At 31.3% G+C, this 121,896-nt stretch overlaps 9 protein-coding genes and 1 long non-coding RNA gene across 21 annotated transcripts; 7 read left to right on the forward strand and 3 right to left on the reverse strand.

Annotated features, from left to right (window-relative positions):
- The first annotated feature begins 4,416 nt into the window (after window positions 1-4,416).
- LOC145194895 (26S proteasome non-ATPase regulatory subunit 6-like) lies at window positions 4,417-11,307 on the forward strand. Its single transcript, XM_090096497.1, has 9 exons — window positions 4,417-4,620; window positions 7,698-7,903; window positions 8,068-8,213; window positions 8,703-8,922; window positions 9,005-9,113; window positions 9,335-9,503; window positions 9,649-9,726; window positions 9,885-9,912; window positions 11,128-11,307. The coding sequence occupies exons 1-9, from the start codon at window positions 4,467-4,469 to the stop codon at window positions 11,194-11,196; spliced, it is 1,179 nt and encodes a 392-aa protein (XP_089952623.1). The 5' UTR covers window positions 4,417-4,466; the 3' UTR covers window positions 11,197-11,307.
- Window positions 11,308-25,959: 14,652 nt separating this feature from the next.
- LOC149885426 (uncharacterized) lies at window positions 25,960-28,232 on the reverse strand. The gene is made up of 2 exons (XM_090094686.1): window positions 26,271-28,232; window positions 25,960-26,100 (listed from the first exon to the last, which is right to left on the reverse strand). The coding sequence occupies exons 1-2, from the start codon at window positions 28,230-28,232 to the stop codon at window positions 25,960-25,962; spliced, it is 2,103 nt and encodes a 700-aa protein (XP_089950812.1).
- A 17,927-nt stretch (window positions 28,233-46,159) lies between these two features.
- Window positions 46,160-48,973, forward strand: LOC145185006 (uncharacterized). Its single transcript, XM_090094687.1, has one exon. It carries the CDS (start codon window positions 46,160-46,162, stop codon window positions 48,971-48,973), a length of 2,814 nt encoding a protein of 937 aa, XP_089950813.1.
- A 10,762-nt stretch (window positions 48,974-59,735) lies between these two features.
- Window positions 59,736-67,082, forward strand: LOC149885427 (uncharacterized). Its single transcript, XM_090096068.1, has 4 exons — window positions 59,736-59,757; window positions 60,159-60,515; window positions 63,092-66,378; window positions 66,832-67,082. Exons 3-4 carry the CDS (start codon window positions 63,102-63,104, stop codon window positions 66,906-66,908), a joined length of 3,354 nt encoding a protein of 1,117 aa, XP_089952194.1. The 5' UTR covers window positions 59,736-59,757; window positions 60,159-60,515; window positions 63,092-63,101; the 3' UTR covers window positions 66,909-67,082.
- Window positions 67,083-68,012: 930 nt separating this feature from the next.
- LOC149885428 (uncharacterized) lies at window positions 68,013-68,781 on the forward strand. Its single transcript, XM_090096439.1, has 2 exons — window positions 68,013-68,075; window positions 68,152-68,781. The coding sequence occupies exon 2, from the start codon at window positions 68,176-68,178 to the stop codon at window positions 68,479-68,481; it is 306 nt and encodes a 101-aa protein (XP_089952565.1). The 5' UTR covers window positions 68,013-68,075; window positions 68,152-68,175; the 3' UTR covers window positions 68,482-68,781.
- A 1,580-nt stretch (window positions 68,782-70,361) lies between these two features.
- LOC145194994 (alpha-aminoadipic semialdehyde synthase, mitochondrial-like) lies at window positions 70,362-114,487 on the forward strand. 2 transcript variants are annotated; one of them, XM_090094471.1, is made up of 27 exons: window positions 70,362-70,402; window positions 101,159-101,363; window positions 101,530-101,651; window positions 101,832-101,936; window positions 103,901-103,985; window positions 105,088-105,155; window positions 105,257-105,403; window positions 106,978-107,056; window positions 107,750-107,877; window positions 108,124-108,306; window positions 109,181-109,266; window positions 110,226-110,337; window positions 110,426-110,488; window positions 110,910-110,974; window positions 111,115-111,248; window positions 111,330-111,459; window positions 111,817-111,927; window positions 112,041-112,149; window positions 112,260-112,336; window positions 112,448-112,511; window positions 112,770-112,934; window positions 113,011-113,103; window positions 113,243-113,355; window positions 113,482-113,573; window positions 113,697-113,764; window positions 113,836-113,944; window positions 114,158-114,487. In XM_090094471.1, exons 2-27 carry the CDS (start codon window positions 101,189-101,191, stop codon window positions 114,271-114,273), a joined length of 2,799 nt encoding a protein of 932 aa, XP_089950597.1. In that variant the 5' UTR covers window positions 70,362-70,402; window positions 101,159-101,188; the 3' UTR covers window positions 114,274-114,487. The 2 variants fall into 2 exon arrangements, with proteins under 2 accessions (XP_089950597.1, XP_089950598.1); XM_090094472.1 differs by having other exon boundaries at window positions 70,362-70,400; window positions 101,156-101,363.
- Window positions 79,569-91,083, reverse strand: LOC145180377 (uncharacterized protein C3orf20 homolog). 11 transcript variants are annotated; one of them, XM_090095255.1, is made up of 22 exons: window positions 90,107-91,083; window positions 89,660-89,773; window positions 89,515-89,583; window positions 88,599-88,692; window positions 88,297-88,461; window positions 87,969-88,121; window positions 87,745-87,784; window positions 85,390-85,455; window positions 85,108-85,218; window positions 84,871-84,915; window positions 84,687-84,752; window positions 84,338-84,480; window positions 83,955-84,149; window positions 83,764-83,859; window positions 83,483-83,566; window positions 82,664-82,708; window positions 82,457-82,561; window positions 82,142-82,223; window positions 81,668-81,778; window positions 81,494-81,574; window positions 80,049-80,178; window positions 79,569-79,915 (listed from the first exon to the last, which is right to left on the reverse strand). In XM_090095255.1, exons 1-22 carry the CDS (start codon window positions 90,939-90,941, stop codon window positions 79,908-79,910), a joined length of 2,838 nt encoding a protein of 945 aa, XP_089951381.1. In that variant the 5' UTR covers window positions 90,942-91,083; the 3' UTR covers window positions 79,569-79,907. The 11 variants fall into 11 exon arrangements, 5 of the variants coding, with proteins under 5 accessions (XP_089951381.1, XP_089951382.1, XP_089951380.1 ...); XM_090095256.1 differs by having other exon boundaries at window positions 83,764-83,841; window positions 84,338-84,486; XM_090095254.1 differs by having other exon boundaries at window positions 84,338-84,486.
- On the forward strand, window positions 85,850-87,519 carry LOC149885429 (serine protease 30-like). The gene is made up of 4 exons (XM_090095260.1): window positions 85,850-86,040; window positions 86,374-86,398; window positions 86,482-86,690; window positions 86,771-87,519. The coding sequence occupies exons 1-4, from the start codon at window positions 85,984-85,986 to the stop codon at window positions 87,371-87,373; spliced, it is 894 nt and encodes a 297-aa protein (XP_089951386.1). The 5' UTR covers window positions 85,850-85,983; the 3' UTR covers window positions 87,374-87,519.
- LOC149885430 (uncharacterized) lies at window positions 92,650-99,311 on the forward strand. Its single transcript, XR_016455174.1, has 2 exons — window positions 92,650-92,739; window positions 92,968-99,311. It is a non-coding gene; the product is annotated as an uncharacterized LOC149885430 (long non-coding RNA).
- Window positions 114,488-120,017: 5,530 nt separating the features above from the next.
- LOC145195105 (uncharacterized) lies at window positions 120,018-121,487 on the reverse strand. The gene is made up of 3 exons (XM_080072882.2): window positions 121,014-121,487; window positions 120,476-120,610; window positions 120,018-120,259 (listed from the first exon to the last, which is right to left on the reverse strand). The coding sequence occupies exons 1-3, from the start codon at window positions 121,255-121,257 to the stop codon at window positions 120,093-120,095; spliced, it is 546 nt and encodes a 181-aa protein (XP_079929008.2). The 5' UTR covers window positions 121,258-121,487; the 3' UTR covers window positions 120,018-120,092.
- Between the last annotated feature and the right edge of the window lie 409 nt (window positions 121,488-121,896).

Raw genomic sequence — 121,896 nt, forward strand, 5'->3', positions numbered from 1 at the left:
TAAGCTTTTATTGACATGTGGTTGGCTAGAAATTTCTTTATAACATATAGCAAAGCTGTAATATGTCATGATTACTTATTAAAAGTCCAAATATTCATGAGAATTTGTTAATAACACTACGGTCAAAGGAACAACACGCCTCGGTCAAAGGTACAACGTACATGTTGTACCATTGACTATTTCAGTACTTTTTTAAAAACGCTCAAAAATGATATTTTTTGGTTGAATGAGAAAAAAGTCAAAAGTATAATTTTTGCGCAAAATATAAGAGAATAACATAAACTTTGAATGGTATAAATTGATTCAACCGTGGAGCAAAAAAACGCCCGGAAACAAAAAGTGGTCAGAGGTACAACAGGTTCCCCTACTCTTCAAAAAGGGGTTTTGGCACTACTCGAATTTTGCAGCTCCCTTTTTTTATGATTGATTATGATAGAGAATTTTATGCTGATTAAGAATCTTATAAAAGCATGCAGCTTCGCATAAAAAAGATTGTTTATAGTTATGCGTAAACGCCAATGTATCTATGTAAAATTCAACACAAGTTATATACAAGTTAATTCCCTAGGCATTCACACGTATCTTTTTACACATACAATTTTTAACAAGTAACGCTATAGTTACACTCTCTCTTGGTGCCATCTTTTTTCGGGTGCTTCTTCGCAACATTGGCGTCTAGTTTGTCTCATCTTCAGGCAATACAACGCGCAGTTCTTCATCATCTTCTAGATCCTCATTTGATTTGTTATCAACTCTGACGTGCCTTAGGTCGCTTATGTGTCGGCACACTTTGTCCACTTCTACCGTTTGCTCCGAAATGATTCCTGTAATTCTTCCAATCCAATTGAGAGTCGTATCGGTTATCCGGGGGCTTTACCCATACTTCATCGCCAAGTTTAAACTTGTTGGTGATCTTCTTATAAGGATCATGTGCGTTTTTATCGTCGTCAATTTCTCTAACTCTAATTTCGTATCTATATAATCTATGGGCTGTAGAAGACTTACATCAATCTTTTTGACTGACGTTATACCAATAAACTGCCTCGGGTATGTTGCACTGAACTCTCTTCGCCGTTCTTACTACTGTTCAGTGGGATTGTTCTGCAACTCCATTCCCTGAAGGTACGTAAGCGCACCTGAAGTAAAGTTTAATGCTCCATTTGTTTATAAACTGCGAAAGAAATGTGCTTCGAAATGCTGAATCATTATCCGTCAGAACTTTGTTTGGACCGCCTCGCTCAAGAAAGATTGCGCTTAATTCCTAAATGACACTTGCACTAGTTTGGTTTTTGAGATGGCACCATATTGCATATCGTGAAGACCCACAGTCAATTAGGGTAAGAAAGTGTTGGCCCTTAAAATGAGTTATATCCATACATACTGGAAGATTCTCTGTCATTTTTCCACATATAGAGAAAATTTTTCGCCTCATTAGTGAAATTGGAACTTCACCGAAATTGTTGTCTCTCTTCCAAAATAAACTCTTACTTACTTTCAATTCCAACTCGTAACCCTAGAACTCTTGCTCCTTCGGACACACAAACCGCCGGCTTGCAATGTAGTCGAAATGGTCAAGTACACTGCAAACTGATACGAAGTCTTCATTTACAAGAATATCATGAATATATGATGATGTTCCCTTCCAGATCTTTTCGTCTTGCGATAGAACTTTGTCCAACACCTCTTTCATTACGACGGGCGCAAGTGAAATCCCAAACGTGTTAAACAAAACATCTGTCCACGGAACACAACAGTTTGGTAAGCCCGGAGTTCCTCGCTAATTTTGAGTTGCATCTAGGCTAAAGATAAATCAATTATTGAAATATTTTCTCCAAGCCGTTTCCAGTCTCGAAGTTTGTCAGCACATGCATCCGTGTTCACCGTAAATGATTCGATAAAAATGTTCAGCTCCCTGAAGTCTAACATTGGTTACACTTTACCTTTGTTTTGCTGTACCACTGCCATAAGTGGAACTAATCCTTTTACTGGACCGTGTTTTTTCGCTTCTTACTTTGCAGCCATTTTTTCTCTATCCACCCTTCAATTTCTTTTTCGTAATCGTGTTTTATGCCGATAGGGATAGTACATGCAGCAATTCTATTTCAGGTTTTGGCATTCTATTTCCACGCAATTATCCATTCTCTATTTTTCTTTTCAAATGAAGCTGTGAAATCCTGAGCCATTATATTCATATCACCAACATCTTTTGACATATCGATTTTTAGACCAAGTAAACATGCTTCTTTTTTTCTTCAAAAAATAAATATCCCGCGTTGCAGAAACCGATTCTCCACCAAGTGCCACACTATGTTTCCATTAGGCGCGGTGATTCGAGTTTGGCTAACACCTTCGCACGGCTGTTGTTGTTCATTTACAGTTACCACGCTAACTTCTTTCTTCGTTATTTTTGTCGCACATTTTTTTATAAATGATGCAGTAAGTACATCCTGAGCCAATTAGCACATCCTGAAATACACCGTTGATTTCCAAGAGTATGGTAGGTAACGCCATTACTGATTGTTTAGGGAAAGAACTGGTGCAGACGTTTTCTCCCTCACTCCGTTTTTTGGACACATTCTCGATATGTGTCTATACTCTTGACACAAGTTATACAGCACATAGCTTGTCTCCTGTCTTCTACCCGACTTGTTTCGATTATTTTTCTTCTTAGATGACAATCCCTCGCAAAGTGATTGGGAAGTTTCCACTCATAGCACACTGATTGTGTTTTATCTTCTAGCAACTTCGGATCAATACTTTTTTCAATCATTAGAGCCCTTGATCGTCCATGCTAGAACTCGATTTCAGCATCCGTCAAACTAGCCCACCAATTAGGGTAGACAATCTTCGTAGTTCCACCAAATAAACATCAACTGTCTCTCCATGTTTCAGCTTTCTCGTGACAAACTGCTAGTAGGCTGTAAATGCATCAACGGTAAAAGCTTTAATCAAAGCCTCCTTTATTTTCTTAAAATTTTATTTATCAGTCTCTGTTAACTGTTGATATACTACGAATGCACCATCAGGGAGACGGAGAGAAGCCACACGTGCCAGATCGGTTGTACCAATTATTTTACATAACAATTCAACCTTTTCCAGCCACTCTGCAACTGACAGAAATAGCTTGTAGTTTCGCATAAAAAAGATCGCTTAAAGTTATGCGAAAACGCCAATATATCCATGTAAAGTTCAACACAATTTACATACAAATTAATTCCCTTAGCATTTACACATTTCTTTTTACACATATAATTATTTACAAGTAACGCTATAATGACATATCTTTTACGCACACAATTATTTACAAGTAATGGTATAATTACAAAACATAGGTCTCAAGATCAAATGAAAGTGCTCTAATCTATAGTTGAAAGTACAAAATTATACGAGAAATCCCTTTTCGCCATCTTGAATAAACTAACATTACGGTTGATTTTGTTCTCAAAAGCAAAACATTCCCAGCCTGGTTTTTATTATAGAAAAATGTTTTTTGGATTATTGTAGGCGCGAAAGTTCTTTTGAGTGTAATCAGATATACAAACAAGCTGTAAAACATTTTACTCTTGTAAAATGTGATTCCTTCTTGAGAATTTTATTTTTATAAAAGATTTTTCGACTCTTTCTTCAATAAAATTTTGTATTATTATTAAAGAAACAATAATAGAAAAGATAAATTTTTATTGAAAAATAAAAGTGGAAACCTTGAATTTTTTTTGCCAAAAATTTGCTTTATTAAATTGTGTGGCTATGAAAATAGCCATTTTTAATTAGCATGATCCTTGGCATTAGGGTTATTGCGTCTGTTTGTTGGTTTTTGAAGAGCTATGACATGTAGATAAATGAAGAAACAGAAAAATTATTTTGAAACATTCCTCTTTGTATGACAAACATAATGAAAATAAATTTTTGCGGGGAGTTAAATTAAAGTATTTAAAAAAAAGTCTACAGTTTGAAATATTAAAAACTTTGCATATTAGCAATTTTAATTTTTTTATAATTGATTTTAATATATAACTAATAAAAGAATTTTTCAACTTGTTCTATAAAAACGTTAAGAGATATTCAAAACAGTAAAGTAAAAATCCCAGTTAAAGCAAATTGGTGTGATAATTTAAACGTGAATGAAATCTCATGTTATATTATTCGAAATCTAATTATGATAAAATAAAAACCAGGTTGTTAATGGTTTTAAAAGATAACTTTAAGACAAAAATAAATCATTCAAGATGGCGAAAAATTGTCATATAATTTTGTACTCTGAACTTCAGTTTAGAGTACTTTCCATTGATTTTGAGACCTGTGTTTTTATACGATTCTATGCAAGATTTTAATGATTGATTATGATAGAGATTTTATGAAAAATTCTCTATCATAATCAATCATTAAAAAGTGGGGTGCAAAGTTGAGTAGCACCGGGGTTTTTTATTTGATGTTATGTCTGTTATAGGTAAAAAAAACAATAAATAATGATTTCAGCTGAGGAACTTGAAGAGGAAAGTTTAAAGAAAATTCCGAATATGGATTTGTCACAATCATTGTTTCTGCTGCTGGTAAATTTTGTATCTCCTAATGAAAAGGAAGATGCCAAAAACCTTCTTGAAAAGGAAATTACAGAGAAAAGTGAGATGAAGTTTTAATTACTTTTCAATGACTTATTCGACATTCTTATTATGCTTTTAGACTTTCTTTTATTGCATGTATTTCTTTTTATATTTTCAGTATTTGGCTTAGTAAGTAAAAATATAAGATGACTAGAAATATTATATTTTTAGAAAATTAGGACACATCATTAGAATACATCAGTAGAATGTCACAGAAACACATTAATAGTACTTATCACTAAAAAGCATAATTTAAAATATTTTGGGTAGAAAGAAATATTTTTTGGGCAGATATATTTTGCCAAGTCAAAAAATCTCAGTACAATTATTGCAAACTATATTTTTTAACAAATTTGGCTTTTAAAGTTTTAAGACTTAAGTAAATATATTTCACTTTTATAATTGAACTAATAAATCTTTTTTAGTTATGAGGTTTATTCTGCTGTATCATATAAAAACTTATTAAATGTTAATCATTTGAAACTAATCCAGAGTACAATAACTGTTACATCTTCTGAGAAGAAGAATATTTTATTGTTTTAACAATAACGTTTTATGATTATAAACCTTCTACCAATTAAAGAAATTTTAATCATCTTTAAACCTGTAATTTTTCAGTGGTTTGCAGTTCTTACTTTCTTTGTTTGTAACTAGAGTTTCATTGGTTGGAAGTCCAATTTATGTTGACTTCAATTTATGGTATAGCAATTTATCTTGAATTGACTTCAAGTATATCACATAATTTTGTGCTATTATTATATATCATATAACTTTATGCTATTTAAGTACATCATGTAACTTTGTGATATTAGTAACTTTGTGGTAGTACATCATATAATAAGTTATCCTCAAAGATTTTCTACAATTTATAGAATTAAGTCATGTTCAGTTTGGGTGCTTCTGTAAGGGGACAGTTAACAATTTAGTTCATTAATTTTTTTAAGTTGATAAATTTGATTACATTTTTTTAGGTGTTGATTGAAAAAAATTGAGATAACTGATTCCAATATTAAAGTTTATTATTTAAAAGATAACTAAAGACAATTGCAAAACTTGCATGAATCAATTTGAGCAATTTTATTACATTTACATAAGTTACAAAAATAATAAAGAAATAGTCTAAAACTTTTCATTGAAAGCCCCACATCTTTTATGGACAAGGTTGTAATATCCCCAACAATTCAGCCTCAAACTTTAAGCAATTCAGCTTCAAATTTCAAGTTTTTAAGATATAGAGATTTTAATTTTATATTATTTTAAATAACCTCATAAAAAGTAAATGGAGATTGGTTTCTTTGCATTACATATTAATATAACTGTATAATATAAATTTAGTATAAATGTTTATGCATCTATTAAAATCACATTATATTGCATCTTTTTTAGGTATGATCTCAATCTGGCTTGATTAAGATCATATCAAATGAAGACATTAGGATTATGTTATCACCATGAGCACATGTTGATATGGCCCTACTGTCTTTACAGGATAGAAATTTGCTTTGAGTTGAATGAAAAGAATGATCTTTACCCATATATATATATTTAATTAAAGAAAAATGTAAAGCACTGACTTATCCCCCTTATTTACGCTGAAATTATGCTGCAGAGTGCTTTGAGTTTTCTGATAACAATTTACAAAGCACCCAGAAATTTAAAAGTAATAATAGCATTCATGTATACCTAATGATAAAATCAGCAGAAAAACACTTGACTTTATTGTAGCTTTACTACATGATTTCTTGCAAGATGATGATTTTTTCAAACAATTACCTGGTAAGAAAAATCATCTTTGTGTCAAAAGTGAAACACATTCTCTATATAATTGTACTCACCATAAAACTCAACATTTTTTGTTATTTCCATCTAATGGAATGTTATGTATAAAGATTTATTAGTGAAATTAGTATGCAATACAAACATAAATGAGTTAAAAGTGAATAGGTATGCAGAATGTCTAAGTACTGACAACTAAAAGTCATTTTAATATCAGGACTTAAGTGAGTTTGATGAAGTAGAAGTGATTCAATACAATCAATAACAAACTAATGATAGGTCCCTCTTTACTTAGTTTTAACATAAGTAAAAGTTTGCTGAGTACTTTTGTTATGATTTATCAGTTTGTAGTATGGAATGAAATACCAAGCCACCAATTTAACAAGGAGCAATTCACATTTCCCACTAAACTAGATATATTTAGCATAAGCTTTTCCAAATCCCATTCTTGCTTAAAGTAAAAAATTTTTCCATTCTTATTTAAAGAAAAAACAATTCCATATGACACCTGAATGAGTATTTTTTTGTGAGTAATCATAACAACTCTCCTTGTGATAGAGAAGGCAGTATGTTTAAGAGGAAAACAGTAAGAGACAGTTGACCATTGAACCCAGACAGACCATTGAACCCAAAGGTGTGGAGTTGGTATCAGAAATTTTTTTTGGGTTTCTGGAGTTTTAGTTTGTAAAAATGTACCAACTTCAACTTTAGGTTTTATGCTCATGTTTAGTGTGCATTTTTGATGTTTCATTAAATTAATTTTTAATTTAAAAAATATTTTAATTAATTTAAATAATTTTTATTAATTTTTAATTAGTTTTGGCAGAAAAATGTTTTCTCTATTTTTTTAGTCCAATTAGTTTTTAAGCTCAATGGTTTCTGTTTATTTTGAAATATTTTAAGTAGATTCATTGGATTGCAATCAGGGATAAAACAATTATTAAAAATAAGATTCATCACAAAAAAGGCAAGATTAAAATATTTAGATCTTTGAAGCCACTTAGAAGCCAAAATTTGGTTGTATTTATTTTTATTGAAATTTCTTTTAAAAAGTTAATATAGATCCTTGAAATTAATATTAATCTAGATTTCTACTTACTTAAATCTCTTATATTAGATTTCATTGATTTTGACACTACCACCTTAAATGCTGAGTTTTACACCAGTAAAGGTGGTACCTAACACATGACTGTTATTTTTTAGTGTTTTTAGATTATATATAGCTTTGTATAGTTTTGATTAATTTTAGTAAAAATTATTTATATACGATGCACTTGATCCAGAAGAGACATTATCATAGAAGCATTTTTTTTTCCTTAGATATGGCACCTTTCTACAAACATGTTTGTCAACAGCTTCAGTGGCCCATTGACAAAGAAAAATTAGAAAAAATGGAAGAAGAAAACAAGAGAGTTGTTGAGCTGCTTGATGAAAAAATTAAGGATGCTGAAGACAACCTTGGTGAAACAGAAATACGGGCAAGCTATTTAAATAAAGCTGAGCATTATATTCTTATTGGAGACAAGGTTTGTATTTAAGTGAAATATGACATCTTATGTTCTAAGATAAAATGATACATTTTATATTAATACATTTGCATTTAATTAGCAAATGAAATGGGAATAAATTTCTTTGTTGATGATGGATATCACTAAAAAAATTTTAAACATTTTTTTGTTGCTGTTTTTAGGAGAATGCTTTATCAGCTCTTCGCAAGTCTTATGAAAAAACATCAATGTTGGGCCACAAACTTGATAATGTTTTTCAACAAATTCGTGTTGGTTTTTTTTATTTGGATAATGATGTCATTACAAGAAATTTAGAAAAAGCAAGCAGGTTTGATTTTTTTTGTTTGTTTTTGTTTTTTTTGAAGTATTTTACTTGATTTTTAATGATTCTGTTTCTAAAAAATAAAGATTTTTTTTTCTAAAAAACTTTTGTGAATTGCTTGACTCAAAGTACATTAAGGTTTACTCTCTGAGGGTCTGAATACATATAGATATATTCTAAAGCATTAGTTCGCATAGATTTACTACTCTCTCAAAAAAAATTCTTTTTTGTTGAAAAAAATCTGTGAAGTAAAGTATTATAGAAATAAGTAAGTTTAATTGGAGTTGGTAAAATAGGTCTTAGAAGGGAGTTTTTTTTTCTTCTACATAAATGTAAAGTTTTAAGCCTTAAAAAGATGATATTGTCTCAGTAGTTAATAAAATATTACTCTGATATTTTATCCAGTTAAATTGCTTTAAATGCAAATTATAATTATAAATTACAGTGCTAATTATAAGTTTAATGCAAATTACAATTATAAAACTTTTTCTTTAGCTTGATAGAAGAAGGGGGTGATTGGGACCGTCGGAATCGTCTCAAAGTGTATAAAGGTTATTATTCACTTATAGTGCGTGACTTTAAGGCTGCTGCTGACAATTTTCTTGAAAGCATATCAACATTTACTTCGTATGAACTTATGAGCTACAAAAAGTTTGTTGAGTATACAGTCCTTCTTTCCATTATCTCACTAAAAAGAGCAGAGCTCGGCAAAAAGGTGATCATTGTTTTTCTTTTTGATAATTTTCTATCTTGTATGATTAATAGTCTTTTTTTAGATGTGATTTTGATACTTTTAGGTGATAAAATGCTCAGAAATCTTAGAGAATCTTCATAATCTTCCAGTCATTAGTAAATATCTTCACTCCCTCTATGAATGTCAATACAAAGATTTTTTTTTTATCTTAGGTTTGTAATTTTAGTTATGAATTTATTTACTTGCATAATTGGTCCTATAATGACTGTACCCTTTTTTTGTATTTAGATTTATTTGAGTTAAAATTTTTATCAATTTTATTTATAAATGTATCAATACAGGTCTTTTAATAAATATTATTCCTTGTAATTTCTGCTTACATATGTTGTATAAATATGAATTTTTAAATATATAAACAAAATGTATCTTTTAGTTGAAATTGAGAGATACCTTCAATGTGATCGATTGCTTTCTAATCATGTGACCTATTACATCAGAGAAATGCGAATCATAGCATATGCTCAACTTCTAGAATCCTATCAAAGTCTAACTCTACAATATATGGGTGATGCTTTTGGGGTTTCATCAGACTTCATTGATAAGTAAGTTTCTCTTGTCTCTCTTTTTATACACCATTAAAAAATTTTTTTTTTAAAAAAAAAAAGTTTTTTTTAATGGTGTATAAAAGGAACAGCCAAATGACTGACACATAGCAAGTAATCACCAGTTCTGTTATCTTTTTTTAAGAGAGCTTTCACGGTTTATCGCTGCTGGCCGCTTAAACTGTAAAATTGATAAAGTTGGCGGAATTGTAGAGACAAATAGGTAGATCTTTTGTTTTTTTAATTAAAATGTTTTTTTGTTTTTTTTAATTAAAAATATTTTACCTTTAAAGCCAAAAGGTTTTGCATTCAAAGTTAAATTTTAACTATAAAATGAAATCCATTGGCGTTATTAATAAAAATTTTTTTGTTGATGTTTAGGCCTGACTCAAAAAACCATCAATACCAAGTATGTAATTATGTTTTTAGCTTATGTTTAGTTTGAATTGTTTTTGTATTTGTATAATCAACCTATTTGCTTGTTAATATCTAATTAATGCATACATTAAGATGTCTAATGTATATTTGCCGTTTTTTTTTTCCGTCAACAACAAATAATACTGGATAAAGTATAAACTTCTATATCCTTCATTTGAAATCGAATTTCAAACAATTTCTACATGAAGACCTACAAAGTTCTAAAGTTCTAGAAAAAATTTTCGATACCTCACATTCATTCTATCATTTTGTTTCAACCCCTCGAGACATCGACAGGATTGCCATTCGATTAAATCCATTATACTTTTTTAAAAAAATAATAATAAATTTTTTGTATGAACTTGTCACACCATAAACTTTTTCTATTTTAAACTCATGGAAAGTTTGATTTATTTTAAAAGATTGATATAGAAATTTGAACTTTATTCGTTGTTATTCGTTTTCATTCGTTATTAACGAATGATAACGAATAACAACGAATAACTCGCGGAAAGTTTGATTTATTTTAATAGGTTGATATAGAAATTTGTACTTTATTCGTTGTTATTCATTATTAACGAAAAAAACTGAGCGCTGGTGGTTAATGCATAATCATAGCCTAATTTTAAAATTGAAATAAGTCAAATAAGCATAAATGAGTTCTGTTTGCCAGTGAATGTATTTTTTTGTTAGCTATCAGCGTATTATATGTACACAAATAAACCTAAAAAATTAGTAAAGTTTCTGGATGAATAATGACAAAAATGTAAATGAAACCTTATTTAAATATTTGAAAAATCGCATGGGGTGCGATATATTAGTTGGACGGTGTTGTCCACCACACGGTGTTTTTGCAATTCGTGAACAACGCATTTGAACTTTTAAAATAATTTAGAGAATCTGATGATGTTTGGGTTCAATCTTGAAAAAGTGTAAACGATAGAAAAATAACGTTTATTTTCCAATATGTGTAGTAGACAACGTTTACCAGTAGGATTTGTAATTTCAAATTTTCCAACATACTCTTGACCCTTAGACTAGTCTATTATTGTAAAATGTAGAACTCATGAAAAGTAATATGGATGTTATTAACTCAACATTGAAGAAAAAAATCATATGATCTACTTGTGCATTACACCGTCCAGTTATTACAACACAGTTGACGTGAAAGTTTTAGTTGTAAAAAATTAACATGGTTATATTTTAGGCTGTTATAAAGCAAGGCGATGCTCTTCTGAACCGAATCCAAAAATTGAGCCGTGTCATTACAATATAACTTTTATCAACATTAGTTTATTTATGGAGCTGAACGAAGTTGAAACAAATGTTATGATAAGATTTGAAATAAATTATAAAGTGGTTATAAATGTTACAACAAAAGCAGTAATGTTTCTGTGTTTTTTTTTTACTTTTAAAAAAAGCGTCTTATGGCTTAACATTTTTAAAAAAACATTGATATAGCTGTACTAATTTTAAACAGGGCTATATAGAACGAAGAATATTAAGTAGATATTTTAACTAAAAAAAGGTCTTTTTTTTTAGGGTTGTTATTTTTTAATTTTTTTTTTTTTTTTTTTTTAAATCTTAAGAACCAAAAGAGTTTAGACGATAATTAAAACGAAATGAAAGACAGTTTTACAAGTTTGTTTCTTTGATGTAGCGTTTGTGTTTCCAAATATTTGTACGAATTCATCTTGGATCTTCTTAACTCTCGACTTCATTCGAGATCTTTTCAACCTCGAGTGTAGTCGAAAAAGAGCTTTGCAACTAATAATCCTCCTGGTCATTATTAGCTGTCGCAAAGTACAGCCTAGAGTTTCTTTTGGAGCAATCCAAGTGGAGGGTTTTCCAGACAGTAAATCCAAAGGTTGATCGACCTTTCGTATCGCGTAGAAATTTAGCTAATGTTTGGGAGTTAACACATAAGAACTCTTTATTGGTACGAATGTTTATGATCACATTTTCTTGAATAATTCTGCACCGAATTGAGCTAAACTCTTGTAATTTTTACCAATTATTTTGTTATGCTTAAAAGCATGAAGAAAAAACCACTTAAATCTTTACAATTAAATTATAAAAATTTTGAGGGCTAAAAGATAAGTTAAGGACTCCTTTCAGTGTTGTTGTATTTTTTTTTTTTTTTCTTCAGCATTTTTAATCCACAAGCTTTTAAAACATTTCTTTCGATATAATTAAGTACCCACCTAACATTAGACGTCTAGACGACTTAAAGATGACATAAAATGTTATTGCTATATATATAATAAATACTCAATATCTCTAAAATGTTATTGCTAATTTGGTTATGACTAGAAGTGTAACTCCAGGCGCGGATCTAATGGGTGGCCATTATGGCAATGGTAAAATAGTTTAAATTTAACGGTAGCCACGTTAGTTTTGGGTATTTTCGATTTAGGTATTTTCCTAAAAATTTAAATTTGTCTGCCGTAATTTACGGATTTTGGCCATAGAGATTCCTGCCATGGCCACAACGGTTCTTATTATGCGTTACCAACATTTTATTCAATCAATAAATGCTGCGAAAAAATTTTAAAATACCGATCTTTTATCGAAATATCAACCGTGAAAATAAAATCTGGCCACACAGTTACAAATTCCTGGATCCGCGCCTGAACTCTATGCATCTTTGTCATAAATTAATGAAGTTTTGTTTAAAAGTAATGAAAAAGATGATCAAGTGTTAACTAGTTTAAAAGACGATCAAGTGTTAACTAATTATATTTTTTAAACTACTGATTTACATTTTGATTTTTTTAATAACTAAAAACGAAGTACATAAAAGTTGCTTAATTGACCAATTAACCTGAATTATTTTACTGCTTTTTCGAAGAAAATCTTATTCATAAGAAACTTAAAGTTGTGTCTATTGTAACTTTATCTTCTTCTTCTAAAACGGTCCGATTTTTAATACTAAATCTGAAATGCTGCCATTTCGGAAAATTCAAAGATAGGTTTAATTTATACTAATTTATTTAGCATCGAAAATTCAGTGGAAAAAATGTCTTAAAAAATATTTAAAGCTTAAAGCAATTTTTTAAAATTCTGAAAAAAAAAATTTTATCAACAATAAATCTAGATCAGAGAAGGATGTAGTTGGTATTGGGATTGAGACACCTTAAAAAGTTTTCATGCTCATAAAAAGGCTGGTATTAAGATATAAAAATTATTAGGGGTTCATCATACGCAGTAAAATATAAACTTCTTATTTTTTATAACTTTTAGGCTATTGTCATTTAAAAAATTTTCTTCCAGCTCCGAAATTTCATCAAAAATATTCATAGCTAAAGTTAAAGACAAAAAATTGACTACATGATTTACGATAAAGCTAAAACTATTTATCCACCAAAAATATTAATATTTTTTTAATTTAGAAGAAATAATTAAGCGTTTGATAAGTAATATTTAAAGAATATATACGGACGTGTACTATTGAAAGTTGAGAGCTTACGATAAGAAAACTGCAATGGCAGCTTCTACAATTTATGATAAATATTTGACACTAGGCATGCGCAATTAATGGGATTCCCTGAAATGCCGTTTTAAAACTTTTTATGGCTTATAAATGGATCAAAGTAGCACTTGCTCCAAAAGTGTAACAAAGTAATTATTTAATTTCTGATACAAATTTAGGATATATACATAGGTACATATATATATATATATATATATATATATATATATATATATATATATATATATATATATATATATATATATATATATATATATATATATATATATGTAAAACGGTTTTCCTACCCATGTAGACTACTCGATATGATATCGAGTATCATATCGAGTAGTCTACATGGGTAGGAAAACCGTTTTTTATATACATAAAAGGTAATAAAAATCCTAGTTTTTGGACTCTGGGTATGAATAATAAAGATCCGCTGTCTCCTAAGTTTTGTTCAGCAACTAGACTATTTCTATCTGAAGGGCTACATCAATGAGCAAAAGTGCCGTAATTTGAGTAAAGAGCAACCAAATGCCGTTCAAAAACTGCCTTTACAACTATTGACATCAACTGCTCGGTGTGACTGAATACCATTTTTAAAAAATAAATGCCAATATTGGTTCTACATAGCCATAATAAAGATTGCCCATTTGATATGTGTCTTCTTTGTATTAATTTAATGTAAAAAAAAACAAAACCTTCGAATTGATCAATTTTTTAAATGAACTATTTACAAAAAACTTTAGTTTTAATATGCAATTCAAAGAAACCGATCTCTTTATACTTTTTTATAAGATAATTTAAACTACTTAAAAAAAAATTACGAAAACCTAAATTGGGCTTAATCAACATTTTTCTAAGGGAGTTTTGAGTATGGTGGCGAACATTTTAATTTCTGCATGTCGCTCTCTTAAAAATCAATATTTTTCTAAATTCAAAAACCAGCTAGTTTCTGGCATTCATCGAGCATATTACTGTCCGAACCGATTGTTAAAATTCATATTGACTGAAGTTTTACAGCATTTGGCACAAACCATTGATTCTTTTTGTTTTTCAAAAATTACAAGAAATGATGGCGGATTGCTATATTCCACAAAAACACTATGTAGGTGTGAATTATTTAAAGAAATGGAAATTATGTAGAATAATAAAAATGATGATTTTTAAACATATAATATGTTCCACTTAAGCTGTTTTTTGCAATTTGGACATGTGGGGTAGTCCGCATCTGACATGAACTTCTGGAACGCATGTGTCTTAACTTCGTGAATTGTTGCGGTTGTGCACAAGAGGCATTGGTTTAAGGCAAAGAATACAAAAATCTTGAATAACATCTTCTTCTGCTTCATCCAGCTTTGCCCTTTTAGCTCTCGGTTGTGCCGATGATGTTCTTTCTACTGCTGTTTTTTTCTTTCCGGTTGGCGTTCTTTGATCGAATTGGTTCTTTTCTTCTGGTGATGTAATTTTTTGAGTTTGGCATCATGTTTTTCACACATAATCAACACATATTTACAGGCAATATCAAAACAGTGGACTCATCGGTTTTCAACCAAGATTGGCTTTTTTTGCTGGTGTTCCTATCTACAGCGCCCCACTGATTTCAATCCATCACGTAGAGATAATTTCGAAGTGCCCAAATTACCCGATGTACTGTGTATTACCGAGGGCTCAGAGGTGCATAGCAGTTGAGCTCATTAAATCGTGATCGTTTAAAACAACGATACGGCGCTGGTCTCCCTGCTCATTGTCTTCATTGCCAAATAGATTTTCGCCACCTAATTCGGCAGTTGCATAATGACTTTATGAAAAAATATTTAGATTAAATTAATACTCGCTGCTTGTTTGGGCATTTTTGTCCCACAACGGTGGATATTTGACCCCAGTTTTTTTAGCATATTCATATATTAAGACTTTAATATTCAAACCAAAATAAAGCGACCAAGCACAAAGGAGATTATTCAACTGTTCCTTTTCTTGTTGAGTATTCAAGATTTGATTCAAATCATGAACAAAAAGAAACTAATACTTTATATGAAAAATATTTAAAACAGAACGAAAAAACAAGGAGCGAAACAATTGAAAAGAAATCAAAGCTTTCTGGTTTTGGACCGATCGCAGAAGAATCAAACAAAATATTCTTCACCAAATCGTCAGTCGATAATTGGGATCTCTTTTTTGATCGAACATAATTGCTTAAACAATGACATTAGATGATGGTGCAGATTTTGTGTGGTTGAGTACTTTCGAACTTCAAATAAATCAAAACGACCTCGATTGCTTAGCAAGAACTTTGGCTTAATAGTGTGTTTACACAAGTATTTATTATCATGTATACGAAACAAATAACACTTGACAATGTCGAAACGTATAGCGATTTGATTTAAGGTAGATCAATCAGATAATTAAAAAACAGATGTTCGTTCTGGCTTCTAGAAGCAGTTGTCATGTCTTAAAAAGGCAAACTTTTTATTATCTGACTGAAGCAAAAAAAATTACATTTAAAGCACGACTAATCTGTATCATGCTGCGGTATGAAATAATTGCATCAATAACAGAGATGATTTAATATAGAGAAATTATAATAAATAACTAATACAAAAATAGCAATTAGAAATTTAAATTACATTACTCTACAGAATTTTCTCAATTGATAATTTTTTTTAAATATTCCAGCCTAAACGGAAGTCAGTAAACAACGCTAACGACTTTTTCTCTCAATTTTCATTTGCAACTCTTAACATTTGCAAATCTCTGTTTCATACAAATATAATCTCTATTTCTTACTAATATAATACTATTAACATGAACCATCAGAAAACCTAAGTTTTAATGCCATTATCCGGTAATTTTTATTACACAAGTTTTGTTATCAAGCACCTGGAAATGTTACATTAAGACATGCTTTAACCAACTCCTTCATTTTTTATTAATATACGAAAGGTTAAACACTTCGATGGTAAATGCAAAAAAAAAAAGATTTAAAAAATTAGCGGAGATAATTAAAACTTTGCTCATTTTCCTTAAATAATAGCATTGAAAAGATGTGTGTAATATTGTTTTTCTCGTTTATATTTCAATGATAACGATTTAGACAGATCTATGCCGGTTGATATATGAAACCAAAAAAAAAAATCCATTACATACTCGTACTATCATAAGTTGCAACTAACACTAACACTAGAGTCATGGACACAGAAAAAGTTAGCTGGAGCCTGAGCCTGAGTTAGAACTGATAGAAAAGTGAAAGAAGAGCAAGAGATTTTATCATTACCATAAAAAAGCTTAGAAAACCATTTTACCGAAACCAGTCAAAAGAGTAATTGACTTAATCATAGCGATGAGTTTTCATGAAGTATGCCAGGGAAAAAAGACTTTGTAAGTGCATTTAAAAACCAACATGTTCAGATACGTCTCAGTACTTCTTAATCCTAATGAAATACATATTGCTTTTGGAAATGCAATCTGAAACCTATTTGACGCATTACAACTAACGCTTCAGGCAAATAAAATCTGTGTGCATCTTCCTCAAAAATACTACGCTCCTGATTGATACAATTAGGTGGAGTAAAAGTCACAACGAATTAATCACTTAATTGATTGTTCCCTTGAACCATTAAAAGGTAACTAAATAAAAGAGTTCATAGACAATTATATGTAAAGGAAGATGTATTCAAGCAATGGTCGAGTACTGATCATACAATAATAGTATTACAAATACTTAAACTCAATGAGCTTATTGAGTTTTTATGAAACACATAGCTATACAGCTGAAACAAAAAGTAGCTACCTGAAAATCTTTATCTGCTGTAGTTTCAGAAAAAATAATTTTGACAATTTTCTATGCATTGACTTCATCCAGTAGAACACGCAGTGGGATAAAGATACTGTGAGCTGATCCGCTGTCACAAGCTAAAACACAAAGATTGAGAGTTCTTACGAAATTCGTCTGACAAACCACCTTATATTGTTTATTGCCAATTCGCTTCCCGTCAAAACTTATGCAGAATTCTTCTTAAACTATAAATTTTTTCAGCCGAAAGATTGCTTTCTCTAAATACTTGATCACTCGACGCCTAAGTCACGATTGTGATGGCGTGGGTACATTTTACTGTTTATCAACTATGTTTTAAAGCACAATTGATGCTTTCCTTGTTGACAAAAACCCTTTTGACAATATTATGAAATAGATTTTGTTGTCTGACACATATATTTCAGAAGGAGGAGTCTTTTGCATCATCAGAATCCGTATTGCTTTTGTATTCATCATTATTCACCGGAGTTGCGGTAAAATCAGGATTGATTTAAATCATGAAATTGAAAAAAACTTTATTAGCGCATAACAAAAATGATTGCATCATTAGAAAGAGAAAGGCAAGTTTTAAAAAACACACGTACATTCAACTCTCAATAAAACCGTTACTCAAACTTCTTTTTGGTAGACATGACACTGAATGGGGTTTTGTTGATGTTAGAGGTGTTGAAAGTGTTGTTGCTGTTGTAAATGGACTGGAAGAGTGTGAAAATTTGTTATCAATGATGCAGCAGGATTTAAACACTTTCAATATAACAGCCCACACAATTTCTAAGCCTCGGACATCTTTCATCACATTGTGATGCATTTTTTCGTACAGGTTTAAAGTACAATTATTAGCGGATGGATAAATGTGGAACTGCTTCGCTCCTTGCCGCTGCGAAATTCCTTCCTTATGGTCCAACAAACGCTTGAGAGTGGTCAATTTTCTTTCAGTGACTTTAGCATTTGATCCAACGAAACCAAGTTGATGAGAAGGTGGTATGTTGTAGTGAAAACATTGTAGATAGTTGTTCTAGGCACTCCTTCAGCCGTAAAATGAAGTACAGTGTACAATTTAGCAGACTGAATGTTAGCGGATTAGAACTTACACACTCGAGAACGGAGGGTGCCTTCTTTTAAAGCAATTATTTTAGATAATCTTCCTTGTAAAACAAACAGCAATAACAAATGGAAAATATTGATTAATAGCTTAACAAAAAAACAGAATTGGTTATGTGCATAACACTTTTGTTTAAATAGAACGCCAAAACTATTCAGGGTTTAGCTGCAAACCCCGTTAGTACCACAACTGAACTCTTGCACTAGGTTTGTTGACGTATCTGACAGTCTACTTAGCCGTTTTAAAGGATTTATCATTAACATAGACGCCACTATTTTAGTCGTGTATCTTACTCGTCTTCTTGATTTAATTTGATTTCTGTAAAGTCCTTTGTCTTCACAACAAAGTCAGTTTTCACTGTTGGAATTTATGTTTTCGAGTACTATCAAAAGGATAATTTAATTTTTTTTTAAATTCTTTATTTGATCGCTTTTCATATTTTTCAAACATTTTTATGAACTTTTCAGCTTTGCTAAAATCTGTTGCTTAAAAATAAAAGGGAAGCTCAGCTTCTCCAAATGCTTTAGTAACTCCTAAGAAATCTCTTTAAGATTCTTGGTCAGCTCGCTTTTTGATTTCGTTGCACAGTCCTAAAATCCAACCAGCAATGTCAATATTCAAAGGTATTCTACAAAATGTCACACGAGCGCCCTTTTTCATTTCTGGAGTGCTGGGACGGCGTTTACTATTAGTAAAATTTTGAGTCCACTATTTTAAAGCTGATTCAATGAGAAACGAGAATTAAATTAGGAGTATTTTGTAGGAGTATCATGTACCAAACAATCTTGATGCGGAAAATTTTTACATGACTAATGAGAAATAACACCAAAAAACAAAACTTCAGGCCAAAGTTCATCAAACACAAGATCTGAGAAAGAAATATTTAAATATTATATATATATATATATATATATATATATATATATATATATATATATATATATATATATATATATATATATATATATATATATGTTTATATACTTACATATTTTTTTATATATACATATATGTATATATCTGCTTTGGATTGACTTCTTAGGCTATATTTTGATTGTGAAAAGGTAAGCTGGATAGATTGAATGAAGCAATATGTAGGTGCAACAAGTGGGTGAAACATGTAGGGGGGTATCTTATTCCGTTGTAGTTATGTAAATGTTCCATGTTATTAGGTAAACAATTGTTTTACTGGAGTTCACATTTTCTGCATTTGTTCTTGAAATATTAAGGTGCTACAAATTGATGTAGTCTCACGCACATCTCAAAAAGATTAGGTCGTATCAATTTGATTAGAAAAACAATTTATAATAAAAAACAAAAAAAATGCATTTTAAAATACGTTATGAAATAGTGTCATGTTCTCAAATGTAAATAAAGTTTACTTATATAAATAGTTTTCCTAAGTAGACATGTTATTTTATACGCAATTTACTTTTAATAGCCATTTCAGTTTATAAATAAACTGAAATGGCTATTAAAAGTAAATTATAGTCTGAAGGGATTAAGATATAATTTCCCTGTCCTCCTTTAAAATATCAATAATTGACTCCAATCCGTGATTATATTGGTAATTAAAACCATTCCTAGCACCGGAAAAATTTCGCATTTGCTTTGAAACCATTCTTAGACCCTGGTTACAAAAAAAGTTCAATTCCTGGCCGACCATGGAAATATTTTACTTGTCTTAGGCTAGAACAGTAATCTTTTTGAAAACTTTAAATGACGGAACGTATGGAATTCAGGCGGTGTCAAGAAAGTTATCCTTCTAAAAATAAACCCCTAGGAAAAATGCCTCAATAGTTTCTTTTATATACTTAGATACGTTTTACTGTCATTTTATCAGCTTTTTTCCTGATACCGCTTCTAATGTGTAATTTTTTAAATTTTATTTGTTGCTTTTTTATTTTTGTTTTATGGAATAATTTTTTTGAAATTTGTGCACAGAGTGTACATATATATCAACTAAGTGTTAAGATGAGTTTCCACTCATCCGTTTTAGCTTAGGGAATAGGAAAGGGATGGGAATATTATTCATTTGAGCAATTTGTGGTATAGTTTTGAAAATTAATCACTGCGCATGCTCACATGATTAATTATCCCATCACTTTCCCTTTCCCGTAACTAAAACGGATGAATGGAAACTCACCTTAAGGGAGAACATGCACAATATAGTATACGCAACAACTCACGGTTAATACTTGGGGAAGCAGTCTTTTAATTTAAACAAAAGATTGTTGTTTTTTTTTGGGGAGAGGGGGGAGTTTTTCGTGGGGAATTTTTTGTCAGGGGGATACATAGGTGGGGTTCTCGGGTTTCATTCTTAAACCAATTTAGAAATATACTAAACATAGTAGTAAAGAGAAGATGCATATAAAAAAACAGATTATAGTAAGGGCATTAAAACTGGCCAGCATTTTAGGCTTCTCGCAACAAACATATCGATAAAATGAGAATAGCTCTCTCTTCAAAAAACCCTTCTCTACTAATTTTCTTGTTCATTTATACCAGATAGTTTTCCAAAAATATTCCTCAAATATCGTCATAAAAAAACCGCCAACACATTTTTATCGTATTCACAGGTAAAAAATACTGAAATTGTTAAATCGTGCTCTTTATTAACGGAATTACAAATCTAAAGTTGAAGACTTTATACTAAGGTGTATATATATATATATATATATATATATATATATATATATATATATATATATATATATATATATATATATATATATATATAAAATACTTTGTTGGCGCGTGGAAAAAATATTTTATTAGACAACCAATTTAGTGAACGAAAAATTTCTGCTTCGACAAACTTTTATTCATTCGGTTTTGGCCAAAATTTCTGTTCAAACCACAAGCGAAATATATCGAAAATTTTGTGATGAGAATTTTTTTTAAGTTTTGATAGCTTGTTCTTAAGTCAGTGTCATCATAATGATTTCCTACTTGTAATCGTTTGTGGGTAAATCAATTTTTATCTCCGACAGCTGTAGTATTTTTAATTGAAATAACGTTACGTAACTGATTCAAGTTACTTTTCTCAAATCCTTCAGCGAACTTCAATTTTTTTTTTACATGTTCCACTTTCTTTTTAATTATGTTACAAACTGATTGTTTAATTACATTAGGGTAACTGGGAGCAATATGAGACAGTTCGCGTTTATTATGATGCCAGCCCTACAAATTATTATTTGCAAGATTTTTAAATATGCAGTTGTGTTCAAAAAATATTTTGCGTCAAGAAGAATATATATTGAGTCACTTTGAAATACAAAGGTTGAGTGGAATGGGAATCATTTCATTCCTCGGCATCGCGATTCTTACGAATTTATAAGTGTTGCTATTATATTTTTTCCTAGCCTTTTTTGATCTCACTGAATGGAAAAGCTTTTTATGTTTAAATTTTCTTTTTATTAGAATCTTTAGGCCTTTTTCTAACATTTCCATTCTTTGGTATTTTATTTCTTCAATAAAATAGTCAGGAAGTTAAGCAATTCGATGCCAACATTATGCGGGACAATGCGAGACATTCTGTTTGCATTTGTTTTGCCGATATCTAATGTTATGCCCTCAGGATCTTCAGAAAATATTGATTTTAACATAACACTATGCTTTTCTAATATTGTACCAATTCCAAAGATCATTTTGCCACCAAAAAAGGGAGAAGAATCACAGATAATAACAACATTACATTACAAAAAATCACTATTTGAATCCTCTGAAAAACCAAAAAAGTTAAAAGAACGCATAATAGAAAATAAAAGTGCATTAGGAAAGGGTAAAGAAAAATTTGAAAGTTTAGGTGTTGAAAACTGGGAATGTTATGTTTGTAATGGTTTGTGGAGTAAGCCTGCAAAAGCAGAGAAGTGGAGTCAATGTTCAAAATGCACAACCAGGGCTCCTGTTAATAAATGATCTTTGGTGACTAAACCACTACAAATTTGCAACTCATATTTTGTAAGCTTCAAGTAAGATGGTAGAAGATTTGAAAAATATCAAGTTCTTTTTTCAAAAGTTCTTTTTTCAAAAGTTCTTTTTTCAAAAGTTCTTTTTTCAAAAGTTCTTTTTTCAAAAGTTCTTTTTTCAAAAGTTCTTTTTTCAAAAGTTCTTTTTTCAAAAGTACTTTTTTCAAAAGTATTAGATAAATTAGTGCTTAAGTGTCTCATTTTGCCCCTCATTAGCCTGTGTTCCATAAATCCAACTATTCTGTGTCGGACTTCAAAACCTTAAAAATGATTAAAGAAACTAATTAAATCAAATTACTATCAGGGTCTTTATTTACGATTTGAATCTGAGACTTCTCGTATACAAGGCGAGCACCATATTAATTTTGTTTAATATTTTCGACAGCAATGACTGGAAAAAAAAAGAAAACTATCCAAAAGATCTTTATTTGTCGTTGCCTTTCTGACTCTGGACTCCCACCAGTTTCCAGAGGAGCCGATGACGTGCATCCTGATGTATTTCAGAAAAAAGCCATTTCCTTTTCCTGTGGTGCTCAGCAAAACATATTCGTTTCCGTAAGTTGTGTTAAGATATCTGAACGTCCTCGAGTACAATTTAACGGAGAGGTGCGATGGTTGTGAATGTGGAAATAAAGGGTTGAATCCAGTAAGTGATTGCCGCAGCAGTTTTATTGACCAATTGGATGGTCAAGCTTGTTGTAAATGGTAAGTCGACGGTAAAATATCCCCCCCCCCCCCCAAGGAAGTGGTGATGAAAACGTTGCATCCTTGCAAAGAGTTGGCGTAAAACGGTCCTTCGAGATGGGAAAAGAGCAAGTCGCAAGCAAGACCAGTGTTGTCCACTCCTATTCCTTCTGTGGTTACTGCATAATTCCCAACTCTAATTTCTCCGTCTGCAAATATTCGAATAAAAACATTTCCAGGAACACTTAATCCTCATGCGACTGTACCATAAAAAGCCAGCCATAACCTTCGCAGAACTCCAGGACCGTCTACGTAGCTAAAGACTGGTGCAGTGGACGATCCTGCTTAATTTGTTGTTTTATCCCCAAGGATGAAAAGCTTGAATTTGGAACAAGTCCTAAAAAGTTGGATTTTTGTGACGAAACGTCTGCGTATCTTTTTGTCGCAGCGTCTTGAGCGTTTGAACGATTAAGCACTTTGATTAATTTATGGGAAGTTAAATCCAAGTCTGCAGTTCCCACTGAAGTTTCGCCTGAAACATGCGTGTCCACAAAATTTTTTGTGGCTGAATCTGAGGCTGAAGTGGGCTCTGCCAAATTGGTCTATTTGTGCGACGTCATGTTAATGTCTGAGTAATTGATGCTTGAATAAGCCAATTGAGTGTCCACGTACCCTTTTGTGGCGGCGTCGTGAGAAGTGGTTGGATCAGAGACGTTGAGCAATTTGTGAGAATTTAAATCCAAGTCCTCAGTGATTGTGCTCGATCCGTCCGTATTGATGCGCATGCTCGAGCTGACGTCGACGCAATTTTTGTAGAGGCATCATGAAGATTTGTCGGTTCGTTCAAATTGATCGCTTTGTGAAAATTTAAATCCAAGTCCGCAGCTCCAATCACCGTGCAAGTTCCTCCCGACGAATGCGTGTCCACGTAATTTTTTGTGGCGTCGTCGTGTGATTTGGTTGGTTCTGCCTGATTAATGATTTTGTTTGAATTGAAATCAATGTCCGCAGTGATGGTGCTGGAACCGTCCGTTTTAATAAAAACGTTGCTTGCTGAGTCTGTTGAAAGATTGTCGAAATAAACGCTGAATTCGCTTCTGTTGAATTTATCAATCATTTTTAAATGGACAAAATTCTTTAAATTCGATTGCGATCACCAAAGGGTGTTGACGACGTCTTGAAAGCTGTTTCCCTCTTCACATTTTTTCAAGACGTAAAGACGCAAGTAACCACATTAAGGCGTGTTTCCAAATTGAACCCTTTCGCTGTTGTAAAAGACGGGGCTTTTTAAATATTCGACAAGCTCGACGAGAGGCGGTTGGGCGTAAGAGTCAAAGCTAAACTTTTCATCCCCGTCTTTGTACCAGCATACCCAATGAAATCCTTCCGTTGAGTCCCCCGTGTTGACAATCCCGCATTCTTTATTAATTACCTTTTTTGGCAATTCGCCTCTGATAAAAACTCCTCCAAAGTTTTTTAATTTCAGTTTTTTTGCTCCCTTAATCAATTGAAAATTTGTCAAAGCCTCGTTTGGCAAAACAATTCCTTCTACATTTATCCTTTCGTTACTCATTTTTTTATTTTGTTAAATTTTTTAAAATCCTTTGCTCTCTGCGATTATCTCTCTGCACTCCATGAACAGCCTTTTTGACTTCTTTGAAATTTCTTTGTTCTCTGCGAATAACGGATGATTACTAAAAATCTGAACAAAGTTGCTTACATCATATTTCTATATGCAACTAATACTTATTTTTTCAAACAATTTCTAAAATATTGCAAATTTATTCTTCTTTTGAAATATATATTAACTTTTATATAAGTATTTTAAATTTAGTATTAAAAATGACGTCAAACGAAGAGCTCCAGAGAAAACGTGTGTACCAGTTTTATCAAGAAAATTCAGATAAACCTAAATCATTCACTGTTTCTCATTTTGAAGCAGAAAACTTATCAAGATCGACTATATATGGAATTATTAAATGTGTAGAAGAAGATAAACCATTTGAAAGGCAAACTGGTAGTGGTAGAAAGCCAAAAATAATGACTAAGCGCGCCATCAGTCAACTTACCAAGCTTTTTGACCATAAATGTGGCATTTCTCAGCGTATAGCTTCAAAAAAGTTCAAATGTTCTCAGTCACTTATTTCTAAGACATTGAAAACCAAAACATCAATTAAAAAAAGAAAACAAATGAAGATTCCGAGTCGAACTGAGAGCCAGAGAGCAAAAAACCGACGTTTGTGAGGTCAACTTTATAAAAATTATAAAGATTTTATTTGGGTTCTTGATGACGAGTCTTATTTTACTCTCTCGAACAGCCAAATTAATGGTAATGATAATTTCTATTCAAGTAACATCGAATTAACACCAAGCAATGTTAAACTCAAAGAAAAAAAGAAATTTGAAGAAAAATTAATGGTTTACGTGGTCATTTCGCCTTTTGGCCTATCAACTCCATACATTGTACAGTCTGGAACAGCTATTAACCAGCATATATATGTTGATGAATGTTTGACTAAAAAACTATTACCACACATCAAGCAGCTTCCAAAAAATACCAAATACATATTCTGGCCTGATCTAGCAAGTGCCCATTACTCAAACAAAGCTGTTAAGTTTTTGAATGAAAATGGTTTAAAGTTTGTAACAAAAAGTGAAAACCCTCCAACCAAATATGCGTGAATGTTGTTGTATTGAGGATTTTCGGTCTTGTATCAAAGGAGATGTTTACAAAAATGGTTGGCAGGCAGAGAATTTAGATCAATTACGCTCTAGAATAATTTACTGTTTTAAGAAATTCGACAAAGAGCTGGTACAACGTTTGGCAGAGTCTACTAGCAGAAGACTCGACACAATAAGAAGACAAGGTCTTGTTGAATCAAGATAAACGTTTTTGTTAAAATTAGAATAAATTTGCTATTTTATTCTTTTTGAAACAATAAAATAGGTCTTCTAGATAAAAAGTTATTTAATTTTTAGTTTAGTCCAGATTTTTAGTAACCACCTGTTAACCTTCTGCACTCTGCGATCAACCTTTTTGCTTCTGCCTCTGGCTCTGCCTCTTGCTCTGACTCTGGTGTTTGCTCTTGGGTTTTTAAATTCGCTTGCGGATCCGTGTCTTCTGAACCGAAAAACTTCCATTAATTGATCAAGTTAAATCTGCTTTTGTAATGCCCGTAAGCCAACGTGTGAATTCCATCTTCCAAAATGACCCTTTTATCGTCGTCAGCGCTGAGCGAGACTTTGTTTATTTCTTCTGTGTAGAAACGTGCCGATGGGATGAGATGACGTTCGTTTGGCTTACCTTTTCTTTTTCGCTTTTCAAGCAGTCTTTGTAATCGTTGTGAGTGATGTATTTTTGGACGACATTTCCTTTGAATCCTTTGCATCTTTTGTGCTCTTCTTCTTTATGGATTTTGTAAGAGTACAGTTTTGACCGCAGGCCGACAAATTCTTCAATTTGCTTTCCTCCTGTTTTGTCTTTGAACATCCCAATGACCTTTTTGTTTGCGCCAACTTTGAACCCAACGCTGTGATTGGCAGGATGGTTTTTGTCAAATTCACTCGTGTTGAATTTACTTTCCACATCCTCAACAACGTCTTTATAAAAATCGTCCGCTTTTATTTCATAAATCAACGAGTCCGTGTCCGTCATCAACAACTTTGCTTTGACGGAGTATTTTTTTCTGATGTAGTCGTAATGAAATTCAAACTTCAAAGTCTTGCTCAAATTCAAGATGGACATTCCCAAATAAATTGGTTTGTTGTAAACCAACTTTGTTCTTTTCATGTGAACGGCGATCAAGTTTTCATCGAAAATCGTGTGTCGATCGTAATTTGGTTTGGACGACAATTTCGCGGCTTCTTCCCTTTTTGTCACCAGTCTCACGTCCACTCGATTTTCAATGTTTTCCATGGTTTTCCCAAAGACAGAATTGTTCATCAGCTTGAAAAAATCCTTCTCAAAGTCGTTTGTGGCTTTTGTTCTTAAATTGGTGTTGAGATCAATGTATTCTTTCAGCCAATCCCGTTCCTCAAATTTGATTCCTCTGTGTACCTTTGAAATTTTTAGTCCCAATTGTTCATACAATTTCAGGTTTTCTCTGTGAATGACGTAATTCTTTTTGTCGTTCAAATTTGGAACGAGATTTTCTACTTTTTTAATGGTCATTCTTTCCGGCGCCAAAGGGTAATCGTTGTGCTCGTCGTGAAGACTTTCTGGATAATCCAAATCGACTTCTAAAATGCATGGCATGGATTTGCTATTTAAAAGTTCGTCTTCAGTCATCCATTCAAAACCGTGAGTGGGAAGAGGTTTGCTCATGACCCATCCGTACAAGTTGTTTGCGTCCAAGTACTGGATGAATCTAGACTCTTTGCTCGAATCGAACGAATCTCCCATGTATTTGTTGTTTGATTTTCCAAGTCGGCTTGAAATCATGCTGATTCCTCCACGGATTCCTTTTTTGATCATCAACACTTTGTCAAAATCGCTTAACAACTCCAATTTTATTTTTGTCATTTTTAAACAAGCATCCCAAGCCAATCCGTGAGAAGTGTAATACCAAGCAGGGTTGAGTTTGTAATGTTTTACGCAAACTTCCCTGAAATTTTCAAAGACATCCGCCAACATCAAAACGTCTGACACATTGTACAAATCGTGATAATCTCTGAACGTTTTGCAACCAAATTCGTTGTAGACCGTTTGAGCATGCGCATAGTCTTCAACTTCTATACCTTTGTTGTTGGATTTGGAGAAAAACGCTTCTATTGGAGGTAATTGCGTTTCAGAAAACTTTTCGATCGAGTCCATCCAATTGTAAGGGTAAACTCCTTTTCTAAGCAATAAATCAAAATTTTTTCCGGAATAATATTTGGCGATGTTTTTGCACTGGTCTTTAGTCAAATTTTTTGACAAGCTGTCCAAACTGGAGGCCATAAACTTGAAACTATCGATAAATCTCAACTCTTTTTTAATTTCAAAGACCTTTCCCTCTTTTTCAAATTCTCCCACTTTAATTTCTTTTGTGAAGCTGATGTACTTTTCCTTGTTGTTTGGAATGCAGCTTAATTTTCCGCCAGACAGTTTCTTGATGAATAAGTGGCTGTCGTAACCTGACAAATTGTGAAACACGACAGGGAAGAATTTTGGAATTTTGTATTTTGTGTTGCAAGTGTTGTGTGCAGCTCCTCGGTACTTTCCAGTCAAATGGCAGTGGTCGCGCACTTTGTCATCTCCAAGCCTTTCCTTGTAAATGTGACACATGGTTGGAGAAATGAAATTTTTTTTTATCTTCAAAAGTCATGATCATCTCTTTTTTGAGTTTTGTCATTTCGCAAAGTTCCTTGATGTCTTTTTCGAGCATTTCCACAAATATTTGGGCAACGTCGTCCGTTTCACTCGTCGCGGTAAACGTCACCGGATTTTTATCATAAACGGTTCCGTCGAATCATTTGATGAAATAGCAGAACGATCTTGGAGTGTGTTTTTGGTACTGTTTTGTGTAAGACTGTTTTGGGTCGGGGACCCAAGTGTTGATTGGTGTGATAAAACTGCGTAAACGATAAAAGGAACTCTCATCGACCTTTCTTTGTTTTCAAATTTCATGAAAGAATTTTTTTTGGGAAGTTCGGTTCGAAATGAGCTGTGCCCTTTGCAATAAGTTGAATGTTTGGAAAGATCTTACTCGCTGTTCATCCCCTGCAAACAATTTCTGCAAAAACATTTTTTGTCGTTATGTTTGGATGATTGTTAGGAGATCAATTGACTTAGACTTTTGATCAGACAATAATGATTTGTTTTTTCGTCTGAAATGAGCAGCAAATCTATTTCATGTTTTCTGTTCAAACATTTGGATATTTTCAAAGGGTAAATGGATTTATTTTCACACCCGAAAACAATCACGCTGATTTTTGGATTGCTTTTTTTCAAATTTTTTGATTTGATCAAGTTTGACTGGAAATTCAATCCCTTCCCAATTCAACTCTTTCGATTTTTCAATCAAGTCTTTGTCGATTCTTTCACCGTGTTTTTCCTTCATGTTCAAAACCTTGAGACGCACCATTTGAAACATTCGTTGTCTTCGTTGACCATGTTAATGATTGCTTTTTTGCTCACCAGAAAATCATCGAGAGGAATGTATGACCTCGCACCGATTGGATTGTAATCAATCAAGTTGATGTCCATTCTTAAAATTTTAGACACTGCAATTTGAACCCATTTTGTTGTATTTGGTTATGTTTTCCAGGATTTTCTCTTTTGCTGTGTCGTAAAATTCTCCCAAATCTGTCGACTCCAAAACAATTCCAGAGCGTGACGAAAAAGGAACAGTTCGAGACATTTCCTCTCCAGTGGTAATGCTCACACTCATCATCTCGCAAGTCAAAACAATATACGCTTTTTTATTTTTATTTTCTTGAAGAATTTTCATCGCACCGTCTTTTGCCAAGTCTAAAAAGGCAGAAGCATCAAGATGATTTCCTTTAACTTGATGCGAAAATTTCTTTGCAACATATCTCAGCGCGTGATCGGTCAATTGAAAATGAATGAGGGGTTTGTAAACTGCTTTGCGCACAATTGATTTAAAGACTATTGGTTTGAGAGAGTCTACTTTTTTTTTCACTTCGTTCCCCACATTGCTCACAGTTTTCTTCACCGCCTCTGGAACGTACGGGTCGATCAATTTAAGCACATTGTTGAAACTGTTGACGATCACATTTTTTGCGGTCGTCGTCAATCTTGAAAACAGTCCAGGAGTTAAAGCAGCAGACAAATCTGGAACAGGAGCGTCAATGAGGTGACGCGATGGCTCTGGAACAGATTTCGTCGTGATGACAGGATTTTGCAAACTGGTCGGTTTTGGAGCAAGAGCTGGTTTCTACACGATAGATTGACTTGATGCGATGACAGGTCTCGGTGGAATTGTAGATGGTTTTGGCGCGATGACAGGTTTTTGAACAACTTGACGCTGCGCGATGACAGGGCGCGGTGCAGGAACCGGTTTTTGAATAACCCATGAAAGTATGCTCCTTTGAGATGATTCGGTGTTTAAGTTTTTCACGATATCAGCCTTTCGCATCTTTGAATAATTTTTTAATTTTCGGACTTTGGCGATTTCTCGCAATTTTTTTACTATTTCGTTTTTCATTTTTATTATGCAAAGAAATTTATTTAACTCAAAATCAATTTTTTCTATTTTTTCAAAATTTTTAACTTTTTTTATGTTAAAAAATTTTTTGGATTGTCATTTTTATTCAATTCTCCAAAAAGAATTAAAAAATTTTTTTAAGCAGCAGGAGCGCACATTCTCATTTCTTCCCATTTAAAAATTTCAAGCAAGGTTTCAACCAATAATTTTTGTCTTTGTTCTTCGTCGTCTTCTACCAAATCATATCTAATTATTGTATGAATTTCTTCACCCGATTCATCAAATACATGCGCACGACCCGAATCATCTATGGAATCGTATACTCCATTCCAAAATCATCAGATACAACAATTTCAGCTTCAACCGCATGAATTTCTTCACCCATTTCATTAAATATACGCGCTTGACCCAATTCATCAAATTCAATCACATACTTCCTCTCCGTTTCGCTTTCCATTTTTATTATGCCAAGAAATTTATTTAACTCAAAATCAATTTTTTCATGGTTTTTCGACTTTGTCGTTTATACGGTTTTCGAGATTTCATTCTCCACTTTTCCATCTCGACGCTCCAAATATCTCCATCCGTGCCCTGTTTTTTCATCGCTTTGTAAAGAGATTCGTATTCAACAACCTCCCCAGTTTCGATGTTGGTTGTTTTCACAGTCACAGGTTGTTTTTGAATTGAACCAATCTCTCGTACTTTGGGTCGATCGGGCGACCTACAGCTCTGTCTTCTTTTGCACCTTCCAAAAGCAAGTCTTTGCTGATCAGATTGTTCTCAATCGCAATCATCATCAAAGTCAACAAACAGTTTGAAGTTTTTGTGACTCCATTTTCCATCAGCAATATTTTCAGATAATTTTTTGTAAATCTCATGTTTTTATTTTTGAAATTCATTTTTGTCAAGATTTATTCTTAAAGAATTTAATAGACAGCATTCATGTTTGTTCCGTCTGAAACAAATTTAATCATTTTGTCGAAAATGATCACTGCAAATATAACTGTTCTATCTGGCGTTGCTGTTCGGAATTTAAGGTTCACAACCAATTCAGCTGTTTCAGAAACAACACTTTCTTTTCCCTTGCTGATATCGACAAAGAACTACGGAAACAAATTTTTATATTCAAGCAGAGAAAAACCAAATTGATAAACATTTTCGTTTGTGCCGTAATATTTTTCATCAAAAGAGAACGCATCAGAATGAGCCATGACAATTTTCTTTTCTCCAAATTCAAGTCGTAATTGTAATTTGTATACTTTATCCCATTGACAGTCACGTAAAAATTGTTGATATTGCAATGATCAAATATGGCTGGATTTGCAGTTTGACTGGAAGGTCTGTTTGTTTGAATTCTGAATATGATATATCTAGGAACGCTTTTGTCTGTGATTCCTCCTAGAGTCCAGGTAAATTCTGTAAGACCAGCTGGAATGGCTTGCCTTTCGACTTTTTTTGCCTTATATGCCACTGGAACGGAAATTTTGATCGTCATGAGATCCGTGAATTCGGCTTTCTTCAAAATATCTAAGTCAATTCTTGGCATAAAAAGTCTGAATTTTTAAATGTCGATCATTCCCGCAGTAACAGTTCCAGCTCTATAAATGGCGCCATCATATTCTTTCTTTGTAAAGGTGATGGTGTATCTGAATCCATAAACAACTTTTTCATATGTTTCACAAAAACCAAAAATTTGTTTTAAAGGTATCCTGAACGAAAAAGATCAGTTGGATGTGGTGACGGTAAACAAGTGGTCTCGTCTGACGTTGAATCCTATATTTCCAGTTGCGTTTGAAGTATCTTTGTACCACATTTGTTTCAAACCATCTGCAAGCTGAAAACCAGAAGGGTACTTGAACAATCCAATCATGGTTGTTCCTTGACCTGGATACATGACTCTTTCCACTTGTTGTCCTGATAAGTCATAAGTGACTTATCAGGACAACAAGTCTGTTGTCTGTTGCTGTGTAAGGATTTCCGTCAGCTTTTTTCATCACTCCTTTGACGAGTATGTAAGCCTCTGACGGAAGTGTCTGCACAGATTGGCTATCAATCTCAAAAGTGATCGATCCTGAAGAATTTATATCGAGGTTTGTGGGAAGGTATTCGAAAAAATCAATTTTTTCAATGCCAGTCTCACACTCTGGCATTTCGTTAACTCTTAATTTGTCGGTGTTTTTCATTTTTTAAATACGGAAAAAAAAATTAATATCATTTTGATGGAGAATTATTTGAATTTTTTTCACGCAATAAAAAGTTTACTCCCAATTTTGACGAGATCTTGAATTCTGGCTGCATTCTTTTTCGTCATTTTACTTTTTCCTTGAATGGACGAACCAAACAATTTTTTTATGCAGCTCTTCCATCGGATTAATAGGTGCATACTGATTTCCCTTTGCCGCTTCGTTCACAATCGTATTGATCAATTGGTTTGGATTCACCGTCCCTGTCTTGGTGTAAACTCTTTCAATCGCTTTCTTGCCTTTGTCAATGGCGACGGCTTTGGCTGTCAATATGGCGGAAGAGGCTAATTCTTTTCCGGCAGACTTGACTGCTGTGATCGCTTCTCTTCCAATATAGCTTGCTGCTGCCTTTCTCAATAAATGAAGAGACGATCTTGACGCGTTTGAAGCTGCCATTCTCTTCAAAAAATTCTAAGCCGTTTCCATAATTCTTCCCCCTCCAACGTTGTTCTTTTTTATATATCTTCTTTGTTAACAATGAGCATTTTTTTTAAAATGAGAAAATTTTTTTAAATTCATCGTGTTTTTACGACTCGATGTATTTTTGAATCAACTTGTATTCCTCTTTATTAATTTCCCCTTGTCTCAACAACTCAATGCAAATCGCGACAGCTTTGTTTCTCGATGCAATATTTCCAGCATGCCATGCGGCGATGCTCAAGTTAAATATTTGCACAAGCGCATTCGGATCGCACGGAAGTGTGATCACTCCGTGACCGTTTTCTCCCTTCGTTTTAATTCTCTTTCTGTCCCAAATGGGTGCAATGATTGTAATATATTTTTCACTTCTCGAAGCTTTTGGTCTGTTCGGATTTGTATCAGATTCAATCGCCTGAGTGCTAATAAGAATTTTTTCATAATTTTCTAAGCCCTCTTGTGTAAATATTTTTATAAGGTTTGGATCTTGAAACAAGCTCCCAAAGGCCTTTTGTTCCCGTATACTTTTCTACACCAACAATGACATCGCTTTTATCGATGACAGTTTGTTCTTTTCCAATGTACATTTTACCACCTTCTTCTGCGTGAATTCCAAACACTCTGTCTGAAGCAAATCGTTTGGATGGGTATTTAGACAAATAATCCAAAGCGGTATTTCCAATATTCATTCTTTCAGGAGGTTTTTCAACATTGATTTCTTCAGGAGGCTTTTCAACAGTCTCTAAACTTTTAAAAGGCGTATTGCTTTCTGGATAAGTCAAAGCCAGTGGATTGTTGTCAACCGCTCTGTGTTCAATGCTCTTGAGCTCGTTTTTAACCTTTTCATTGCTTTCTATCAGAGGCTCGAAAAACTTGCTCAAATCAGTCTGATAATTGGTATATGAAATATCGGTGTTGATACTGTCATTGTAAAGCTTTTCTCTGTTAGCCATGTAATTTTTAACAATCTCGTCCCTTTATTTCGGGTCTCATTTTAAGAGAAGATATTTTTAAAATACGTAGAAAAAAAACTTAAACAAAAACAAAAATAAGTTTGCGTTTGTATTTAGTGTCCCTTTTTAAACATGTTGTAAAACGCTTGAATGGCGTCTTCTCTTCCTTTTTGGATCAACGACTCTTTGGTTATATTGTCAATGCTGCTTTTGGTCTTTGTTCGTATCTCCTCTGTCATGGTCTTAAATTTTTGAAGCTCGCCAAGAACTAGTTCGTACTCTGAATCGCTCACAAAACCATCCATGAGCGCTTTTGAAATGTGGTCACTAATGGTGTTAAATTTTGACTCTGCAAAAACTTTCAATTTCTCGTGCTTTTCAGCTTTCAGCATGAGTTTTTTGTTCTGTTGATTTCCGAAAATAGATAAAAGCCCTTTTCCAATAGCAACATCCTCGCACGCAATCGATACTAGAGCGGCTACGATGGTTGACAAAGGTGCAATTCCTGTAATTCCCAAAGCAATGCACACCGTTTGTAATCCATCATCTGTAAAACGAATAACCTTTGCAGCTCGATGATACTTTTTGCCAAGAGGCATTCTCTTCACCTTTTCATCCTCCATTTCTTTTTGGATCTCACTTATTTTTTGAAGTCGATAAATGTGACCTTCATCCGACGGTGCTGTTGGAAGAGTGGGATAAATTTTATATTTGTTTTTTAATATTTCCATTTTTTTAACAAACTCATGATTTTTTTAAATTTGATTCGATATGATTAATTTTACAAAGTTTCTCGCCTTTTTTGACGGTGACTTCCTGGTTGCTGTAAGTGTGTATGGTCATGACGATGTCATCCACAGACTCTGAAAGAATAACATTGTTTTTGTAATAATTCAACTGATCACTGATTTTGTTCATCAAAGTGACGACAGCAATTTCTTTTGCCAAAATCAGTCCGACTGGCAACGATATCTGCTTGTGCGATATAGGAAGAAATTTAATGCCTTGTTGAGCAAAAATCTTCTGCTGTCCGTTGACGTTGAAATAGGTTGGATGACTCAATTTTTTAGTGACCATAATAATGTTTTTTGGATTTTTTCGTTCCAACTCTTTAATTCTTTCCTCTAAATGACCCAATTGCAAATCCAAACTATGAACTTCTGCTAAGGCACTGTTTTTAAACAACTTGTGAGGGGCGCGAATTTTTTTTTATATGAAAAGAAAATTTTTTAAATCATTTTATCTTTATGAATTTTACTTGTTTTCACAACTCAGAATCAGATTCTACTTCTCCCAAATCCAAATCGTCACCCATGATGTTTTGAAAAGAAGGTGCATTTTTTGTGATGGCCACTTCTGAAAGTTTAACCTGAATGGACTCGATCTGCGCTCCGATAAAAACACCTTCAGTTTTTAAAGAAGCGATGGCGAAGCACATTTGTGGAATGTATTCCAAAGAGTTTGCTTTCAGGAGCATTTTATTTTCATTGACGCACTTTTCGTCTTTTGTTTTCTTTTTGAAAAACAAAGGAGTCACTTCAATGTTTTTTCCGTTTTTCTTTGTGAATAACTTTCCGAAAAAAATGGGAGCTGCGTTTGGATTTTCAGATTTGTTTTTCAAAATGGACAAATCTTCCGTCGTGATTTTTTTTGCTCTTCCTGCTTTTTTCAACGTGGGCATCATTTCCTTGAATTGTTTTCGAAGATATTTTGATATTTTTTCAGTCACCTCGATGAACTTTCTTTCTTCGTTCATTCCATTTGTTTCGTTAAAACCAAGAAAGGACATGGAATAACCATTCATTTCTTTCGTTTCAAAACTGCAAATTTCAAACACACCCAGAGTAAAAAACAGGAGTTCTCAAAACAACAGGACCTTTTCCAGAGGGGTAATCATAAAACAGCGAAATCTTTTGGTACTGAATTGGTTTGGTTGCTGAATAAATTTCTCCAACCGATATTTTGCTCTCGTCAAATTTTTCAATCGTAACAAAATTCATCTTTTTATAAAGAAAATAGATTTATTTAAATCATTTTCTTTGATTTCTCAATACTTCATATCTTTTATTTTGTTCTTTGATTTTATTTATTTTTTTGCGAGCATAGTCAAATATATCCTCTTTCACAATGCCGCTTTTTACAAAATTAATCCTTCCGCAGTTTATTTTTAATGCAAAAGTATCAAATAAATATGCGTGAATAATGGTGAAATCCAAAAAATTATCATTTTTAAAGTCGTAATGATGGTAATGGTATTCTTCGCAATGGAGTGTATTTTTATATTCTTCTTCGAAGTTGATGGTTTTGTGGTAAACCATCAACTTCGAAGAATGTTGATGGTTTACCAGTTAAAATCATCATCTTAACATTTTTATTATTTTCCATTTTCTTTTTTAAAGAAAATAAGTTTATTTATATCATTTTTTCAAACGTCTCAATTCTTTATGGTCCACCCAGGTAAACGAGTTTGGATATCCTTGCCATTTGACTAACGATTTGCTCTTTGTTTTTCGAATTATTTTTTCAATTCTGAATATTTCTTGATTTGTCTTTTGCATTTCCTGCTCGTAAAAAGTTCCTTGAATTTCTTCACCATTGGTGTCGGAGACTTTATACGTGGGCGGATCAGTGTACTGAATTTTTGACACTGTAAAAACCTCCTCAGTCCATCTCGGCGTATACCCTTTTTCAAAATTGGACTTCTTTTTTGCAATCCTCATTTTGTCGCCCATGGAAAATTTCGATTCTGGTCTTTCTGTTTGCACCTTTCCATTCAGGTTCATCTAGACCTTATTTTTATTCTTTTCATCGCTGGCTTCAACTGGAGTCATTTTGATGGAAGAGTGTTTTGTGTTGTTGTAGTTTGTCACCATTTCATCTAAAACGTCAATGTATTTATCGGTGTTGTTGGCTGAAAAGAATTTGAATATTTTTTCTTTCATTGTTCTGTTCCATCGTTCAACAACGCAACTTTTTTCTTCGTTTTCAGTGGAATACAATTGTACTCCCAGCGCTTTCACGTGCTTGTTATAAAATTATTTTCCTTAGTCTACTCACATTTTGGTGCACTTTCTTTTTTCAAAGATTTTACTGAAAGCTTCAGCCAGATCAAGACCCGTTTTGCTTTTTAAAGGCACGATCCATCCATACTTTGAAAAAAAGTCAATCACCATAAGCAAATATTTTACGCCGTTGTTGAATTTTGAATACGATTACATGTCGACTAAATCTGCAGCCCATATTTTATCAATGTCATTCACAATCACCCTTCTTCTTTTGAAATGATGAATCACTGGTTTGTGAAGCTCCCCTGCAAGCTGATCCGTCCATTTCAGGTTCTTCGTTGAAGCTTTTTTTTTTTTAACAAAACCCAGTCCGAATTTGGCACTGGCTTTGATGATGGGAGTGATGATTTTTCTTTCGTTTATTTCTTTTTGAGTTGGGTTTGGAATGGAATTCATTTCTTCAAGCATCATTTGACCTGCCAAATTTCTGTTTTGTATGTCGTTGAAATATTTAGAAGCCAAATTGTGATGGTATGCTACGTTGTCCACTCTGTCCACAGGATTGCTCCACTCCTGATACATGTCGGTAGAAGTTAGCCTTTTGTCCAAGTTTGTGCCAGGCCCTGTAAAATTCAATCCTGGAATGTGCATTTCTCCTGGGAATTTTGCCCAAGAGAGTTTGATTTTTTTTGAAAATTTGTTGATCGATTCAACCAAGCCTCCCTCTTTTTGAAATGATTCATGCGAAGGAACAAACTTGCTTTTGTCGTTCCGCAAACGTCACAAGTTCCTTTGATCATATTTCTGTTGTTTTTTGAGACTTCGTTTCTCAAATGGATCGTTTCTGTTTTCCTTTTACATTTCACGCAGTACATTTTTTCTTTAAAAAAAAAAATTTTAAATAAAAATGGAAGTTACAGATTTGTCATAGAATATTGGAAAGAGCAAAAGAAACAACAAGAAGCTTCTGCCGAGAAGCATTCGAGGAATCATCATCGGAAAGTCAGGTTGTGGAAAAACAACTTTGCTTCTGAATTTGCTGTTAAGACCTGGATGGTTGGATTACAACCATTTACAAGTTTTTGGAAAATCTCTTTTCCAGCCCGAGTACATAATACTGAAAAGTTCGTTTGAAAGGAATTTACCAAAAGAGATTATTCTCGATTTGTTCAAGGTACAAAGTCAAATCGAAAAATTGAATTTAAACCCTGAATGTGTTATTAAAGACCTTTCAAAAAATTATGTCGACAAAGAGAATATGGAGTGTCAGTTTTTCGAAGCAGCTGACGACGTGCCTGAACCTGAAGATCTCGATTCAACCAAAAACAATTTGATGATCTTTGACAAATAGCAATTGACCAAACAAAACAAGTACGAAAAATATGACATCCGAGGAAGACATTCCAACGCGGGCTGCTTTTACCTGGTTTAAAATTATTTCATGCTCCCCAGACAAACCATCAGAGAAAACACCAATTTTATTTGTCTGTTTCCTCAAGATTCAAAAATTGTAGACCACATTTATCAAGACCGTGTTTCGAGCAACATGAAAAAAGAAGAGTTTAAAAAGCTTTGCAGATATTGCTGGTCAGAACCTCACGGATTTGCGGTGATTGATTTGTCCTCAAAAAGGTACGATGGAAAACATCGAAGCGGATTTGATGATTTTTATTTTCCAAAAGAGACAATTTTAAAAAAATGACGCATAATAAAAAATGTCAGGCATAATCATCGACGTGGATGGAAATTCCAACGTAATCATAGGAAATTTTTTGGACAAAATTGTTTTTGAAAAAGGGAAAAGTTACGAAACGGCTTTTCTCGGTCTAGAAACGTACAACAGATTTCCAAACATCACCAGCAAAAACAATTCTTTCAGGTACAGTATGAACAACGGAGCCAATTGGGAAAACATCGCCATTCAAGAAAGGAGTTACGACATCATCGACAGTAACATTTACTTGCAAAATTCCGTCTCAAACACAATAAAAAGTTACACGTCTCAAAGTGCAAGTTACGTCATTGCAAATAAAATCAGTTACTCCCCTGAAAACATCAAAATCGGATCCAATTCCAATACTTTAAAATCAACCATTAAACTTGGTTTGAATTATTTGATGGGCTTGAACGTGGAAAACAACTTCGCGTCAGTTTTGAGATTCACGAAAAGACAGTTGGATTCCAATTCTGAATACGAGTCCGACGACATTGTCGGAATTTCAAGCGTCAATACGATCCGAATCGTCAACAACGTCATAGGGTCGGCATTCATTAATGGCTCCCAATTAAATTGCATTTACTCCTTTTATCCCGATGTGGGTCCAGGTTTTAAAATCATCGAGAGACCCACCCATTTGGTTTATCTGCCTGTCAAATTGAGCGAAATGTCCACGATGATCACTCGCATCATTGATCAAAATGGAAATTTAATCGACTTTCGAGGGGAAGACGTCACGATACGATATCACATTCGAGAAGTGAAATAAAAATTTTTCCAACGTTAAAAATAATGAGCAGATATATCAGTGTCAAAGCAAATGTGTCTCAGGGACAGGTCGACAAAATAAAAAAATCAATAATGGACGACAAACCAGTAAGCATCAGGATTTAAAAAGAAGATTTAAACGGAAATGATGTTTTGCTTGTGACGGAAAGACAACATCAAAAAATTGCAGACGCTCTCCGTCGAGGAGTTGGAGTAACCATTAAAATGAGCAAAACTCAGGTGGAATACAATTTTAAAGTGAAACGAGGATTTATTGGAGCTCTTTTACCTTTATTGGGCATGCTTGCAGCACAAGCCGCTCCCATGGTTGCCACTGGTATGTTGACTGGAGCTGCCTCTTCGCTTGGGTCCACTGTGGTCAACAAAATTTCAGGAAGAGGCGTCGTTTACGTCAAAAGAAATTGAAAAGGAATGAAAATGAAAACTCTGAGAGGAGACGGACTGTTTTTAACGCCGTGGGTGAAAGGAAGCGGAAAAGGATTTGAATCTATTGGCTCCGGATTGCTTCTCGGACCAAACTCCCCATTCTCAAGCATCCCCTTTTTAAATTTAATTTTGTGAAAATTTTGACTTAAAGAAATTCTTGGCACATTAAAAATGAATTCCATTAAAACTCCGAGAATTAAAGTGTTCCGAGATGAAAACGAAAAAAACTCTCTCTAGATACTCTTCACATTTTGCAAAATAAAGGAATCAAATGGCGGGAGATACAAATTTTAAAAACCATCATCGAAAGAAAAAAAGAAAAATTTCGTGCAAGACATCTTGTACGAAAAAGTTAAATACCTTCACATACATTTTTAATTGCACCTTATCATGCAGTTTTAAATTTTTTGAACTTTTACTTTATCGTGCAGAGAAAAATTTAATGCTACATTTGTTAAAAAAAATGTTTTGTACCAGAAATTACGAAATTTTAAATTAAAAAAAAATTTTTTTTCACAAAAAAATAATTGTCGCGGAATAAAAAAATTATCCTCAATTTATGATCAAAAAAAGTTTTGTCCAAGAACTCTCATTTCCTAGTAGTAATGTCAAATAAAGTAAATGACCCAGAATAAATACTAGCTGTACATTCATCTATTTGCATCAGCCTTTAATTTGCGTTATATATTTTTATGAACTATTGTTTGTGATGCAGGTTCGAACTCTGATACCGACGATGATAAAGTTAAAAATCAGTCCGTAAAATAAAAGCATTGCCTATTAAGAACCTATTTTCATTTCTTGCCAACACTAATAAGTATGTTTGTTTGATGCGCCCGTAGAATGGAAACCTTGTGTGTGGGCCTGAACCAAATCTGCGAAAACATATTTTTCATGTTCATAAAAGATCTGAGTACCTTTACGATTCTAAAAAAAAAAATACTTCTTCAAGATAAGTTCGTTGGCAAGCAGAAAAAATACGAAGTAGATGAAGCCGTAATAAATTGCATTATTCAAGATAGCTGTCCTTTTAACAATTTTCATTAACTTGGTATGCAACACCTTCTAAACATTCTTGCTCCACTTTACAAGCCGCCTCATCAAAAGAAAATAGCGAAGCGATTCAGAAAGTAGTACTTCCCATACAAGATCGATATTAAAGCTAACTTTAAGTCAGTTACCCATATTGCTAAAGCAACCGATTTGAGGAAGAACAGGGTTAGATCCTACTGGCTTTGTATAACAATGCATTATTTAACAAAGAAATTTAAATGCAAATCAAATATTGTTTGCTTTCGAGGACTTTACGCAAGACAATTAAATAGTAGAATTACTGCATTTGAGCAAAAAGAAATTACTAAACTTGAAATTGATACTAAAGTAATAAACTGCATTCAGTGTTGCTAACTTTATTCAACGAAGAGAAAAATGTAACATGAGTTCAAGAAACTTACGAAACTCAATGCTTCTTAAAAACTTGATTTTAATGTACTTACTTAAAAACTTGATTTTAATGTAACTCATATTAGAAGTAATTTGCTAATATAGTTTGTATTTTATATTTTTCATATTTTTTATATTTCACTTGTGTAGTTTGAATTTTGCATTTTAATATAATGATGTGGAAGAAATTTTATACATTTTATTACGAAATATTTCTTTTCAAAATGCCAATACGGGGGTTCGGCAACTTGACCAACCAAAAAAATTGTGTGATTACTTTAACCATAGTCATAGTATTTAAATAGTCTGGAAACGCGGGCCGTTTTCTCATAACACTTAAGTTCCTTTCAATACTAGTGCTCAGACTACTTTAGAGTGCATCAAATTGTAAACATAGTACTTAGCTGCTACTTAATTTCATTTACTCTGTGATAAATATTGAAAATGCCAGGAGCCAATTGCGCTATATTTGGTTGTTCAGTATCAAGAAATCATGTTGGATTGTCTATATTTCGTATTCCAACAAAAGATGACGAATATAGTGCAAACTGGAGACAGAAGTTAATAAGTGTAATTACACATGACAGAGTGATTGACAAAGGATTAAAAGCTCAAATCGAAAAAAGAAATCTTTATATTTGTGAACGTCATTACACAAAGGATCAACTTCTTCGTCGTGAGTAAATTGGAGTATTTTATATATTCAATATATCTGCTGCTTCAAGAAATTGGTTTGTATATGCCATATAATTATAATATATGGAAGCATTTCATTGACTGTATAATTAGATGGATGACTTCAGATATAATACGTTATCTTCAAAATATATTTATTTGAAATGTTAGCTAATAGAGCCTAATAAACTTTATATTTTATATAAAGTTTACTTAGCTGGATTAGTTGACAAATATTATATCAGTATTAACATTGTGTTGGTATCTATACTGGAAACAAGAAAATTCAGGTACATTTTTATAATTTTAGATGATTTAAAAACTACACTTATTCCTGGATCAATACCAAAAATAAATTTACCACAAAAAAGTTTTTCTATTTCAAGGTAAAATAAAATTATTTTGAAAAATAATAAAGAATATATATATATATATATATATATATATATATATATATATATATATATATATATATATATATATATATATATATATATATATATATATATGAAAATAGTTTTTTGTTTATACTGTTGTATAATTGCAAATAAACTACTTGAATTGATAATTTTATTTTAAGCACAACTTCTCGTAAATCTGCAGAAATCATAGTTGATAAGAAATCCAATTTAAATACTCAACCAAACTCAATCCAGGAATGTTACAAATCAATGGAAGAATTTACTAAGCGTATAGTACATCTTAATCTTCCTTCTGGTTGGAATATAAATAATAATATTTCTCACGTTCATATTTTTGAAAAAGATGAAATTCATGCAGTTACAAAAACAGACATATTTATTGATGCTTCTTTAACATTTATACTTCGCATTTATGGCTGGCGTTTACCATCAACCCATGAAGTTTATAAAAGTTATGACAGTTCAATGAAAAATATCACTTTGTCAAACTTGATCAAAGTTATTTCAAGTTATAGTATTTGTCTAGGAGTCTCACTCGATGAAGCAAAAAAGTCTGCCATCAAACATTGTGTCCCTAAAATATATAATCAAACAGAATTTAACTTTCATGGTACTTATCAAACTGAGTATTTCAGATCAAGTACATGTTCAGTTTTGAGCAAACTGAAATGTTGTGATAACTGTATTATAAATGAAAAAACTTTAATTTCTAAGTCTTCCAAATCATCAAAAAGAAAGCACAGTGTAGCGAAAAAGCCTGCTAAACTTAATGCACCAATATCATTGACTTCTCCAGATCGCCTAAAGTTAACAATTCAAAACTATAGAATTGAAAATAAGGAGTTGAAAGAAAAAATCATTGATTTACAAAATTCAATTTCAAAATCTGCCCTGACTATCAGTTCAAGTTTAAGTGATGATTTAATATCAATTATGTCAAATGCAGATCAAAACAAAATCTCACCTTTTATGAAGCTATTTTGGGAGGAGCAGCAAAAATATTTGAGGTTATCTCCAACTAATGTAAGATATCATCCTATAATAATTCGATACTGTCTTTCACTGGCATCAAAGTCTGCTGCAATGTATGATGATATACGTTACAATGAGAAATCAGGAACAGGTTTTCTTGTCCTTCCAAGTCGTCGTCGCTTACGTGATTATAAAAATTACATTAAACCTAAACGTGGATTCAATAAGGAAATAATTGATGAATTAAAAGAAAAAACCAAAGATTTTTCGGAGCAAGAAAAATTTATTGTCATTCTAATGGATGAAATGAAAATTCAGGAAAACTTAGTTTGGGACAAGCACACTGGGGAGATTGTGGGTTATGTTGATCTTGGTGATGCTGATGTTAACATAGCAACTTTGCCAAAAGTAGATGATTTTGCTACCCATGTTTTAGTATTTCTTGTTCGTAGTATTGTCAATCCTTTTAAATTTAGTTTAGCTAACTTTGCAACAACTGGAGCCACCGCTTGTCAAATTTTTCCATTGCTTTGGAAAGCAATTGGAATTTGTGAATTAAATTCCTTAAAAGTTATTGCTGTAACTTGTGATGGAGCTTCTGCAAATCGCAAGTTGTTTAAAATGCATTTTACCATGACACGTAATGATGATATGAATCCGCATGTTGATGTCACATATAGAACCCTTAACTATTTTAGTTCAGAAAAACGATTTGTTTATTTTATATCTGACCCACCACATCTAATTAAGACAGTTCGTAACTGTTTATCTAACTCAAAAAATGCAGAAGGAACAAGATATATGTGGAATGGTGGTATGTTCATATTGTGGAATCATATTGCTGATATATTTTATGAGGACAGAGAATGTGGCTTACATATTTTGCCTAAACTCACTTTTGAACATATAAAATTGACGCCATATTCAATAATGAATGTTAAACTTGCTGCTCAAGTGCTAAGTTCTACTGTATCAAAAGTTTTATTACATTACGGACCACCTGAAGCTGAAGGCACTGCTAAGTTTTGTGCCTTAATGGATAGCTTCTTTGATATAATGAATATAAGAAGTTTAAATGGTCATAAATTTGATCTAAAACCAAATCTAGCTCCATTCTCGTCATTAAATGATGATAGGTTTTTTTGGTTACAAAGTGTTTTTTTGCAATACTTTAAAGATTGGTTAAAATCTATTGAAGAGCATCCTGGAGATATTTCAAAAATTTCAAAATCAAAGATGTTCATTGCCCATCAAACATATGAAGGTTTGAAGATTACAGTTCATTCAATTATAGAATCTGTTCAGTTTTTACTGCAGCAAAATGTAAAATATGCTTTAACTGAACGCTTTTGTCAGGATCCAATTGAAAATTATTTTGGACGCCAACGATCACTTGGATCACGAAAAGATAATCCATCTGTTAATGACTTTGGTTACAATGATAACATGATAAGAAATCAGAAAGTATTTCTTCCTGTAACTGGAAATGTAATTAGCTATACAGATAATACGAGTGATAGTATTAAATCGTGTTAAAAAAAAATTTAAACCAAGTAAAAACTGTATTAAACATAAGATAATATTTTTTGATGAGTTCAATTATTAATATTTTTCACTTAAAATTTAACATATATAGATTTCGACTTATTTTCTTTTTTAAAAATGTAGTACACTATTTTTAAAATATTTTTTGGTATAAATGTATTGGTCAAAAATAATCAATTTTAAAGATCTGTCTATATCAAAATTTATCTTACAATTTAAAAAAATGGTAACACTATAAAGTATTAGATGTGTTATTGTTAATTTAAAATTGAAAAAAACAATTATATTAATTTTGTTATTGATATTGTATATATCAAAGTTGTGATAATAGCTGATCGTTATGAAACTTTATTATTACGTTTATAAAATTCTTGTCATTAAAGTTAATTGATGTAAGTTATGAGTCAAGTCATACGCTATTTTTGTAGTTGTCGCATTTACATTTTATGACTTGACTAATAACTTAGTCAAGTCGTACGCTATTTTTGTACATAATTACGCCCTCGAGAATTTTTTGTTTCTGTATAAAAGTTGTAAAAGAATTGAATAAAAAACAGTAGAATATAAAAGTAAACAAAGTTGTTGTATTTACAAGCTATTTCGGCAGTATGGCATCCATGGCAAAAATGATTGGAAAATTTGATGGATCTGGAGATGTTGTAGTGTGGTTGAAAAAGATCAAGCTGGTGGGAGAGCTGCAAAAGTTGGGCGATCTTTCATTGATCATTCCGTTGTTTCTTGAAGGCAGTGCGTTCGCATTATATGAGCAACTTGGGGAGAGCCAAAAAACTTCCGCTAAGGACATTGAAAAAGCCCTACTAGATGCATTTGCAGTTGATGGTTTCCAAGCTTACGAGCAGTTCAGAGATCGGAGATGGAATGACGGTGAATCTGTCGATGTGTATTTGGCCAGTTTGCGTCAACTTATGAATTTGGCCGATATTGAAAGCGAAGAATTATTGCTAAGAGCGTTCATAATTGGATTGCCGGGTGAAATTTCGAAGCAGCTACGAGCACAAGTGAAAATATTTGGGATCAGTTTACAGGATGCATTGAACCATGCAAGAGTACTCATGACGGAAAAAACAAAAGAAGAGTATGTTTCAACAACTATCTCTGAGTTCCATAAAAATGTTAAGAAACCATCCGCTACTGATGTTATCTGCTACAACTGTGGCAAATCTGGACATGTTGCTCGAATCTGTTTTTCGAAGAAACAAAATGTCAGTGATGGGATAAAATGTTTCAGGTGTGGAAAATCTGGACACATTGCAAGATTTTGTTTGTTGCATCAGGGAAACTCAAATGGGGAATCGCCAGCGCCAGCTGTTTCCCTAAACAACTAACGGCGCTTCCAATATGCACTGTGCAGGTGAACAACTTTGCTGGGAAAGCACTGGTTGACAGCGGATGTACCCGAACTATTATCTCAAACAACATGGCTCGGAAAGCTGGTGTTCGTATTAGAAGACATGATATAATGGTGTTGGCTGTTAATGGAGAAGTTGTGAAAACGGAGGGAGAAGCTACAGTAACATTAATCATTGAAGGAAAAAAGCTCAAAGTATTAGTAATGATTCTAAAAAGTGTTGTCAACGGTATTGATGCTATTATTGGTATGGATGTCATTAATCGCTGTGGAGGAGTGCACTTGTACAATGGAAAAATTGAATTTGGTTTTGTTTCAATTTATACAGAGAAACAAATTGTTGGTATAAATGACAAGGATTTTGATGCTTACTTTGATGGTACAAAGTGGACTGCTAAATATAAATGGAAACAAGGTCAACCACAACTAAGAAATTCTGTCGCGCAGTACAAGGTAAAACCCCAGTTGATACCTCAATTTAATAATGAGATGGACTTATGGGTGAAAAATGGCTGGTTGAAACCATGCAACAAAGAAGAAAAAAGTACAGAAGGGATTGTCCCGTTAATGGCTGTTGAGCAGGAAAATAAAGGAAAGGTACGACCTGTTCTGGACTTTCGCGAATTGAATCAGTACGTTAATTCGCATAATGCCACAAGTGATGCATGTGATGAAAAAGTTAGAAAATGGAGAACTCTTGGTGACAAATTTGCAACACTCGATCTTAGATGCGCGTATATGCAAGTACACATCGATGCGAGTTTGTGGGAGCATCAGAGGGTAATCTACAAAGAAGAAAAATACTATCTTACACGTCTTGGTTTTGGGTTAAATTCTGCTCCAAAAATAATGTCTTCAATCTTAGGCAGCGTGTTGAATCTAGATGCAGATATTAGTGAAGCAACTGACCACTATATTGACGATATAATTGTTAATTTGGAAAAAACATCAGTTGAAAAGGTCGTAAATCATTTGGCGCGTTATGGATTGGTAACCAAAGAGCCAGAGCAATGTGATACTGCACGAGTATTGGGTTTGCAACTATTTAGAAATGAAAAAAAGGAGCTTTGTTGGAAACGAGGAAACACCATTCCAAAGTCACAAGATATCAAAACTGAAAAAGTAACACGACGGAAACTTTTTTCGATATGTGGACACTTGTTAGGTCACTATCCTGTTGGAGGTTGGCTCAGAATTGCCTGCAGTTTTATAAAACGACATAGTCAAGGAGATGCTTGGGATGATCTAATCGGAGATCAAGCTCAGTCATGGTTGATTGAAATATTGCGCCGATTGGAAGTTAGCGATTCTGTGAGAGGAAAATGGAATGCTGAAGGAATTCAAAATGGAGCGACATTGTGGTGTGATGCAAGCAGCATGGCAATGGGGGTTGCTATAGAATACAATGGCGTAATAATTGAGGATGCAGCCTGGCTTCGAAGTATAAATGATGTCATGCATATTAATATTGCTGAATTAGATGCTGTGGTGCGTGGGATAAACCTAGCTGCTAAGTGGCATATAAAGAATTTGTCAGTATTCACTGATTCAGTAACAGTTCATGGATGGTTAAAAAGTATGCTGACTGAAAGTCATAGGGTTCGATCAAATGGATTATCAGAAATGCTTATTAAAAGAAGACTTTCTCTATTGCAAGACTTAATAAAAGAATATAGTATAAAAATCACATTGAAATGGGTTCCGTCCTCCAAAAACAAAGCTGACGTGTTGACAAGAGTTCCAAAAACTTGGATAAATGAACTTTCAAAAAAAAATACTAAAGAACTAGCTGGGGTAAGTATTGCTGAGGAAATTCGTAATTGTCACTCAAAGCATCATTTTGGCGTTAATCGGACAATGTTTACAGTGCAACGAAGACTTCCGCACGTATTAAGAAAAGACGTTGAAGAATGTGTTCGCAATTGTTGCCAATGTAATTCAATTGATCCAGCACCAGTAAAATGGGAAAATGGAGTGCTAGATGTACCAGACACATGGTATAGAATTGCTTGTGATGTGACTCACTATAAAGGGTCGCCATATTTAACAATGATTGACTGTGGACCAAGTCGGTTTGCAGTTTGGAGAAAGTTGCCGTGCGAAGATACCAAAAGTGTAGTAAATCAATTGGAATCCGTATTTAGGGAGCATGGCCCACCGCAAGAACTGTTGATGGATAATGGAGCGGTGTTTAAATCCAAAGAATTTTCAAACATATGTAAAAAATGGTGTGTAAAAAGGAAGTATAGATGCGCATATAGACCTTCAGGGAATGGGATAGTGGAGCGTAACCACCGCACAGTAAAACGAACAGCTGCGAGGGCACAAATATGTCCGTTACTAGCGGTATTTTGGTACAATGCAACACCAACGGTGGAAACAAATGAGAAATCTGCACCTGCTTCTCAGAAAAATATGTACGTCTGGCGTCTACCAATTCAAGAGGAGAAAAACACTGAAACTCAGGAAAGATCACAACGAGCTATGGAAACTTATGGAATTGGAGAAAAAGTTTACGTTCGCCCTGCTGATGCAAAGTGCACTTCAGTTTGGAAAATTGGTACTGTAACTGACATACTCACAAACACAAATATTGAAATTGATGGTGTACCAAGACATGTGCGAGATGTGAGAATAGCTCCTGCCTCAAATGTTTCAAACGCTTCAAGAGAAACTATTATCAGTGAAAAGATCGACAGCGATGAAAGTGATTTTGAAGATTTAGACATTTTTGCTGCACAAGAGGAAGAAACCGAAGAAACAGTTGTTGACGATGAGGAGGAAGCTGGTGGCAGAGAAATCGTCGAAAATTTATTACCAGCGATCAGACGATCAACCAGAGAAAGGACAAAGCCGACATATTTAAATGACTATGTTACTTAAGAACTTTAGTTCTTGGGGTGATGTGATAATAGCTGATCGTTATGAAACTTTATTATTACGTTTATAAAATTCTTGTCATTAAAGTTAATTGATGTAAGTTATGAGTCAAGTCATACGCTATTTTTGTAGTTGTCGCATTTACATTTTATGACTTGACTAATAACTTAGTCAAGTCGTACGCTATTTTTGTACATAATTACGCCCTCGAGAATTTTTTGTTTCTGTATAAAAGTTGTAAAAGAATTGAATAAAAAACAGTAGAATGTAAAAGTAAACAAAGTTGTTGTATTTACAAAAGTTGATTTATACAATATCAATATGAAATATATCATAAACTTATACATCATAAAAGTAAGTCATTAAGTATTCATTTTACTACTTCAGGAGTAGTTAGTAATATGCTATTAATATTTTTAAAAGGTATGTGGCTATGAAAATAGCCGTTTTCATAAGTCCAAGTCATGCCAAGTCTTTAATGTCCTTGTTCCAAAGTTGAGACTTTTTTTTTAATTGCTTTTCTTAATGCATTTGATTTTGTTTGACTTTTAGAAACCTTGAAAGCTTGCAACTTATCTTTCACATAGGAAAATGTACGAACACGTATATACAGAGTTAGAAGATCTTCTAATAAATTAAGTGCTATTTCTTTTTGAACTTTATCAGTTGAACTATGTATAATTTTTGAAAAGTTAACAAGCACAAAAGAGTCTTTAATTAACGTATCAACTATTTCTTTGCAATTGATAGTATGAGATGACTTTTTTGCCATAGAAATAAAATGGTACTCTGCAGTAGTAAAGATACAAATAACCTCTTTACTTACTTTCCATAAACCACCCCTATCATGCAAATTAACATGTTTATGCTCTGGCAAAGAAATTGTTTCTCCTGTACATTTACCAGCAAGCAAAAATGATAAACACTGTTTATGATACAAACTAGACATGTTAGAACTAAATCTAATTCTACGATAAAAGGTACCAAAAACATAACCACTAAGATAAGCAATAATAGATTTTTCTTTTTCAGTAAACTGATAAGATTCATGTTTAAATGTTAAAACATCATTATTAAAGGAGGCGCCAGTCAGATGAGCCAAGACAAGATTAGCAACTTCAAAACTTAAAAGAAGAGTGCAGTTTTGGCTAAGATTTTTAAAAGGATTTGGTGCTTCAGAAAATATTTTGTAGAAAGCTGGGTAAAAATTTTCAGCATTTCCATCAAATGATTCAATAATACTTTTTATTAAAGAATAAGCTGTATTGACCTCTATACATGTCAATTTAAAATTTTTAAATTCAGTTCTTATTTTAGTAGGGTAGCATTCATCTATGGCAAGCTTTTCTGCACTCTGAATCAAGTAATTTTGAAAGCAATTAGAATGAAGAATAAGCTCTGCTATTTTTTTCTCTTTACTAAACTGTTTATCAATAAGCTTGTCCTTGTGCTTGGCATTGAGGTGACGAGTTAAACCACCTTGTGATAAACATCTTTTTTCGCAATATAAACACAAAAATACACGCTCTTCATTTGCGTTAGGAATATTTCCAACAGCTAACTCAACAGTTGAACTAAAATTAGGATCAGTCTCCAACAAATCTTCATCAATAGCAGCTAAAACAGCATCAAATTCATCTAAATTATTAGAAACTGCGGCAGAAAAAGTCATTTTAAAATTATTTGATGCACTCTCAGTCCGGTCACCCTTAAATGTTCAAGTTATTGAACGAAATCCATAGAAGACGACCCGCGTTTCCAGACTATTTAAATACTATGACTATGCTTTAACACAATACAGCTTTTGTTTTAAATATTAGTTGCTTGTTATTTTTAATTATTGTTTATTTAGTTCCTAAACATTTTAGCATTTGCAAACAGGGCTGTGGTAAGGCCCCCCCCCCCCCCACACCCCAGCGGTTTATAGGGCTGTTTTTTAAACATATGGAACATTTTTTTTTAGTTTTAACTAATAAATAAGGAGTTTAGGCAGTTTTAACAGCCAATCTAAATCTTTTTTATTTAAAATGCATTGAATTGTTTAATATATTTTATTTTCAAAATGGTTTCTATCACTTCTGTAGCTTATTTTGTTCCAAAGATGTTCTTGTTTTAATATTTTCAATTCATATACATTTTATGAAATACTTCCTTAAATTATCGCGTTAAACTTTTGGCACCGAAAGGAAACTTTTCTATCTTTTTTTCTTGCGTAAAAAGTTGCGTAAACAATAAAATTTTATTAGACAGTTAAATCGTAAATCCAAATTATTTGAACAACTCATAAATATAATATTTTTCAGGTTAACGAACATGCACTATTAAATGGTCAACTATATAACATGCTTCAAAATTGTTTAACATAAACAAAATTTTCAGATGTTTTTATTTATAATGCGTGAAGCGTAACAAAACTTTTGAGGAGAATTACTAATTGAAATTAAGCTTTATTATTAAATTATCAAGTGAAAAACGTGGAAATAAAACAGGAATAAAACTAGTTAAAGAGAAACGGCAAATTTACCTTATCGCACTCAAAAATATCTAAAGACGGGGGAAATATGAAAAATTTTCACTTAGAAAATAAAAGACCCACCCTATTAGACTACCGAAAAAAAAAAATAACTAATTGACATAATAAATAAATTGTTGCAGAATATATTTTTATGTGCGGACGAAAGAATTAGCTTAATTTACATGTATATAAACAAAACTGAAACATTCAAAATTAAATAACTTTATCAATTCTAAAGCACAACGACGTCCCCAAAAAAATTATTGTAGTGCAACCTTTTCTAAAAAAATTAACATCTTTATATGCGTATATACTATTTATTTTTATGGGTGCGTATTTATTCTTCGACTCGTACATAAAATAGTTTGTTGCCTCTTTTGGACAAATGGTTTTAAAAACGTACGATGTATTTTTTTCCGCGATAAAAGGTCACGAGACAAAAATCCCTACAAAAGGGATATTTTTTGAAGATTTAATAGACATTTCTCTAATTCGATTGCGCAACTAATTTTTAAGCTTGAAAGAGAGGTCAGTAAGGAAAAAAATGAAACCAAATAGCAGTAAACTATTTTTTCTTTTTCTAAAGCTTCGAAGCTAAAAATATCATTTTTTAGCTGGTCGTTTATTATTTTTAAAGTTTTATATTTTTCAAGCAAGCTTCTGTAACTTTCATGACATACTTCTACTTTTTTTCTATGATTCTTTTTTCGAATGATAAAAGTTTACAATTTTCAGAATCTACGTTTTTGGTAGAATCTATTATTGTATTAGTTTTAGTATCAATATTAGTTGAAAACTCTAGATACTTCAACTTTTTGCATGGAGATTTTCTAGGCAACTTATCTTGTGGTGTCTTGAATAAAAAAAAGCAAGAAACTTCGTACCCTAATTTTAATGTTTTTTTACTCATCCTGAACTAACTCTTATTTCCTCAGGCTTAAAGAGAAATTCACACACTTTCGCGTGTTTCATTATTTCAAGTTTATCAGCACCTCCTTTACATTTATATGTAAATATTTCGTTACACCAAGCTCTGTAAACATCAAGTTTTTTTTGGAGATGGAGATTTTCTAGGCAACTTATCTTGTGGTGTCTTGAATAAAAAAAAGCAAGAAACTTCGTACCCTAATTTTAATGTTTTTTTACTCATCCTGAACTAACTCTTATTTCCTCAGGCTTAAAGAGAAATTCACACACTTTCGCGTGTTTCATTATTTCAAGTTTATCAGCACCTCCTTTACATTTATATGTAAATATTTCGTTACACCAAGCTCTGTAAACATCAAGTTTTTTTTCTTTGTTAGGGAAAGAAAATAGAGCAATATTAGTCTTTTCCATATTGTTATTACAAAAAGAACTTTCGCACAGTGGAATACAGCAATACACCCCTCTTCCACCTCTTTTCACTTCGTTTGGTCTGAAAATGCTTGAGTTGGAATAAGACATCTTGGAGTTGGAGCAAAATTATGTTTTTAATTTTATAATTTCGAGAAAGAGTTTTTTATCTGTTTAAAGTTTTTTTCTTTCTGGCCTCTTTTTCAAGGTGAGAAACAAGTTGCGCAATCGAATAAGAGAAATGTCTTTAGGCCATAATACTACGGGGTTATAAAAGACGTTTCAAATGGAACTCAGTGATATGGTTGATTGCTGCATTTTTCTTGTTCCATCGATTGATTTTGTTTACATAATTGTACATCGTTCATATTCTTAAACAAAAGCAATTAGATCTTATTTGGCTTTTAATTTGCATTAAAAATGTCAAAAGTTTAGTTGTGATTTGTTTTAAAACGCTGACTAGTTCTTTGTTTTTGTTTCAGAGTTTTCATAGTTAGAATAAATTGGTCTGCATTTTACAATCACTTTCTAAATTTCGAATTAATATTCAGCGTGGTTCTTGTTAATAGCGTTAAAGCAGCTGTTGTTGTTCAGCGTGGTTGTTAACAACAATTACGGTAACTAAAATGAAAGTTGTTTGGGTGCACAAATTTTTACTGAAAGTCTATCGGACTCCCATGCCCCTGACAGAAATCGATTTTTAATCAAATAATTTATACTTACTTAATTCATAATTTTTGCAAAACTTTTTGAAAGGTCCATGTCCCAACCTAAACATATTTGATTACACGTTAAACGGATTGCGAAATAAGTTTAGGGACTTAAGAGTTGATTAACGGCTTTAATTGAACTTTTTCAAATAATTAAAGTTTTCTCAACAACGTAGAATTTTTTTCCTAAATATAATTTTTTGCGATAGAATTACTTTACTGTCATTATGAGATTTTCACTCTCCGCATAGATATAATTTTTTTTTTGAAAAATCTATTTTACACTAGTTAATATTTACATCGCTCAATTATATAAAAACAAACTTCAAATTTTACTCTATTTTTTCAGGGAACAGGAAGCGAAAGTTTGCATTACCCCCACCCCTACCACGCTTTGGCGGTCGACGCACACTGGTGCTCTCGATCTATGGCTGCAAAAGTATTCCATCACAATATAAGGGACTGAAAATTCATATACAGGTAAAATACTGTTGTATATGTAAAATACAACAATGACCTTGGTTAGTTTTGGTAGTAAAGATAGTAATTTCATAGTAATTGTCGCAAGTAGTGTGCACTCTTACTGTCTTCAGGTAATAGGATTAAAACTTGGAATTCCCTAGGTACAGTGGTTTCAATATTCTACAGTTATTTTCTTAGAAATGAAATCTGTCTACGTCTGGCAAACACTTATATTTCTTAAGAAGTCTTTATTTGTCAAGAACTGTAATTTTAGTATTTATTCTATATTCTATATTTGTTAGCTTTTAAAAGTAAAAAAATGATGATTTTTATTTTGCTACTTTAAATTATCGTTTCTTATAAATATATAAATAAGCTTATAGATAAGCACAGTAAATTTTGAATATTTTTAATTCTGTATTTAAAAGCAAAGTTAAAAATGACATTTCATAACAGTTGTTCAATTTTTCTGGGGAGTAACTTTAAATCAAACTGATTTTAGTTTTGGTTTTCTAAATTACCAGCATGTAAAAAAATCCCCTAAACCAGAATCCTGAAAATGTAAATATAACATTATATTTGCAAAGTAGGTATTAAATTTAATGTTTAAAAAAAAGAAAACGCAGTAACCACTTTTTTTCAATATTTTATTACATTCTTACAACAAGTGAAAACAATTTTTGCCTACAAGTCTTCAGCTTCTCTTAGCAAGGCTAAAACTGATTGCGGAAAACTGTCACAAGATTTTGGCTTTTCTCTCCTTAAAGAAGAGATTAATGGGTCAGAGCTTATAAGAAGTAGATGCAACATGTCTTCCACATTTTCTTTTCTGGAAAATATTCTTGCATGGAACTCTCTGTAATTTCGAATGTCTTTATTTCTATGCTCCTGAGCCTCTTCTGACAGTGTACCGATTGGTAGGAAAAGTTTTGTATACAACTTGAGGGATGTAGTACCAAGAGTATTCTTGAATGTACAAATCAGCAGTTTGCATGGTAAAGTTTTCAAAAGCTGGTTTATTTATTGCGAACCCCAAGCTAATGGTACGGAGAACGGTACCTAACCTTTCTTTAAAAGGTTTATTTACCCCTTTAGCTTGGGAGGCTAGCTCTGGGTTGTAAGAAAAAGTACGAGCCACATTCCCTGTATTACTTGTGCCACAGACTTGTTTTGGTACATCAACTAAAGTATTCAATTCTCTTCTCAAATATTCTTGTACTTCCTTTTTTCATTTTTTTGTTATATCTTTTTGTGTTTTCTCAATTCTCCATTTTTTAATATCTAAACGGTATGATATATTGAGAAAAAATTCTATGCATTTAATCCAAGCATCTAAGCTTGATAGTCCTTATTGAGGGGCATTTTTATTTATCGGTTTTGCTCGCATTGCTTCTAGATTGTTCATTATTTTTGGTGATGCACCTCAAATATGACAATTTTAAGCAGCTGTATTAGAAAGAGTGCTGCAAGTTTTACCATCGATTATCGTTAGTGGAAACGTCGATTGTATTTTAAATCGTACTCCTTCTACAATAACCTCACTGGGGCTTAGATCCTGTATTTCTTTTTTAACCTTATCAACTTGTTGTGTTACAAAATCAGGTGTTTCTTTATGAAACATTATTTTGATGGGACTAAAATATTTTATTGATGAAGGTACAGGATTATTCCACAGAATCAAATCACATGACCCACTTACCGACGAAGCAGTCAGTGTAAGGGTAACCATAGATACAAAATAAATGCTCGAATAGTCATTATCGTTCGATTCAAAACCTTGCATTTATCGGCTATGACCCGAAGCACCATCGCAACCCCAATCGAATAAAACATTCCGTTTTTTGGGATCAAAATCCTGCTGCCTTGCTATTAAATCATCGCTATGTGCACTCAAAAGTCTTCGAACTTTGCGGTTCACTAATGATTTTAAAGAAACTTCGGCAGATAGTTCAGTTATTTTGATGTCATTGGGATAACATTGGTTCTTCGCCTCCAACAAACGATTGTATGGTGGGTAAATGTCAGCGTTGTGCGATTTAGAGGTTTGTGCATTGATTTTTTGTAAATTTATTATCAACAAAGAGAGCTAAAACACGCTCTGCTGTCATTTTTATGGGAGCCTTACTTTCAGTGAAAATACGTTTCTTTACTTTGGTAGCTCTTTGGTGAACTGGTAGATGATGAAACCATATAAATAACTTTTGTTACATTCCTTTTACCCTTATGCTTTAATTTAAATCGTGTAGCTAGAGATAGCTCATCAGATGTCCTACTTTCAAGGAGAACTTTCACTCTCCTAGTTTTCGCGGAATGACTGTATTCTCCTAAATGTTTTTCTGGACGCCCTGAGTTTTCTGTCTTTTCACCTTTCTCTAAGAACTTAAAAATTACAAAATCACTGTCCAACCAGTCTTTATTGCGGTGAAAAAGTTTGTTAACTGAGCGACATCGTTGTTTTCTTTATTTGGCAACTTCGCCACACAAACTTGTTAATTGTTTTTCAAAACTCACTTTAGGCCATTCTTTAGTGGCACTGCTACTAAAATTAATTGTTTCTTCAACAAATTTCATCACTGTATTAAAATTTCTTTCTTTCCGCCATACTTCAAAAATGTCTCGTTTTCTCACACGACACCCCATGGAACCTGCAAAAATTAAAAAAATATAGAAAGAGCATGTTCGAACAAACAAGAGTAACTTTTTCTGAGAAATAAATAAATAAAGTAACAATAGAAATATAGTTTCGTAACAATCCCGAACAACTCCAAAAGATCTATTTTCTTAAAATCTTTACAAATTCTTATTTTAGTGCAAACCTATCATCATCTTTACAATCAACTAATTTTTTTATCAACAAAGATACAACTATTGTTTTATAATATTGTAAATGTTGTAAAACAATAGTTTTATCTTACCTGTTCGCTCAACTTCCATTTCAAAAAAACGTTAAAACAGTTTTAGGTACACTTAAATTCACTTTGAAAGGGCGCTGTTAAATTGTCTGAAACTATTGAGCGTAAGCTCGGTAAAGTTGTACAACTTTCGGGTTCAATTGTTCACTTCGAGGTGGGAGTTGAGTTCTAAGAACGATTTATTTTGTTTACCTGGTTATCTTAGTATTCAATGAGTGCCATTGCAACCGATTACTTGAAGACGAATTTTTATACCTTTCGCAACCATTTATTATGAAAAAGGACCACCGCGCGACGCCAGTTAAGAAGGTGAAGCCACTGAAAGCAACTTTTAAATCTTCTTGCATATAAAATAGTTTCTGACGGCAACCGCCAGTGGATTTCACCTCTCGATTGAAGCCAATAGAATGAAATGAATTGAAGAAAATTTTCTAGCAGCGGCCGCCAATCGGAAGGCAGAAGCTACTGGTAGGCAGAGTTAAAAACATTTTGGGAGACAAACGGAAATGTTTTGCACCTCCAAGAAGTGTTCGTGTTTTGGTATAATGTTATTTTGCCGCCGGAAGGGATTATTAACGCTGATTCGTTTTATCACCACAAAAAGTAATGTTTGATCAAAAAGCGCATTATAAAAGAAGTTTTCGAAAAAGCGCGCTCCTTCAGAAAAGTGACGTAGTCAAGGATTGGCATGGATAGGAACCAACCCACCATGTTTGTTAAACTTACCGCCAATTACAAAACCCCTCCACAAAAACGGTCCGCATACATGCAGAATAATTCCAAACATTATAACCCAGAAGTACCCAGAAGCAGGCAATTCTCCGTAATTCGTTGCTTTTCTTACCAATGAGTATGTTAAAACAACATAAAATGACTGTTGTTTGATGAAAGTAAGTAAAATAACTTACTTTTTACTTACTTTTTTTAAGTACTTTTTACTTACTAAGTAAAGTATATTATTTTAATGAAATAAATTTACTTTTACTTATAATATTAAGTAATTTTTTTTTCAAATAGTTTTTATGCAAGTTGCCTATGTTAATTTTTGTTACTTTTACCCATAAAAATAATTTCATATTACGTTGCAGTAATCTCTTGATTTAATATGATCTTAAGTAAATATGACTTTTTTAAAATCCTTTATTTACGTAAGATCACCTTCAAAAATAATTTACTTTAACATGTAAAAAGTAAATTACATTTTGGATACAAACTCTTTGTATAAGTAAAAATCGAAATTACTTTTTAAAGTAACTTACTTTCACACGGATTACTTTTAAAAGTATTTTACAAAAAGCAAACAACTCTTTTATGTAAACTACGTTTACTTGTAATAAAAAAATAATTGCATTTTTATAAAAGTAATTTTATTTGTAATATAATATCCTTATATTACATATAAAATTACTTACATAAAGTTAATTTTAAAAATGCGTAACTTATTAAGAAATTTTTTAAAATATTATTTTTTAAAAAACCAATTACTTTAAAAAATTTATATATTTCATAATTTAATTTAAGTTATGTGAAGTAATTTTTTTTTTGAAGTAATTTTTTTTAACATCAAAATAAGTAAAAGTGCCATCCCTAGTACCAAACGATCTTGATGCGGTAAGTTTTTACATGACTAATGAGAAATAACATCAAAAAACTAAACTTCAGGCCAAAGTTTATCAAAAGTAACCTCTGGGAAAGAAATAGGTAAAAATAATAACGTGCGTGTAATTGATTCGTAGAATAATGTTAACATGCAAATATGTTTAGAATAAATCATTTCTAAAAATAGAAACTGTGTTATATGATATACAGGTGACTCATGCTTGTAATTGTCGTTTTTCTGTTTTAGTATCATTTGGGTACATTGTTTTATAAATTGTTTTATAAATTCTTGTTTTATAAATTCTACGAATCAATTACACGCACGTTATATATATATATATATATATATATATATATATATATATATATATATATATATAATATATATATATATATATATATATATATATATATATATATATATATATATATATATATATATATATATATATATATATATATATATATATATATATATATATATATATGCTTTGGATTGGCTTCTTTGGCCAAGTTTTGATTGTGGAAAAGTAAGCTGGACAAGTTGAATGTAGCAATATAGGTGCAATAAGTGGGTGACACTTGTTAGGGCATCATATTCCGTTGTATTTATGAAAATCTTCCATGTTATGAGGTTAAAAATTGTTCTGCTGGAGTTCAAATTTGTTCTCGAAATGTTAAGGTGCTACAAATTGATGTAGTTTCACGCACACCTCAAAAAGATTAAGTCGTATCAAATTGACACAGTTTCAAATGAAAAAACTTTTGTGATAAAGTTCATGTATCATTCGGACATTTAAATTAATAAGCTTCATCTGACAATTTTAAGGCAAGACGTAAAACTGGTCAGAAAATCTTTTGGTTTTACATAAATATGCATTGAAGAAGATATTTTGAAAAGAGTAGAAGTTCTTGCTTAAAGTTTCTTCTGTATTCAATTGCATCTCGCTCGCCTTGATTTCGCAGAATAAGCAGCAACTAGGAATTTTTAAATTAGATATTTGTTACACTATTTGTAATGACTTTATAAAAAGTTTGTATTTCTAACAGTAATGCAAAGCAAATATTTAAGTTATGCTCAAACTATTTGTTCCTTAGTTTGGAGTCCATATTGAAATGCATAGTCGCATGTTATTTTTTGAATAGAATATTGCAACATAAACTTGGTAATTCATTTTAAGTAAACCACCAACATGGTTGGATCCAATCCTTATATGTATTAGGCTGGTAGTTTTCTCCTCGTCCGATAGTTGGGTAATGTCTATGATAAGCTAGAAGACATTTTTTTCTTACAACTCGATGAGTTTTACACAAATTTAAATATTTGCATCATATATGACTTTTCTTATTTTATTTCTAATAATAATGCAAAAAATATTGATGTAGAAGTTCTCATCTATAATATACACTTCATTTTTTATTTAAAAAAAAACAAACCATTTCCAACGTAAACTGCAACATGCGTTGAGTTTCTTCTAGATGAAGAAATACAACAGTTAAATAACTTTATAAAAAACCTTATCGTCCACGGTGATAAGGATTTTTACAAATTTATTCAATTAATCGCATCGTTTTATATTTTTAACATTTATAGTTGTTTTTGGATTTATTTAACGTTTTTTTTACTTTTTATAATTCTCGCAAACAACTTTTAGGCAGCAGTTTGAAACTCACTGCGTTGAAATAAGGAATAGGGAACGAAACAACAACATCATGCGATGAAATTATGACAATAATGTTTTGTTTCGTCTTTCTTTACAAGAAAAACTTAAAAATACTGGCGACTGGTAAATAATGGAAATAGTGAATTTTCAGCGAAAGTGAAAGTAATAAACAGTTGTTGTTTTAAGATCAAAGTGAAAAAGTTATAAAAACTCCGTTAGCAATAATCTACAGTTTTTTGCAAAGATTTTTTTCAATTGAAGAGTTGTAAAAAATTGTGCTTAATCAATCTTTGTACGCATTTATCAATACTTCTTTGTACGCATTTAAGAAAGCTTTACGGTTTTTTGGTAAGAGTCTACTGCAGTGATATCAATTTTTATAGAATAAATTGTTGTTACATAGAATAACTTTGATAGAATAAATCGTTTTTATATATGATGTTGATATAAAATAGTTGTTGTATAGGACGATTGCAATTCCATAGGATAATATGATGTTAAACTCTATAGAATAAAATGCGCTTAATCCATCCCCTTCTTTAAATTCTCTACTTCCTTTCCTCTTTTTATTGATGTAGCCAATTAAACATCAATCAGAGCTAAATCAAAAAAAACAAACTGACAGATAGCAGCAAATAGTTTTTATAGTGTAATGGCTAACTTAATACACGGCCTACATTATGCACGGCTGTTGCATAAATGAAGTCGAAAATTAGAAGGCCAGTTTTTTTCGCCATAGAAAATCCTCAATATTTAATTGTCGAGCTGGCTGCAAATTAAAAAAAAAAGTGAATCTAGTTCTCTTTTTCCAAGTAAAGCTGTTTTTAGTTTCTCCAAAGATACTAATTTAGAAGAAAAATGGAGTAAAATTGAAAACAAAAGATTCATACCTGGGAACCATAAATAAAAGGGAAATCCTCTAATTTAATCTCAAAAGGTATTGTTACATGTTGCGAACTTTAAGATGAGTTTAGTGTGTTTAGGATCGATAACTTTTTTTAAACACAAAAATGTTACTTGCTTTTAAACCGCAGTTTTTGAGCAGAGGGTTTCAAATAGGTCAAGTTTTCTTCTTGTTAACAAATATTCCACCATTACTTTTATGTACCCTCATATTCTTACTTTATAGGCTTCTCCACATCTTTCTCATTCTACCTCATATTCTTACTTAATAGGCTTTTCCACTTCTTTGTTCAACATTTTGTTTTTGACTTTTAAAAAGAATAGTTTATCTTATTTAGTAGAGTAGATCAAAATTAAGCTTTTACAAATCTTTTTGTAGAAGCTTAATTTAATGCAACTTTCTGTAGAATAAAAAAAAAGCTTTCTTGAGAACCAATCTCAGATATAGTTCTCTAAAAAACCGTTTTTCTTCTACAGGTTGACAGAGTTATTTAATTTTTACAATAAAATTCAAAAAACCACCCGTAACCCTCTACACGAGTGCTCTTATGAGAAAGCACATTATCAGTAACCTTCATTTTTCCTCAAGTTGTTTAATTGAAATGCAAAAGTTGTAGATGCTTTGAAATTACGTTAACATTTTTTGCCCGATATTTTTTGAGTTGCTGAATCCGAACAAAATAAGAAATAAATATATATTTTAACGTTAGAATAACAGCATTCAATATGGAAGATCGAAAATGGAGGTATCTTTAAAAAATCGGTGAAAAGTTGTTTAAATGAGACATTTCTTAAGTTAATGCGAAGAACGTTTTAAGACATTAAAATAACTAATGACCGTCTCATTAAACTGCGGAGCAGTGGTTGACGAACATTTATTCAAAAGGCTAAGGTATTATTTTAAAACTTCATCAAAATCATTTGATATTTTTATGTAAATATGATAACTTAGTGCGGTAGAAGTTGTTGCGTGCAAAGGTTACGTTAATAAACTTTATTGTAAGCGAACGTGTTTCTAAGTTTCTGGTAAAAGCAAATGTAAAGCTTGAGAAAAAAAAACTTTTACTAACTTTTGATGGAGATTTTACGAGCAAAGGTTTTGCAGGCTTCGACGAAACCAGAAGTCTGCAAAAAATGTTTTACACGTTATTTTTATTTCACGGTTTTTCTGGAGAAGCCTGTCTAGTAGATAACACAACTGTTTTTGTAAGTAAAGTCCCATGAACAAGCACCGATTACTTTGTTCTAAAAGATACTCAGTTTTCTGTATCTACGTTAGTTCGGTATTGTTAAGTTTTCTCTAATATAGACGTAATAGGGTTGTATGTCAATACCAAGATTGTATGTCTATAACTGTATTTTCAAACGAGGGAAATGAAAATGGGTTTAATTATCGTTTAATTTCTAAAAAATTTTAAAAAGTGAAGTTTTCTTTCCAGCAAAATTAATATCAATATAAGCGAACACAGAAACAGACTATACATGGAGTAAGTTGCTCTCATCGTATTATCTATAATTGAGCATGCTGAAGCATGACATGAAAGACATGGAGAGCAAAAAGCAAGCTCTAATGTCAGATATATTGTTTTAAATTTAAAAAGGTATTTTTAAACACCTTTTTAAATTTAAAACAATTTATCTGACATTGGATTATTTTTGTTTTAGCTTTGCAGCTCCCTGTTTCAGTGGAAATGACCTTTCTTTTTCGTACATAAAGTTAAAAGGAAGAATGAAACAAAAATAAAACGTTATGACCAAATTTCAGTGAAAATGGCTCATTTTAAAAAAATCCGTCGTTTTGGATACAAGACGTCATAACTTACATTTGAAAAACAGCTTAATAAAGAAATTGGCAAAAAAAAAAAAAACGTGTTTTGATTTTATGAATCTATTGACCTTCATGAAGCTGTAAAATGACGATTTTCACGGCTTGAAATATTTCTTGCTATTTGAAATTATTGCTTTCAAGTTTTACTTAAGAGACGTTTGTTGATGTTAGTTTTCTCCTTACATATATTTAGGCTCAGTGAGATGGTTGCTGGATTTTTTTGCTTACATATCCTGTTATCGGTTTTCTGCGTTTGTCACGCTGAATTATGCGAAAACTGCGATCAGGTCGTTATAGTGAGCAGTAATCAGAGTGCTACTTACTGTGGCTCTCCAAGTAAAACTCAGAATGTGCAACCAAGTCTAACGCTAGCTCTTCAGAATATTTCTAAGCAGACATGCATCTTTTTAATGGAAGATCAAGTCTTGTCAGATTATTACAGTTTAACTAACGTTGATGGACTTTCTATAACTGGTGTAAAAAATGGTGACAGAACTTCCGTATCTTGTCTCAACGAGACGGGATTTCGTTTTTCTCAATCTAAAAGTATCTCTTTCAGCAATTTAAAGCTTAACGGGTGTGGAAGAAACACAACTGAAATGGTGAAAACAGCTTTTTTATTTACAAACATCCAGAATGTGAGCTTTAATAACGTTGCGATATCTAATAGCATTGGTTTCGCGGTGATACTGCTCAACGTTTCAGGCGATGTCGTTTTTCATCAAGTCACTGTTCAAAATAATACGGTTGCAACCTACGGGGGCGGCATCTTTATTTCCCAGGATGGATTTGAAATAAAAGCTTCAATTAAAGTAACGAACTGCCTGTTCTCTTCAAACTCAAATGTGCGGAACTACATGCTCAAATTTACTCCGTATAGTTTTGGAGCTGGATTAGTGGTGGTATTTGGTCAAGCTTCTAAGAACAATACGCTTAAAGTTGACAACACGTCCTTTGACAGCAATCAAGGATTGTTCGGAGGGGGCTTACTATTAAGGTTTTTGAACGATTCTTGTGACAACAATGCGAGTATTTTAAACTCAAACTTTACCAAAAATAAGGCAAAGTTATATGGCGGAGGCATTGATACTTATAGCGATACCAAACATAAAAACTTTATTCAGATTGTCAACTGTAGTTTGACGAAAAACGCAGCGAAGTTGGGAGGAGCTGTAAGTCTCTACAACGAGATGTTTTCAAAAGGGATGATCAAACTAAGATATTGCAGCATCTCCAGTAACTACGGCGAATTAGGAGCAGGTATCTACGCTGAGAAAGTTTCCGTTCAAACTTCTGCCGTGGTAGTATCTAACAATTTGCGTCCGTGGGAGAATCCACTCTCAATCGGACAGGGGGCTATTTTTGCATATTTCAGCAATATTACGTTTAACAGCAATAATGTTATAAGCTCAAACAGTATCACTGCTATAACATTGGACATGTCAGCTATGACTGTTTTCGGAAGCCTCTTGATTACGAATAACAGCGGTGTTTACGGCGGCGCATGCGCCTTATACCAACATTCAGCCATAGACATTCGCAATGGCTCTAACGTTATCTTTTCTTACAACAAAGCTTATAAGGGCGGTGCAATTTTCGTACAAACGACTGGTCCATTATATACATCCGAGTCGTTTGATGAGTTGAACGGATACAAATGTTTTATGAAAGTGTTTATTACAGGATCTAACTTATCATATGTAAATAATACTTCTGAATTGAATAAGGGAAACGATATATCTGCATCTACCCTAAAAAGATGCATAAACGGCGTTGCTTCCGATGAAGAAAAACTTTTCCGAACGTTTGGCACTCTCAACATTGTAACTAATCCAATTAATGTAACGGTGAACGAAACCGAATGGAGTACTAAGTATCCAGGTGAATCGTTTAGTCCTTCTGTTCAACTGAAAGATGAAACTGGTAAACTTGTTTCAGATACAATTGAAATTACAGTAAACAAAACTTTTTTTTACGCTGGCCTAAACTCGAATATGGATGTTGAAATGACTGGAGGCGTTATGAACGAGAACGAGTTTTCTTTGAAATCTGAAAACGTATATATGGAGTTTAAGGTGAATACTAAGTACTGTCCGTTTGCCTACTCATATTCGAATGGCACCTGTGTTTGTAACAAAAAAAAAAATCAAGGTAAAGGGTTGATCTGCAATCTTAACGGAACTGTATCCATATTTCGTGGGCTCTACGCTGACACTAATCAAGATGCAGTTAAAAATGACAAGGAAGCTACGGAAATGTGCCCGCTTGATTATTGCGGTTACGGAGATTGTAAAATTGAAACATGTCTATTGAACACGAATAATGATGAAAGCATTTGTGCCACCAACAGGAAAGGATATTTATGTTCCAAATGCATTGAAAACACGACTCTTTTCTTTGGAAGTAATAACTGCAAGCAATGTGACGGTTTAAACATATTACATATATTGTGTAGTTTATTGTTTTTGTTTCTCATCCCATTTGTCATCGTATGTCTATGCGCAATTTGTTTCAACGTTTGTATATATGAAAATTGGCTTCATTCATGCATATACTTTTACCAAGTTTTGAAGTTTCTAATCGGAGACACCCTGAATGAATGCAGTGGGTTAAAAACCATTGTCCATCTTCTGAGTGTGGATTTGCTAAGTGCAAATTGGTCTGTTCTTGATTTTTGCTTTGTAAAAGATTGGACTATGTTAGACAAGTTGGCGATCGAATACATATTCCCGGTGGTAATGTTTATGACTTTATTTGTTATAGGACATTGTTTGAACAGACCTTTAACTAGGCTAAGTAACTTCGTATATAAATGTTTTGGACATAAAAATCACCATCTTCTGCCTTTGCTTCCATTTATACTTACACTTACCTACGTGGATATCACAAGAATTACTTTTAATCTCCTACAACCGGTTGATTTCTCAGGAAGTAATAAACCATCGCGTCCATTTTGGTATGCATCCATTGAATACGGACAGTACCCTCATCATGTTTATTATATACCACTTGCGGCTTTTTTTTTAGTAGCAGTTGTTAGTTGTCCATTTATGCTAGTTCCTAAGTTAAGACCGAGACGTTTGCAGAACGACCTTGCATTGGTTGATGCATTTTGTGGAAAATTCAAAGACAACGTCTATCACCAAGGATTCGCTTCGTTCTATTTTTTTGCGCGAATAGTAATTATAAGCTTTGGTTCATTTTTAACAAGAAGAATTGATCAGTATACTGCGGTTACTCTCTCATCTATTTTACTGCTTGCGGTATTTGCTTCGTCGTTTCCTTTTAAAGATGATGGGAATAACTACTTTGACTCCTTTGTTTTGTTCCTCCATGTAGTTTTGGGTATTCTTCAGATTGGAAGGTTTGGATTCTCGCTCAACGATATGAAAGGCGTGGAAGATGCTATAGTGTACATTTCTTTTCTACCCGCGTTGATTGTTTTTATTAGATGCTTTTATCGCTTAATCCGTTGGACAAGTAAGTAGCTGAAAAGTATTTTTGAAGTTTTAATAAATTTAGATTTATGAAACATAGATTTGATTTGCAAGGTAAGATTGCTTTTGAAATCAAACTACATTTTAAATTCATCGACATATGATCTCGTTATGTTGCAGCTGTTTTTGGTGCTTATGATTATTCATAGGGAGAAATACAAAAAAAATGAGGTTTTTTGTGAGTTGCATTGACATAAAAGTTGTAAATACTTCTGGTAAAATCTAAAAAAGAGAGTTTTAATATTTATCATATGCGATTATTTAAAAATTCAATAAATCTTCTTGCAAACGCAATAAATTTATACTGATAACAAAGTTTAAGTGAAGGATTCTCTATAGAAAGTATTGAGTTTTTAGCCATCAGCAGATTATTTAGTGAAGATTTGAATGATTTTTATACAACATATTTATTTTAGCACTTTTATGAATTTTTCAGAATTCCGTCGAGATAATCGTCAAGAAAATGAATTAACTCCGCTACTAAACAGCTCCGTTCCCATCGTAAACAGTTAATACAGCACGTTAAAATAGCTATGGTATTTAGAGCGCAATGAATTTACTCAACTTCACTCATCTGTAATGAAACACAGCGCCATTTTACAGACTTAAACTTTTTTTTAGTTATTTGTAACATTTTGTGTCATTTTTTCCTATAAAATTTTAAAAAAATGAGCATTAACAATAAAATCGAAACATTTTGTTTGCCATTACAAAATTATTTTCTCGATGAAAAAAAAACAACCTCTTTCTACTCTGGCTCAAAGTATCCTCTCGTTCTTTTACAGGGATGCTGTTAGACGAAACTGAAAATCTCATTGAACAAGAGAAAAGGAACATAAATAAATCCTCTTTTTTTTGTGATTAAAGAGCGATCAGCAGATCAGGGGGTTACAATGTTTTAAAGCAAATCAATGTTTAACTAAACTGCTTTTTATTAACTCTATGAAAACTTTTTCGTACACTCTAAATTAAAAAGTGTAATATTACACCGTTTTGGTGTTAATATACCCTCAAACGATGTTTATTGAAAATAATTTAAGCTAAAGTTGTAAATTTACACCGTTTTGGTGTAATTACACACTCTAAAAGTGTATTTTTATTAAAACGGTGTAAATTAACACCTTCTTTATTAACTACACCGTTTCAAGAAGGTGTAAAATTTAAATAATGTAAAATTTTTCTATTTTTACACCGTTTTATTAGAACGGTATAAAACGGTGTAAAGCTGTTTTACACCATTTTTCAAAATAATAATCTCAGTTTTACATCGTTTTATTAAAAGGTGTAAAACGGTGTTAAAGTAGAAAAACTTTACAAAGTTTAATTAAAAGGTGTAAAACTACACCGTTTTGGTGTTAATATAACATCAAACGGTGTTTATTGAAAATGATTTAAGTAAAAGGTGTAATTTTACAACGTTTTAGTGTAATTATACACTAAAACGTTGTAAAACACTTTTTGAAGCTTTTATACCTGACTTTTACTTGAGAAAGGGAGCGCCGCAACTAGCAATCATTCATAGCGAGGAACTCTGGCTTTTTTAGCTTCAAACGGACATCTTCTGAGAAAGGCTCTAAAGACACCACAGGTATGTCATAATATTGTTTTAAATTTATTTTTTGCTGCTTCGATAAAAGTTTAGCTTGTTTCTCTGGTGTTTCTATAACAGTAAATATTAATGTAATTAAAAATCATGAAATTTTTTATTCATTTATTAAAGAAAGGTGTTTATAAATTTTTTTTAACGATATTTTAGGATTATGATGACGACGACCTTTTGATGGCTATTAATCATTATTTAAATCCTCGCTCTGTTATTTTTAAGCAAAAACCTGAATTGACCGACATGCAGCCTACAGTCTATCTTGAAGGAGAAGAATATTTTCTATGCATTGAAGGTGTTGTGGTTGCCCAAAAAAATTATCTTGTTGATATTATACACGCCAAATTATGTTTTTTTTATGCGTTCAACCTGGAATATCCTTCAGGATCAAAATTATTTTGGGAAATGTTGACAGTTGCGATTTTAAAAAAAAGTCTTCCTTTATCAATAAAGGCAAATCAACTGTTAAAATCTTTATTGTAATTGTACGATACAAACATTTTTATAAACACAGCTTTTTTTTATGAGTAGAACGTAAACATGAATATAGTTTTATGTATTTTATAAATAATAATTTGTGTATGTATGTTATCAACACCAAAAATGAACACTAAAACGGTGTAAATTAACCCTTAAAATGTGTGCAGCATGAAATACCAAAACGGTGTAAATTACACTAAAACGGTGTGCATTATGAAATATACTTAAATGGTGTAAATTAACACTAAAACGGTGTGCAGCATGAAATACACCAAAACGGTGTAAATTAACACTAAAACGGTGTGCAGCATGAAATACACCAAAACGGTGTAAATTAACACTAAAACGGTGTGCAGCATGAATTACACCAAAACGGTGTAAATTAACACTAAAACGGTGTGCAGCATGAAATACACCAAAACGGTGCAAATTAACACCGTTTTGGTGTATTCCATGCTGCACACCGTTTTAGTGTAATTTAACACTTTTAAATTTAGAGTGTAATTAATACTAATAAAACTATTTTTCTGTTTTTTTTTTTTTTTTACTACTGTTTAATAAAGTTTAGCTCTTTCTATACAAATAAGTAACTGAAAGCTAATCTCCTCCAAAACAAATCAGCTTCAATTTAAACAAGCGGATCACAAATGAATTTGTTTTATTTATAGGCTTTCATATAAAAAAAAAATGAATTAAGAGTTATGTAGGTGGCTGAAGCATTCAGACAAAGATTCAGACCTAAATAAGCAGTTTAGTATTGGAAGCTTTAAAACTTGATACTGATTGAAGCAGCGTGAAATTTAGAGATGGTGTTTTGCCATGTTTAAGTAACACACGTCAGTTTAAATTTTGATGCTGGAAATGTTTTTACTGTTTTCGGGTAATTTAGGGATGCATTATCAAAAATTCATTTTCCTTGATTAGCTCCAATTTTTTTCTTGATTAGCTCCAATTTTTATGAAAGCCTAAAAAAATTAAAAAGACTGCAATCAAAGGTCATTAATACCATAATTGGTCAACAGCCACTTTTTTCTGATGAAAAAGTAGTGCACGACTACTGGTATATATGTCAGAATAAACGTATACCGAAGATGATAGAAACATTGGTGCCTCTTGTCACTATATATAATTACCACATACATAATAGGAGATACATACACAATAGCCAGGATTAACTACATAGTAGGAGTCAAGATCTGCTGAAAGCTTCTAACAGCCATTTAAAAATTCAATCAACGAAAAAAATGAAAAATTCAATCAACGAAATTGACTTAATATTGAAAAAGTCTTGCTAAAGGTTTTTCTAAATTTTGCATAAATAAAATGTTTTAATATAATGTTAATATTATTAATATTATTATTATTATTATTAATATTATTAATATTATTAATATTATTTTTATTATTATTATTATTAATATTATTATTATTATTATTATTATTATTATTATTATTATTATTATTATTATTATTATTATTATTATTATTATTATTATTATTATTATTATTATTATTATTATTATTATTATTATTATCATTATTATTATTATTATTATTATTATTATTATTATTATTATTATTATTATTATTATTATTATTATTATTATTATTATTATTATTATTATTATTATTATTATTATTATTATTATTATCATTATTATTATTATTATTATTATTAATATTATTATTATTATTATTGTTAATATTATTATCATCATTATTATTATTATTATTAATATTATTATTAAACAACTTTTTAACATAATAAATGTTATGAACAATTCTCTTTTTTGTTCAACAAAAAAAAATCAAAAATGTCTTTTTTAAAAAAACTCAATTAAAAGATGGCACTGTCCTTGATAATTAATTTTGCAATTCTTTTTTCGGAAAAAACACATACTACATTTTAGTCACTGTGTATTAAGTTAACTAATAAATAAACTTAAATAAGTTCTCGACCAAGAGGTAATCCACTGTTATTCAGAGTGGTAGCCCTCTTATCAAATATAAAACATCAGATTGAGCAATTTTTCAATCATTGGTGATAATGATCACACCTTATTCAACCGACCAACTTGCAGCTCTAGCAGCCAACTGGCCAGGCCTAGGTCAAGGTAACCATTCCGCTGCTTCTCAAAAGCTTGATACAATGATATCAAAACTAATAGCCACAGTCAGCATACTTCACACCCGCGTATCTGCTCTTGAAAAAGAAAATGTTACTCTAAAAGCTACCCTTTCTCAACAGTCAAACTCAGCATCTCCGAGCTTAACCACAACTCTTAACTGGGCAAACGCAGTCAAACACGGTTCAGAAGCCAATAAAGCAATTATCACAGCAGTCAACGAAAATGCCAAAATTGTAGAAATGAAATCAAAAAGAGCTATAATTGCTGGTCTTCCAAAATCCTCTGACAATAATCAGAGGCTAATTTCAGTTCAAAGTATGCTCAAAAAACTTAACTATAATGTTGCTTTTAAAGTTGTTGGGCATTTCACAAAAAAGATTAACAATACCACCAGTTTAACTACAATAGCAGCTGAACCTAATGAATTGATCATCATTGAGTTTGACTCGAAAGAGCACCGCAATGATCTTTTATCTAATGCAAAGCAACTTGCCTCAATAGACGAATTAAAATCTGTCTACATTCGCCCAGACCGTACACCTCTCGAACAAGAAACATTCAACAACTTAAACAAAAAGCGCGCTACCGAAAATGCAGAATTATTGGCAAAAGATTTACTTGACAAACCCTTTCGATTTGTCATCCGCAGCGAAAAAATCAAGTGCATTGACACATCCAAAACAGTCAACATCAATGGAAGAGAGAGGAACCCATTCCTCAAATGGAAGTCAGCTGCTGAAGCCATTCAGTCGCTCTCAAAATCCCACTAATTCATTCCTTAATAAGGCCAACTCTTCCATTAAATTATCTAATCTTTCGTGCTTTTACACCAACGCAACCTCCCTCAATCCCATAAAACTCATCGAACTGTCCTTACTTGCAGAAAACAACTCTTTTGACATTATTTTTATCACCGAGACATGGTTCAATGACCAATCAACTCCCTCTCTTCCGAACTACAACCTCTATCGTTCAGACCGTTGCAACCAAATTGGAGGAGGTGTAGCTATATACACAAACAATAAAATCATCTCAAACCAAATAGAGGAATCCCTACTGCACAAAGATTTTATTCGTTACTATTCAGAACAATGGATCGAACTAAAGCTTATGAATGAAACTCTGCTCCTAGGCTGCATTTATAGACCTCCATCCTCCGGTATCGAGGCCTTCTCAGAGATTTCAAGTGCTATTTTCCATGCCAAAACTTTAGTAACAACCAAAAAATACAATGGTATCATCATTGCCGGTGATTTTAATTTTCCAGAGATTACTTGGACTTCCAATTCAGTCTTTTCCTCTAGTAAAATTGGTCTCAGCTCTTCATTTGTCTCTCTCTTTCAAGATTGTCATCTTTACCAAATCGTCACTGTCCCTACTTTCAAGCCTGCTAATCGCCCTATGACAAACACTCTTGATCTCATAATATGTGACTCTCCTGATCGTGCTAGTGAAATTAATATCGGCCCTCCACTCAGTCTGTCTGACCAATATCATTGTTCTATCACCTGGCATTACAAACTGGCTTCCAGTGTAAAATTATCACATTTCAACAGCTCTAAATTTGTATACAAGTTTGGTAACTACGAAAAAATCAACGAAGAGTTCAATAAGGTTGACTGGTCATCTATTTTTAAAGACTTAAACGTAGAACAATGTTACCAACTTTGGCTCAACAAATACAATGAATGTTGTCATCAATTCATCCCTCGTGTGCCGAACAAACCATCCCCCAAAAAACAACCATGGATGACAAAAGAACTATTATCTCTTATTCGACTTAAAAAATCGCTCTGGCCTCGTAACGTCAGTTCAAAATGGAAAATTACATCCCTGGTTGTGAAATATAGAGAAACTAGAAAGCTCGTTAAAAAAGTCGTTCTTCTCTGAAATCCTTCGAAAATGCCCTTGCCAATGATAAGCGTAACCCTAAAAGACTGTTTTCATACATAAATAGTAAACGCTCTGTAATAAATTAGATCTCATCTATGCGAATCACCAGTTCCAGTGAGATCATTAGTTCTGACAAAATTAAAATAGCCAATTCACTTAACAATCAATTTCAATCAGTTTTCAGCAAAGAGCCATCTAATGACAATCTTCCCCGTTTTGATCGTAGAACTAACGCAATCCTCAATAATATATCTTTCGATACTCTGGCCACAATTATGGAACTCTCAGCACTAGATATATCTAAATCACTTGGTGTAGACAATGTCAGTCCTCACGTTTTACGCTATTGTTCTACCTCAATGTCTTCTCCACTTACTCTCATCTTCCAAAAGTCATTAGACAATGGTGAAATTCCAAGCTCATGGTCCAAAGCAAATGTAACACCTTTATTTAAGAAGGGCTCTAGAATCGACCCATCAAACTACAGACCAATATCCCTCACCTCAATTCCTTGTAAAATAATGGAGAAACTAGTTAAGAAGGCAATTATGCAGCACCTAATATCAAACAAACTTTTATCAAATAGTCAACATGGATTTTTAGAAAAAAAAGCATGCGTTACAAATCTCCTTGAAACAATGGACTTCTTGACTGGAAATGTAGCCAGAAAGCTACCAGTTGACGTCATATTTCTGGATTTTGCTAAAGCTTTTGACAAAGTCCCACATCAACGAATGCTTTACAAATTAAAAATGTACGGAATTGAAGGCAATCTTCTCAATTGGATAAAAGCTTTCCTACTCAACAGGTTTCAAAGAGTCATCCTTGGTGACACTCAATCGAATTGGTTACCTGTGACAAGTGGAGTTCCACAAGGATCAGTCTTGGGTCCAATTTTATTTGTCATTTTCATCAATGATCTGCCGGATGTAATAAGCAAAGAAAACAGTTGTAAGATCTACGCTGATGACACTAAAATCCTAAGCATTGTCAACTCACTTGCTGCTCAACTTCAACTCCAATCAGATATTGACCAAATTGTTCATTGGACTAAATCTTGGCTCATGGAGTTAAACACAAAGAAATGCAAGGTTATGCACTTTGGTCAAAAAAAATTAATTCCTTTCAAGTACTCAATGGAGGAATTAGGCCCTTGTTCAATAACGACTCGAACTACATTGGAAGCAACCACCTCTGAGCGTGACTTGGGAATTCAAATTACCAATGATCTTAAAGTAGAAACCCAATCCATCATTGCCTCATGCAAAGCAAATCAAATGCTAGGCATCCTAAAACACACTTTCCAATCTCGTGATGCTTCTTTATGGAAACAACTCTATTGCACCTACATTCGTCCTTTACTTGAGTTTGCGATTCCGGCCTGGAACCCCCATTTGGTGAAAGATGAACAAACTATTGAGTTAATACAGCGTAGAACAACAAAAGTACCAGACAAACTGAAAAAGTTAGACTACATGTCCAGATATTTACATCTTGGCCTATCTTCTCTAGTTGAACGTCGTAAAAGAGGTGACCTCATTCAAAAATATAAACTTACTAATAACATCGACATAGTCAACTGGCACTTTCCCCTCATCACAATTCCACCAAGAGCAAATCACAGAGAAATTCATCACCGTGAGAAGTACAGAAACAATTTAGCTCGTTTCCACTTTTTTAACAACCGCATTGCCAAGGCATGGAACATGTTACCAGATAAAGTAATTAGTTCTCCAACTGTCAACAGTTTTAAAGCGAACCTCGATAAGCTTTAATGTTACTACAGCTCGCAGCTTTCCTTAGAAAAAGTTGCAATATGAGCTTCACAAAAACTAACTGTAATCTGACAATCTATAATTTGTATTTTGTCAATTATTATTATTTTTTGTTGTAACAAATATATATTACTATTACTATTACTTTTTGTGAATAAAACATTCGCTGCGGTCACTCGATAGTTCTTTGTTGTTTGTTTTTTCTGGCAATGCCTTTTTTATCAAGAGGTTTTACAATACCTTGCCATCATCTTTTTTACCTTCTCAAGTCTATTTTTTCATCTTCATCAGTTGTGTTAATATAATTATTTTTGTTTCTGTTAAACTGTATTTACATATTGTTAGTCCGTCAGCAATGCACTATCCCGGTTTTATTACACTGCCAAAATGAATCTTTCAAAGAAATCAGCTAAAAGAAGAAGCATGCAGAAAACTCAGAAATTTTGATAAATAAAAAGAAATGCTGAAAATATCGAAAGTATTGACCTAGAACCATTGGACAATTAGAGCGAGTATCACTGATAACCTTAGCGATCTGGCTTAGTAATTTTTATGCAACAAACCTGTTGATGCTGGTAATCACGATCCTTGTGATTACTGTATCAAATGGTAGAATAATCAGAATGATAAAAAATCTGATGAAAATTTGCTTCCTTACATCATTTGAGCTAATAGGATGCACGAAACGTGTGCTGAATCTGATGGCATCATTTAAGACAATAGGTTTGTAAGCATAGCATTCAGTTGGGCTTCAGTTCAGTTCATATATGATTTTACTGAATAAGAAAAATATGTATTTTTATAATTCTTGGATTTTTATATTTACTCAGAATTAATACATATGTATACGCAATTTAATTAAATTCGGACAATCAAATTTTTTTAGTATATTTGTGTAGCTATTTGTATGGCTACTTGTTGTGTTTGCTTTTAATATTACCTAGCCCAACTAATTTACGATAAATCTTAATATTTCATTTGCGATTGTTGGTGCTATTACATTTGTTGGGTCTTTCAAAATCTTTGGAGTTACTTTGTTCGGAGTTACTTAACTGTACTAAACCTCAGAGCAATTACAAAAATGTTCATTTATTGGATGATACCAAAAGTTAAAACTATCCCGGTGTTGTCAAGTGCTTCACTTTGCCGTGTTTTTCTTGGCAGTTTATGGAGGACATATATGTCTCGCTTTACCACATCATATTATTATTTAACTTCATTTGCCAGAGGGCACCTGTACTAGCAAGCACTTCATGATTCATTTTTCAAGTTCATCTGTGAGCATCGAGCAAACAGCCAGCAAGCATAACCGTACGGGACCCAAACGGGAACCATCTGGAAAGTCAAATGGGAACCATAAGGGATCAGGCCGCAGGTTCTACACGAAAAATCTTTCGGCTGCTTTTTTCTTTTCCCCATATTGACCCAAGATTTCTCCCAGATGTGTTTTAAATAGATTTATATTATGGATTTCTTTAAATATTTTATATATATATATATATATATATATATATATATATATATATATATATATATATACATATATATATATATATATAAGTTAACATGCTACAAATTTTTCCTTTACAAATTACATAAGTAATCACTACCAAAAATTAAAAGGTCATTTAACAAATTAAAAAACGAAACAAATAAACATAAAATTTCAATGTTTATTTATAATGATTGTTTATAGTTTCAATGTTTATTTATAATGATTGTTTATAATTTCAATGTTTATTTATAATGATTGTTTATAATTTCAATGTTTATTTATAATGGTTGTTTATAATTTCAATGTTTATTTGTAATGATTGTTTATAACACACATATTTTTTTAAAGTTTTTCAACAAACTCTAAAAAATGTTAACTGGAAATAATCAAATTAAAAAAAAAAATTTTAATTTTTTTATTCTGCCCATATGATCCCCGTGTAGATCCCGCGGTAAAATACCTTACGGTATCCGTTTGGTTAGGCACCGCCGATTCGGTTCGTAAAATCCGCACAAAGCCAATCCGGCTTTTTTTGCGGATTAAAACAGTCAGTTCGTAAAAATTTTTCGGATTAATAATTCGAAAACTAATTTACGAACTACTAGCGAATTTTTTTTTTGCGGATTCACTTCGCTGTTCGGATTATTAATTCGAAAAATTTTTACGAATCAATTTAACTTTAATTCGCTTAGCGAATTATAAGAATCGCGTTCCCTTCGCGTCACCATTAAATGGTATGGTCTAAAAAAATTACATTTTTATTGTGCGCATCCTATAAATAGTGGACTTCTTTTTTATTTTCAATCAGTCCTATTTGGAAATCTTAACCTACAACAATTCGTTCAACGGATCAAGTCTACTATTCTTCGCCTACATTTATTACGGTAAGCCATTATTATACTATTTTGATTTAAAAGTTAAGAATATTTCAAACTGAATTTTTGCGGTTTTTTTTTTTTTTGTGGATTGAATTCCTTTGCGAATTATTTCGTATTGCGGATTGCTTCAGTTAGTGGATTGGTCCGATAAAATTTTTATTGTTATATTTCTTCTACTTAAATCTTAAAAGAAATAAAAGTAGAAATAGAGATTAAAACTAGTTTGAAAAGTTGTTACGTTCATTTCAATAATTAAGGCATATAATTAGTTCTTTTATTGAAAACTTTATGCATGCCTCTAAAATATCATTTATTGCTAAGACGAATATTAAGGAAAATTTTTAAATAACTTAATAAATAATAAGTTCTTTTTCGGAAACTGTTTGTATGCATCAAAAACTATCCTGTTTTATTAAGGCAAATATTAAGGAAATATTGAGGCAAATATTTCAATAAAAAGTCCGTAAACCGAAAATGTGATTTGATCCGTGTTTTCAAAATTTTAATCCGAAAAGTAATCCTTATTAATAACCTGATCCATTTTTGTGGATTTTAAATTCAATAAATAATCCGAAATATTAGTCCGATCCGATATGGCAAACTTAATCCGATTCGTTTCTTTATTTTTTATTTCACTTTTTTTTTCTTTTCAAATGCCTAAGTTAACTAATATTTGGGAATTCTTCAACAATGTGGAGGAAAACAAGGCAAAATGCAAGGCTGTGGCAAAATAAAAGCACCACAAGTCCTTTAAGGAACCATTTGAAAAGAGTCCACTTGAATTTATATAAACAATTAGAAAGGGAAGACAAGCAAAAGTCAACAAAACCAGACATTTTTGATGAGCTTGCCTCTGAAGACTCAGATTTTGAACAAACACAAGAAAGAGGAAAAAAGAGGAGATGTCCACAGACACAAAAAGATACACCAGCATCACCACAGCCTGGACAAGTGGAACTTGTGGCACTTCCAACACACAGACACGGCAAGGCAGAAAACAGGCTACCAAACCTGAATGGGAAGTTACAGACATCAATCAAATAAGAACTGTTGTTGACATTACTAAATGGATGATTGAGGACACTCAATCATTTTCTATTGTAGAAACTGGCGCATTCACCCGGATGATGAAAACTGCAACCAACGGTCAATTCAGAGCCATTACAACAAAGAATATATCTACAAAATACATTCCTCTCCTTTTTAAATTCATCAAGGAACAAGTAAAAAACATTTTCAATTCAGAAAAGCCACATCTTGATGGAGTGGCATTTACATCCGACGTGTGGACCACTGATCACACCAATTTGTCTTTCATGAGCCTTACACTCCACTATATAGATTCAAAGTTCCAATTAAAGCGCTTCTTGGTGGAAATGTCCTACTTCCCCGAACAACATGCTAGCGACAATATTGCCAAGAAGCTCAATGAATCTATCAACAAACTTGAACTTGATTTTGGAGTCAAAACCTGGATAACAGTCGACGGTGCAGCTAATGTCCAAGCAGGTGTTAGGAAATCAATTGGGCTTCAAAGTGCAATTCGGTGTGTCAACCACCGTCTAAATCTAGTTGTCAGTGGTGCTGTCGATGATAAAAGATGTCCAAAATGGTCATTTCTCAACCACAAAATAACAAAATTAGTTGGTCACTTCAACCAGTCCTCTCAAAATGCTATGACTTTTGTTAATGCTGTCAAAGCCTTAAATAACTCCAGAACGAAGTTAGTACAGAGATGCCCCACAAGATGGAACTCTAACCTCCATCAAATGGAGTCTGTGGTGGATCTTCTTCCGGCGATGCATTCTTCAAAGAATCCGAACCCTACTGTTTCTGGAGGTTGTAAGTTGACAGATCTTTTACCAACAGATGATGAAACGGAATCTATTCAATCTGTCATCCGGCTTCTGAGAGGCCTCTCAGAATTCTCTGAGAAATGCAGCAGCGAAAAGAAAACCAGTTCCAGCAAATGTACCGGAATTCTGGAAACAAAACGAGTATATTTACCCAATAATGTCAAGCCAGAAAAAACCTCTGTACACCTGCTGCATTATCAACATCTGAAAGAGCTTTCTCAACATATGTACAGCTCTAGAAGAACCAAGGTTGAGATATTGGTATATATGAAAGAAAACACTATGCAACTCAGTAAAATTCAAGACATTGTGTGATCAGGAAATGAATTTTGAAAAATGATTAACTTTCAATGTGATTTTGACTTTTTTCATTTCTTAACAAGGAAATCATTTCGTTTCATTGTATATTTGAATATTGTAAATGAATAAAAATGAATCTTATTTCAAAAGCTTTTTTTATTCTGAATCCGTATAAATCCGTAAAAATAATATCGGTTCAGATTCCAATTCGAAAAAATATTTTCGAATTGCAATCCGATCCGAAAGTATCGATTCGAATTGCAATCCGAAAAAATAATCCGAAAAAATTTTAACGAATTTTTTTCCGATTCATTATTTTCGGATCAAATCAATCCGTAAGTAATTTCAACCGTTTAGCATAGATAATTCGGTGCACAATCCGCAAACCGATAAACAGTAACGAATCGGCGGTCTCTACTTAAAAATCACGTTTAAAAAAAAGTAATTTGAAAAGAAAGTCTTTTTTTATAACAAGTTGTTATTAGTAAGAAACTGCATTAACCACAATTTTTTTTTTTTTTAACTTTACTTTTAAAGCGCGTAAAGATACAATATGGACTTTGTACTTCAATGTTTGAAATAACAAAATTCAAAAAAATTTTTTATATTTTTTTCGATAATTGAAGGGGTGTGTATGTGGGGGTGGGTGGGAGTGGGGGGTGGTGTGCCACCTTAAAAAGTTTCTAACTTTAAAGTACTGCCTCGAACGTTAGACATAATGAATTCACTGAGTTGTTACTATCGCTTACAATACATTAGACAACTTTATGAATTCACTGGGTTGTTATTATCGCTTGTAATACATAAGATAATATTCGTAATTTTATTAAAATAAACAGCGTTTATATACAAATAAATAATCCAACAAACTAAACTCAAAACACTTTGAAGTTTATAAAGAAACCTTAGGATAATATTTAAATTTTTTTACATTACTTTGTAAGAATAAGTGTATTAGGCAACCAGGTCGAATTTTAAAATAACTGGAATTGATGCACTCAATTCCACAAAGTTTGCAGCGAACGACAGTATTGAGCTCTTGTAACTATTATCGTCGGATTTATTGGAAGAACTATGAGACATTTTCTGAACATTGTCATGAACTATTTGGCTAAACACATTAAGATGATCGTTTAAATTTTTTTCCATTATCAAACTTAAAATACTGTCTTACAAAAAACTATAAAAGACCATCCTCTAAAATGCATTTAATGAAAAAAAAAAAAATTCAAAAAACATTTTACTTCGAGATTCTATCCAATTACTCTCATAAATCCCACATGTTTGATTTTTTGGTGCGTTTTTAATTAGTCCAAATCGAAAATCGCTGGGAAGATGAACCCCTTTCAACGCATCCTCCCGAGAGCGTATCATCTAAATAAAAAAAATAAAATAAAACTTTGCACAAAAAAAAAAAAGCTTAAAGCACTGCACACATCATCAACAAAAAGAATTGGCTGAAAAATAAAAAACTTTATAGGTTTAACACTCTTAACCCACTACACGTGGATTTAAACTCAAAGATTTGAGTTGGACTTTAAATGCCGCAATAAAAACCACTCAAATATTTAATATCAAATTTTAACTATCAAATAAACTAGCGTAAATTAACGTAAAACCTGGAAAAGGTGTTTAAGTTAAAATAAAATTATGTTCAAGTCTGTAGCAACAAAAATCATATCTATAAAGATGGCTTTATAAAGATTTACTGGATGACAGGAACAATGGTTTCTTGTCTATTAATGTAGAATTATATTATTTCGATGGTTTCTTGTTTATTAATGTAGAATTATATTACCAACTTAGCAACTTTTTTTTTAAAAAAGGTTATTAAAACTTTTATTTACTTATTTCGTAAAAACTATTGCACACTTAGATAATTGGTATAAATTATATAATTGCCTAGATCATTGGTATGAATTAGAAGTGTATAAGAACTTTTGTAAATTTATGATGATGATGATTTAGAAAAAAAAAAACGTGTCCGGGGGAGGAAATGGTTTTTTTCTTTTTGTTTAGGAGATTCTTCGAACCTCCTTCACCCCAAAAAAGTCCCTCTACAGTGGGAGTCGCTAGGAATAGCTCGAACAAATTCGCATGCTCCTAACTCTAAAGACCACAATTCATCGAGCGCTAAAATCACTTAAAAACCTTTTAAATTTTGAAGTATTTCAAAGTTTTTTTCTTCAATTGGATAAATGGAGGAGTTTGACCTCCTAAACTCATTACCGCTAAAATACGTCACTACAGTTAAAATACGTCATCGTGTAGAGTCTTTATAGAAAAAAACAAGCAAAAAAAGCATGCACAACTTGTAATTTAATTTTGAAAATTAATCACTGCGCATGCTCACATGATTAATTTTCCCATCCCTTCCTCTTTCCCGTTGCTAAAACGGACGAGTGGAAACTCACTTTAAGAGCCATTACGAAAAAAAAAAAACTGAATGGAAACTTTGATCAGAATTAAAGTTTGATAAAAAAAAAACAACTGAAATTTGAATCTAAAACTGAATTTATGTTGTTTGGGTTTAAGATTTGACGAAAAACAAATGATTATATGGAAATAAAAAATAGTTTTCAAATCAAACAAACTTGATACAATTTATTGTATGTTAAAACTAAGAATTTATGTTAAGGATATTGAATGATTAATGAACATTTAACGCCAGCTGAAGTAATATACAAACCTGTTTTAGAAAATGCTTTTTCGTGTGACCATAGCCATTGAATATATAATCAGCAAACAGAAGTCGAGCATCCTGATACATCTGTAAATTAAATATTATATTTACAAACACATTTCAAACAAATTTACAAACAGAAGAAGTTAAAAGCAACTAAAAATGAACAGAATGGATTACCAAAAACATCCCTATGGACACATTGTGACGTTTTACAAGAAGAGGAGCTTCTTCATTTGAGTAGGTCTCCTGAATTGGGTAGCGCAATAAGCGATAAGGATCGTTACAAGACTGAAAAAAAAAAAAAAAAAAAATTGCAATCAAAAATAATGAATTTATGTTTGTAAGCAAGAATCTTTAACTATATCGAATATTTAGTATTATGTGAAAGATGACATACATTTTGGATTTTGTTATTTTAATGAAGATTGGTGATGTAAAAGATGATATAACAGAGAACAAAAAACAAACTTTAGTTTTAAAACAAAATAACTATTTCTTTCTCTCTATTACTTAACTTTTATAACATTAAAATTTTTATGCTTAAGTTTGTTAACTAAAATAATAACTTTTGTTTGTAGCAAGTTTTAAACTTCCTAAAATTCTATAAAAAAAAAAATGCTGGTTGAGTAAATGTATGCTGAGACATCCTACTTGAACACAAGGAAATGCTCTATTTTGATTGAGCTGCTGATAGAGTTTTTCCATATAGACATCTGCAGAGTTGCTTTTCTTTCTAAAATAAAGCAGACTATTCTGGTGCTAAACACAAACGAATACAAACTATTTTTTCTACAACTTTTGACATGTTAAATTTTTTTATACAAACTGTGGTAAACTTTTAATTTTAAAGCTGCAATGTGCAAGTCAAACTACAAATTCTCATTTTTCAAATATAAAAAGTAGTAAAGATGCAATAGATAAGTGGGTGAGGGAATAGCTGATAGTCATTAACAAGAAGAAAATTACCCTAAGTGAACCAAACTTATCACAAGAAGTTGGGTTTTTGGTAGCTCACCCAAAAATAAATCAAACTCCACATCACTTATGTGAGGCACATTTCTCTTATCACATCTTGAAAATTAAAAAAAAGAAGTTTTTTAAAAAACAAAAAATAAATATATAAATCCAATGAAAACCTTTTTTTTTGTAAAATATTAACACAGTAACACTGACCTACAATATGCCTGTTTGGCACCCATTAATTCAGCTCTTAATGCACTTTAGTTTGTCAAGTAATTGAACAATATACAATAAAGATGTCGTAACAATTGATGTAATTATCCTAATATCTCAACATAAGTTCAATTTCTTTAAAAACCTGATCAATGTTGGTAATCATAGATATTACAACTGCTATTGATCTTACAAAATTTTAGAATTACTATTTATGTTGCTATTTGCTATTTATGCCATTTATACTATGCCCAGAAATAATTTATGAAACAAATTGATATTTTATGATATTGTGCTTTATCAATTGATTTACAAAGTTTATTTCAACTAAATGTTTATTTTATGCTTTAATATTAATCAAGAAATAAGTAAAAAAAGAATTAATTAGTAAGTTTCATCTTGAAGAATTCAAAAAGAAAGAATATCTTAAATGATTATATATTAATCCATAAAAAAGTTACGGAAAGACATTGAAGATAACTAATTTGCAAAAAACAATTAAGTTGAACAAATATAGCAAAGATTATTGGAAAAATTTTAAAAATAAGCAAATATGTTGTTAAAAAAGAGTGTTTGCTAAAAAATTTTAGCAAACACTTTTTTTTGTTGGCCAAAAAAAATAATTTTTTTAAAAGATATTTTTTTTGGCTAACAAAAGTCAGCATTTAATTTAGAAAAAAATTGATAAAATAATGCTCCTCTCTTTGGAAACAAAATTAATTTAGACATTCACTTAAAATTTCCAGTTCACTCACTTAAAATCTCTAGTTCACTCACTTAAAACTTTGGTCTAAAAAGTAAAAATACAAGAAAAGATACACAGGACACCCTTGCTTTGGTAAAAACTGTTTAATTGGTTGAGGAAAACCACATTTGAATGGATGTTTAGAGGACACATTATTACTATAATGTATAAAACAATACTTTGTTTACAATAAAACAATTTAAGTTCTTAATTCTTTTATATCTTGTAAAAACAATCACAAACTTAAGACAAAAGCACTCAGAAAACTATGCAAAAAAATGGTAGCAATAGCAGTAGTAATAAATCTCATCATTTAATACCTGAAAAAAAAACTCAAAAAAATTCTAAGAATTACTTAATGGAGTTGTCACAGGCTGGATGCTTGGAAATATTTCCCATGAAATATTTAGGATAGTCTTTTTCTGCTGATGTTCTATTCAACATAAGTAAACTGGAATAAAAATTTAGAAAAAATATCATTGAAAAAATTTTAAACATACTTTAAATATATCACTCTTTGTTTTTAAATATAGCAAATATACAAACATTTTTTTATGTTGAGATAAAGTCATGGGAGCAGACCGTGTCCTCTGATGACACGACTTATCGCAAGAAGTCTTAGATACTAGTTCCACTAAGGAAGATTGATTATTTGCAATGCCGTTTACTTTCACAGAGGTTAAAAAAGAGTTCATACCGGTAGCAGCACGGTAATAATTAATCCATTCAGAAATTGTTGATCTATAAATGGTAAATAAAATATTATCCTAAATTCTTTAAATATCAAACGCATTGCATGCAGCACATGTTTGTAAACACTAAATTAAAAAGCTTGATCCCATAAAAATGACATAGTGAAAGCCGCAATGAGATTCTATTTCAATTGTACAAATTTAATATTTACACATTTAAGTTAAATTAAAACTCACTTGAACTTCTTTTTTATTAGTTTTAGGTGCAATGAATAATTTCCTGTAGCATCCTTTGAAACTAGAAGATGGCTATTATCCTCAATTGTAGGATTCTTTGAATTTAGAGGATAGCTACCCTCCTTATCTGTAGCCATATTTTCCTGAAACTTTTTAACACTTATCACAAATTTCAATAGAATTCAATTAATAGTTTTGATACAAAATCTACCAAAAGAATTCAATTTGTAATTTCAATACAAAATCTACTAATAGAAACTAATTGGTTGATTTTGAGAATGGTATTTATTACTACAATTTTATTGTACACTACAAGTAGATACAAGATAAAAACAAAAACATAATTTACATGTGGAGTAACTTTGTGTTCTTTAACACTTCCAGACCTTTTCTGGCAAGGAAGAGACTTTGATAGCTAAAATTTATTCAAAATTTTTATTCAATGTTTTTTTTAACAAATTTAACCTCTTTAATAAACTTTAAATACATTTTAAACAGTTGAGATAGAAAAAAGAGATTAAAAAAAAACATACCTGAACAACAATTGATGAAGAATGCTGTTTGTTTACTGTGGAGCCCTATACAGAATCACAGATATTTTACACAGAGAACAAGCCCCCCCCCCCCCCCCCTCCATCATCAGCATTGAGGAGTTTTTAAAAAAGAAAAAGATAAAAAACTAAAAGAACAAGTATTTTAAAAGAGTTTAGAGAAAAAGTATAGGAAAATTTTTGTAAAATAAAACTGAGTGGAAAAAAAATAAGCCTCACCAATTCCTTGATATTAGAACCAATTCTGACCTTTGTAGTTTTACCATTAATAGAGAGGCAAAATATCATTGAGTGTTTTTGAGAGCACTTAAAATTTATTCTGCTATTCAGCTAAAAAACAGTTCATTAATATTTTTTAATAACTTTTAACAATCTAAGAAGTAAAATTACAATAAGAAAAGAAATACAGAAATAAAATAATTCTACATTAATTGACAAGAAAAAAAAAACATAAAAAAAAAAAAAAAAAAAAAAAACAGAAATAGGAAGTTCATTCTGTACCTGCAAAGACAGAGGGGGCTGAAGCTTTAGATTATTCCAACTCCACTCTTTGATAACATTCCCAGTCTTAAAAAGTAAAAAAAAAATTAAGTTTAAAAATAATTAAAAGCTGAAACATTTTAAAACAAAAAACAACAAATTTAAATTACAACATATGTAGTAATTATTTTTATAGACTATTGATTCAAAATTTAAATAAGTGTTAAGCAGACATTAAAATTTAAGCAGGATGCGTAAAAGCAGTTTCAAAATTAAAATTACAATAGTATTTATTTCATAACATGTTAAATTTTAAACACTAATTTAAATTACATTTTTAACATAAAATTGTTTATCACACCTGCTGGCACTAACTTCTAAAAAAAGTTTTACAGGAAAACAAAAGAAGGATATATCAAGTAAATTCAACATTTATCTTAACAAGGAAACCATCCACAAAGAAGTTGGTCTGATCATTTAGGATTGGTTTCACCTGGCTATCACAGTTGGATTAGAAAATTTTCCCCATATAATACGCTGAATAAAAACCAACTTGAAATTAAGCCAACCTTTCTTATTACAGTAAATTCTTAGAAAAAAATCCAAAGCTATCTAATGTTAAAGATGGATGAAAATCACATTATTCGCAAAACAATTTTGCTTCTTGTTATTGTAAGTTGCTTCTGTAATTTAAAAATTTTTTTTTTGCTTCTTGTAATTGTAAGACACATGCAGGATATAAAAAAAGTCTATTACAAGTAATGCGTATCAAAATCCATCAAACACACAAGTAATGTATAAAAACACCGCATATAATTACACAAGCAATATGCACAAATACTATTTATATATATATATAGATACAAAATCCATAATATAAATATCCATTATACAATCATGCATTAATTTAAATAGCATACAGAAACGTTTTATCATTTAATCTGAAAATGTAAGACACACAAATGTTTGAAATAACATTCATTAAAGCTGAGTATTCTTCTTTAGGCAAACTTGTGGTGCAATGCTAATGGTAAAAATATTTATTTGTAAAAATAGAGATGATTAAACTGAATGTAATAAAAAATGAAAACTGAAAATAATTTTATTTCATAGCACAATGTGGTATGACAAAAATTAGCAAGAGGATATTAGGAGGTGTCGATGCAGCAAAAAATGAGTTTCCTTGGCAATCAATTCTGAGATGGTCTACTGGCATACTAAAAGATGAACTTATATGTGGTGGATCATTAATTGATGAAAAATTTGTCTTAACAGCAGCTCATTGTTTCACTCATAGCTTTACAAAAAAATACTACTATATAGTATTAGGCATGGTTTTCACTTTCTCTTTTGTTAACAAATATATTTAAGTAAAAAAAAATTATAAAATATAATTTCCCAGTATTGGAATCTTACAAAAAATATTTCTTTTTTGCCTAAAAAATCTTTTTCATATTTAGGAGAGCACCACCAAAATTACACAGAGAATGTGCAAAAACGTTTCATAAAAAATATAACTATTCACCCACGCTTCAATGAAGTTACATATGACAATGATATAGCATTAGTTGAACTATCTTCACCTGCTATACTAAATGAATATGTAAATGTTATTTGCTTGCCTTCTTTCACTGATTTTGAGCGACCAAACACTCTATGTACTGTTACTGGATTGGGCAAAACAAAAAACAAAAATGAAGCAAAAATTTTGCAGAAAGTTATTGTCCCTATCGTAAACTTCGAAACTTGTAACAGTCTAAAATCTTATAACAAGCAACTAACAGGAAACATGTTTTGTGCAGGTTATAGCAATGGTACCTTAGATGCATGTCAGGGTGATTCAGGAGGACCACTACAATGCAAACCAAGGACAGGTGATTCATGGTTGTTGAATGGAATTATAAGCTGGGGGCATGGTTGTGGGACCCCTTACAAGTATGGTGTATATGTTACTGTGAGACATTACTTACCATGGATAAAAAATATTGTCACAAAATTACTATAACTCATTTTAACTACTGTTGACGATCAAATAAAATGCAGTAGTAGAAGTATGAAAATCTTTTAATGTAATACAAAAACAAATATAAAACCAAGTAGAATCAAAGTAATGTTATTTACAGTTTAAGGGTTTACTTTCTTATCTGAGAATCGAAATGTATTTTATTATTTGTGTAAGTCTCATATATATATATATATATATATATATATATATATATATATATATATATATATATATATATATATATATGAGACTTACACAAATATATTTGAGATGTATTCCTGACACTTGAAGTCAAATATAGAAATAATGGCTTAAAAGGTGTCATTATATAACAGAAAACTATTTGCAGAAAAACTGCTTGGCATAAATACCTCCTCTTGACATAAACCATATAGTTCAGAAGAAAGAAACCTGTAAATAAAAAAAAACAAAAGATTGCAGCATTGCAGCTACCAATTGATAAATTTAAACATTTATTAAAAATGAAAAATAAATTAGCAATCATAATGTTGATAAATAAATAACTAATGTTAATAGTAAACTATTATATATTTTATGATTTGTCATATTGTATTAGGGAAATTAAAATACTTACTGAACATGCCCACTTTTATAAAAACAAGCACCACATCCTGCTGGTGTAAAACAGGCCAGCAATCTCCCATGAAAATCAGAAAATGCTAATGCAAAACTTCCTTCTAAAGTTGTATTTGGTAATGTGATGATCGCAGGTTGACCAGAAGGATAGCTGGAATTCATATGATTAAGGATTTTCAAACCATTTAAGGACCAAGAACTGAGAAAATCTTTTGTAAAATTTTCTAAGAAATCACTCACTTCACACAAATTGAGAACTCAACTTAAAAATTAGAAGGTAAAAACTATTTTTTAAAAACTATTATAACTTTTATCTAAAAAGATACAAAAGTATTAAAGAACCACTGTAATCAGCAACTGAAAATACTTTTTTATCCAACAAATTATCTGAAAGGGTTGTTTGAAACTTTCTGCCAGATTTTTCACTGTAATAACATGTTGACATGGATTGCCTTCTTCTAGTTTGTTTGGCTGCAACCTCTTGACCCTCCCTGGAGTCAAAAAAAAGGATGAAAGTTTTCTTAGCATTTTTCAAAAAAAATGCAAAGAAATTATAGAAAATTGGTTTATAGAATTTCCTACTAAAAGACAGCTTAAAAAACCTAGAAAAAAGCTATTCTTTAAGTACTGGAGCTTTATTGCTTGCAGTAATCTTGCATGTGCCCAAGCTATCAAAGTCTGTTGCTCCAAGCCAAAAATATTTGATTCCTGAACTACCCAGCCTGTTTAAAAAGAGATAAAAAGAATTATCTTCAAAGATCTAAAATACATAAAAGCTATCAATGGACTGATTGGACTTTGCATATTTTTAAATTTGCCATATTTTCCTATTATATATGGTAAATTTAAAAATATGCAAAATTCTATACCACATATAAGTACTTTTGTGTAATAATGTGATAAAATCTGGTGTAATACATGACAATAAAATAATTAATTACTAAGCAATCAAATTTATATCTTTCAAATAAATGAATTTTTATAAACTAAAACCACAAGGAAGAAAAACAGAGAAAGAAAAAAGTTTGAAGATACATTTAATAACTTCACCTAAACCTTTGAAGTATAAACATTTATAACTTGCAGTTTAACTAAACAAAAGAACTCAACTAAACTAAACATAGCTACAAAACGTAGTTCACAGAACGAGCAAAATCAACACTAGTTAAACCTTTGAAGTATCATTATTTATAACTAGCAAGTTAACTAAACAAAAGAATTCAACTAAACCAAACATATTTAGTTACAAACATAGCTCAAAGAATGAGCAAAATCAACACCAGTTAAAGAAGAGTTCTTTAAATTTAAGCTCTTACTGCAGGGCTAGATCATTGCTCTTCTTAATTCTGGATTAAAACTATTACATAATTACATAATTATATAATTACATAATTATATAATTACATAATTATATAATTACATAATTTAGTTTAGCTATTACATAATTTAGTTTAGCAGATTAACAATAAACCCCTAAGTAATCTATAAACCACAATGTTACTGTCCCAATAAATGCTAATTTAAAAATTTCTAAGTACTTTTACCTTTTTCATGACAAGTCCTTGATGATATGGAGAAGCTAATCAAATGCTGTGTAATGGGAGGAGCAATTACTAAACTTACAAAAACAAGATTTTAAAACAATAAAATCAAAATGTGAAACGTGTATTTACTCTAAACCTTACAGACCTTCTTCACTTTGACTTTGAATCTTTTCAAATCTTGTCTCTATTTTTTTAACATTAATTTTTTGTGAGGAGTTTTTACTGTTGATCTTCTGTGATGATTTCATAATCACTGAGCCTACAATATTTTAAAGGAATTAATGTTGACAATAAATACATACAACTATAAAAGCCTAAGGATCAAAAGTACTTTTTAACATCCAGCAAGGATTATTTTCTTCATTACTTAAGACTAAAGGTTTAAATAAGACAGCTAAAATTACTTTTTAAAAATTTGATATAATTAATTAAATTCATAGAAATTTTTGAAAAAGGCAGAAAGTTTGCTGGTTTTCTACTTGAAAATACATTTCCAAAAATAAATTATTATAAGCAAAATTAACTTTTAAAAAAATCACTATGTAGAGGAAAAATAGATCCACTTAAGGTATGCAAACAAAATTATGAAAACCTTTTTCGTGGTTAAGCTGCTTGTTTAATCCACCATAATTATCAAGACCTTTCTTTATCAGTTGGATTGGGTTTTTAAGTTCTCTTTTATTTGACATAATTGATGCCCTATCTAAATTACTTGTCATACCACTGTCACATCTTGATTCTACATGCGTGTAGGAAGAATTATTTAACACTGAACTATCGATGTTGTTTTTTCTCTCTAAGTCAGATTTTAATTCTACACCACTTGTTATTGTATATAATGATGTACCAGCTGACAGTTTTTCATTTTTAGTTTTTTGACTAAGTATTAGTTTTGTTTGACTCATTGCACTATGAGGAACAGAAAAAATACCAGAGTCTGTTCCTTTATGAAAACTTTTTTCTAATTTTAGGTCTTTCCAATCTCTGGCCTTATAAGTTATACTTTTAACAAATACTGAATATTGGAAATTCAATAACTCTAATATGTATTCTGACAAGTAAATGATTCTGTCTTTGGTGCTTTCTCTATCTTGAAGGAAAGGGTCACCTTTCTTTGGCAAGAAAACCACCTTCCTGATGTTTGCAATTGAAAAGTATGTTGCAATATCATCCAAAAGTTCTAAGGAATACAGCTTTGCTTCCTCAAAAAGAAGTACACTATTTGATGAGTTTTTCCAGGTATCATATATACCAGGTGATGGCAAAGGTGTGTTATTAACTGAATTTGCTTTTGAGCTTTTTTCTAATGAATCAATATAATTATGTTGAACAGTTTTTACATCTTGTTTACGAAGACGCCTTTTAAATCCAGATTTTCGTCCGTTGTCAAAAAAATACAAGTTGAAATCAGTATGTTGACTGGACATGTTGCCAGCAAATTGAAAGTGTTTTCATCTCTGCTAGTTTTATTTAGCTAATAATATGAGATTAAAATATTACATTTTACAAATTAAAATGATTTTTAAATGAAATAATTTTGTACTGAACTGACAATCTACATGCCCCACTGAACTGTTTGTGTAGCAAGTGTTTTTAAAGTTGTTTTTTAATCAATTTTTAAAAATCTATTAAAACGAATTTTGATTTAATTAAAATAAACTATCGTTTAATTTTGAAATAAACAGATTCAAATTATAATTATGCAATAACATCATATTTAATAATTTAAGCACTTAATTTCAAATTTCAACCGTTCGAAATTTAAACACAAAACAGAAATCTATACCGGTTTAAATCAAAAATTTGAATTTTTTTAACCGGTGCTGAGTCACAAAATTTCATTAAACAGTATGAAATATTAAAAAAAAACGATAAAGAGAATTTGTAATTAAGTAAGAGTTTCACTGCCTATTCCAATTTATTTTTAAGAACTCTACCTTTATTATTATTTTTCTTCTATACAACAGCGCAGCTGGTCCGCATTTCATCTTTATTTTCAAGTAAGAGCAACCTCGTCCAAATGTTCCATTATGCTCATTAATGATGCGTCGCTTAAAATGTCTTCTACTGTATCTCCCTCTTCCATGAAATTAAAGTTCGTGTTTATAGAACCTCTTCTTTTTTATTTACATTCTAAAATTATTGCTCTATATCTATTATTAGGGAGCGATGCATCGTATCATACATAGTTAAATATGGTCCACAGATCAGACGCGAACGGTAGCCATTCCAGATGAGGTTAATCTTCATTAAATGTTTTATTAACTGCTGCCTTGATTGTATTGTATAAATCCGGAATTTTGGTACAAGAAGTTGTCCCTAAAGCAATTAGCTTATACTGTCCTTTTTTACATACTTTCATAAATTGTTTAAAGTCATCGTTATCAACTGTATCAAAAGGCAAATTGGTACTTTCTATCCACTGCATTATTGCAGCGACAACTTCCTTCTGTTCGTCATAATTCCTAGAAAATTGACTTTTGGTGAAGACTCGGTTTGTTGGTGCTTTGTCGCCAGGCATTAACTCTTTTCTTGACCTGTTTCTGGCTGGGTTCCTGACATTGGTTGCTCTTGATGTTCAAGCACCAGAAGAGGATCCAGTTGATCTTGCTTTTGCCCTGGCCTCCCTTGTTTCTAGTGTTTCAAAGATGATCTTGTGCTTTGATGGTCTCTTACTGTGTTCTCACTAGACACCTAATAATCCTTACCACACTCAGCTAACCCTGTTTTCATTGATCTGATGTAATCCCAAATAAAGAAAACTTTTGGCATCAGGGAAAAAAATTTAAATTTAACTACATCGTACATCATTCATCATACATCTAACAATCTATGTATGAATCTATCTATGAATCTATCTTTATATCTATAAATCAATCAATAAATCTATCTATACATAAGTTTTTAATCGTACATCAAACATCGTACTTTGAAAAGCAGTATTTTAAATAAAAAACCCTGTTGATTGTAGATTGTAAGAAGAAGATTGTTGTAGAAAAAAACTGGGTTCAAAATTTGAATGACTTAAAAATTTAAAATGAGCAATAATTATGTCTTATTAATAAGTCATATAATTCAACAATTTAAAATTAATAATATATTAAGCGATCTATATAATTGAACGATTTGCGATTCATTTTATTTGTTAGTGAAATACTATAACTCATGTGAAATGTCAAGACATTGTAAAGAACATAATCGTAAATTGAAAAAAAAACAACTAATGTAAGTTATTTTTATACTATTTTACATAATATTTTTTATATAATACATCGTAAATCGTTCAGGTACATTTTTGTTCCATTAACCGTGTTTGATATATCGAATAAACTAATTGGGTTCGATGCATCGAACACGATAAGTTGTTCAATGCATCGAACACGATTGATCAAACTAATTGTTAAGCGATACATCGTCGCTCTCTATCTTTTATCATCTTTTGAATAAACTTAGAAATGCTTCATGGTTTATGCAACTTTTCGGACTTCAACCTTCAGTTGCTGTAATTGTAGGGTTAAACATCGCCCTGTAATAAATGGCGAAAAAAAAGGCAGAGCACCGATGGGCGAGCCGAAAATTGATGGAACAAAAAGAACTTTCGCTAAATTACGTTAAATTCTGGTTTCGAAAGCGCAGTTAAAAAAGTGAGGTAAATAAAAAGTAAGTTACGCTTGAATTATTTCAATAACTGAGAAAAAATCTTCAGAAGTTTGATTTCGATCATTTTGATGAAGCAATAGGCGATGACTAAAATCAGTTTAACATTCTTCAACCATTTAATTTATGCAATTTACTTTACTTCAAAACTTACATAACTATTTCGACTTATTTTTCAATATTTGAAATTTAACCTCAAAAAATATCAACAAAGTAGAGCAATATTGCAGCGACCAACAAGTTTCTCTATTTCTTTTTAAAATTTCCGTCATCATTTTTTTTTCATTTTTTAAATTATTACGTGTACCTAAAGAGTGTACTAAACACCCGTATGCATGTTTGAGTCTTTTGAGCACACAAAGATTAATTTAAATAAAAATATTTGGGTTCCCCAAACCAAAACGCGCACATATACTAACTAAAATAAAAAATTTGGAAACAAAATACCATATTATCTTACCAAACTTTCGATGACCAAAACTAAATAAGAAAAAAAACTATTATTAGCAAAAAAATCTTTATTTTATTATTGCATCATTAACAAAGAATTAGAAAAAAACCAAGGGGAAGTGGTTTTCCAATTTCAGATTTGTGTTTTTTTTTTAAAATAACGTTAGATAACACAGGATCACTTCTGTTCAAGAAGTATTGGTGATATTTCATCATAACATTCTTCCTAGATATCTTGGGTGTATGGTTTAATCTAGCTTTGCGAATTTTCTTATTAAGACCCTCTTGTGGCTCCTTAGAGTAAAATCCGATAGACAGTTCTAATGCCTCAGATATCTGCACCTCAAAGTTCAAAAGCTTATGAGAAGTTGGTAGAATCAATTACCAAGAATACTTTCACAGTATAAGAGCAGTAGTTTCATAGCAATACTAAATCTTTTAGAGTTCAACTCTTCGCGGGAACATACTGATATTAGTATTGTCCTAAACCTGATAATTACATCTACCACTACTCCTGTTAAATCAGCAAATATCTCAGCTTAGCTGCTCTCTAAATCTGTGTTGAATATTCTTCTTTCTTTTTTTTACTGACACTTTTTTAGAAGAGAATTTGGCAAAGTGCGTTTTAATATTCATCTTGTATCCCTAATCTAAAATATACTCAAAAGATCTGATCTAGCTATTCAGAGTAGAAAGCCCCAAATATTAAGCCTTTTCATTGACTGGTTTAGATCTAATCGATTCTGGATAATTAAATTCACTGAGATTCGCTCCAAAAGCATTATATGATTTGGAGGATAGAGTACTAGCGAGAGCATTCACCACTTTATCATTATTGTTAAATCTAGTTTTAACTTAAAAGTAACGATTTAATCAGGTCTGTCTGCTGCTACTTATAAACTTACCTCAAACTCAACCAATCTGTATACATTTCTGCTAAAGTTAATATCCCTGCCAAAGTATGATTAAACATAATCTGTAGAGGGGCTAAAGCAGATGTTTCTGTCACAACTACACCCTCAGGACAACATTTCTGTCTTTCATTCTTGGTTTCATGAAGTGAGGGATAAATATCTGCATTCTGTATTATGGATGAATTATTGATAATTTGATACTGTTCATCAGAAAGATTACACTGAATTTAAAGCTCAAGGTATCTTCATTGTTCATTTTCATCGGAATAATAACCTCCATTCTTTTAACTCTGCCAAAATTCCTTGCATTTTTCATGAAAACAAGAAAATCTTTCTTGTTAGGATCCCTACAGGTCTTTCTTATTTAAGCTAATGTCAATAGTTCAGCAGGATGTTCAGAAACTTGGAAAACTTAAACAAGAAAATACTTAATATTAATCCGAGTAAACTACTTTTTGAATTGGTTTGAATTCAATCAATTTTTTGCTGCGTTTGGTATTTTGCTTCTCTCCTTCAGATCTTCCCATTACTTGTTCTTTCTACCTGGACCTGCTGCAACGTCTTTTCTGTTAACTGCTATTCCTTTACCCAACGAGGTTCGCGCATGTTCGCGCATGTTCGCGCATGTTCGCGCAAAGTCTTGAGAAGATTTTTGAATGTTTCTGCGGGTTTGATTTGAATTTCTATTTAAATATGGAGTTTTCTTGAGGCTTATCAGCTTCATCAATATTTTCATGCTCTGGAGCTGAAAGTCTACTAAACTCAAGTCGAAGAGCCTTAAGTATATTAAAATGATTAATTCCTAACTCTTGAATGATAGAAACTAAATACATACTTTTCATGATGAATGTAAGCAATGAAAGCTATTATTCGTTATTTTGTACGCAAGCTTTATTCTTAAACGTTTAATTCAGGCAATAGGCCGTCATCTCACACAACTTTTGGTTTTTCAGGTTTGAAAATTAACATGATATGTTTTGGCATGTGTATTTGAATGTTGGTTTTTGATTTATAACAAATTGCCTCTGTAGCGCTGATGTAGTGTGAAAAATGTGTGAAAAAGAGTAAAAACGAAATTTTACATGGATCCTGCACTTTTTCAACTTTTTTTTTTTTTTTTTTTTAATTAAATTCTCTTGTCTGATGAGTAAAGGTTGTAGCCGTAAAAAGGGTGGTGTGCAACTTGGAGCTGCACCGGGCGCAACCAGTCCTTAAGAAAACCAAAATCTCACAAAGAGCAAATGTCAAGTCACCAGACCAAATGTCCAAATCAACGCTGAACCATGGAGGAAAGTTTTGTTGAAAGCCATCAAATACCTAGCTCAGGCTTTGTATCAGAGATAATAGAAAATTGATGATCATTACTTGAATGATTACAAACCAAAGATACGGAAATCAATAAAACATTTCCAGAAAGTAAATTAAGGTTATAGTTTTAACAATAATTTGATTTCTGGGATATGATATTAAAACAAAAAAAGATTTCCAAATCGGCTACAAAATGGTTAATCTAAGAAGGAAAAAAAAATTGATTAATGAAAATTAATCTGGATAGGGAAAAATTCATAATAAAATTATATATACAGTGTGCAACGCCAAAGTTCGGACAGATTTTAATTTGAAATTTCCACCGTTCTATACCACATTTAGTGATCGCGGTTGGTGTCCAAATGGTTTTTACGCATGTGTTAAGCAGTCATAACCTGATTTTTGAGGATCCAGGTTGATTCTAAAATTGTCTTCGGTTGTCGGTGTGAGTAAAAATACAATGCATCAAATCATCGAGGAAGATCTCTACTTTAAGTCGTATACAACTAAAGTGAGACAGATGCATTCCGATGCTGCAAGGACAAAACGTGTTGAATGCTACAACCTGGTTTTGTATTCCTTTAAAAATAATCCTGTGCGGAACTAAGGTTTCTCTCTGACAAAAATATTTTTACTGCACATGCAAGAACCAATCGAAGGAATGACCGCAAACTTTTCCACAACCCTAAGATGTCTCTGTTATTTTTGGGATGAAGTTTCCAGTTACTGTTCACGTTTTAAGCCTTGTGTACAGTGAGCGTGAAGTCATGTCACCGCATTTCTTAAACAAAAGGGAAAATGTTACGAGAGAAGTTTATTTGGGTTTTCTGATATATGTTTTAAATGGTGGATGGAAACTGTGTTATCTGGAAGACCGTATGTTTTTCAGAAAGGCGGTGCACCAGCCCACATAAGTCATTTTGTTCAAAATTGGTTGCTGGACGACGTCAACATGTTTCGGTCTAAAGAACTCTGGCTACCTAAGAGCCAAGATCTAAATCCTTTGGACTTCAATGAATGGAACCTAGTTGAAAGGGTCACCAACGAGTCCAGACACCTAAATATCGCATCATTGAAAGCTGCTATTAAAGCAACATTCAGCATAATAGAACGTAAAGCGGGCTTAACAATACTTCAGACTAAGAACTGAGGCGGTCATTCAAGCAAACATTGAAAAAATGTGTTTTTTATGACCATATAAACAAGTTTTTTAAAAAAAAAATTTTGTAAATCTTTTTGTTTTTGCAGTAATAAATATGTCAGGAAAAAATTGTAATTTGTATGGATTTCGGCGCCGCACCCTGTATATTTAGTTATGATTATTATCATGTACTGATTTATTAAAAAAATATATTTAAACATATCAATACATCTCAACACTAGATGAAACGTCTGAGTTGTTTTGCACTGACAGGGTTCTGTAAACAATTATACAACAGTTATGCAATATTTGGCCGCAAAATGAGTCTAAATATATGAAAAAAAAAATTAAAACTTGAAAAAAAAAAAAAAAAAAAAAAAAGTTTTCTACCCACTGTGAACCATAAAGACCACCAGGTTTCCCTTCTTTCCACTGATTTTACTTTTTTAAAAAAGTAAATGCAGTTTGTAAAGTGTTTTTCAAGAGCAGAACAAATCTTAAGTTGATCAGAAGAGTTAGTGTTTTAAGTTTTAAAAAAAAAACCTAACAAATTTTTCTCAAAACAATGAAATGCGGTATATTTTGTTTCTGGATGTAATTTGTTTAAGTTTTAGAAGAAACTTCTTTTTGGTGAAGAAACTGGATCAAAACTGAATCAAAACTGGATCAAAACTGGATTTCAAACTGGATGAGTAAAGTTTCTCAATATATAATTTAAAATTTACTTCAGCTAAATGATTAATACATATAAAAGTATATTTTTTTTTTTTTATAAATTATTATTTTTGATTTGACAATATTTACATTTTATATTTTTTTATATTTATATTTCGTTGACAGACCAAGAATTAAACTTAGTACTTTACTCAGCCATCATTTCAAGAATAAATCCAAGAAGAAAATCTTGAGTACATTAAATCTGGATGATGTTTTGAAGTTGTCTTGCAGACTCAAGCCCACTCTGTCCGGAATAGACCCTCAGAGAGAAGCAGACGAAGACTTCTGGTTGATGCTATGGAAATCTGGATGATGTTATGTATAACCATTCATTTGAGTTAAAATGTGCTAACAGCATCTTTGGTTTGTCTTCTCATTCAGGTAAATATACCTGCTTGTGGTGTGAAGGTAAAAGTTCTCAAGAAAGTGGCATTTTAAGTACCTTAGGTCTTTTGATCATTGGTCCAAGTTTTTTGCAGAAAGTGGGACAGAGCAATTACATATTAAAAAATTTTTAAAATGTTATTAGCCTTCGACTTGTTTATTGAAATAAAAATGCTGAAGATAAAATTAATCACTTAGCTCCACCACCAGATTTATATTTTCTAGAGTAGTTGTGTTATTTTTGTTTCATTTAGTACATTTTTTCTTTTAATTATTACTATAAGGAGGTATGATGTAAAAGAAGTTTAAATTACTTCAAGTTAAGATTTTTTTTTTGAATGGAGGTAATTTCATCCAAGGGGTAACTTTATCACTGAAGGGGGTAAATTTATCATTGAGGGTGGTAAATAGGGTAAAAAATAAGCTTTTAAATTACTTCTGATCGACGCAAGGTTTATCCAATACAAAAAAAAAAAAATATCTAACCAGCTGCTATTTAAATATGAAAAAAATTAGAGGTGGGGAAAGTTGAACCTGGTGGTCTTTATGGCTCACGGTGTGCACCATACAGTTGTGTTATTAACCTTCTATCATATTTAGAGGGTGGTCAAGGATTGGAATGCTCATGTAAGAAACAGTTACTGATGTAAATCATTATATAAAAACCGAATCTTCTTAATTATTCTCATTTTTCCTAACAATCTCTTTTTTCTTTTTAAAATCGAAAAAATAACACATTTTTATCTACATTTTTCCTCTTTATGACAATTAACAGCTGTGCAAAGTTCAACAAACAAAGTTAACTAATCGATAGTGTATATAGTTTACTAAAAAGTAAATGCACAGAAAAATAATTGAAAATGAATAAATCATCCACAATATAAATGACACCTTTATAGGTATTTTCTGTGGCTTATGTTTACAATCTGGCTCCAGCTGTTCACACTGTTCTTTACTGAAGTTAACGTTGAATACGAGTAGGATAATGGAATTGCGCTCTACAGAATATCTTTTCCATATGTTTATCAATTTATTTTGCATGTAAATCCAGCCTTATTAAACAAAAAGAAAAAAAACAACAAAAAGCAAACGTGATAGAGTTTAAAAAAATAAAAAATTAAGTCTCATTTGATGAGTAATACGACGAAAACTTAAATGGTGTGTTTACTTTTTTCAAAAATAGTTAAAACGAATAAAATTTTTAACAATAAAAAAAAAAAAAAAAAGTGTGCATTTTCGTATATACAAATGAAAAACAAATAAATAAATAAAAAAACAGCTTAAAAATAAAAAATTATAAAACAGTTTAGTTTTTTTCCTCTTGGGACCTGTTTGCTTGTTTTTAATTACAAGAGCTAAAAAGAATTTGTAAACAAAGATTACGTAACTTAATGTGGTTAACGTCTCTAAAACTTGATTATAATACAGTAACGTAAAAATAAAATTTTTAAATGCAATTTATTCTTATTTTAATATTCTTACTTGCTTATTTATATTTATCATTTCATTTACGGTTACTTCTCGTCTTTCTAATTGGTTGATTAAAACTTAAAATATCACTTGGTAACTGAGTAATCAAATAGATTTAGTTTTCTTAAATTTATCCTTCCTATCTCCTACAAGCATCGAACATTTTGCACAACAAAAGATCTTTTAAAAACCCTAATCAACTGCTTACGAAATTAATTACAGTAGAATCTCAAAATAAAGAAACTCAAATGTCTGATGAAAAATGTTTCGTTATGTAGGGATTTCTTAATACAAACTTATTGCATAGAAAAACACGACGTTCGTTATATCGGGATTTCGTGATATCCCCAGATTCTAATGTAAAACTAAAACAAAAACAAAACAAAAAAAACAAAAAAATAAAAACAGAAAAAATTACGTTTTGTTTTCGATAACGATTTATGGTCATTTTAGAGGTGTGTCAGTCTACAAGTATTACATGCGCCACAAAAAAACACGTTCCGCGCTGAAAATACAAATTTCTTCTTTTGATAATAAAATTTTTATTTTGATTCATTAAAAGTCTTACATAGGATTGTCTAAGCCTAAAATCCCTGTATTTATGTGTGGGTGTATAAACAATTAATAAAGTGCTTATAAAAGCGATCCTGATATATCTATCTATTAATTATTTATGCTAAATATTTTTTACTCGTTCTTGAATATAGTAAGCGCTTTGAAGAGTGAACGCATAATAAAGTCACTAATATCTATTTGCAATTTTTTTGGGAACTCAGATTATTTTTATTTTTACTTAACGTTATGCCTTCTTTTTGCCTAACGTTTTGCCTAACGGTTGTCTATTTCACTTTATTTATAAATACTGAGTTCGTACAAATATAAAATCTGAATTGCATGTAGTTAAGTCTTTTTGCATATATTTATTTAATGTAACTTAACATGTTAGTTAATTCCTACTAACTCTATGTAAATATTTATATACTGCTTATGTGGTGTACCTAAAAATGTAAATTATGTTTGTAAATAAGCATTCTCTTAGTCATGCAAAAATAGCTTTTTGCATGCATTGATAATATTTTACAAATTTGTCTGATTGTGTGTTATATATATATATATATATATATATATATATATATATATATATATATATATATATATATATACAAATATATATATATATATTTGTGTATGTATGTATGTATGTATGTATGTATGTATGTATGTATGTATGTATGTATGTATGTATGTATGTATGTATGTATGTATGTATGTATGTATGTATGTATGTATGTATGTATGTAGACACACACACAGATATATATATATATATATATGTGTGTGTGTGTGTGTGTGTGTGTGTGTGTGTGTGTGTGTGTGTGTGTATGTGTGTGTGTGTATGTCCACACACACATACACACACACACACACACACACACACACACACACACACACACACACACACACACACACACACACACACACACAAATAGATAGAGATAGAAATTGATAGATATAGATAAATTTAGATAGATATAGGTATATTGTAGAATGTAATTTCTTATTTTAAATTATTTATGGTTCTTTTGCATATTTTGTATTAAAGTTTTACTTGAAAATAAAAAAATTAAATGAAATGTGGAATGCAAAAAGGTTTTTACAACGGACTGTCAGTAAACCAAAGATAACATGGAGATCAAAGATAACTGTAAAAGACACACATGTTATTGGTATTAGAAGAGAAGATATAAATGTTTGGGAGCGAAGAGCTCCAATTGCACCTCAACATGTTAGTGAGCTACAAAACCAAGGTTTGTTTTTTTCTTTTTTTTAATTTGCTGCTATGTTTGCTGCTTAATGTTTTTAAATGCTATTATATTTTTCTGACTTAAAATTTAAATTTATAAAAACTAATTTAATTCATTAATTAATTTTCCATCAAAACAAACACAACTTTGCATTGTTTAATTATTTTAGGAATAAAAGTGTTAGTGCAGCCTTCAACACGGCGTGCATACACAATGCTAGAATATGAAAGTGCAGGTGCAACTATACAAGAAGATTTATCACCAGCTTCTCTTATCATGGCAGTTAAACAAGTATACTCTATAGCTGATATTAAGTCCAACAATTTTAAGCTAAATTTTCATTTAAATATAGTAAATGAAAAAGTTTCTTTTTTTAAAGAAACAAATTCCAAAAATTATTTGTAAGCAGTGCATAGTCAGCACTTATATAAATCTGAACTTATGTGTATTGTGTTTTCTGCTTTTGTTTAGGTTCCAATAGACATACTAATACCCTCTAAGAGTTATTCTTTCTTCTCTCACACAATCAAAGCACAGGAAGGAAACATGACACTGTTAGATGCTATGCTTGAAAAGGTGTAGTTTTTTAATAGTAAAGGTTGTTTGAAATATATATATATATATATATATATATATATATATTATTACTATAATACAAACTAAATAATTAGCTTGGTTTATATTACATTACTTAAAGTTTCACGCAATAGCGATCATCAGATGTTATAAACCGTAAAAAGACGTAACGACAAAAAATACGAAAAAAATACGAAAAAAGTGCTATGGAGTGTCTGCTATGATGGCATTAAAGTTTTTTATTAAAAATTTATTTTCATGGCGGCACTTTGATGTTAACTCGCTTCTTTTATTGAGCAACCCTAGTTTCGACGTAATGATGTGGAACTTTTCAGTCAAGCACAAATTACAGTGATTGCCACCAGGTTTAAATGGTTCTGCCTGATCGAGAATGTTCCACGTAAGGATGGGTTCTAAACCTATACTTTTACACTCCCATACAAATTTAGAAAGTTCCGTGGAGTTTGCTTTACTTTCATAACGAAAAGAATTCCTATGCTTATACCATCTGTCTTTAAAAGTTTTTTCAGTTAGACCAATGTAATAATGCCCCTTTTCTTGCTGCTGGGTTTTTACATTGCAAATATAAATAAGGTTTTTCTTAAGGCATTTTCCATTTAGTGGGCATGTAGCGGTTTCTCGGCAATTGCATGATTGGCTATTATTGTCAATAGTATAAGATAGTATTCTTTTGTTATGAGCAGTAATAATTTTCTTAACATTTGGGAGGCAGCTGTAACTAACTTTTACGGTGTTCCGGTTAAAAAGTTTGTGGAATTTATGTTCTTTCGGAAAGCATTTATCAATTAAACCCAAAAATGTCTTTGCTACGTTTGTTCTAACGTTCAGTGAGAACGGAGGGTTAAACCAAATAACGTTTCGTTTTCAAGATCTTGCACCACGTTTTGGCATGTTTTGATTGAAAAAAATTTTTTCTTTAAATCCGCAGGAAATTTTAATTATGTATAATCAAAATTATATACTGAATTGTTAAACTATTATCCTTCTTTATGACTTATTTACTAAGCATACAGCACAATGGAAATAATTTGTTATTAATGAAATAATATTTTAAAAATACATAAAAAATTATGTTAAGTCAATAAAAAAAAAACAAAGTTAAAAAAACAAACAAACTAAAAAGCACACCAACAAAAAAAACACACCAACAAGAATAAGATCGATCTGAAAAATATTATTTATTTTTAAATAAAAATATTTTATTATTTCATGTCATAATTGTTTTGTTTTTGTTTGTTTTTTTGTTTTTTAAAAACTTTCAAACTTGTTTTGAAGAGAAAAATATCAAAAAATCACTTTAATGTCACCAAAAAAAAAAAAAAATTTATAACAAATTTATAACTTATTTATAAACTATATTTTACAGAAACTGCAGCTTTGAAAAAAATTATTTATCACGTCATGAAAAAATCGGTAACCTACTTTTTTAAGTGTAGTTTAGTGCTTTAATTATAAATTTTTTATTTCTTTTTTTGGAAACCAGGTTTCCAAAAAAAGAAATAAAAAGATTTCCAGTCTTAAATGTCAGATTTTTTTTAATGTTGTCTTTTTGCCTAGAAAAGCTTTATTTTGATTAGTAGTTTGTCATCTGACAGCATGTACAATTAAGATGTTATATATATATATATATATATATATATATATATATATATATATATATATATATATATATATTTACATATATATATATATATATATATATATATATATATATATATATATATATATATTCAAACTTTTACAAATGGAACAGTTAAATTGGTTAGCACTTGCCCAAAAAAAATTTTTTTTCCCAAAAAAGTTTCAATTTTAGAACTAAACAAAAAGTGTGCAGTTAGTTGCATTAAAAATATATGTAATATATGGTCAGGTAATTACTAATAGGAACTTGTTTGAATGCAAACACAACTACAAATCAAATAAAACAATTTTGTTCCACTTAGAATATTCGCATAATTGATTATGAGAAAATGGTTGATAGTCATGGTAAAAGAGTTGCTGCATTTGGAAAATTTGCTGGAGTTGGAGGTAGGTTTTTCTAAATTTTTTTTGTTCATGCCAGTGTTAACTTTTGTATTTTTTAGCTACTTCTTTTGATCTATATTTTATCGTTTTTATACATTTTATATGCCACTCCATCAGGAACTTAATGTTTTGTAAGCTGTCAATACTGTTATTTGTAAATATAAAAACTGTACATCATATTCTCTGACACACAAAATTTATTTGCTTTTACTTATGCTGCACTTGTTAAACAGAAAATCTAGTCAATGGGCAAACTTTAAAGGCTGCATATAAAAAAAAATTAATTTGGGGGTAAAATTGTAACAATCTTGTTATTTTTAAAATTAAGTTTGTCTAACAACTTGTGAAATGTTTAATTCTGAAAAAAAAAGATGATTGATTGGTTCTGAAGGGGTTTCTATTGAGTAGTTATTTCAAATCATTCAGTTTGACATTTTGGGGGAACCAGTTACTGTTTAACAAAAAGAAGAAGCATCTTAAATACAGCAATTAGTAACCTGGTCACAACTAATGTGAAAATAAGAAGAATTGATAGCAAGTTTGCAACTTTATTATCAGCAGCTATAAATTCAACATGATGCTGCTCATTATCTGGATGCAAATCAACACAAATGAAACAGAAAATCTTGTAAGGTGCCTCTTGTGTTCTTCAGTTTTAGTCATTAATACTTTACAACAGTCACATCCTCCTGCTCCTCCTAAAGAACATTTTCTGCATGAAGTTTATTCAAAGAAGGACATCATAGTAGTGCTTTATAATATGAAATGATTGATATACACACAATATTTAATAAAGTTTTTTAAACCTTTTGGTTGGATTTTTACTCTTCAATTAACCATGTAATTCATAAAAATAGTTTTTGTTGTAATTTGCTCGTGTTTATGTGTGTTTTGTGTATTAGTGTCTTTTGTGATTATCTTTATATAGTTTTAGGTTCAGCATTTCAGATATTTATGAAACTGAATTTTGTTAAAAGTTTTAAAAATATTACATACTAGTTGGACACTTGCCATATGAAAGTCAATTTTTAATTTTTTTTTTTTTTTTTTATGTATAAAAGTATATAAAAACATTTTACAGTTTAAACTACTTAAATTTTCATAGGGATGATTAATATTCTACATGGGTTAGGTCTTCGCTTACTTTCTCTTGGTCACCATACACCTTTCATGGTATTTCTCAATTTCTTGTAATGATTTTTAAAGAAAAAAGTGTTCCTCCATCTCGAGTGTCTTTGTCGTAACTGTTTATTTTTAAAAATTTTTTTGGACAGTATGTTGGGTCCACTCACAATTACAAGAACAGCCGTCAAGCTCGCTTATCCATATATGAACTTGGAGAAAATATTCGTGCAGGAGAACTTCCAAAACATTTTGGTCCTCTGACTTTTGTCTTCACTGGGTCAGGAAATGTGTCACAGGTAATATTTGCATATTACTGACATGCATGTATTTGTAAAGTTTTCATTAGATTGTAGTTTTAATTAGATTACAGGGTGCAGTAGTGATTTGTGAACTTTTTAGAACATTTTTCAAAATGAATTTTTAAAGCACTAAAAATTATATTTATGGAATATTAACATAAAAGTTGAAGATAAATGCTTTTCCTAACTTAACATTCAATTCAGGTGTCTTTTTTGTTGATAATTGCCTCGAGCCTAGGATGGAAGGACTGGCAGGTACTTATTATATAGTCCCTTGACATTGAGTACCAAGCATGGGTAATAGATGACTTTAGTGGCTTGACTCTTGAGTGGGCCTTTTTGCAACCCTTACTCTCAACTACGCTCCACACTATAGTCAAGGGGATTCAGGTCAGGACTGGATGCTGGCTAAAAGTGTTTGGGCCAGATATTAGCCATATTGTCCTGAAGAAATTGTTGAGTTTTTCTGACCCATGACAAGGTGCATTGTCCTGTTGCAAGATGTAATTGTTTTCTAGGAATGTCTTCTTCAGCCATGGCACCACATTGCATTTTAGTAAGCTTATATACACATCAGAGGTAACTTTTTTTTCTTTTGAATGTACATTGCTGGACATTTCTCTCCATTACAAGCAATGATTCCTGGCATCATGATGGACTGAGGATGCTTAGTGTGACACACAGGTAGTGCTCTGTCACCCTTCTGCACAATGAATCTGTCATTTTGCCTATTGGGTACAAAGTCAACACTAAAAAGATTTTCATCTGGGAAAACATTAACTGTTGACAAAGCATGGCTTTTTAGCTGATTCAGAAGCTTCTTTGATTGCTCCAATTGTAAAGTTTTTAGTCTTTATGTCAAAAATTGACATGAGGGTCAGGCCACACTGACCTTTCAAAGTGTTTTCAGAGTTCTTCTGACTGTCCTCTCATCGACATTTAACAGTTTTGCTGTCTTTCCTATGGTTACAGTAGAATTCTTTTCAACATGCTTTTTATGCTTTTCTGTGAGCTTTTTATCAACTTTTTTGTTCACTGGAGAGGGTGTTTTGGCTCTCTCAGCACTGTTTTTTCACTTTGCAAAATGTAGTTTTAGACACTCCAGAAATACAAATCACTTCTTGTGCAGGCAAACCTACATGAAGCAAGTTTAAAGCTTTGGTTCTTTTGGCTTTTTTTACAAAACTTTTATCCAAAATGTTTTTTATTCACAATTTTATTCAAATCTAAGACGGTCATTGAAAATTAATCAACAAAAACAAATTGCGGAAGTGTTTTATTTACATCACAAAACCTAGCCAAAAATCAGTTTGCAAATTGTTGCTGCACCCTGTATAGTTTTCATTAGATTACAAGGTCAAAGAAAAACTGAAAAATTATTAGGTATAAGGTTTTTTTTATCCAAGGTCATGTAATAAAAAACCAAGTATAAGGTTAAAAAACTGAAGTTCTTTAACAGCAGGGACTGCATCAGAAAGTTTTTAATAATGCTTTTGTTAAAGTAATTACCATTAATTATCTTTTCGCTTCATGTTGCAACACCATTTCCAACTAGTTAGGTGTTGTTACAGGGTGCTCAAGAGGTGTTTAATGAACTTCCACATGTCTATGTTCATCCACATGAGCTGAAAGAAGCCATTCAAGCTTATGGTATAGTATATTTTCTTATAGTATATTTCTTTTTTTTAAGATTGATATTTGTAAAGAAAGCTTATCTAAGTTCATTAAAGTTGATAAATGATAAGTAAAAGTCTTCTTTAATTTGTAAATGAGAAATAAAATGGTAAAAATAAATCTTTTTCAGAAATGCTTTCAATCAGTGTTTATAAGCATTTAAGTAATATGAGTAATTGGCATTTATTCCAACATTAAATAGTCTTAAAAAATTGTTTTTTTTTTTTTAGAGGGAGTTTTTAAACAATCTTCAATAACTTCAAATTTTGTTTCACAATTTGAATTAAAATAAAACTATATGCACACTACAAAAAGTAAACTGTGATAAAGTTAATTCTTTTTGACCTTCCATTTTCTAAAAGTTAAGGTTATTGCTTCTACAGCGCAACAACTGTTGATGGATCAATTTAAGTTATGATAAGAGGAAGACATTAATGGATTTGGATGAATTACTCTGGATTGGAAAAGTTTTCAAGAATTAATTTATCGTTAAAAACACAAAATCCTAAACAAATTAAATAAAAAGCAAAGGAATATGTTTTGTTGTTGATGATATATGTTTTATGATTTATTGTTGATATGTTTTATAGCTTGATCCAAATTCTGAAGAGTTGAAATAAAAATTGAAATAGTCCTGAAAAGAGTATTTTTTTACTTTTTTATTAATAGATCATAAAACATTAATTGCTACCAAAGTGAGTCGCCGTCATTACTTAGTACCAAAAGATGGGGGAGAATTTAAAGATGAAGAATTTAATGCACACCCAGAGCGCTATCGATCAATATTTGCTGAAAAGGTATATTCCTTGATTTTCCTAACAATTCATTCAAGATATTTTAGGATTATTACTATAGAAAAATAAAAAATAAAAGAATAAAAGAATAAAATAAAATAAAAAATAAAAATAAAAATAAAAATAAAAATAAAAAATAAAAATAAAAATAAAAGAATAAAATTATACACACACACACACCTAGTATAAATATATTGATTTTTTTTAAAATAAGAAAATTTTTTTTTAAAGTAAGAGAATTTTTTTCAGATTGCCCCATATGCTTCTGTCATTGTTAATGGAGTATATTGGGCACCAAAAAATCCACGTCTACTTACAAAAGCAGATGGGATTTCTCTTCTCAAGAAAAACCACAGAGCAGATAAGTACAGCGGTTGTCCAGAACTTCCTCATAGACTACTGGCTGTGTGTGATATTTCTGCTGATCTTGGTGTAAGTTAGATTTACTTGTAACAATAACAATTAAGTGATAAATAAATTTTTTTTAATGTTTTAAAAGCAATTGTTTATTAAAGAGTTGAGAGAAGTGGAAACAAATAAGAATCTAGTTTTTATGGAAATTCTTGCTGTAAAATATTCAATAAGCAGCAAAACATGTCTGATGTTTTGTACTTGGATTTGCATTATATGGCTTCAATTGCCAAACCAAATCAATACTTTTTTAAAAGAAACACAGTAACATTTTGTGCACTGTTGCTGTGCATCTTTATTCAGGCTTAAAACTTAACCTATCAATAAAAGCTATAGTAAACAATATTGTCAATCAAATGGATCTATAGAAAAACTGTTTTTAAATTTCTTCTTGGTTTCTACAGTATTCATATTATGATGTCTTGATGAAGGTTCTACAAAGCCTGTACCAGACAAGAAAATCCAAAAATGATTGATGAATATTGTTCAAGAAAAGTTTGTACTTCATTAAAGAAATCTTAGTTTAGATTTGGACAACAACCTACAGTACCTAACTTAGTTTACTGATAGGACTTCTCCAGCAGCCTTTGTTTTACATTAGGCACACTCCTTATAAGATTTACGAGAAGAATGGAATATTCAATGAATATTCTACCATTAAAGATAAGAGGGTTTTTATGAAAATTTGATGCTAAGTGTAGCAATGAAGTTTGGTAAAATGAATTTAATTTTTTGTGGATTGGAAAAGTTTTTTTTTTTTTCTTTTTTTAGTTTTCTTTAATTCTTACTTAGCAAGAAAGCAGTTGTATTTGAGGCCCTCAAATGATAGATAAATATTTAAAATATTGATATTGCTACTATTTGTTTACAAATTTTTGTTATTATCTTACTTTAGGGCTCTTTAGAGTTTATGAAAGAATGTACCACTATTGAATACCCTTTTTCTCTCTACAACCCTGAAAATGATACCTCCGAAATTGGGTAAGCAATTAGATTGTTTTCACTTTTTTTAAATTTAATTAATTTACATAAAATATAATGTTTTTTAAGAGATTTTTAGTTTAGTTTCCTAATCAACCTTTTACTTGACAAATTTACCCAGAGAAAAAAGGTGAATTTTCTAATAAGGTCATGAAATTTAAAAATAAGTTCTGTGAGTTTTAAGGTTTGAGTTTTTAAGAGATCCTTCTTTTTTAGTAAAAAAAAAAAAAAATTAATTTACTAAATTTAAAAAATTTTAGTTTATTAAATTTAAAAAACTTTAATTTTACTAAAAAGGAAAGGATCTTTTAAAAGCTCTTTTTTTTTCTGTACTCCACTTTCATGTCTTTAAATTATAGAATATGCAGTTGTTTTCAGAACATTTTCCACTTTAAATACACATAAACTTTTTTTATTTTTGTAGAACTTGTACACACATTTTCTTATTTCCTCCTTTTTTGCACTCACTTTTGTAACTAAAGGGCAATTATTTTTAATTAAGACTTTTTTGTAAAAATATTTATTATGCATTTGCACATAAGGCATTGGCATTATGCATTGGCACATAAGGCATTTTGTGGAGCTCCATTTTTGAGGGAACAACAAATCTGAAACTTGAAAAATGTATATTTTTAATACCAAGTTTCTGATTTGTTGTCAATGGTCTTTGTTGTGAATTGTAGTTTTAAGATTTAATGATGGTTTAAGCAATTTACTTTTCAAATCAACAATTGAAAAAATTGGTTTGAAGGTTATAAATTCTTTTAAAAATTGTAATGCTTCATCATGTTTTATATTTTTATTTATTATTTATATCTATATATTTTTTTGTAAAACTATTTTTGACCTTCATGTACAAATATCTTTCTTTAACTTGATTTTAAATTAAATTAAAGAATTAAGTTAAAGAATTAAAGTAAAGAATGAAATTTTAAAAAAAGGCATATTACACTTTATAGTGTTGCTGGTGATGGCCTTTTGTATTGTTCTATTGATAATATACCAGCACAGCTGCCGAGAGAAGCTACTGATTATTTTGGTAAACTACTTGTCCCATGGATTCCAGAAATGGTAGGCCTTTAACTTTAACTATCTTTAATAATCTTTGCTTATTTTAAATCATCTTTTGCATACATTTTATTTATTTGTTCTCTTACAGGCAGCAGGGAATGCTAGCAAACCTTTCCACAGTGAAACTTGTTACTCAAATGTTGTTAGAGGGGTGAGAAATGATTTAGAAATATACTTTTCTTTCCTTTTTTTCTCTCCACACACTTTGTTAACAATGATTTTTAGGTGTAATTACCATCAATATGATTACATTTACAAGGTGCTTAAATTTTTTGGTTGATTGTGTCAGCATGCCAGTATTAATTAAAAAATTAGTTTTTAGTTTTAACTATTTCCAAAACTTGTTCAAAATATACTAAATGCTAGATGCAACAAAATATGAAACCTTTTTTTACTTCTAAAACTTGAAAGTGTAAAAATATTTGTAATGCAAATCCTGATATTTGTTTCGGACCTAAAAACTCAGCCAACTTCGTCTATCCATGTACTCATTTTTAAATGTTTCAAATAAATTTCCATCTAAATATAGTTGTAGATGTTTCCATCTAAATAAAACACTTAATTTACTTTAGGCTATCATTTGCTCAAATGGTGCTCTAACAGAAAAGTATAAATACATTGCTGAGTTACGTGCAAAGTGAGTATTTACCATGAGTTAACTTTATCTAAACTAATGTTAAGAGATTAAACCTATATAAATACTCATAAACCATAAATTTAAATGCATAAATAAATAAACATAATGGTGCCTAAATAAATGTACTCTGTTTATAAAAGGAAGGAAGCAGCTAAAGCAGCTGGGGCTTCGTTTGCTCATATTAAGAAGCGTGTTTTAGTACTTGGAGCTGGTCATGTATCAGGCCCTTTAGTAGAGTACCTTAGTCGCGATGGAAGTGTGCAACTTACTGCTGGTTAGTTTTCATATTTTATTCAGATACAGAGGTATTGTTTTAAAGTTACATACTTTTATTAACTGAACTTTAACAATTTAGTGTCTTCTGTGAATGATGAAACTGAATACCTAGCACAGAAATACAAGAATACAGTTCCTGTCGTATTAGATGTCACCAAATCAAAAGAGCGCCTCCAAGAGCTTGTCAGTCAGAATGATCTTGTTATCAGGTATAAATGTAATATCAGTTGTTACATTTATATAAAATAATTCTATATATTTTTTACATAAAAGGATTAAACCAGTTGGGAACTTTTAGGCTGGAAAAGCTTTTTAATTGGTGTGTTTTAGTAATTCACAGAAAATTAAATTTTTTGCATACTTCTATATTTTTGAACTATTATTTTTTTAACTATATATTTTATATACTTCTATATTTTTAACTTCTTTAACCTTTACATTTTTACGTTTTAACATTTACTTTTTTTAAGCTTTAACGTTTACTTACCATTAAATGCAATAATATTAGAGTTGAGTTTTCCAGTTCTGTAATATTGGTATTAAAATTTCTATATTTGGTAATTTAGCTTGCTTCCTTACTCATTTCATCCTGATATTGCCAAGATGTGTATTTCTAAGAAAAAAAATATGCTTACTGCAAGTTATGTGTCACCCGAAATGAAAAGTCTTCACAAGAGGTTTTTTTTTAATTTAACATTTTTTTTTTGTTTTGAATTTTTTTTTTTTTTTTTTTTTTTTAACAATATTATTCAAAAATTTTAACAATTTTATTTTAAAATTTTTGCCACAGTGCTGTTGATGCAGGTATCACCATTTTTCAAGAAATTGGCCTTGATCCTGGTATTGATCATTTGCTTGCGATGAAATGTTTTGACGAAGTAAAAGAAGATGGAGGAAAGGTATTTTTTTTTTAAAATTTCCACAGTGCATTTGTGTATTATGTTAGAATTATTTTTAAAAACAATCAAGTGAAGCTAAAAAATTTAATGACATTTTTTTCACTTTCTAGATTGTTTCTTTCTTGTCTTATTGCGGTGGTTTACCAGCTCCAGAAGATGCAGGAAACCCACTTCGATACAAATTTAGGTATTTAACATATTGATAATTTTCAGAGTTTATAATCAGCTAAATATCAGCTACTCACTACTTTTTGTCAATAAAATCAGTCAGGTTTAAATAAAATGTCTTTGATTTTAGTTGGTCACCTCGAGGTGCATTAATGACTGCATTGAATGGAGCATGCTATATGGAAGATGGAAAGGTAATATTTATAATCTACTAATAATCAGTGGGATGCACATTTTGTATTTTTGAAAGATTTTTATCCTGTTAACTTTTTTTTTTCTATGAGTCATAAATTTCAGACGGTCAACAAACCAGTTCTTTTATTGATTCTTAAAATCTCAGTTTTCTTTAGGCAAGAATTTTGATCAAAGCTTTTTGTTAACGAAAATAAATTAATGTATATTTAATGCGAATGAAAAAACAGGGTAATATTTTATCAGAAAAATATCTTTAGCTTGTAAACATTGAGCCTGGTCATTTGTTTCAAAATTGCAAGTCATTGGATTTTTTTCCGGGTTTTAACTTAGAGGGTTACCCAAACCGAGATTCGACTGCTTACATTGAGAAGTATGGTCTGCATGACGTTAAGACCATGCTGCGTGGTACGATGAGATACAAGGTTGGTTTCTATTTTCCTTTTCCTTTTATTCCTTTTCAGTTTTGTAAATGTGCAAACGCTTAAAACTCTTTTTTAGAATTTTTCTCTTGCTATAATTGGTTTGCTTCAACTTGGTTTACTCAACCCAAAGCTGACACCAGGTTTTGAAGCAGGATCGGTGACCACATGGGTAAGTAATGTTTATTGCTACTAACAGATTTTTGTGTTTTATGTTAAAGTAGAACTCAGCTCTATAGTTATGGTGTTTGTAAAAAATTGGTAAACAGCTTGCTAGCATCTAAATGTAAGAAGTTTGAGATTATTTGTAGAGCAAGCTAATGAACGTTTTGCTGGGGTGTCACGACCTCCGTGGTGAAAATCTTAGTATTATTGTGTACGATAAGATCGGTCGTAATGATATCTCTTTAAAAGCAATCAAAGAGTAAGTCGGCTCTTACCTTAGTTTATTGAGGTTTTTTAAAAGAAGTCTTATGAAAACGTTCTTAGCATTAAAATTTATTAGAAATGAAATACAAAATCTTCTTTTGATGTTTTCTTTCTTTTACAGACTAGGCTTGATGTGCCACGACACAAAAATAGAAACAAAAGGCACTCCATTGGACACTCTCGCTCACTATCTCTCTAAAAAGCTTATTTATGGTTTGTAAAAACTTGATTTGTTTTTTAATGACGCTGCATTAATACTGTAACACAAGAGAGGAGTTTATTCTCGTTTCTTTCTTTTTTTTTTTGTTGTTGATGTTTTGACATTTTCTCATAAAGCTAAAGGCGAACGTGATCTAGTACTGTTGCGTCACCAGATCGGAATCGAATGGCCAACCGGCAAAAAGGTAAAGTTTAAATTTAAAGCTTTGTTTTTGTAAGAAAAACCGCAAAATGAAGAATAATATTTAAATTTTAGGAAACACGTGATATTAGTCTGGTCGCTTACGGAGATCCTGATGGTTATAGCGCCATGGCAAGGACAGTTAGTATACCAGCAGCCATAGCAGCTAAAATGATACTTGATGGTAGGTTTTCTGTGTCGGCTTTTTATAAGTAATTTTTATAGTCACATATTAATCAAATGTTGCGTTCATTTGATAGTCCGTGAAATGCTAATCACGTGTTTCGATTATCGCAATTGCACAGCTATATTGCGTAACATAAATTATAATATGATAAATATTATAATAAATTATAATATAATATCATAAATAATACAAATATCAATTTTTTTATAGGGGATGTGATTGCAAAGGGAAATATCATACCGCTTACGAAGGACCTTTATCTACCAATATTAAAAAATCTTTCAACGGAAAAAATAACATGGAACACCAAATCAACATTTCATTAAAACATTCTTACCAACCTTAGAGAATTCAGCAATAATTCTTCCAGAGGAGTTGCTCTGAAAAAGTTTAGCACCAAGGAATGTTTTTCATATTCTTAACCTTGTAATATATTTATGCGTAAAGATTATAATTTATTGTAGTTTATGCGTAAAGTTTCAAAATTAACCTTTTTTTTTCTCTTTTTTATATTTTCATTATAATAAAATCGATCAAAAACGAGATGAAGTATTGTAGTGTTTAGAGTCCTCCAGCAACTGCCTTGCAGACTGTCCACTCTTCTCCAGGGAAGATCCAGAAGCTCGTTGACCCTGAGTTTGCCTCCCCTTTGAAAAGTATTAGTTTTATACAAGCACACCGTTTTTTTCAAATAATTTGTTTAAACATAAATTATTAAAAGCATAAGTTATTATTTCTTTAAAAATTTAGGCTAAAATTTTAAATAATTTTTACTTAAAGAAAAAAATCAAAAACTTTCTTTAAACTTGGAGAACAAAATAATTCTAACCTCGCGATATATTAACTACATGTCTAACTTCTCAAAAATTCTGTAAAAAAAAAGTGAAGCAAGTTTTTAAAATTTTAAATGCCGTTAACCGTTTTATTCAAGCTGACAATTCATTTTTGCTTTGCTTTGATATATCATTGCGTCATTTCAGGCTGGCAAAGCAAACTTGTGCTGACAAAAAATTTGCTTCACTGTGGAAGCACGAGTTAGATATCTAGTAAATATATGTAATTGATTCGGTATTCACAAATATTTCGCAGCATTTCCGTAAAGTTAGGGTTGTCCAAGAGTTGCGCTGAACTTACGAAAAAAAACAACAGAGTTGATTTTTTTTTTTTTAATAAACCAAGTTTTCGTAATTAAAAAAAAAACGATATGAACGTAATACTTAATAAGACACGTACCTTTTTACAAAATAATTGTGAAGAAGAACATATATTTAATAATAATAATAATGATAATAATAATAATAACAATAATAATAATAATAATAATATTATATCTTTATAAGATCTTATATCATTATGATGCAGTTATTTTTTGCTAATATATATGATTATTGTTAACCCTTATTATAATGTAACTTTTTTATGTAAAGATCCTTAATAATACATCAATCTGACATTAGAACTGCATATGCATCATAATGATATAACGCCATTCTTATTATTTAGTGATTTTAAAGTTACACCAAAGTTAAATTAAGCTGAAATTGAGCTGAGCCAATTTCTTTGAAACGCCATGCGCAAGTTTCGTAAATACGACTTTGACAATTTTGAACTAAAAAAAAAGTTTGGTCAATAAGCTCCTTGAGTCGCGGCATGAAGTATTTAATTTTTTAAAAGATCGGAATTAAATACCTTTTGAGGTTATGTGAGTAATTTTGCGAAAATATATCCCATATATCGGTATATTTTCGCAAAATTACGTCACATAACCTGAATAAGTTTCTATCAGTTATCAAAATAAATTTCGATCAGTTATCAAAATATCTTACTAACCTCAACTCTACTTGAAAAAACAGATTTTTAAAAACTACTTACTTTTCGAACCAAATTTCTATTTTTTATAAAAACGATATTGCTATAACGTTTAACTATTAAATTAGCAAACACACACACACATGCATTCACGCACGCACGCACACACACGCACACACAAATAATCATTTTTTGGAAACACTTGACGTCAGACCATAGTTCTCGAACACAAGAATCAAACTTGAAATTCTAAAAGCATCGCACAGTGGGACGAAATCCCGATTTCGTGGCCAAAATTCCCAAATTACTTACACGAGGATTTTCGAGGTCGCTGATTACGAATCTGAGGTCAGAATGGAGCTCCAATATGGCGGCCAAAACTGTTCATCCGTTGAAAATATGAAATCTAATGTAGTTTGGTTTTCGAGGTCATTGCTTATGATTCAGGAGTTAAATTAGAGCAAAAACATTGTAAAATTGTTTCCAAATTTACACTATTAATAAAAAAAACAGAAATTTGTAATTTTAGTTTTATTTTTTTTTTTAAATTGGTAAAAGATTAAGTCACATATATGTAAAAAAATTGTTTATTTAATCCTAGTAACAAAAACACGTATGTAATATTCATCAATGTTCGAATCATTCGATTCGGAATCTGATGTTGAACTACTTGTATCTAAATCATTCTTCACAATCTTCTAAGGTGTTGTGCATTCAGTATTGGATAATTTTGAAAATTGTACTGTGCCCTTCAATCATTCTTCATTTTTTTTCAGAAAAAAATCTTCCGATCTTCCTGCTGCTCTCCATCTCGATCGAAAACTTGCAGATAACCGTGGTAATGACATTTCATCCTCGCCTACTTGTATCACATGTTCCGTTTTTTTGAAAATTGCATCTGTCAAAACATCAATGATGAATTAATATTCATTCTTTAAACTGTCTTTCACCTTAAAGAATATATCTTTTCTTGAAAATTCCATATTTAAGAATTTGGAAGACTCAGACAGTTATAACGGCTGAGAGTTCTTTGAGGACTATTTTATAAAATTTTGAGATTATCATAAAACGGAACGAGAAATAACTTGTAAAGAATATATATAAAATAATAAATTATTGTATTAAAATGTAATTAGTGCCATTAAATAATGTTAATTCACTAATTTCTATGACCATTTTCAGACATTAATCTATGTTAATAGAATAATGTCGCGCCACGCATTCCTCCATAAAAACTGGTCTCACTATTAAAATGGCACTCAATGGAAGCCAGTTTTTTATATGTTATATTTAACACTATACAATATCAGTTCCTTGTCGAAAGAAGGTTGATAACTGCGGTTAAATTTTTAAAACGACATTAGAAAATCGATTTCAGATAAAAAAAATTACAATTTTTTATGTTTACTTGTCGCGTGATTTAAATATGAAAAAAAAAATAAAATTAGCAATAACAGTGCATAACGATATATTCTACTTGTCTCCAGAAAGTGATTCCATTTTGCCAAATTCCAATTGAAATAGTTTCTTCAGTTTAACAGCACTTTAAAACAGGCAAGAATTTTTCGACGTGTCCACTTGTTTAGTGCGTACCGAACGGAGGCTATATGTAAACTGTTGTCCAGGCCAGCCTAGAGCAGGTATATACCTACCCTGTTCGGAATTTTGTTCTAGGACTGTCTGTAAACAAGATCTGAACGTAAAAAGACGAAAATTTAGAACTGAAAAATTTGACTTTTGGCTACGAAATCGGGATTTCGTCCCACTGTGCGTCGTTTTGAAGTTTTGTTTTAAGACTGGAATCAGCTTATCTCAAAAACGAACTTCTGAATAAAATAGCTCATTCAGGCATAGTGCTGGCGTGAGAAAGATTTTTTTCTTGTACGAGAGAGGTTCATGGTACATCTCCCGATCTTCGTCAATTTGATTGTTGCAGCGATCCTGGTAAGTTTATCTCTGCCATACAAAGAGTTGTTTGCTAAGCAACTTTTTGGGAGAACTGTTATCTGCTGATTAATTTCGAAAACTGTTTTGGCGAACTACATCGAAATGTAATATTGAACTCCTGATAAAAATGACAACAATTTATTCATTTATTTTTAGTTTATCTTTTAGTTTATTTTGTTAACTTTTTAGTCTATTTAGTTCAGTTTTTTATTTTAGTTCATTTAATACAATTTTTATGTCTATTTTTCAGTCTCTTTAGTTCATTTTAGTCATATTATTTTTGAATTTGGTGCTTGAACCTTTTATTATCTGTCTAGAATACTTGTACCAATTTTTGTTTCAGAGTTTCTGAATTCAAACAACTTTTTTTTTTTCCTTTTTTTTTTTTACTTTAGTTCACTTTTATGTATAATAAAACTTCCACTATCTTTTGTTTTCATTATTATATATATTTTTTTCTCCCAGAGAAATCATGTGTTCTTCACGAAAAGGATGCAGAAATTGCACTTATTTATTTTACATTTGTGATGAAAACGCTAAGCAAATAAATCGAGACATTATCACTGACTTTTTAAAACAAGCATATCTTCCGTATACGTAAGATGTGCTTGTTTTAATTAAAAGTTTGAGATTTAACCAAGTTTTATATCTTATTTTGATATAAAACTTGGTTCCCAAGTTTTATATCAAATTACGTATTTTGATATGAAACTTGGGAGCCAAGATAAATCTTTATGAGTTCTCTATAAAGTTTGCTTTTTTTTTGAGTAAGAAGTTTAAGTAAGTGAGACCATGGAACAATCAAAAGTTTAAGATTTGCTGTTCCAACAGTCTAGAGACCTGTGCTATAATGGAAGAATTTCTAAAACCAGTGTTTTACTGGAACGTGAACTTCATGGATCCAATTCTTATGAAGCAGATATTAAATAGGACTTGTAGGGTAACACAGCTGTTATCAGTGGAAGTGAATTAAAAGAAACTATTTCAACAACCATGTAATTCTTGCTAGACTAGCGTAATGATTTTAAAGGAGGTCCAAATCTCTTAAAGTAAACATAGTGTGCTTCTCCAAATGTAAGTTTAAGGATATCGACTCAAGAATTAGCGACTTCGAGGATACCGATTCGAAAATTAGCGACTGTTCAGAAGTTTGAAATGTGCTTTTCTGCATAATAGTAACTGCAATGCGTCTATACAAAATTGGGGAATGAAAAAGTTAAAGATGTCAAAATATTAAAATGGTGTTACACAAGCTTAGTTGTCTTGATCATCAATCGGTCGATATGAATCCATTTAAAGATGATGAACATCTAACTAGGTCACAAAAGTACCCTTTGTCTGTTTTGTTTTTTTTATGGGAATATTTTTCTCATGGGATAGTTAATTATTGAGATATTAATTATTAAGATATTTAGTGCAGTAAACATAATTAATGAGCCATTGATTAGGACTGATGAAGTAATTTATTAGGGTGCGAAATTAATATGGCGGTTTCTTTAAATAATTTGTAGATTCATTCCTAACTTGAATAAGAAAAATGTAAAGCAGAAATCTTTGATGGCCCTTATATTCATAAAATCCTCAACAATTCAAATTTCATAACCGATTTTTTTATGCTATGAAAGTACTTAAATATTCGAAAAGTAAAAAGTTTTTTAGCAATTTTTAAAAATTTAGTTTTGGAAATTAGCTGGCAATTAATTCTTGGATTCATGGAATTTTAATTGAGAATGCATCAATAAAGATTTTACTGTATATAAAAGTTCATATAAGCTTTCCATTTTCATTTTCTTAGATTTTGATGGAATCAATCTTAAAGCTTTGATGTTTGCATTACAAGGACCACAGTATTTTGTTTCCATTGTGACATTTCATTTCTCAAAAACGACCGTTCATATTTCAGCTTTCATTCTTAAAGCTGAATACTGCAATTTGAGCCGCGACACAGAATATATCATTCTATTAAAGTATGGTGTTGTTGTGCCAGCATGGTATTCAACGAAAAAGAAAAAGCAATAGAAACATTTGAAAATTATTTCAATAAATTAGCTCGGTCCACTTTCTTTCGTTAACTAATGTGTTTTATTACTTTAAAAATGTAAAAAAGTTCCAAAGGATGATGCTTTGTTAGCCATTTGAACCATTTTTAAGCTGCGGTGGCCCTTTTTTTGAGATACGATAACCCCATTGTTAGTTGAGCTGCTGTGGCCCCTTTGTTCGTTGAGCTACGGTGGCCTCTTACTATGGTTGTAACTAAATTCATTAACTTTTTATTCATTAAAATGTTTTGAATTAAAAGTGAAAAGTCGCGGGAAAAGTTGCTGAAATATTTTATCGTTATAAATATAGCAAATGAGATTTATTCTCAAAATTAATTCTACTGAATAGCTCAAAGTTTAGACCTTGCATCGTGGAATGACAGTATTGCACCAACCAAAGATATTGCTGACGCTACCCATCCTATGAAATAACTCCATCCAAACCTCATGCTCGACGCTAAAACTGTTTTCAAGTTCTTTTCTGTGAAAATTGAAAGCGCGACAATGATAAGTAGACCTACACTCAGAAAAGAGACTTAGAAATAAATGTAAAAAATTTACAATGTTCTGAAGAAATAAATTTACGTTAAAATACAAGCTACAAAAGGCTTCTCAATGTTGACGTCGAGTTAACTTTCTACGAAATTTAATTTCAACAAAATCAGTGAAAAAGTGTTCACAGGAAAAATAGAAAACGATCAAAATAAATAAGAGTTAAAATTTAAAAAATTACCAGCTATTCCTAAAGTTGCAGTAAGTGGTAAAGTTGTTCTTGTTTTTTTCTTTAGCATATAGACAAAATAGATTGAACTTAACATGTGTACGCAGCCAGCAACAACCATCATTGCTTGAATAGTGACGTAATAATCTATTAAGTTTATCGATGTATTAAACCATACTTTAGATTAATCAAAATTGTTAATTATAAAGCGGTATTCAGGAACATATTTATAACATATTTACAACATATTTACAATTCCTTTTTGTTAAACCTTTTAACTTCACTTAAAAAAGAATAGAATAATTTATAATTTGTACCTAACGTAATTTTAACTGCTCACTTTAAATATAAAGCTGATATTATATATGCGTTTACACGTATTATTCTCTTACTATATAGGTATAATATAATATATATATGTATGTAAAACTTAACTTATAAATATGTATAAATGTGTAAAATGCATTTATAAATCTAATTGCATATGCAGTTGTGTAAATACATTCCTAACATCATATTTATTTTCTAAAAAGGGAAATAATTTATGTACCTGGTAGTACTATATACCGCAGACACTTTATTCCGTCTCGTGTTTGACTGCAAACTCTCCAAATCCCTTGACTATGTATATCGTGTTGTCTCAACCATACAGGGGAGCTGGCGCAAGCTAAATGTGTACCAAAGGATAATACCAAAAGAAACGCTAAAGCTATGCGTATTCCATTCCATCGAAGATTTCTAAAATCTTCTAATGTTGTTTTTGGGCTTCGAAAATTTGGGGGATGTACTCTCATTGCGCATACAAAGCGCCGCGCATCAATCTCGTATTAGTAACTAAAAACTTATCGCAGTTTCGTTAAAATACTCTCACTCGCTTCTCATTTTACGAGTTAAAAAAAGCAAAGCACAAAATTCCTTCAAATCAAAACTAAACTCATAACAACGCTTTAAATCAAAAATTTGATTGTTTTCCGTGTGATTTATTTGTTTCTGTACACTTTTCATATGTTGCTAAGAATGTTTTAAGTTGTTTGCTTGCAAATCTCCTCATATAAAAAAGTGCGAAATTCATTTATCTTCAGATTTAACATAAAAAAGCTCTGTTTACATTTATTTGCAAATTTCTAAATCTTCGTTTAATTTTCACTTTTTTTCACAAAGTTAAAGAGGACGGAGTCTTCTATGGGTTTTTTCCCTTTTTTTTTTTGTGTCAATTCGTTTTAAAATTTGTTTTAAACAAATTTTTACTTGATGAAAAAAATTTTGTACAAAAAATTTTTGATTTCATTTTTTTTCAGTTTTCATTTTTTCAGCGTGACATATTGCACCAGCTTAAAGTGGTCTAAAAAAAACCCCCTCTAGCCTTTGCAAAAGTTAATTATTGGTTTCCATGCAGACCATGTGAAAGCTCTAGAGTTACTAAAAACAAGAAG

The sequence above is a fragment of the Hydra viridissima genome, unplaced genomic scaffold (genome assembly GCF_058129835.1).
Source record: "Hydra viridissima isolate aposymbiotic clone 2 unplaced genomic scaffold, HvirCarnegie_v1 scaffold_8, whole genome shotgun sequence".
Classification (NCBI taxonomy): Eukaryota; Metazoa; Cnidaria; class Hydrozoa; order Anthoathecata; family Hydridae; genus Hydra; species Hydra viridissima.

Excerpts from the sequence above, each read along its gene's own strand:
- LOC145185006 (XM_090094687.1), top strand. The coding sequence starts at position 46,160 with ATGGCTCGGAAAGCTGGTGTTCGTATTAGAAGACATGATATAATGGTG.
- LOC149885426 (XM_090094686.1), bottom strand. The coding sequence starts at position 28,232 with ATGTGTCACATTTACAAGGAAAGGCTTGGAGATGACAAAGTGCGCGAC. Across the intron at positions 26,101-26,270 it reads TGAAAAGCGAAAAAGAAAAG|TTTTTCGGTTCAGAAGACAC; the intron begins GTAAGCCAAACG and ends AATTAATGGAAG.
- LOC149885427 (XM_090096068.1), top strand. The coding sequence starts at position 63,102 with ATGGTTGCTGGATTTTTTTGCTTACATATCCTGTTATCGGTTTTCTGC. Across the intron at positions 66,379-66,831 it reads TCGCTTAATCCGTTGGACAA|AATTCCGTCGAGATAATCGT; the intron begins GTAAGTAGCTGA and ends TGAATTTTTCAG.
- LOC149885429 (XM_090095260.1), top strand. The coding sequence starts at position 85,984 with ATGTTAAAGATGGATGAAAATCACATTATTCGCAAAACAATTTTGCTT. Across the intron at positions 86,041-86,373 it reads CAATTTTGCTTCTTGTTATT|GCAAACTTGTGGTGCAATGC; the intron begins GTAAGTTGCTTC and ends ATTCTTCTTTAG. Across the intron at positions 86,691-86,770 it reads CAAAAAAATACTACTATATA|TATTGGAATCTTACAAAAAA; the intron begins GTATTAGGCATG and ends ATAATTTCCCAG.
- LOC145180377 (XM_090095254.1), bottom strand. The coding sequence starts at position 90,941 with ATGTCCAGTCAACATACTGATTTCAACTTGTATTTTTTTGACAACGGA. Across the intron at positions 88,693-89,514 it reads AAGGACTTGTCATGAAAAAG|GCTGGGTAGTTCAGGAATCA; the intron begins GTAAAAGTACTT and ends CTTTTTAAACAG. Across the intron at positions 82,224-82,456 it reads ATAAGTTTGGTTCACTTAGG|AAAGAAAAGCAACTCTGCAG; the intron begins GTAATTTTCTTC and ends GCTTTATTTTAG.
- LOC145195105 (XM_080072882.2), bottom strand. The coding sequence starts at position 121,257 with ATGAGAGTACATCCCCCAAATTTTCGAAGCCCAAAAACAACATTAGAA. Across the intron at positions 120,611-121,013 it reads GCGGTATATAGTACTACCAG|ATTATTACGTCACTATTCAA; the intron begins GTACATAAATTA and ends TAAACTTAATAG. Across the intron at positions 120,260-120,475 it reads TGCAACTTTAGGAATAGCTG|GTCTACTTATCATTGTCGCG; the intron begins GTAATTTTTTAA and ends TTCTGAGTGTAG.
- LOC145194895 (XM_090096497.1), top strand. The coding sequence starts at position 4,467 with ATGATTTCAGCTGAGGAACTTGAAGAGGAAAGTTTAAAGAAAATTCCG. Across the intron at positions 4,621-7,697 it reads AAAGGAAATTACAGAGAAAA|ATATGGCACCTTTCTACAAA; the intron begins GTGAGATGAAGT and ends TTTTTTCCTTAG. Across the intron at positions 9,114-9,334 it reads AGATTTTTTTTTTATCTTAG|TTGAAATTGAGAGATACCTT; the intron begins GTTTGTAATTTT and ends TGTATCTTTTAG.
- LOC145194994 (XM_090094471.1), top strand. The coding sequence starts at position 101,189 with ATGTGGAATGCAAAAAGGTTTTTACAACGGACTGTCAGTAAACCAAAG. Across the intron at positions 112,512-112,769 it reads GCTATATGGAAGATGGAAAG|CTTGTAAACATTGAGCCTGG; the intron begins GTAATATTTATA and ends AAATATCTTTAG. Across the intron at positions 113,356-113,481 it reads TCTTTAAAAGCAATCAAAGA|ACTAGGCTTGATGTGCCACG; the intron begins GTAAGTCGGCTC and ends TTTCTTTTACAG.
- LOC149885428 (XM_090096439.1), top strand. The coding sequence starts at position 68,176 with ATGGCTATTAATCATTATTTAAATCCTCGCTCTGTTATTTTTAAGCAA.